Raw genomic sequence first — 144,179 nt, forward strand, 5'->3', positions numbered from 1 at the left:
AGTACATCTATGGGACACCTTCAATGCCCAGATATGTTTGGCATTCTTGTAAAACATTTTCTGGGAGCTCAACCCAGTTGATTTCAGAGTCAGTATCAACGTGTGGGAGCTAAACCATCTACACTTCACTGACAATGTTGACCTCATCACTAGAATATTTGAAGATTCCTAATTGATTCTCTCCCATGTCAGCCAGGGAAGCTCCTTTTGAGGACTCCATGTCAACCGCTTCAAGGCACAAAGAAAGAGGAACTACCTTTTCAAAAACATGAAAACATTGCAGACACTGAGGACTGCATCTAGCTTGAATGGAGCCTTATAATGCCTAATGATCCTGACAGAAAGATGAGGAGACATACAAGGGCAGCTTGGGCATTCTTCACTAACATTGTGAATGTTTTGAAATAAATTACGATACACCACTCAATAGGTGTACATCTTCGCTACTGATGTACTCCCCACATTATGCTAAGCAACTGAAACCTGGGCAGGGACCAATACATGGTACAAGAGGCACCACACCATCTACCATGAACCAAAAATGCTGCTTGATGGGTTACACCATCAGAAGAGAGCATGTAGAAGGCCTGAACAGCAACATCCTCAGGATGAAGTCCTTGCTGATGGAACTCATTTCCTATGCTAAGAAGTCCAAACTTCAATGGGCTATCAACAGATGATGCTAGACAGTCATGAATGATACCAAGACTCTCAGGGAACCCTCAAAACTTTTCTGGGAGCAGTTAACACCCTTCCATTTTATTCCTGTCAGCACCATGGAAACAACTCAGGTCATGCACTTTGGAATAGCTGTGATAGAGACCCAGTTGTCTGGAGGACCACTTTGAGATCCATGCCGCAGGGTTGAATAATGGATTATTTAAGTATCTAAGTATTAAAATTAATAATAATAATAATAATTCATTACATTAAAATTGAAGAATTTTAAATACTTACAAATTTATTCTAGACTTTATAATTTCGTAGATTCAATTAGGAAGCAAGGAATGCATGTTTCTCATTTTAGTCCTGTTCATATTTGCTTGTTTAAACTGCTTCAGGCACCAAGCTGGGACTGTGTGTACTCATTTGGAAGTCCATCCATCCTCTTCCGCTTATCCGAGGTCGGGTCGCAAGGGCAGCAGCTTGAGCAGAGATGCCCAGACTTCCCTCTCCCCGGCCACTTCTTCTAGCTCTTCCGGGAGAATCCCAAGGCGTTCCCAGGCCAGCCGGGAGACATAGTCCCTCCAGCGTGTCCTGGGTCTTCCCCGGGGCCTCCATCTGGTTGGACGTGCCCGGAACACCTCACCAGGGAGGTGTCCAGGAGGTATCCTGATCAGATGCCCGAGCCACCTCATCTGACTCCTCTCGATGCGGAGGAGCAGTGGCTCTACTCTGAGCCCCTCCCGGATGACTGAGCTTCTCACCCTATCTTTTAAGGGTGAGCCCAGACACCCTGCGGAGGAAACTCATTTCAGCCGCTTATATTCGCGATCTCGTTCTTTCGGTCACTACCCATAGCTCATGGCCATAGGTGAGGGTAGGAACATAGATTGATTGGTAAATTGAGAGCTTTGCCTTACGGCTCAGCTCCTTTTTTCACCACGACAGACCGATGCAGAGCCCACATCACTGCGGACACCGCACCGATCCGCCTGTGGATCTCACGCTCCATTCTTCCCTCACTCGTGAACAAGACCCCGACATACTTGAACTCCTCCACTTGAGGCAGGATCTCGCTCCCAACCCTGAGAGGGCACTCCACCCTTTTCTGGCTGAGTACCATGGTCTCGGATTTGGAGGTGCTGATTCCCATCCCAGCCGCTTCACACTCAGCTGCGAGCTGATCCAGAGAGAGCTGAAGATCATGGCCTGATGAAGCAAACATTCACTTCATTTGGAAGTGTTATACATAAGGACATGTCTGGATTTAAAGCATTATGGCATCGACTTAAGTCTTAATTTGCTGAGAGACACTTGCTGTCTGTCAAAATGCATTTTGATGAAGAAAGATACTTCATTATTCAAGGATTAATTTGCTTCTATTACACTAGACATTTTACAATGAATTATTATCTTACACAATTTAATCTAGCTGTCAAAGCATACAAATTTTAGCTTTAAACATAAAATAACATTTGGTAGATTAGTTGCTAACGTTCACCATCCCCAGCCAATAAATGCGCTTCTTTATCCAACCACTCACTGATCAACTCACCTGTTCACTCTAAGGGAACAGGCTTAGTGGTGAAAGTTCAGGAACCTGTCCTGCAAGGGGCCCCAGTTTTGCTCTCCTCTTCACCCTTATTGATTTTTGAAGACACTTTGTTATTTTCCTTTATGTGTACACTAGTAAAGGCGCACTGCACGATAACGTGCAGTGAATACACTTGACTTGAGCATTCATAGTTTTCATACTTTTTCCCTGTACGTTTAGCATTAGTTTGCACAGAGGTTGATGCGCTTGCTGCATCCTGAGCAGCTCTTCGTTTCTCCACCCTAGCGGCCTGCTTCTTCTCTTCTTTCGTCAGCATCTTCCCACGTTAAAACTGATTAAGTCAGTGTTTGTGTTGCAATTACTTAGTACATTTTCTTTCATTTTTCACTTAAGCCGGCACTTAAGTATTCAATCTGCCTCAAGAATGATTCAAGATATGAAGAGATAGAAAAAGTGACGGCAAAGGTGGTATAGATGAGAACGGCGGCCCGTACACTTATGCCACATGGCCACCCTGCTGGCCGCTGCCTAGAGTTGATTCTAGAATAAAATAAAATAAAAATCAAAAGAGGAATAACCTTGGTGGTCAATCATCACCCTGAAAGCGGATAGTAGATGTCACGTAGTATTTAAGAGCCAATCTTAGAAAATTAAAACTTTGAGTTAAACTCATATTAGTGTTTGCTTAATTTCAATAGAATATAATTTTCTTTCATAGTAATAAATAATGGTATAGTCTTTTCCCCCTGTAAGTTAGTATGAGATAGAACTTTCCTGCTATAACAGATACAGTGTGTTAATTGAGTCAGTTTTTGTTTAGAATAGGTCCCAGTACACAGGGACTTAAAAGACCCATTTTCAATATAGAAATGAGATAGGCATACAGTTTTCTAACTGTTTTGAAATGGTTCAGAAATCTTATGAAGTGACTTTGTTATGATTAGTAATGTAACAAGATTTAAGCCTTGAACAGAACTTCTCTTAAACAAGAACTTTTCTAATTTTTTGTTATTTTAATTTTTTCTTTTTTGTGTGAACTGTTTTACATTGAATTTTTAGGTAAAACTTTTAAAAATGAAGATATTTTGTCTGTGGAATCATTTTGACATGTCAGGCTTTTGTTGAATCCCATTTTTTATGTTACAGCTGCTGTACTTTGATAATTTTGGGAAAATGCAGCCATATAGTATAAGTGTACCATATTTCAGGTCAATAGGTCAAACAGTTTGCGAGCTACAGGTGATTTAAAATCCTAGACAGACAAATGAACAGCCATGGTAGCGTATTATATATAAAGATTTCTGAATGTTTTTTCAACATATGAATATTTAGAAAGAAATTGTTAAAAAAAACTGTACACATGGTTTTCATTCATCCCTTCATCTATTTTCTGAACTTATTTTAGATAGATAGATAGATAGATAGATAGATAGATAGATAGATAGATAGATAGATAGATAGATAGATAGATAGATACTTTATTAATCCTCAAGGGGAAATTCACATACTCCAGCAGCAGCATACTGATAAAAACAATATTAATTAAAGAGCAATAAAAACGCAGTGCAAGTTAAAAAAAAAAAATGCAACGTGGAGAGTGCAAGGCAGGTATAATAGACAATAATCTTGTATAATGTTAACTTCAACCCCCCCGGGTGGAATTGAAGAGTCGCATAGTGTGGGGGAGGAACGATCTCCTCAGTCTGTTAGTGGAGCAGGACATTGACAGCAGTCTGTCGCTGAAGCTGCTCCTTTGTCTAGAGATGATACTGTTCAGTGGATGCAGTGGATTCTCCATGATTGACAGGAGCCTGCTCAGCGCCCATCGCTCTGCCAGATGTCAAACTGTAGGATCCGTGCCTACAATAGAGCCTGCCTTCGTCACCAGTTTGTCCAGGCGTGAGGAGTCCCTCTTCTTTATGCTGCCTCCCCAGCACATCACCGTGTAGAAGAGGGAGGTCGCCACAACCGTCTGATAGAACATCTGCAGCATCTTATTGCAGATGTTGAAGGATGCCAGCCTTCTAAGGAAGTATACTTGGCTCTGTCCTCTCTTGCACAGAGCATCAGTATTGGTAGTCCAGTCCAATTTATCATCCAGCTGCACTCCCAGGTATTTATAGGTCTGCACTCTCTGCACACAGTCACCTCTGATAATCACAGGGTCCGGGAGGGGCCTGGGCCTCCTAAAATCCACCACCAGCTCCTTGGTTTTGCTGGTGTTCAGGTGTAGGTGGTTTGAGTCGCATCATTTAACAAAGTCATTGATTAGGTTCCTATACTCCTCCTGCCCACTCCTGATGCAGCCCACGATAGCAGTATCATTAGCAAAATTTTGCACATGGCAGGACTCCGAGTTGTATTGGAAGTCCGATGTATATAGGCTGAACAGGACCGGAGAAAGCACAGTCCCATGCAGCGCTCCTGTGCTTCTGATCACAATGTCATACCTGCAGTTCCCGAGACACACATACTGAGGTCTGTCTGTAAGATAGTCCACAATCCATGCCACCAAGTATGAATCTACTCCCATCTCTTTCAGCTTGTCACTAAGGAACTGAGGTTGGATGGTGTTGAAGGCACTAGAGAAGTCCAGAAACATAATTCGTACAGCACCACTGCCTCTGTCCAAGTGGGAGAGGGATCAGTGTAGCATATAGATGATGGCATCCTCCACTCCCACCTTCTCCTGGTATGCAAACTGCAGAGGGTCGAGGGCGTAGCGGACCTGTGACCTCAGGTGGTGAAGCAGCAGCTGCTCCATGGTCTTCATCACATGTGACGTCAGAGCGACAGGCCGCAAGTCATTCAGCTCACCAGGACGTGATACCTTTAGGACTGGGGTGATGCAAGATGTTTTCCAAAGCCTCGGGACGCTCCCCTGTTCCAGGCTCAGGATGAAGATGCGCTGTAGAGGACTCCCCAGCTCTAATGCACAGGCCTTCAGCAGTCATGGCGATACTCCATCTGGACCCACTGCTTTGCTGGCCCAAACTCTCCTCAGCTCTCTGCTTACCTGGGCTGCTGTAATTGTGGGTGGGGGGAAACTCTCTCCTATGCTGGTATCAGCAGAAGGATGGGTGGAGGATGTAGTACTCTGAGGTGAGAGTGGGTTAGGGTGGTTAAACCTGTTAAAAAAGTTGTTCATCAGGTTCGCTCTCTCCACATCTCTCTCGATGGTGGCACCCCGCTTCGAGCTGCAACCAGTGATGATCTTCATCCCATCCCACACTTCCTTCTTGCTGTTATTCTGCAACTTCTGCTCCAGCTTTCTCCTGTACTGCTCCTTCGCCTCCCTGAGCTGGACTCGGAGTTCCTTCTGCACGCTCTTGAGCTCATGCTGATCACCATCTTTAAAAGCCCTTCAAAAGGCCCTTGATGTCACTTGTAATCAATGGCTTGATGTTAGCATAGCAGCGTACTGTTCTTACTGGAACTACAATGTCCATATAGAGGTTGATGTAGTCAGTAGTGCCGCCAACAACCTCCTCAGTGCTCTCACTATATGATCCCTGCAGGATATCCCAGTTCGTAGTTCCAAAGCAGTCTCTCAGAGCCTGCTCTGCCTCAGGGGACCACATTTCTTGAATGAGCGTGTGGTTGTAGGTAGCTCCCTCACTCTTGGTTTGTAGTGAGGCTGAAGCAGAACCAGGTTATGATCTGCTTCCCAAGTGCAGAAAGCGGGGTGGCGCTGTATGTGTCTTTAACGTTTGCATACAGTAGGTCACTAATCCAATTTCCCCAGGTGTTACAATCCACATACTGGGAGAAGGCAGGTAATGTTTTGTCCAGCGTCACATGGTTAAAGTCTCCAGTGATTAGCACAAGCACCTTGGGGTGTGGTGTTTGTAGTTTAGCAACAGCGGCGTAGATGACGTCTCCACGTCCGCCCGAGGAGGGATGTAAACAATAACAACAATGACATGTAAAACCTCTCTGGGCAAGTAATAGGGATGCAGACTTACGGTTAAAAGTTCTATGTCCCTGCAGCAAGTGGAGATTTTGACGTTTACATGTCCAGAGTTGCACCACCTTGTATTCACAAAGACAGTGAGTCCTCCTCCTTTCTGCTTCCCGCAGGTATTTGCGTCTCTGTCTGCTCTAACTGTGCTAAACCAGGATAGCTCCACATTAGCATCTGGGATGCTAGTCGTTAGCCATGTTTCACAAAAACACAACAAACTGCATTCTCTGTAGGTCCTGACATTTTTCACCAGCGCAGCCAGTTCATCGATTTTATTTTTAAACAACATTTCCCAGGAACACCGAAGGCTTGTATCGCCACTTTCTCGCTAGCCACTTAGCCTTTAGCTTAGCGCCGGCTCTGCTGCCACGATACTGCCTTCTTACCTTGTCAGGTAAATAGGGAACCACACCGGCACGGGCCTTTGTTTTCAGTGCTTGAAGTTGACTATCTGAATAGAGTCTCGGCGTTTAAAAATCCATGTCCAAGTATTAAGAAAAACGTAGAAATATAAAGTTGTATATGGAGCTGCTGGAAAGGCTGCCACTCACGGTGGTGCCTACCATCTATATATATAATTCACTAAGCAGCCGACCATGGCATGCAAGACGCAAGACAGAGCCACGCCCGCCAACTCACAGAGCCCCGCCCACCAACAATTCACTAAGCAGCCGACCATGGCACGCAAGACAGAGACCATGGGACACACACGACAGAGCCACGCCCGCCAACTCACAGAGCCCCACCCACCAACTCTAAGACCATGGGATACGCACGACAGAGCCCCCGGCCGCCAACTCTAACCCTCCTCCCATGTCCACCCTCGCTCTCGAGGCATGCGCACTACCTGCTCATGTGCCCACCCCCAACTCCTCACCAAACACATCCTGAGTCGCTTTCTCCCGTGTCCACACTCGCTCTCGAGGCATGTGCACTGCCTGATCATGTGCCTGCTCCCAACTCCTCACCTGAGTTGCTTTCGTCTGTGTACAGTCCACATGCACCTGCGAGCCAAGTTGACTGTTCATTTTCCAAACACATCCTGAGTCACTTTGGTCTGTGCTACAGTCTACATGCACCTCTGAGCCACGTTGACTGTTCATTTTCCTAACATGGCCACCGCTTCACATGTATTTCATGGAAACAACTCTTCTTTTAATGTTATACAAATTCCTGCATCAGGTAACTGTTTGTTTCTATCAGTCGGATATTTTTGGAAAAATGTCATCGACGAAACTGTTGCTCTTGAACTTCGCAACATGGCTGTAACCTTTGTTTGCCAACATTGGCATAACTTCGGCAACATGCTGTCCGTTGCTCTTAGTCACAGAAACATAGTCATACAGTCTGCTCAACAATACGCTGACTACATGAATACTTCCGGAGTTTATGGTGATGAGGCAGAAATTGTGGCAATGTGCCAAATATTTCCAGCTACTATCACCATTCACTTCCGAGAATGTCCTCATGCCTCTCCTCGAGTTTACAATCCAGGCCAACGTCTCTCTATATCCCTGCTGTTTAGCAGTCGTTTGGATCATGGGCATTACGAAGTTCTCTTGCCTCTCACAAAAACACGTGCTGACCTTCTGGTGCCATGTATTGACAATGTTGGTATGTGCACACAAAATACACACCCACGTGATCTCCACACTGATATGATGTCACCTTCCCACTATCCTCTTACTGAATAACATTTACAAACGCATTTCACACCGGAATTTCAATGCAACGTTTGCTCCATAACCTTCACACTCCAGAAATATCTCAACGCACATTTTAAAAAACACTCCACTGAACAAACGCATTCCACACAGGACTTTCAATGCACCATTTGTTCCAAAACCTTCCGACTGCAGAAATATCTCAACGCACATTTAAAAACACACTCCACTGAACGAATGATGCAATGTGAACATTGCCTGGAATGCTTCAAAACAAATCGCACTCTCAAGAAACACTTACAAACTCATTACACTCACACCTTCAATTGCACAATTTGTAACGAGGACTTCACGGCTGAGATGGATCTCCTCAACTATGAGCAAATCCATTCAACACAAACATTTGTATGCAACATTTGCGGCAAACAGTTTCACGCACACAGATATCTTACTAACCATTTCAAAACACATTCCCTGACAAAATCCTTTCAGTGTCAACACTGCACTAAATTTCTTCACAACAAACATACAAAAACACATTCCCATGAAACATTCTTTGAATGTGTACATTGCAAAAGCTTTTTCAAAAACTCACATCTTCTCGCAAACCACATGCACAGTCATCACATTCAATTTTCCGCTGCTTTTCAAGAAGATACCGCCATTCCCGTCCAAGAACATAACATTGGCCTACCTACCGCACTATGTACTTCTTGCAATGCTCTTTATTGGCTAGCAGAGGTCAACAAATCCGGACATTACACTGTGTTGTCATACTGGCAAGGTGTCTTTGCCACCGCTATCCCATCCTCCTCTTTTATTACAAAACCTCTTGACTGGCAAGAACCCGCTGTCACAAAATTACTGTGATCATATCAGGGAATACAACTCTGCTTTAGCTTTCGCTTCAATGGGTGCCCACATCGCTCAAACATCTGGCCACGGACCATATGCTTTCAGAATCCATGGTCAAATTTATCACCAGGTCTCTCCTTTATATACCAATCCTAACACGTTACCACACATCCTTCTGCTGATACCAGCATAGGAAAGACATCCCCACCCATAATTACAACAGCGCAAGTGAGCAGAGAGCTGAGGAGACTTCGTGCCAGCAAAGCAGCGGGTCCAGATGGAGTATCGCCACGACTGCTGAAGGTCTGTGCATCGGAGCTGGGGGGTCCTCTACAACGCATCTTCAACCTGAGCCTGGAACAGGGGAGAGTCCCGAGGCTTTGGAAAACATCTTGCATCACCGCAGTCCCAAAGGTATCACGTCCTAGTGAGCTGAATGACTTTCGGCCTGTTGCTCTGACATCACATGTGATGAAGACCATGGAGAGGCTGCTGCTTCACCACCTTAGGCCACAGGTTCAACACGCCCTTGACCCTCTGCAGTTTGCATATCAGGAGAAGGTGGGAGCGGAAGATGCCATCATCTATATGCTACACCGATCCCTCTCTCACTTGGACAGAGGAAGTGGTGCTGTAAGAATTATGTTTCTAGACTTCTCTAGCGCCTTCAACACAATCCAACCTCTGCTCCTTAGGGACAAGCTGACAGAGATGGGATTAGATTCATACCTAGTGGCATGGATCGTGGACTATCTTAAAGACAGACCTCAGTATGTGCGTCTTGGGAACTGCACGTCTGACATTGTGGTCAGCAACACAGGAGCGCCACAAGGGACTGTACTTTCTCCGGTCCTGTTCAGCCTATATACATCGGACTTCCAATACAACTCGGAGTCCTGCCATGTGCAAAAGTTCGCTGATGACACTGCTATCGTGGGCTGTATCAGGAATGGGCTGGAGGAGGAGTATAGGGACCTAATCAATGACTTTGTTAAATGGTCCGACTCAAACCACCTACACCTGAACACCAGCAAAACCAAGGAGCTGGTGGTGGATTTTAGGAGGCCCAGACCCCTCATAGACCCAGTGATCATCAAAGGTGACTGTGTGCAGATGGTGCAGACCTATAAATATCTGGGAGTGCAGCTGGATGATAAATTAGACTGGACTGCCAATACTGATGCGCTGTGCAAGAAAGGACAGAGCCGGTTATACTTCCTTAGAAGGCTGGCTTCCTTCAACATCTGCAATAAGATGCTGCAGATGTTCTATCAAACAGTTGTGGCGAGCGCCCTCTTCTACATAGTGGTGTGCTGGGGAGGCAGCATTAAGAGGAAAGACGCCTCACGCCTGGACAAACTGGTGAGGAAGGCAGGCTCTATTGTTGGCATGGAGCTGGACAGTTTAACATCTGTGGCAGAGCGAAGGGCGCTCAGCAGGCTCCTATCAATTATGGAGAATCCACTGCATCCACTAAATAATGTCATCTCCAGACAGAAGAGCAGCTTCAGTGACAGACTGCTGTCACTGTCCTGCTCCACAGACAGATTGAGGAGATCGTTCCTCCCCCAAACTATGCGACTCTTTAATTCCACCAGGGGGAGTAAACGTTAATATTTAACATTATACATAGTTATTGTCTGTTTTTTTCACCTGTATTATTATCATTCTTTAATTTAATATTATTTATTGTATCAGTATGCTGCTGCTGAAGAATGTGAATTTCCCATTGGGATTAATAAAGTATCTATCTATCTATCTATCTATCTATCTATCTATCTATCTATCTATCTATCTATCTATCTATCTATCTATCTATCTATCTATCTATCTATCTATCAATGCGGTCAACTATATATCTTCGATTCTGCTGAGGCTACCACTCAATGTTTGCAAAAGGAATGTAACAGCGCTTGCAGTAACATTTTGTTGCTGCAACTAGACAAAATGATATGACAGGTTAATCCCTTTGCTAAGTCTTACATGCAAATGCATGACATTATCACTCACGGTAACCCTGTTGCTGCTGTACGAATGGTATTCATGGAAAATCCAACTCTGGATATGAGAAGGTATAATGCCCCGTCCTGTCAACTGATGTTGCTGCTATCTTTGTATGTAAAGATGGGGAACCTCCTGCACAAAGCGACATTTGCATATACCCAAGGGGAGATGCTTGCAAGCGTATCTCTATACTTTATATGAACTGTGACCCCATGGTTTATCCACTGCTATTCCCTTACGGAGATCCAGGCTGGCACATACAATTGACCCATGTTGAGGAAAAGCGAACCGCGAAAATAACACGAGTCATTCAGCTCCAATTTTATGCTTACAGGCTTGACATGAGATCTTCATTTAGCGTCTTGCATTCCAGTGGCAAACTCTTCCAGCAATACGTCGTCGACGCATATGTCAAAACAGAAGGCGCGTGTTTACATTACCTACAGTCCCATCAACAAGATTTGCGTGTAGAGCAATACAGGGGACTGCTGGATGCTGTCGCTGTGAAAGCACAACACCATAACCTCCGCCCTGGACAATTGATCATTCTTCCCTCTACCTTTCAAGGCAGTCCAAGGTACATGCAACAGAACTACCAAGACGCAATGGCAATTGTCCGCAAATGTGGAAAGCCTGACTTATACCTAACCTTCACCTGCAAACCTGCTTGGACGGAAATCTCTAACGCCATTTCCCATCATGAGTAAACAGAACACAGACCTGACATCGTTGCTCGTGTCTTTCATATCAAACTGCACGATTTCCTAACAGATATTCTGGAGAAGAATATTTTTGGCAATGTTCTCGCTTACATCTTCGTCATTGAATTCCAAAAACGAGGATTGCCTCATTGCCATAAGTTAATTACACTTGACTCACAATCCAAAATAAAGACCAAGGATGATATAGACAAATTTATCTGCGCTGAACTTCCAAATCCCGAAATACACCCTCAACTTTTCCAAATTGTCACTAAATGCATGGTACATGGTCCGTGTAGAACGCTCAACGCCAACTCAGCTTGCATGAAAGACGGCACGTGTACCAAAAATTTTCCAAAGGACTTCAATGCCGAGACTCAAGAAAACACACAAGGATACCCCATATACCGCCGAAGACAGGGGAGAACTGCCATTGTTGGCAAATACGATATCGACAACCATTGGATAGTTCCTTACAATCCCTGGCTTTCTCAGAAATTCAATGCTCATATTAACGCTGAAGTTTGTGCGTCCTTTCAATGTAACAAATATCTATATAAATATGTCTACAAAGGACACAACGCTGCATCCATTGCACTTCACAGGGAGCCAGCTGATGGTGTTTTCCAACATGACGAAATACAGACTTTCCTTGACGGTAGGTATGTTAGTGCTCCTGAGGCTATGTGGCATTTGAACGAGTACAGTCTTTCAGAAAAATCTCACGTTATTACATGATTACCAGTTCATTTGCCAGAACAACAAGTCATCTTCTTTCATGATGGTCACAAGGAACAAGCACTACAAAGACAAGCCAACAAAAACACTATGCTTTTAGTATGGTTTGAACTCAACAAGACAGATCCCGAAGCTGTAGAGTTACATTACATTGATGTTCCCCAACATTACACATTCCAAAAGTCCTCTGGAAAATGGAAAAAGAGAAGCAGAGTAGGCACAAATGTTGTTGGTAGAATGCCTGTTGTTGCCATTAACGACACCGAATGTTATTACCTCAGACTTCTCCTTACCCGTTCCGTAGGCGTCACAAGTTTCCACCATCTACGAACGGTCAACGGCATCGAATGTGACACTTTCAAAGAAGCTTGCCAACAATTAGGTCTTCTTAAAGACGACAAGATATGGCATGATACTCTTACAGAGGCATCCCAGATACGAATGCCACCATTCTTGCGAGAACTTTTCATTTTCGTTTGTGTCTTCGGCGAACCCCACAATGTTCCACGCCTTTGGGACACGCATAAACTCTCTCTTTCTGAGGACTTTCTCACAAAATATTCCACACGCACCGCTTGCACGTATGCTCTCACAGAAATTAATGACATGCTGCAACCACATGGCCTCAACCTGCACAAATTACACCTACCCCCCACTGACATTCCTCCACTGTGTCATTCATCTCCCACCTTCGACGCACAGGCTGAACACTCACACGCTATGGAACACTACGACAAACTCAACACAGAACAGAAACACGCTGTTGACATTGTTTTACACCCTGCATACAGCGATTCCCATTCCCGACAAACATGCTTCTTCTTAGATGGTCCTGCAGGAACAGGAAAAACCTTTGTCTACAAAACCCTGATTCATACCATCAGAGCTAGGGGAGACATTCCTACAACCGTAACATCTACAGGAATAGCTGCAACATTGTTAACGGGTGGACGAACTGCACATTTCGTTTTTAAAATACCGTTGAGGCTGAATATTACTTCCACATGCAACATCAAGCCTACCTCGCCACATGCTCAACATCTTCTGCAATCCAAATTGATAATATGGGATGAGGCGCCAATGACACATGCATACGCATTCCAGGCAGTTGACAAGTTATTATGTGACCTCACAGGTGACACACAGCCATTTGGAGGCAAAACAATACTATTGGGTGGAGATTTTTGACAAATTCTCCCCGTCATTATGCGTGGCTCCCGAGCACTTACTGTTGCCAGTTGCATTAACAAGCAACCTTTGTGGCGTCACATACATGTTCTTACACTGACGACAAATATGAGAGCTCTTCCCGAAGAACATTTCGCAAAATGGCTCCTTGATGGAGACGGGAAAAACGGAACACCTGTGACATTGCCTTAACATTGTTTTCCTTTTATTTCTGATCCCGTTCAACAACTATATGGTGACATCGACTTCTCAACTGTCACTCTGGAACAACTCAGCACGTGAGGTATATATCACCAACGAAGACTTGCTACACCTTAATGAACAAGTGCTGAAACTTATCCCTAACGACAAAGTGACTTTCACCAGCGTTGACTCCATCATCACAGACGATCCTGCAGATCAACTTTAATTCCCAGAAGAATTTCTTAATAGTCTTACTCCCACTGGCATGCCTCTGGCATAAACTCAAAATTAAAATTGGTTCAGTCATTATGCTTCTCAGAAACCTCCTGCCAGCAAAATGTCTCTTTAATGGCACCAGACTTTCTGTTACCAGCATTCACTGCAATTTACTTTAGTGTAAGACTATCGCAGCTGCTACCTCACAAACTGTCCTTATTCCCCGGATATCCCTGACCCCATCAGATTCAAATTTGACTTTTACTTTTACACACAGACAATTTCCTGTTAGATTGGCCTTTGCAATGACAATTAATAAGGCACAGGGACAAACTTTCAAAAAGATATGCCTGTATCTGCCAAAACCAGTTTTCAGTCACGGACAGTTGTATGTTGCTCTCTCCAGAGTTCCATCTTTTCATTCACTTACAGTAGTATCTTCAAACCCACCCCATTTGGACAACTGTGTCTTTAAGGAAGTGTTCAGTCATCAATAAATAATTATGTGGCGTAGGCTACACCGCGGGTTGGCTAGTTCATTGTATTTTGTCCACTGGAGACAAAGTGAAACCTGTTCTGGTAGTGCTGGGTGCTGGTCTGCTGTAGGACAAACTAACCCCACAATCCAGACTGGTTTACAGTTGCCAGTTAACCAAACACATTACAAGAAAATGTGCTTCCCAAGTGATATTTGTTTCACAGCCATATCTATTAAACTCAGCTCAGGAAGAAATGTGTTTTTTTTTTCACAGAGGCTTTGACAGGAACTGTTATTTTATTCTGCCTACATAGGATCATTTGACAGATCTTTTACTTTATAAGCTTGAGCACTTCCTTTGACAGCCAGTTTGCAAATAATTAACATTATGGATCAATAATTTTTTAGTAAAAATAAGGAAGCTAAAGGAAAATGTCAAGATCAGTGTTTTGAGTGTAGAAATTCCCGGGGAAATGAAGAATATGTACAATTCATCCATCCTGACATTTGTTTTCTAGCACCTTGGTAGAATATTTCTGATTCAAACAGACATCCAGTTATCCAAAAAGTATGTTTTAAGAAAGCCACTCCTTGTTATTACATTTGTCTTCTAATTGATCCTTTTGTGATTTGCATAATTTATTTTGGGTCAATTAGAATTAGCTAACACCACCTAGTGTATCATGACATCATAATTTGCATGACCATATAGTACGTTCATAATACAGTACTGCACTCAAGCTGGGTATAAATAAAGTTCAATAGAGGTGTAACTTTTAGAATGCCTTATTTTTATCAAGTGCATTAATTTTCCAAAGGTGCAGCCAAGGGTGTAGTTACAGTATTTAAACACTGCACTGAAAGTATTTTTCACACTTCCTTGACATAATCAAACATTCTCTGTAAAGGATACATGCAGTGGCTTCTTTGTAGACCACAATTTTTTGAAGATAGAAGGCACCATGAAATTTGTGTGATGAGGGTAAATAGTTCATCATCGATCTTTACTTATGCAACAGTGCTCATCTTGTCATCATGTCTTTTTGGTGAGTCTTTCATCTTTGTTTAAAGGGTTGGGAGCATTGAAATACTACATATGAAATTTGATAAACTTTTTAAAATACAGATTGCAATAACCAGTAATTTCATTTGTGAAAATGTTAAGTTTTTTAATAATACATTTATATGATTACTATTATAAAGTAGCATAGCATAGCATAATATAATATTCTCAAACCCACTTATCCAATCCAGAATCTCACAGTGCTGGACTCTATCCTGCCAGTATTGAGCATAACAAAGCATCCATCCCAGATGGGGCACCATCTTTTGCAGAGTATTATTGTTATTAATTTTATTTGATATGAAAACCTAAAGTCATACCAAGGTGGAATGGTAGATCGTACAAGTCCTAAGATGAATTCTTATTATTGAGGTAAATTAATTGTAAATTTGAATGTTCTTGCCAAATCTTTGCATGCTTTTCTTTGATAGTGTATCATCTCAATACGTTTTTGTAATGCTGCATATTTAAAATTGACACAAATAATTCCTTCAAGTCTAATGTACATTAATGCATCTTTTGCTCCCATGCACATTTAGCACTAACTGACTGCATTTTAAATTCAGCATTACAAAATGCAGCTCACAGTTTTAAATCCTTGAACATGTAGATTCTGGATTCACTATTCTTCATTCATTGTTCATGAAAATGTAGTTACATCAGTGAAAAATAGTAAGTTGGAAGATCAAAAAATAAAGCAATACCCCATCCATAAATATAGCAGTAGAGTGTTGTACCGTGTTAGCCATATATTGATACAGGACAAAGTAGGGTGAAATTTCACCTTTTATATTATAAATATAGATGTATCGCTACATTTTATTGGTTCATTGTTCTCTTCTTTCAGGGTTAATTCATCTCAGGTGAATTTATTTTGCTAACATTTGAACAAAAAGGTTGTTAAGATGAAAGAAAAAAATCACTTTGCTGTCCCAATATAAGCTAGAGTATTTTTCAGTTTCTTTGTTACATCTTGCCTGATGAAGGGGCCTTAGCTGCCTCAAAAGCTTGCATATGTAATCTATTTAGTTAGCCAATAAAAGGTGTCATTTCACTCTACTTTCTCCTGTATCCATAAATATAGGATATATGTTTCCACTGTGAATTTATATAGCAATCCAGTTACAATACAATACGAACCAAAGAACGCCAGCTTGAATAAAATGTAGTCCATCTTCTATAGAAATAACTGGACAAACAAGAGTATTGTTAGTAAAAAATGTCTATTTTTAAAAATGTTTATTCAAAATGTCTTAAAAATAACTGAGCTGAACGGATGGATGGATGACAGAGATTTTGAATGAGTCACATAAACAATTTAGAACACACTATTGACATGTTACATTGTTTATAATTAGCAGTATGTGTTCTCTTCTTGAAAGTAACATTTCTTATTTAACCTTTATTTAATCCAGTTCACTAATTGTTTTTGCATTTTAGAGTTATTATTATCAAGCTGGGCATTCTGGTATAGTTTTTATTATGGTGTATCCTTAGAATGGTGCTATGTAAGGCAAAAATAATTCCCTGCAGCAGTATATACATGTCATGCTACCATGTGATTGACTGGCATCTGACTAAGCCTGGAGGCACATAATCATCATACTGATTTTTTTTTCATTGTGTTTACTGAACTTCGGTTAAGATATTCAACCCTCTTTTCAAAAGAGTTGGGATGTTGTGTAAAATGTAAATAAAAACAAAATATGATGAATTGTAAATGTTTCAAATATATATTTAATTGAAAAAAGAACAAAGACAACATATCAAATGTTAAAAGTTAGAAACGTTATTGTTGTCTGTAAAATATGTGGTCATTTTGAATTTGAAACCTATTTAAAAAAAGTTAGGACAGGGGCAACAAAAGACTGGAAAAGTTGTGTAATGCTAAAAACGACACCTAATGGAAAACTCACAACTAATTAGGTTAGTTGGCAACAGGTCAGTTGGGTATAAAAAGAGCATCCCAGAGTGGCAGAGTCTCTCAGAAATAAAGAAGTCGAAGGATTGACCATTCTGTAAAAGACTGCCTGGGCAAAGAGTGCAAGAATTTGTAACGGCCGACCCCTTACCCAGCCGGCAGCCACACTACGAGGACCTGTGGCCTGGATAAATTACTGAGTTGAACCTACTTATACAAAGCTATACCTCTGACAAATAATATTTTCCCCTCAATCGACAGTTAAACACAAGCAAACAAAAGCAAATATGTAAAATAAGTGTATAAATATATTAAATAAAACACAATGACAAAAACAATAATACAAATCCCCAACGTAGAATATATCTATATATATATATCCCTCCACCAAAGCAGCAAAGTGAAAACACCACATATACAATAACAAAACCTTCTTTGCCCCTGCAACGTATAACAAACACAAAACACAAATAATAACAATGGATGAATACTGCAATGTCAATGAACATGAAATTGAGTCTGGTTAAATCACTGTCCAGATTACGGATGAATCAGAAAAAAAATGGTTGCGTTTGAGTCTCCCGAATTAAAATGGAACAATCTCACTGTGCTTCCTCTGTGTATGATGGATAATAATGTCCAATCCCGGGGTTTCTGGCAATGATTGTGCTGTCGTGAATCCGGCGGAATGAGAAGCAAACTGGGAACAAGGCGCAATGTGAATAATGGCAGAAAATGATGATCTGTTGTCAGTAATGAAATCTCCGTCTCTCTCCTTCCTCTTCTTCTTTCCCTCTTGATGGTTTAAATAAAGATGTGCTGGATGAAATTGGTAAAATCCTGGTCCTGACGTGTCCGGGGGGTTGCTGCCTCCCTGCAACACCCTTTTCCATTTCTTATTACGGGGACGACATTTAAACAGACACACATTAGTTTAAATGGGGTGCTTAGACGAGACGGGACTGAGTGCAACACTATAAACAACAATACCTATGTGGCTCCTCTACAAATTTAAGGATAACATTCCTCAATGTAAAATTGCAAAGAATTTGAGGATTTTATCATCCATGGTATATAATATTATTAAATGATTCTGATAATCCAGAGAAATCTCTGCATGAAAGGGATAAGGCCGAAACCAATGTGATCTTCGTGATCTTTCTGCCCTCTGGCGGCACTGCACTAAAAACAAACTCGATTCTGTACTGGAAATCACTGCATGGATTCTGAACACTTCCAAAAATAATCATCTGTGAATACAGTTTGTCATTGCATTCACAAATGCATGATAAAACTCTATCATTCAAAGATGAAAACATATATAAATATGATCCAGAAACACCAACCCTTTCTCTGGGCCTGAGCTCATTTAAGATGGACTGAAAACCGCCCTGTGTTCTGACGAATTAAAATTCAAAATTCTTTTTAGAAATCATGAGCGTCACATCCTCTGAGCTAAACAGGAGAGGGACAATCTGACCTGTTATCAGTGCCCAGTTCAAAAGCCAGCATCTATGATGGTATGGGGGTGCATTAGTACACTTGGCATGGGTATCTTGAACTTCTGGGAAGGCATCGTTAATGCCAAAAAATAGATTTTTTAGTTTTGTAGCAATATATGCTGCCATCCAGATGATGTTCTCTTCAGAAAAGGCCTTGATTTTTTCAGCCACACAGTGCCAAACAGCATTCTGCATGTATTACAACAGCATGATTCTGTAGTAAAAGAGTCCCGGTATTAAACTGGCCTGCCTGCAGTCCAGACATGTCACCCAATGAAAACATTTGGCACATTATGAAGTGAAAACTACAATAAACAAGACCCCAAACTGTTTAGCAGCTGAAATCCAATATCAGGCAAGAATGGGTCAACATTTCATTTTTACAAAACTACAACGATCGGTTGACTCTTGCTGTAGTAGAGGTATTATCAATAATTATAATCGAGTATTATAATCAAATAGTGTGAATGCCAGCCTGTGATGGACTGGTGTCATGCCCAGGGTTTGTTCCTACATTGTGATCTGTACTTGATGGGATTGATTCCAGCCCCCAAAACCCTGCCAAGGATTAAGTACATTATGTTATGGTATGGTGAATCCCAGCATGTAGGAAAATGTTCATACACACTATTTTTGTATCTCATAAAACCAAACATCAAATTATATTCTCCATTATCATAGTTTTATATTCTTTAAATGCCTGATTTAGCAGAGGAAATCATGACATACATCTATTTCTAACCATATGTAACATTAAGAGAAAAAATAAAGGAATGGCAGCTTATGGTGATTATTTTACACATTCATTTAGTTCAAGTCATTTAAAACAAGGCATGAACAAAAAATGATACTCTAATGTTTTATAAATATATCAGTCCTAGGATCAGCACAGTATCAATTATTAATGTACCACAAAAGTTCACATACTTGGCTTGAGGATAATACAGCTCCAGCGTCATAAAATGAAGAAGGCAACATCTGGAACTGAGTAAGAAAAATATTTTTAGAATTGGAAAATCAAACCAACCTTTTAAATTAACTTCCAAATTTGAAATGTAAAGCTTTAAATGCACTGTTTATCTTTAAAATGCAAATGTAGTGAGAAGTAAAAGCAAGATGAAAAATTAAAATTAGAAAAATGTAACATAACAAGTAGGACATTTTTCAGCTGTACATAAGGAACATAAATGAAACATTGTTTTTCCATTTATGCTAACAAAAGTCTTTCTTTCCTCCATAAGACACTATGTGCTAAAATGTTCCCCCATTAGTGTTTGGATATAGCGGCACAGGCACAAACGCATAGTGGTTAATACTACAACTTTACTACTCAAGAGCCCATAGCACTGTGTGAGTGAAAGATGGTGAAGTTGGGCCAATTATCAATCTTATATTAGAACAGTGTACATGAGTGTATGTGGAACTGAGTGTGCCCTGTGATGGACTGGCTGTCTGGCCAGGTTTGGGTTCCACCTTCAGTTGAATTAAAAATTACTTCTTAAAAGATTTGTTGGAAGGAATTAATGCAAGATATAAACAGAACCTTGAGTATGGTGTTTGCAGGTTTTGCTATCATTGCAGCTAAGTTGCTTTTGCTGTCTCTCCCGCAGTCTGGAGGTCTTCATTTTACAATCTTACTCATCTTGAGCTTTCTGCATCTCGGATCAACAACTCTTCCAGCTCTACCATCCAAAACTGGATTCATATTGTTCAGTCAAGAGCTGGATGGGGGTTGCTCCATATACTGTGGAAGTTTCTCTTTTTCACCTTTTCTCATGTTTTCCTTACTTTGCTGCATGCTACATGGGGTGTGTGTGTATGTGACAGTATACTCATCGACTCTCTTTTGTTTGTGTTCCTGCATAATTTCCTGTAGCAGGTGAGGTGGGGTAGGGTGGGGTGGACAGGCACTGGCATGATGTGCTTTTGTTCATATATAAGCCAAAGGTCAATTATTATTAGATTCTCTTTACTGTACTCCTTTCTTATTTTATCAATAAAAATTTGATCACAAAAAAGTAGCAAAATAAAGATAGGACATGTTGGCACAGCATTTATCATGGCTGCCTCATATCCTGAATCCTTTGTCTGATTACTATGATAGGTCACTGTCTGTATGCTGTTTTCACATTCTCTCTTTGCCCATGTGGCTGGTGTCTCTCCACGTACCTCATTTATCATCCAACATTCCAGATACATGCAAGTTAGGTTAACTGACCCATTCTACATTGATCCCTGTGTGAATGAATATCTGTAATGCATTTGACAGATTTATAAACTGGTCAATTTAAATAGTAACTAAAATAACATTTTAAGCTGTGCAAAAGAGCACAAACTGTTATAAATGAACAAATTTTAAATTTCTTTAAACTGACATTTTCAACGTGTAAACAGCTTTGGCTAGGGGCTGAACCACATTCTTCCAATTTATATACAAAAAAACAAGAAAAACTGTAACAAGCTCAGTTATGAAGAACCAGGCATCATTATTTTAGTTTTAAAAATGCTAAAGGGTAAAGCAGTTTTTTTAAAATATGAATATCTGAGAGAATTTTCATGTCTCCTAAAATAATTTATCATCAAACAGAGTATTTCAGTTGGGCAATTTTAAATCTAATTGTAATTTAATTGTAATTTAAATAGCAATTTGACTATGCACATGCTAGCTTCGTACAGGCAGCAATCAGGTGTGTGGTCCAGTGGATTTGTGAGATCCTAGAGCTAATCATTGTACTACCACATCACCTAAATTTAATTAATATAATTAAATATTTTGGGGACAAATAGAAATAAAAATAAAGTTCCCAATGTGTATTATAGAATGCAGGAAGCTACCAATATTACATATATTATTACTACAACTTGCACTGTAATAATCATTTTGAATTGCAGGACTTGCTGCCAGTGATGTCTTCTGTATGAACAAACCAGACGGTGTCTATGGGGACCCCAGTCACTCGAGCACTATCATTTTTTGCCGAAATGGAGAATCCATCCTTTCTAAATGCCCTTCAGGTCTGGTCTTCAATAGAGAACTGATTGAGTGTGACTACCCATCTGCAACCACTGCTGGCACAGGAGGTATGTAGTGTAAAAGAAAATGTGTTGAAATGGCTGGCAGACTGATGGTATCAGCAGAAGCAGTATGTGTCACTGGCTACATGGATTATGAGATTGTGAATTTAGATGGCCCATTGGAGAGATTTTGATTGGTTAAGAATTAGGAAAAGCTGGACGAAACAGTGCATGGGACGTGAGGAAAGAGGAGGGATGTGTGAAAAAGAGGAATAGCAATTTAAATAATTTGGAATCACAATTGAAAAAAATGTAAATACTTATTTACATAAATGTAATTTTAGCAGCATGATTGAACAATGTTAAGCTGGATACTAATAGATCGATAATGATAGATCTCTTCACCTTAAATTAGCTAGTAAAATTAATAATTTAAAAAATTAACATTCTCACATTGTTTTTGTACCTTTATCAGAGTATTCCTGTATATATTAAAGAATATCTTATAAAATTAGACACAGTTTTCTGCATGGAAAAAGACTTGGTACTACTACCTCACTTCCGGTTTGGCTATCAGGTTGTCAATATTTGTATTCTGAGAGTTTGGAAGGAAGAAGAAAATATAGAAAAAATACTAGCTTGCTTACCTGCAAAAAGGGAGTTTTGTTCAAATACTTGTTTATGTGCTTTGCTTTGCATGTTTACTGCTACAAAATTACTATCAATCAATCCAATCATTCAGCTGTCATTCTCAAATTGATGTATTTATTTTAAGTCCAAAATGCTAGGGTGTGTCTAATACATGGAAGATTCTTGGTACTGAGAATTCTATTTTAATAATACATTTGCGGGCGGCACGGTGGCACAGTGGTAGCACTGCTGCCTCGCAGTAAGGAGACCTGGGATCGCTTCCCGGATCCTCCCTGCATGGAGTTTGCATGTTCTCCCCATGTCTGCGTGGGTTTCTTCCCACAGTCCAAAGACATGCAGGTTAAGTGCATTGGCGATCCTAATTTGTCCCTAGTGTGTGCTTCGTGTGTGTGTCCTGCAGTGGGCTGGCATCCTGCCTGGGGTTTGTTCCTGCCTTGCTCCCTGTGTTGGCTGGGATTGGCTCCAGCAAACCCTCGTGACCCTGTGTTAGGATATGATGGGTTGGACAATGACTAATACATTTACATCCGTCAGATATTTCAAATGTAACCCTAGAGAGACCAATTTGTTCTACTTTACAATTATGTGCAATTATGGAATTTTGTTAAACATACTCTACTTTCCAAGTTCTACTAATCTTCTCTACAATATATTTAGTTTATATATTTTTTTAGTTAATATATTTTTTTACTGTCTTACAATAATGAAAATTAGGCAGCATTTTTACATTCTGTTATTCTGTTTTGTGATCAGATTTTTATTAGAAACCAGTGGTGTTTGTACCATAACAATTCTGGTGTGGTACAAGAGAACCTGAGAGAGAGAGAGAGAGAGAGAGAGAGAGAGAGAGAGATAGAGAGAGAAAGAAATACTATCAACAGGAACAGGGCTATCTGGACAAGACACGAAGAGTGTGTGTGTGTTTGGGGGTGTGTGCATGTGTGTGAAAGAGAGGGATAGAGAGAGAAGCGTAGCACTTATAGAATAGTATATAGTAAACCTGTTCATCTGCTTAAATCACCTGGCCTGGGTGCATGTATGCCAGTGTCTCAGGGTAGTTCCTGGCTTGGATCGATTCAAGGAGTTAGGGATAAATGAGTGCAGGTAGTGTTGTCTCTGATCCCAAGCGATATCAAGAATAGCCAACAGTATGAATGTGTAAGGAGTGGATATGGCAAAGAAAAGATCATTGGAGTTGCATGGAAGGAGCCATGGAACATTGACGTGACAGTAGGGGCACTGGTGAGACAGCTGAGGAAGGAGGTTGACTCAAGTAAACCTTGTGTAAGAAAGTGAGAGAGATGAACTGCATTTTACAATGTGTTAGGCTACCAGCAACACTGATGATAAAACATCAGACAAATAATGCCATAAATATCACACAAAATGAAAATCTATCAATATATTATTTTGTCATAGATTAAAACCAACAAAGGGCAGTATCAAAAGATAGCTCAGCATCAAATATTGAACAACAAAAGCAGAAACATGAATAAATATTAATACATTTAGAATTTTCATTCAGTGGAGAAAGTTCTAAATTGTATTGTACATAAATAATGGGTGTGATTTATGATAATGGTGACAACTGCTCTAAAACAACAAACATATGAGGGTTCAAACACCCTTTAAATTGCATCACAAAATATCTATTAATGGGTCTCTTGAAAGGAGTCTAACATTCAAGTTCAGACTGTGTAGACACACATGAGTACAGCTATGCCTAGAAAACTGAGAGTCGAAGGGCCTGTCCAAGCAATGTGGAAACAGGCTAGCAGCACCTGGCACAAAGAACATTTCACATACTCCAAAAGTAAGTATTGTTTTAGACAAGGAATTCTTTGAGTAGATCATGGAAAAAGAGCAATAAATTAAATTACCATGGTGAGTTAACTACAAAAGTGCTATGTGCTGGAGGATGGGGTTAGTGCTCCAATTGCCCTCAATGCAGAGACACCACTGTTAGACACATACAAAATGAAACAAAAGGGAACATAAGCAGTTTAAACATGCAATAATGAAACTACAAAACAAACACACCCTCTTTATACTTTGTCACGTTCACCCAATTCCTGTAAGTGAATAGATTAGTAAGTAGGAAATTGCAGTGGACAGAGCAATCCCAACCAGAGTGAGGCATCAGAGTACAGATGAAATCTGTACCCAAAAAAAAAATTTAGCACCTGAGAAATAGACCCAAGCTTCTGTAAAATGTAGAAATGTAGGCCTCTGCTCAACTTTTCAGACCCTAACCCTAACCATATTTGGTTATCTGACTTCATTGCTGTCCAGATGTGTTGAGCAAATTGTTAAACATAATATGAAATGGTAACCTTAAGGAGAAACACTTTAGTCCATTACATAAAGATTTGATATTTTTTAAAGAGTTATTTAAAGAATGTGTAGAAAATATGCATTTAATCCTTGATTTTAACATTATCTGTGTTGAGTTTGCATATTCTGCACATATATTGAAATATTTCACGGGGTACTGTTTTCCTGCTACATCACAAACATAAGCTTTTTAAATGAATTGATGTGAATGTCAGTGGCACACTGTTTAGGGTTGGTTGCTACTCTTGCTTCCAATTCTGACTCCATAAGCCTGGACTGGATTAACAGAGTTTTATAACTGATGGATGGATGAATGTATCATGTAGCTAATGAATGCAAACAGAAAATTTAATAACATTAATAAAAGCTTTTCTTACACTCCTAGAGACCACCTGAGTAACATTTCTATATTCCAATAGGCAAACTTTTTTTTACAGTATGTCACATAAAACAAATAGTGTCCTCTACATGATTTTACACTTTCAAATTTCTGTTTCCATATCAGCAATCAAGATTTCTTTCCTACTATGTTATGCTTTGGATCCAAACTGTCAGAAGCATGTTAGTTCAAAATATTTTACGATAATACAATTTATTTAAAGCAATACCATTAAGGCCCTCCACCTCCATACCCCCATCCACTCATCAATCAGAACTCCAAGAGGGATTCAATTCCTATTACATCTACTGGTGTGAGCGAAACATCAAGTGGACCCCCTAGGCCTCTTCAATTCTTGCTAAATAGTTTGGCAAAAGTGGAATGTGAAATAATGCCGGAAAGGACTGAAAGGAGAATAGCTAGGTTTAAGTTTAGTTTCCTGAGAGAAACAAAAACAAGTGGAGTGTTGACAGAAGTAGGCTGAGGGTCTGAGGCAACTTGTGCACTGAAAGGAACGATAATGAGAGGATGGAGAAATATGCTGTGATTGAGATGGAAGTGGAGGCGGAAGGAATGAGGTCTAAGAAGATGTTGATGTAGTTGGTGTTAGGTACTGTATTATATGTATGAAGAGTGAAAGGCTAGTCTAATATTGTTTATAGACATGGAAATTGGAGAATTTGAAAGACAGCTGACCTGTTTAAATGTGAGGAGTTATTTAAAATCTTTTGTGACTAATAGTTGTACATAATTATACCCCAGGCTATAAATATTATTGTGGGTCAACTATATGTGGCAATGAACACTCAGCCGTCGTTGAGCCTAGTACTGAAGTACTACATTTTTTGTCATCTGTTATACATTTTAATTTCTCAATCACTTTCTTATTTAGTACCTTGTAATAACTTAAATAATTATTATATTTTATGAATAGTTTTTGTGAGTTACCCTGGATGAATACACCTTCTAAATTAAGAGTATTAATAACCTAAAGTTCAGTTACACACACTGGAGAAGCTAACCACTAGGCTGTTTGATAACAGAATATTACATTTCTTTTTAATTCTTGATATACTGTGACATAATTTCTACTCCATGAACTTTTTCTTCAGTTAGCTGTAAACTGAAGCCAGCTGGGGTCTGTTCTCAGAGCCTGGGGGTGCAATTTGACAATCTTAGTTTAAACATTTTACATGACCCTTGGATATTACAGTAAGGTGATGCTGTAGGCTCAGGTTGATTTTAAAGAGGGAGTAAAAGTCTAAAACCTGATTTTACTATATGCATAAAAAAGCAAAAACTCTAATGTTTGTTTAGCTAATAGCTAGGCTGTCCCAATATCTCATCCTGATTCTTCTTAAAGGTTGTCAAGGTTTCTGCTTCAATTACGTGTCTCTGTAGTTTTTTTTCAGAGTCCCACAACTCTTTGTGTAAAGAAATGCTTTCTGGACTCAGTTTTAAATGCGTCTCCCCTTCATTTCCACTGGTGTCTTTGAGTATATGCTTCACCCTTAAGCCGATAGAATGTTGTTGGTTCTACTATATCAATAACTTTGAGGATTTTAAATACCTGGATTAGATTTCCACGCAGTTTTTTTTGCTTGAGACTAAACAGGTTTAATTCTCTGAGTCTGTCACATTACAACATGTCCTTAACTCCTGGAATGCACTTGAGTGCTCTTGCCTGCACAGCTTCAAGTGCTGCTATGTCTTTCTTGTACTGTGGTGACCAAAACTGCATACAATACCCCAGACGCAGTCTCACCAGTGCATTGTATAGTTTGAACATAATGTTCCTTGACTTAAATTTAACAGTTTTTATACTATAACCTAAAATTTTATTTGCCTTTTTAATTGCTTCTGCGCATTCCTTAGTTGATGAAAATGTTGCATCAACATAAACCCCTAAATTATTTTCAGAGGTTGCTTCCTGTAGGTCAGCATCTCCCATTTTGTATTTATAATTGATGTTCCTTTTGCCCACGTGTAGCTCTTTACAATTTGCTACATTAAACCACATTTTCCAGGTGTTCGTCCAGTTCTGAACTTGTCTACGTCTTTCTGAATTCTTTTTGCTGCTGCCTCAGTGTCTGCCATCCCTCCAATTTTAGTGTCATCTGCAAATTTGACAAGTTTACTAACTATACCAGAATCAATATCATTAATATAAATTAAAAAAAGTAATGGTCCAAGGACAGACTCCAGAGGGACTCCACTGATGACCTCATTCCTTGTGGAGCATTCTCCCCTTATCTGTAGTCTTTGTTTCCTGTCGGTACAGCAACTTGAAATCCAGCTTTATATGTCACCTCTGATGCCTATAGCTTCTAGTTTCAGAATTAGTCTTTGGTGTGGGACTGTATGAAATGCTTTTTGAAAGTCTGGGCAAATTATGCCGTATGCTTTGTTTTTGTCAACTATTCCAGTTGCTCTAAGATAGTTAAGGATAATTTATTGTTTTGCATTTTCTATGATCTGTTTTTTATCTAAGAGACTCATACCTTGTAAAGCTATTTTAAATCAAAACAAACATTCAAAGCTAAACTTTTTATGTCCATCATGAAAAATGTTTTTGAACAAATTCATCAAGAAATGTGATATTAAATATATGAGACATCATTTATTTCTTGTTTTCTCACTTGGAGAAGACAGTTAATTTATTCACAATGGATAATGCTTCTATGTTAGCATGAAAATGTTACTAATATTAATGCTTTTTCAATGTGTTTCATAAAAATGCTAGAGCCCACTACAGTTATATTCTTTTATTGTAGGGAGCACTGAGAATCAAAATTTCTGCCACTCCAAACCTGATGGTAACTATGCAAATGCCAGTGACCCACACAGTTTCATTGTATGTGTTAATGGGAACAGCTTCTCATTTACCTGCCCTCAAGGTCTGGTCTACAATCAACAAAAAAATCAGTGTGATCACCCAAACTTAACAACTACTGACACCGTAGGTATGTACTGTAAAGTAAAAATAAATAAATATACCTAACATAATTTAATATATAATATTCCTATGTAAACGGTAAGAAGGTTGATTAAATAGGTTTATTAGGTCATTATTGCCAGATGTACAGACTACAATGAAATTCTTATTTGCATGTGCTAATTAACTTGCAAACTAAGAACTATTTTGGTTATTACTAATAAAATGTTTCCTTAATGATGTATTTTTATATGTATGAGTTTAGGTGCCTTTAACCAGACAAGAAGTTTCTTATTTCAATCACTTTCACATGCTTCGTTTCAGCAGTTACTGGCATTCATTGAAGGAATGCTCCACCCAAAATCAATATTTTTTTGTGTTACTTATCTTATGTGGTGTATAGTAATGGCCAAGAAAAAATGTACTCAGATTTTTTCAGGCAACACAGAGAACAGTTTCTGACATAATAGGGTCTATGGTGACCAACTCTGGACCACAGTAAACAATATCAAAAAGACCATAAACAAAGCTCACTTTACTGATTTTGCATAATCCACATGTCAGATTGTCCAATTGCATGGTCACATGTATTTTTGCTAAAATATTGTGAAATAAGACAGTTCTGGGAAAACACTTTTGTGAATGAATATGGATCACATTCAGGTGCGAACAAGCATTTGAACTAAAGACTATACAACACAAGTAAAGTGAGATTTAAATTTGTTAACTCCTTTCTGCATGAAATCATGAGATTAAAAATTTTGGCTGGCCATCACTGCAAACTTCATAGGGTAAGTAACGTATTAAAAACTATGATTTTTGGGTGTAGTATTTTTTTAAGTATGCCAAACCAGCTCAAAACATGAATGCACATGGGTTGCCTAGTGACTTCCCTTTCAAATCAGGGGTCAGATTTATAAAATTTGCGCATGCACAAACAATAGGCTTGAATTGTGTACATACAGATTTCCATGCAAACATTGGATTTATAAAAGAAAACTCTCAGTTTTTCATATGGCCTGTACTATTTGTTGCAACAGTAATCACTTCATTACATGTGCCAGACATTGGCAACCTATGCCTTTCCATAAACAGTCTTGAACAGTCAGTTGTCGAATGCAGGCTGATACTCTTGATTGAAGGTGGCAGGGTCTCAGTGTGTCAGGAGGGAGGCTGCTCCACCAGCTCTGCAGCATTGTAATTGCCTACGAATGAGGCTGATTGGCATATTGTCCACATATTGTTATGTCAGGGCGGCAAATAGACAGAGTGCAAACCTCATTCATGTACCCACATTTACAATATGATTTTAATTGTTTATAAATGTGTTTACACCACCTTTTATAAATCAGATTTTTGCTGCACACTTCTACTTGTTTAATTGTCATTCTCATATGTCCATGCTCAAATCCAGACAAAGTCTTGTAAATGAGACCCCTGATACTGATTCTGTAATTTTTTTTCTCCAGACTTAAAATCAGCCCTCTAGGCTTGGGTCAAACCCTTTCAGCAGGGTAATCTTTTATGCTACTCTTACATGTTTGGGAACAGAGTTGTAGCTGGTTCAGTTTCAAGAACAAGCAGTACCAGGTAATTGCCAATTGTGAATAGATTATAAGGAAGCCAAACAATTTGGAAAGAGGGAACAGTCTCCTCAAATTTCAAAATTTTTCTCAGGTTTGTCTTAGTCATGCATTAAGTTAATTAGTACTATAATAGATCAAAGATGATTAGCTGATCATAAAAAACCAAACTGTTTGAGTAAATAGAGAACCATTTACTTCTTATAGTTTAAAAACAAGCTGTTTTGTTTTTAGTCCCAGCAACTGCTACCACTACTATCAAATCATCCGCAACTGGCAGTGCATCATCATCATCACCTGCTTCAGTTGCAGTCCCTTCATTGTCATCAGGATATACTTCTTCAACTTTGCAATCCAGTTTTGACAGTACGGTAACCTCAGCTATAACATCCAGTATAACTATATCAAGTACATTTTCACTGTCTTCTTCCAGTTCATTTACTGTAACACCAACATCGATACGTTCAGGGATGACTTCTGATTTAACAGCTTCGAATGTTTCTAGTACTTTGGCAACTTCTTCACTGTTAAGTACAGAAAACAGAAAAAACACCTCATTGCCAACAACTGTTTTGTCATCTTCATCGGCCCACAATGATCAACAAAATGGTACATCACCAAGTACAACTTCATCACCTAATTCTGCTTTCAGTGCTCCAGTTTCATTTTCTGATTCCCCAACTTTGCTCTCATCACCAACAACCCAAATCCCCAGTCCCTCTCCTACTTCCAGTTCAAAGCATGAAACCACAACATCTGCAACCTCTGAATTTACAACTACCCGTTTGTTCATGACTTCATCATCATCATCATCACCATCATCGTCAAATGACATTGCAACATCTTCCTCTAATTTTAATCTTGAAACAGGAACAACTACTACTTCAATGACAAAAGCTACATCTGCATTAAAAAATCCTGCAGAAGAACAGATGCTACAGCTAGGTGTCTCAGCAACAGGTAAGTAAAGGAAGAAAAATCAATAATAAATGCAAAGTCATTTCTGTGCCAAATGAAAAAACAATTAATATTCAAAGATGAATCTTGGTTTATGAAGCTCATTAATGAGGGTCATGCCAAAAGTATTGGGTATATGTACTTTTAAGAATAGGAATTTTCTAGATGTTATGCAAATAAACATGGCCATTCAACTGTTTTTTTTTCATAAATTTCTTGTTCCCATCATTGCATTTTCAGCTGTGTTCTAGAGGATTAAAGTTCTCTGCAAAGAAAAGGAAACAGTGACCATATTTTGAACTGCAATGTTGTACTACTCAAGTTTATGTTGCCTTTGCTCTGATGTTGATTCTCTCTGAAGAGCTCATCATTTTATTCTTTATTGCTCTGAGCAGAGGCTGTTCGTGGAGATCTTCTATGGGCATTATTGAAACTTTTTTCAAAGTGCCTAAGTCATTATCTGATACTGGCGAATTTTTCTCCTTGGAAATTCAATCATTGAGCATTGCTAAAAATTGCATGTTCCTCTCAGGTATTTTCTCACACTAAATGTTGAACACGTAACTGAAAAAGGCATCATCATATCTAACTAAGGTGTGAGATGACTGATGGAAGCATTATTAACATTACTGCACATTTCAATGCCGTCAGACATTTCTTGATAATTATAATATACTCATAACTTTTGGCACGGCCCTTGTAGGATCTTATGATGCATATGTGAATGGGTATGTCAGCTTTTTCAATGTAAGTCACACCCTTAACTCTGATATTTGCAAATTGACCAATTGTGCAATGTCACACTTAGGCCATGCCTAGATGTGATAACTAAAATGTATTTAATTAACAGAAATATCCTTTTGTGCTTATAGCCTGTGCTTTTTTTTAAAAAGCATTAATGCAAACATTAACATTTTAAGACTAACTGATCATGTAGGATGTCTGTGTCTCATATTCTGTGGTTTAGATGGAATCATTTTTAGAGTTAGTGAGATAATGTGGTAATAAGCAACTCACTATTGTAATCTCATTTTCCAGTAGCAAAGTAGTATAACACATTACAGTTTAAATTCTTTTACGATATTATACTGTTAATGACTTAAATACACGTTTGGGCCTTGCATTCCACACTCAGTGCATTTCTAAGTAAATAATATACAAGTATTATAATTCTCTTCCATTGCAGGCATTTTGTCTCACACAACATTTGACAAATTGATTGGGGCTACTTTTATAATTAAATTTTAGTTGCCATAGTATGTTTGTTTATTGTGATGCACAGGCCCTTGAGCCAAGAATGCAAAATGAATTAAAATTTACAGAAGCAACAAAGTCTTTGATATGAAATTAAATGAGAATGCTGTTAAGCGTTGTGTGTCTTAAAATATAGCAGTGCATCCTGATGTGCACTTTATTTCTGCCACATGTTTCAACAAAAATTGAAAAGAAGTCTGTATACAGGTAAAGTCATTCAGTTTTTACCTTTATCATGAACGTAATAAAATTAGTTACAACATTTTTTGATGGCCTTTTGATAGGTTACACAGAAGCAAGGCAGCAGTGACACAAAAACACAGCTGTAATGATTGTGTTACACAATACACATTAAAAGCAGCTGACACCACCCAAACAATAAGTGCTCTTGTCTGCTGGCCACTACACCAGTAATAATTTTATTGTTTACTGACTCCATGTTTGCATCTGTTTGAGTCGTTAAGCCTGTCTTATTTGTATTATCAATCAATCAACCAACATCAATACTTTATTTATAAAGCACATTTAAACACAACAATTGTTGACCAAAGTGCTCTACATAAACACAGAATAAAACTGACTTTATAATAAAATCAATAAAAATATTAAACATATAAAATTGTTAAATTAAAAATAAATAGATAAAACAATATAAATCTTACCAGCCCATTAAAAGACTATAATAAAAATATGATACTGCTACCTTTAAACATTTCCATATGCCAATGAGAAAACAAAAAGATTTTAATTGAGATTTTAAAATATGAATAGTATTGAAAGACTGAATAATAAAGGGTAGGTTATTCCATAATACAGGGACATTATTAGGATTTATTTTTTATTAAGAATTCTTATTGTGAATTTAGGGTCTCTGCTTGCTGGTTCATATGTTTGAAAGGGCACCTGACTAATGTATGCTATTAGTATAATATTATTCAACTGTTAAATTCATATTCATTGTTACCAGTTATTTCTTTCTATTAGTGAAAGAACATGTGGGTGTTATCCTTATAATTTATAATTGGTAATATTTGAACGTGTTTAGAGTAATGTATAAGTAAAGTCATCCATCCATTTTCCAACCCGCTGTATCCTGTCACGGGGGTCTGCTGGAGCCAATCCCAGCCAACACAGGGTGCAAGGCAGGAAACAAACCCCGGGCAGGGCACCAACCCACCGCAGGACACACACACCAAGCACAATTTAGGATCACCAATGCACCTAACCTGCATGTCTTTGGACTGTGGGAGGAAACCCATGCAGACACGGGGAGAACATGCAAACTCCACGCAGGGAAGACCCAGGAAGCGAACCCAGGTCTCCTTACTGCGAGGCAGCAGTGCTACCACTGCGCCACCGAGCCGCCCAGTAAAGTCATTGGTAATGCAATTATGTTTTCTATAAATAAATTAATCCTTTTAAAATTTGAGAGAAGTAATTTATAACAGTGCTGCTGCCTCGCAGTAAGGAGACCAAAGACATGCAGGCTAGGTGTATTGGCGATCCTCAATTGTCCTGTGTGTGCTTGGTGTGTGTGTGTGTGTGTGTGTGTGTGTGTGTGTGTGCGTGTGTGTGTGTGTGTGTGTGTGTGTGTCCTGTGGTGGGTTGGCACCCTGCCCGGGATTGGTTCCTGCCTTGCACACTGTGTTGGCTGGGATTGGCTCCAGCAGACCCCCATGACCCTGTGTTAGGATATAGCGGGTTGAAGACTGACTGACTGACTAATTTATAACAGATTACTTTCTTTGAGCAACTACCCCTACTCTGATAATTATTAAATCATAGAGTGCAGAAATCTCAAACTTTAATATTAAATTATCTAACAAATTCAATCACTGTGATACACTATTTGCATCACAAAAAATCAAGCAAACAACAGGATGCTGGTGCTTAATTTATCTCAGTCGTCATCAAATCAGTGTGATCCACTCATACATAGTCGTCATCTTCCAAAATAAAGCAATATACAATATGTTTTAACATTAGGTAAACTGAGACCCTCGCAACTACAGCTCTAGACTGCAGAAGTGTATTGGTTATGAACTTCCTAAATAGAATTAACAGCACCTCATGTTTAGGATTGAATATGTTTAAAATAAAAAAGTACAGGCCACAATAACATGAAAAGAACACACAGATTACATACACTGCATGGCTTGTACACAAGATTCTGGAACACTGAGTGCTGGTAGTGCTAACCACCCTGCAGCCATATGTTTGCTGGGCAGTGCAATGTCCGCATTAAATTGGGAAAGTGATTTTCTAATCGCATCAGGGCTCTGCTTTCTTTGTAGTTGAGACATTGTACTGCTTGCTTCTTTGTCCGGAAGTGGAAGGAGCACATGAAGGTATCCATGGTGGCTTTTTCAAATTTAGTGCGGCCATACAGTCCTGTGTGGGTCAAAGTGAAAATGTAATGTAATGTGTCGTGCTCAATACGTTACTAATATTAACCTGCTTTTTTAAAATTACTGTTGCTTCCTTTAAGGGAGCAATTAGTACAGGACTTTTCATCCCTCTTTGCTGGTTTGAACTGTATAGCCTTCACTGCGAAAAGCACAAACCCAAAATGCAAATATACAATTAAAAAAAAAACAAAAAACAGCATTCCAGAGTCTGTTGGCCTGTAGATTTCAAGCCCCAACTACTAAACTGAAAAGTTCAAGTTGTACTGCACATGGGCACACACCCAAAGGCCAGAACACTGTGTGGCTAATCGGTCCGGCCCCATCTGTCTTCCGACACCCAGCTGCAAGATAAGTTCACATAGTACAAAAGCAGTGTTTTTATAGATGAGAAGTACATAGAGCATTGAAAATTAGGAACAAATGTTAAAGAAGACAAGGGGGAGTGTTATTTTAAACATTTTAATAATAAATTACTTTGGGTAGCTTTTTAATTATTTTACACAACACCTATTTTGTATCACTGTAAAGGGTTAAATGATGAAGGGCACTGCACTTGGAAGATGAACTTGTTACATTAGTGGGTGAATATCCAGAGACAGAAGGATTGGCATTGGGTGTTTTTTTTTTTTAAGTTTTATTTATTTTTTTTAATTAGTGTTTTAATTTACTTTAAGTTTTTTATTGCAGGCGGTACAGTGGCACAGTGGTAGCACTGCTGCCTCGCAGTTAGGAGACCTGCGTTTGCTTCCCGGGTCCTCCCTGCATGAAGTTTGCATGTTCTCCCTGTGTCTGCGTTGGTTTCCTCTGGGTACTCCGGTTTCCTCCCACAGTCCAAAAACATGCAGGTTAGGTGCATTGACAATTTTAAATTGTTCCTAGTGTATGCTGTGTGTGTGTGCCCTGCCCGGGGTTTGTTTCCTGACTTGCACCCTGTGTTGGCTGGGATTGGTTCCAGCAGACCCCCGTGACCCTGTAGTTAGGATATAGTGGGTTGGATAATGGATGGATGGTTTTTTATTGCTTGCACTAACAGATAATAATTCAAATAAACAACAGCAAATAGTATGAAACTCTCAAGAAATTGGTAATATATTGTGGTAATTCTATTGTTTTTTTGTGTCTTCATTCCAAGGTGGTAAGAGTCATCAGTCAGTGCCTTCCTGGGCTATTGCACTTATGGTTGTTGGAGTCTCTCTGATAATACTTCTGCCATTATTTGCCTTGTTGGTAAGATACTTCATATTTGTTTGGTATATTATTAATAACAAAAATGATGCACTCTATTTTAGCTTGGGCTATAAGTATCACTTGTGCATCTCCACTGATGTCATGTAATGTAATTTAAGTTATATGTCCCAAATAATGATGCAAGCTATAGATGGTGGCACCCACTAAAAAATCCAGGAAAACAAATATATGGCATTAAAATTGTATTAATCCCCCCAAAAATTAAGAAAGTAACAATAATCATAACAACAGGCAGCTATAGTCCATCCTGGTAGAATCAGGTGCAAAGCTGAAACCTATACTATATAATATAGCACATATATATATATATATATATATATATATATATATATATATATATATATATATATATATATATATATATATATATATAAATATATAAAATCCTAAGTCTAAACGTGCAATGGTGATGTTTTTATGTCACGTTTTAAATCGGGCTTATTTTAAAAGCTACATATATATGTTTGGTATCATTCTTTTCAGAATTTATCAAAACTAATGTGATGTTGTTAGATTTTCAGATTCTTATTCCATTTTTAAATTATAAACTAAAAAATATCAAGAACTCCCATCCCGTGAGATGAGAGTTTGTGCTAAGAGATTTAACCATGCTCGGGGCCAGAAGTAAAAGACAAAGAGTAGGACAGCTGCTGTACAGGCTTTTAAATGTTTGAAGCGCTGTGCAAGATACAGATCACACAGCTTTGCAGCAGCAGCAAGCCAGCAGGTGATCGAGCAAAGAGGAGGTAAAAAAAAAATTGTATTTGTTTTCCATTGTATCACCGTTTAAGAGGGGGTTTCAGAGGAGCAATATATATATATATATATGTATATATATATATATATATATATATATATATATATATATATATATATATATATATATATATATATATATATATATATATATATATGGTAGCGCTGCTGCCTCACAGTTAGGAGACCCGGGTTCGCTTCCCGGGTCCTCCCTGCGTTGAGTTTGCATGTTCTCCCCATGTCTACGTGGGTTTCCTCCCACAGTCCAAAGACATGAAGGTTAGGTGGATATGCGATTCTAAATTGGCCCTAGTGTGTGCTTGGTGTGTGGGTGTGTTTGTGTGTGTCCTGCGGTGGGTTGGCACCCTGCCCAGGATTTGTTCCTGCCTTGTGCCCTGTGTTGGCTGGGATTGGCTCCAGCAGACGCCCGTGACCCTGTGTTCGGATTCAGTGGGTTGGAAAATGGATGGATGGATGGATATATATACATACAGTGCATCCGAAAAGTATTCACAGCGCATCAGTTTTTCCACATTTTGTTATGTTACAGCCTTATTGCAAAATGGATTAAATTCATTTTTTCCCTCAGAATTCTACACACAACACCCCATAATGACAACGTGAAACAAGTTTACTTGAGGTTTTTGCAAATTTATTAAAAATAATAAAACTGAGAAATCACATGTACATAAGTATTCACAGCCTTTGCTCAATACTTTGTCGATGCACCTTTGGCAGCAATTACAGCATCAAGTCTTTTTGAATATGATGCCACAAGCTTGGCACACCTATCCTTGGCCAGTTTCACCCATTCCTCTATGCAGCACCTCTCAAGCTCCATCAGGTTGGATGGGAAGCGTTGGTGCACAGCCATTTTAAGATCTCTCCAGAGATGTTCAATCGGATTCAAGTCTGGGCTCTGGCTGGGCCACTCAAGGACATTCACAGAGTTGTCCTGAAGCCACTCCTTTGATATCTTGGCTGTGTGCTTAGGGTCGTTGTCCTGCTGAAAGATGAACCGTTGCCCCAGTCTGAGGTCAAGAGCGTTCTGGAGCAGATTTTCATCCAGGATGTCTCTGTACATTGCTGAAGTCATCTTTCCTTTTATCCTGACTAGTCTCCCAGTTCCTGCCACTGAAAAACATCCCCACAGCATGATGCTGCCACCACCATGCTTCACTGTAGGGATGGTATTGATCTGGTGATGAGTGGTGCCTGGTTTCCTTCAAACATGACGCCTGGCATTCACACCAAAGAGAATAAATAAATCTAAAATAAATGTAAATAATCTGTCTTCATGAGCCCTTGGTCTGGTCTGATGGAGGTCTGCTGGTCAAGTAACTTTATACAGAGAGGCGGAAAGGGTGGAGCATTGGTCAACTCAGATGGGAGTGACCTCACGGTTCTGTGAGATATATATGATAAAATATAAATATTTTGAAAGAAGGATAGTCTTCTTGCCAGTTCTTTGCACTCAGAGTTAATTCCAAGGAAGCCAAGTTTAAAATGAAATTGAGTATTTTTATATAAAAACATTTAAAATGGTATAATATTTTGTTTAATGATTTAGCTAACTAATTTGAAAGTTGGACCTTTTGAATTTTTTTAGTTACTTCATCAAGAGTCACTTATCACATTTTTGTTTATTAAATATTTTTTGCAATAATGAGTCATATTCAAAGATAACAGTGATAACAGAACCTGATTTTATATGTGTTGATACACTAAATTAAATACATAATGTTTAAAAACACTGTACAAAATTGAAAATTGATATAAGCCTACAATGGTCAATTATTTTCATGGAGTGCAAATTTCCAATTTTCCATTTTGTTGTCAGGAGCAGTTGTCAGACAAGAGGAAAATATGCAAATTTCACAAAATAAAGTAACCCCACTCATGGAAATTTTCAAACAGTAAAGCAATCCATAATTTAAGTTGTACAGCATGTTTCTGTATCTCTGAGTTTAAAAATTCTTTTCATTGGGAGATTTTGAAATTTCAGAAATTTGTACCAAATGCTCATTTGAGATACCTAGATGAAAATGGAACTTTCCTGATAAATTAACTTGAAGAGTAAGTTTGCCAAATTTCAACAAAATCGGTCCACTGGGAGCTGAAATGTTTCATGAGAAGAAAGACATATGGCAATGACAGTAGGCATTTTCACATCATATGTGAGCACACCTAATAAACTCAACAGTACGAAATAAAAAGTAAACCTAAGCCTTTTTGGCCTACCATCAAAGGTAATGACTGTCTCACTCCTAGTTTGGGTGACTTATCTAACTGGCCACCTTTCAAACACATAAAGCAGTGCCTTCTCTTCTCAACTCCCAGTTTTAAGTTCATCAGTTCTCAGTACCCCAGCCAAGACCACTGTAGCCTTAAGCATTCTGTAGTTCTTAAAGAACCCAGTATCTTAGGCCTACTCCATGATGTCACCTAATGACCTGGGGCCTCATGTATAAACGGTATGTACACACAAAAATGTTACGTACAAATGTTTCCACGCTCAAATCGCAATGTATAAAACCTAAACTTGGCGTAAAGCCACGCACATTTCCACGGTAGCTCCAACCCTGGAGTACACAAGTTCTCTGCTCGGTTTTGCAGACTGGCGGCACCCAGCGTCAAAGCAGTGCTAGTGTTCCTGTGTGGTTACCCTTTCTTTTTTAGATCCACATCCTTGACGCGGCTTTATCGTATACACTGAAACTAACTGCATATTGTTTATTAGTTTAAGGCATCTGATTGTAATTAACCTGTAACAATATAATGGTTATGCGAATAGCCAAAGTATTCCAAATACCATAGCTGCTTTAGCATTGTTACTCTCACTGCACCTTCTTCTTTTTCTTCTTTCAGCTGCTCCCGTTAAGGGTTGCCACAGCAGATCATCTTTTTCCATATTACCCTCACTGCACCACTCGGAGTATTTATATCACTATATCTGAGTGGGGAATCACAGATCTACAGCAGAGAATTATCGGTATACAGCATCAAGCACACGCTGCCTCAGCCATACTGCCAATTTGAAAATGACGATATCATTTTTAAGATGAAATGCAGCAAAATATGTTTATTATATTATACAGATAAAACTTTAACTTCATTTAAATAATCTATATTGTTAATAATGAAACATGTGAGGACACGGTGTCACTACGCCAGCAAGGATCTGGCGCTCCGTTCACGGATTTTTCCTGCTTTGCACTGTATTCTTGCTGGGTCTGACGCGACACTGAATGTTCCTTAAAAATTTTGAAGAATCGGCGTTCTAAGCTTACAGATGGCTTAACGTCTATTACAGAGCTGATTGTGTGGCGATTGAGTATTTGGAGAAAGAAAAGTAAGGGCAGGAATTGGAGGTTAGTATATTTGAAAGAGACAGTACTGCTAAAATAAAGTATTTCATTGGAGGTCGCGCATGGCGCAGCAAGCATCTTGCGTGAGACATGAACAATCACTGCACCACTGTGTTCCCGTGTTTAATAACATGCTTTAACTCCTATCATCATGAAAATGATATCATGTATACATCTCTGTATTTTAATTATTCAGAGAGCTGTAATATTACAAATGTAATGGATTCTGTGTCCTGTCGTAGGAAGAGAAAGCCCGGAAGCACACACATATAGAGCACATAGAAGATCAAATACAAAACAAAGCATTTAACGTGCTACTTTCGTTACAATGGGATTTGAGAAACTAGTATATTAAATGATTTTAAGATGAAGTTTATGATGTTCTACTTTAATGAGAAAATAAACTACGTAATTAAAGTGGAAATTTTGTGATTAAAGTTGAAATTTCATGCTTTTTTCCCACTGTGTGCCTTTTTTTTTCTCTCTGTACCCTAATAAGCTTTCATATGACACTCAGACAGTGGGCTACGGCTCGCCTTTTCACAGTGACTTTGATATGTGACAGCTTCTTTTTTATTTCTGGCACTGTGCGATTTTGTGAACTTGAGCTTTCGAGTTTCTCCGACACGCTATGTCACTCGATCAACTTCCTTTTGTTGATTATATCACTGTTTAAACCAACAAATAGTACATTTTTCCTTGCCTCCACTTGGTATTAGCTGAAATTCTTCTTTTTTCCCCCTGTGCTTTTGCCATTGTCTTTTCACAGAAGGCTGAGCTTAAGGGCTATTTATATTGATTTGCATATTCAAAGAGGCATAATTCTGGGAGGAGTTGGGGCGGGACAGCAGGCACGTGCACGTGCGTTACTTTTCACGCTGACCGGGATTTATGTAGCGGAAGAACGTGGAAGTTGGCGTAAGCACAGATTTATGCATCTGGATTTTTTTGTGCGTAAGCACATTTACGCTTTTGTCCGTACGTCATGTTATAGTGTGAATTCTACGCACAGCCCCAGGAGGGTATTGTCAAAGTGTTTTTGTTACTTACATAATATTGAACTTTCTGAAACTTTATTTTTTCTCCAAGGTTTGCCTAATTAGATTTTAATTGGATTAACAGTACACTATAAATTACAGGGTAACATAACATGTCAGTTATTGTTAAAAACTGCTCAGAAAATGATATTAACCATCACATATAGTTGAAATATGTTTTAGATTGCACCTTGCCAGGGAAAGTAAATGAAGAATGATTTTTATAAAACCTTAAAATTATATCAGCATGGTTGGTGCCATGAGTGCCTATGGGGAAAGAAGCTCCACATCCAGATGAGTTTTTGTCCAATGCAAATTCATTAAAAAGATATCTGTATATATGTATATACATTTTGGTTCTTATGTGTTTTACATAAGAACTAGAAAAATTACTATATCCCCAAAAATGTAAAATGTGAGTTTTTTTGGACAGCAACAAAATTAGATTTTAAATACATCACTGCAGCAAGCGAAACCATATTTTGTCAATTGTTGCTAGATTGACACATTGCTCCTCCTGCAAATGTAACTGTTCTTCTGAATAGTTGCCACTCCACTCTAGTTTTATGCAATGATTTGTTAATCAGCAGGCCACAGAGTATCAAGAAGTAGTTTGATAGAGCAGTACAAGCCATAGCTGAAGAAGGGAGACAGGTGGCCTAGTTGAAGCCTATTGGTACTATCAACCAGGCCCAGAAGGTTAGCATGGCAGGTACATTTTGGCAGTACTTACCTCTTTTTTGGGAATACCTAAGTATGTTAATATTATTACTGGGTTGATTAATAATTTAAGAATTATTTGTTTTGAAAATCTTGTTCTTTTTTTGTTCATTTTGTGTTCTTGTTGGCATGATGTGCTATGCAGTTGCCGTGGTTTACAGGTGTCACCTAGGGTTACATCATTTATGTTTATATAGTTGGGAGCTCCAAGTAAATTCCATCCAAGATTTGACCCTCTAACTAATTATCTAAATGTTTCAGTTTCTTCAATTCATGGCTTTCAGTTCTATGACTCTGTTTTTCTAATGATTATTTTTGTTGTTGCCTTCTGGTTTTGACGGATTTTATGGTTTTGATCCTAGCTTCTTAATTGTTACATTTTATCTTCTGACACATCTTTCCTGCTTTTCATCCTGGCCTTACTTCATTGTTTTGGAATAACACCACTGAGCCCACTGCACCAAACTGATAACTTGGCACAGGCCATTCTGCACTGCTTAACTCAGAAAAGTCCCTGATTTTCAGCAGAAAAACACAGATTCATTAGCTCATGGTGTCATACCAGAAGCTGGAAAGAATATTCTGTCAAACCTAACACAGTTTATTATGAGTCAGGGCTTTGATACTGGTTTACAATAAAGGGGTATTATAACTGGAAACAGAGGTTTCCACAGGTATGTCACCTCCAAAAAATATCTTGCCTGTCATGCTATGTAGAAGGACAATGGGACACATAGAAACAAAGACAAAAGAATGGTGATCAGCTGACAAAGAATAAGAGCTGATTTATCTGTTATTAACATTATTGAATGTCTTGTATGAAATAAGTTGCCTCTTAGAGGAACTGAGCTGATATACTTGAAGGAAGGTTCCACCATGTACATGTTTGATAAATACAACCTCTGCTTGACTTTGGTCTTATTGAACAACAGTGCTAACCTTCATCGTTGGGTTGTGTAGGATGAAATTCTGTTTGGTCTAGTTTGTTCCATTTGCACTCTCAGACACATTATTTCAATTATAATAACTCATCAGAAGAAATCTCAATATGAAGTTTTTTGACACTGGCCCCTGTGTGTCACTTGCATGAAGGGAAAATTCCATTCTGGTCATTTTAGTTGTGAAGTATTCATGTTGTCCCTATTCCTGTGTGGGTTTTTTGATAGGTACTTTAATGTTCCTCCCACATACTAAAGATGTGTGCGTTAGGTTACTGTGCAATACTGCACTGTTCCAGTGTATGTGAGAATGCTTCATTCAGAACTGGTTTGTGCTTTCCATCTAAAGCTACCAGGATGCTTGTTACTCTTAAGCTGATGGAGAGAAAGGACTGTTGATGACCACGTACTTATGCACAAAAATGTTGCGTATGCCCAATTCCACGCACACTTCGAGATGTATAAAAACTAAATTTGGCATAAAGTGACGCACATTTTCATGGCAGCCTCACACCTTGCATACACAAGTTTCTGCTCAATTTTGCAAACTGGTGGCACCCAGTGTGAAAGCAGTGCTACTGTTTCTGTGCCATTTCCCTTCCTTTTCATATTCGCATCCATGACACAGAATTTATCAAATATACAAAAATTAACTCCATATCATTAACAAATTTAATTCACTTGATTGTAATAATTCTGTAATAATATAATGGTGCACAGAATGGCCAAACTATATCAATTACGAAAGCTGCTTTAGTGTTGTTAGATGACATTGCAAATGGAAGAATTAGAATAGAGCACATACTTATAAATGATGATGACTGGCTTCTAAGTTGATTTCGATTTCCAAGAGCTATCCTCTTGGAAATGTGTGCTTAACTGGCTCCGGCTTTACAAAGACAAACTTTGAGGAACTGGGCTCTACCTGCTCCTTTGCAAGTTCTGTCCACTCTCTGGTTTTTAGCCACATAAGCTTTTCAACATGAACTTGCTGACCAATCATTTATTTTTCAGTCCTCACCAAGTCGTGACATGCCAGCTGCATAGGATGGTATTATCCACTTGTTATCCAGATATATAAGATTTCCTTACACTGTGGTTGAACTGGGAAATATGAAAGTGCAATTCGCAGCAACCACTGCTGAAATTTGCTGAAATTCTTCTTTTTTACACATGCTTTTGTCCTTGTCTTTTAACAAAACAGTGAATGGAAGGAGCTATTTGTATTAATTTGCATATTCAAATAATGCAAATTTATGGGTGGAGTCGGGTGGGCTGTAGGCACATGCAAGTGCATTAAATTTTACGTTCATTGGGATTTATAAAGGGGAAATGTGTGGAACTTGGCAGACGCACAATGTTATGCATCTTCGTTTTATTGTGTGTACACACATTTCCAGTTTTGTTCGTACACCATTTTAATGTGAATTCCATGCACCGCATTACATGAAGCCCAATATGTTTATAATATCAAATTAATATTTGATTACCATCTTTATGTTTTCACCATGTGCAGTATCAGAGATGAACACAATGTAGAAATCTTATTTTGCACTCTTCATAATAAGCTTTTATTATTTATTCATGAACTGAGTCTTAATGAGTACGCTGCTCTTTTTCCAACAACGGCAAAGAAACTTCAGAAATAGTTACAGAGGACTAATGTGTACATTGTTAAGCTAAATGATGTGCTTGAAATGATAATTTAATTCCTAAGAAGATTAGTCATGCAAATGTGTGCTTTGGAGAATGAGCTGTACAGTTTACATGAGACCTTTATGACAAAGGTTTGGTAAGATGGTTCAGTTTGTTGTCTTTAGGCATAATTGTAAAAATACTTACTTTCTAAATAATCAGATTATTATTTGTTGTAATGCAAATAACAGGCACACATTCCTAACTTGATGTGTAGAATTTACTGAAAAAGGGGATCATAGGAGATAGACAGAAAACCATAAAGTCATAGGTTAAAACCCCAGAGATACACCCTCAAATTCAAGGACAAATTGCTATTATTATATATTAGGAATATGGTTTTACAATGAGTGGATTACAAGATAACATAATTCCACTTTTATTTTATTTTTGTTTTTTATTTTAAGAGCATGTTCATGATAAGTGACTTGCTAAAGTCAAAGACTGTTTTTTGTTGCACTGATTAAAGGATGGCTTAAACGCTAAACACAAATGCAAATTAAAGAATAATTATTGATTATAAGAATGTATTATTATATCCAAATAAAATAGGAAAGTTTCAAAAGATTATGAAAAAAAATTAATTTCACTTCAATCAACCATAGGTTATACCATAGAAAAATGAGTATGAAGTGATATCATCAAATCGCACCTACTACCTACTATACATTCTCTATAACTTTTCTGTGGTCTCTAAATAATATATATATATATATATATATATATATATATATATATATATATATATATATATATATATATATATATCTGGTATGTGTAGAAAGCCTTTTCCAAAACAGATTTATTTATTTTTCATTACTTCAGATCACACAAAAGAGCAGTCTGCTAACTAACTCTCAATTTGGCTTTCAAAGTACATAAATAGTAATTAAAGATAGAGTAGTTCTGAGAAGTACAGTACATACATCTAGAGTTGCTGGATGCGACACTCCCTGCTTCATGAAATAATATAGCAGGACAACTGCTGTATTTCAAGTAAGAAGGAATGCATTTCTTCTGTTTGCCTCAAATTTGCAAGCTTATTTCCATTAAATAGCTGCAATTATTATGCCAAAGGCAATCTGTTAATTTGTAGCTAAAGTTCAAGCTGTGGAAAATTACAGTAATTCAGTTGCAGCTCAAGTTTTAAATATCAAGACAATAAGTATAGGCTACAAGAGAATTTAATGACTTGGATAAAAAAAAGACCTCGCCGCCACTGCCCAAGCCCTGTCACCCTCCATTAAAACAGAAAGAGATATGAATTATGTAACCATGTGAGTTAGATTAATAAAAATAAAGGACAGTTGTCTGGATATTCAAAATTACTATTAATATTGTCATAGGTAGAGTATACAGTGCTGTCATAGTGTGGCAACCAAGTTTTTGATATCTCCCAGACATACTGTATTCTATAACAGTGGTTCTCAAACTGTGGGGTGGGCATCTCTAGGGGGGCACGAAGTAACAAAAAGGGGGGCGTGAAGATGCGAAAAAAAGAAAACAAGAATCGAAAATATGAAAAATACATCTATTGAAACCAAAACAAATTGACTTAAACTACATTCTGATACTAGAAAAATAAATATAGAGTTAGATAAATGTCAATAAAAGTTAAGCAGGTATAATAAAATATGCATCTATGATATATCATTAATTAAAAAAGAACAAACTGGTATTAGTGGGCTCCTTTCAAAAAAACCTTAGGGGGGCACGATTAAAACTGTTATGAAAACTTGGGTCGCAAATACTTAAAGATTGAGAAACACTGTTCTATAACATAACCATCATGTAAAAGAAGTAAGATATCAGAACTCAAAATATTTGTTTATTTCTTTCTAGCTTGGCTGCTTAATCAGAAGAGTCAGTCTCCGGGATTCCTTAAGTTTATATCATGATCTTGCTACAAGTGTCTAATTGTTTTTCCTGGAATTTCTTGGACCTGTGGACTGAGAGATTAGAAGGTGACACCTCAGAACCGACCTTCAGGCTGTGTGTGATTGCCTCACTGGTACCTGACTGTGCAAAATTTATCTCTTATCAAGAATTACTTTTGCTTTCTTTTCTGAAATATTTACTGAAACCTTTATTTTTTCTATATAATTATGATATTTTATTTGGTTAATTATGCTCATTATTATTTGAACTTATGTTTAATTATATAACTCTATTTTTATAAATCAACAGAAAATTCAAAATGCCTTTTACCCAATAAAATCATGTTAAAAGTTCCAAAAGTCTAAATTAGTTTAATTATACAGCATTTGTAAGTGACTTTGCAAATTAGAAAAATTAATTTAATTTCATATAAATAATAATTTGTAATAAAAACATTGACTATTTTATTCATTATACTGTACTTGCTAACAGAGTTTACTTTTTGAGTTCATTATTGTGCTACAAATAAACCTTAAAAAAGTTTATGCAAAATAAAACAGCTAAATCTTTACTTTTGTAGATTTTTTTATTGACAACTATGCCATATAAAAATGCAAAACACTATGCTGCTAGCATATTTAAGAATAAGTTTGGTATTTTTCAAGATGATGTTATTTCATCACAATCATGGTATATGTTAATCAGGAACATGAGATTAGGCTTTTTCCATTTATAATGGAGATGAGGGGCATTGAAGTCCCAAAGTGAAAGCAAAAGCCTTAAAACTTACAGAATACTTTCAAGCAGCAGAGGTTTCAATTTTAGAAAACAACTTCTGCAGTTCTAGTTCAAAATCAACTGGAAAAAATGCATTTTATCACAGATTCTTAGTAATATTTTCTTGAGGTAAGGATACATTTCCTGTTTACTTGTCTGGTCACCGTGGGTGTATTTTTGGCACGCCACAATTATTCAAATTTCCAAGGCATTGTCTCCACATTTCTGTTTTTTCAATGGTTATGCCATGGCTTGTAATAAGAGATAGATTCGTGCTGAAACAATACGGTTATTTGTTTCCTAAATGATGGCTGCTTTTCAAATATTACATTCTGTGTTGTTATTACTTATCATATTTAAAGACTTCACTCAGATTTGTTTTTCATTAATTTAGAATTAGTTCCTTTAAACTAGTTCATCAGGGTTTTTCTTTACTGCTTACAGTATGCATGCTTTTGAAGCAACTCAGGCCCCTTCTTTAGGCAAGGTGTAATACATAGACTGGAGTTCCGTGTGTTTATATAGACACTATGAGAGATACAACATTGGGAAACCTTTAAATGAGACATCTGAAATGTAAAAAATGAATAGACCTCTTCAGGCTGAATTTCATTTAACAAGAGAGGAGAAAAATGTATAGTCAAGATCTTTGTATAAGATAACTGTCCAACAAAGTCTTTTAAAGTTTCTGATGAGTTTTTCAATACAACGTGGGTCTGTAGACAGGTTGTTTCAGTCCGAGAGATGCAAACAATCCTCATATCAGGCCATAAAACTCTTGTCTCTATTCAAACCATGTTGCAATTTATTAAATTTTAGAATCAGTTTAACTTCCCATTCTTTTCTCTCTTGCTGTGTTCTGAATTTGCCCATAAGCACTGTGACTTTAAAGTCCCTCTCACAGTGTCCATGGCTGTTGAAGTGGGCTGCTACAGGAACATCTGTGTTGCCATGCTTGATGTGGAACTTGTGTAAATTCATTCTCTGGTGGAGTGTTTGTCCAGTTTATCCCACATAGAGTGCAATGTCAGGACATTTCATACCTGAAGAAGGGGCCTGAGTTGCCTCGAAAGCTTACATATTGTAATCTTTCTAGTTAACCAATAAAAGGTGTTCTTTTGCTTGACTTCTCACTTCATTCATAATGGCTAAAACAGTACAACACCCTAGTATTCTTTACTGCTTGAAAGCCTGATTTATTCCAGGATCATTCCATATCATGTATTTGCAAAGCCACATCATCATGACAATAATGCAGTGCTAGGAGATAACATCAGAACAGTTTTGATATGGCAATGTTACAGAAAATACAGTTATGGGCTGGTGTGAAGAGCACTTTGAGCTCAGTGCAGTTTTTGGAAATAACATCAATACAGTTTTAGACATTAAATACTAACATAAGACATTCAGTTCAACACATACCTAGCATACAGTTTTGCTAATGATTTTTTTTAACTGTACACATAGACTTCTGCAATCAGCTTTCAATGTTTGCTTTCCTATTCCCATGCATAAAACTTACACTCTGTTAAACAAACCCCTGACCTGAAAGTGTTGTTGTAGATTTGCAGTCATCAATATGCTGCGGCTCTGCAAACAGATGCCTCTGGTGTCATTAGGAGAAACACACCTAACTCCACATTTATCACCTAAGGGTAGTGCCCCAATTGCTTAAATACTTACTACTGTGTCTGAGGTGTGCTGCATCTCGCTCCAAGATGAGGCATAACTCAATGCTGCAACACACCTTCAGCAAGGATAGTCATATGATTTGAATACTCTTCATACTACATTGCAAATTCTGATTTAATCTATTTACTGTACTTTCAGACTGGTTAAAACACATCATACCCAGAAGCAAACTTGAGAAAAGATAAACTTGTTAGTTCACAAAGCAGTATCTTATGGTAATTATTGATTTGTGAAAGGGCTATGGGGCATTTATTTCTTTCCCCATATTAAGTCTTTTCATGTTCATGTTCAATCATTTTGACCAACCCTTGTACTTTATGTAGTTTTCAACCAGTACACTGTATGTTATGTTCATTTATCCAGCTGTTTATCTACTTGCTCATATAATTTGTGAGTGTAGCAGTGGAGAATTCTGCAAACAAATAACGCTGCAGAGAAGCCCATTGATTTCCTCATACATCAAAGTTACAAGGGCACTTAGTCACATCTGTTGCAGAATGGCTGGAGTCACGTTCTGGCAATTAGATTGCACCATACCTTAGTGCACCTAACAACTTTGTTTTTGTCATTGCACAGCAATGCAATGCATGCTTTATTCTGTCTTCAGTTAATGCTTGCTTTTGTTATGGCCCCTCACATACTGTACCTGGATTATCACACATGACTGCAGACAATAAAAGAACATCAGTGGCACTTGATCCTAAAACCTAAAAGAGACTTAGTTAGTGTAAGCGAGGACAGAACGGAGTGTGTCTACTAAGGGACTGACCTTTAATTAGTCTTTTTGACCTTGCACTTTTCTTTGTCATTAAATTAATTTTGTTAAACCTTTGATTACATAGCACCTCACTCTTTGTGACCGTCATTTAGAAATTTCTTCTCTGGCCATTACAAATTAAAAATACAGATTTAAGATTGTAGTAATTTTCTTACACTATTATCCAATGGATAAGGTACAGTACAAAATGGATGGATGGTTAAGCTTACTGGATTTTCTTAGGGTCATACCGTTAACCTTGCTGTCTCACAAATCCAAGAGACTTGGGGTCTGAAATCATGATATTGTCTGTGAGAAGTCTGCTCTTTTTTCATGTGTTGTATGGATTATCCTTGGGGAAATTAGCCAACTATGAGTAAATATGAGAGTGTAGTGTGCAAAAATGTGCCCAGTGGTGGACCAGCACCCCTTCCACTGTTGATATTTGCATGCCCCCATTGCTGCAGGGATAGGCAACAGCCACCCAGTGCCTCACTTTTCAGTAAATTGATGACTGGGCTTATTTCCCTAAAAATCCTGGCAAGGAAGAGAATGTATGATATTTATTTTATTGCCTTTACTTCCTTATTTCTTTCTATTGTTTCTTTACACATTTCTTTTTGTTTATTTTCCAAAGTTGCTTCCATCATTATTACTCACCATTTGCATCACACAACAAGGGCCACAAACAAAGTAGTCAAATTAACCAGCACATGCAATTTCCAGTGGTCGTGGGGGTTTGCTGGCTTTCTCTTTTGAAAATCCTTAAAAGGACCTAGCCTTCCTGTGTATCATGACTGAAAAAAAGACAAATTTAGCAATCCAACTTTAGGTAGGATTTGTGCTTCTCTCAATAAATTGGCATAAAGGACTTGTATATATTTAGCCATGAGAATATAGAATAGGTGTTAATGCATTAGTGGGCACCAGAGTTCTCGGTTGGAATCCTTGCAGGTTTGCTGTTTGTGTGGAGATCACATGTAACCTTTTCTATGTGTGATTTCTGCAGATACTCAGTTTGTTTGTGAGCCCAGAAAGGTACATGATTGTGCCTTGTGGTGGACTAATGCCGTGTCCAGGTGTGGTACTAGATTAGTATCCAGTGCTACTAGAATTTTAAAACTTGAACTGAACTAAGTAGGTTCCAGAATAGACAGATGTTTAATGCATATACAGGGCCAGCTTGGAATCACTAATTAATCTAGGCCATGATCTCTGTTTTTGTGGATGTGGTAAGAAAACTAGAGTACTCTGAAGAAAACCCACAAAGACATGGACTAGACACAGAAGGCAACTGGGCAAGGGATTCAAAGACAGGCAGCTGTGAGGCTCAGCATTACCTACTGTGCCACCTTGTCTTTCAGTGTAGGTACGTATATTGTATCAGAAGAAATCACAAATATGGTCTACTAATGGTTAGCTTGTATATAAGAAATGGTTCTTTTAGCTCAAAAAGTACAAGTTGTTGCAAAACGCATCATCCAGGGCTGCAAGGGATGTTACAAAGTACTTCATTCAATTTGTAAATACAATGCAGTAAACTCATTTAAATAACTAGTTGCAGGTCTGTCTGCACAAGAATGTGAATGTGTACTCATAGGTCATTTACTTGAGAATCAGCCAAAAGTGGTGTTGGATGGTTTTCACAGAGAACTGATAGTATACACCACATCAGAGCTCCACTTACCAGGATTCTTGTTTTTTTTTTTTCATATACATGACTATTAATATCAGATGACAAGCATTCCAACATGGTTTTGCATGTAATCATTTATAAACCTACTGATAATACTAACAATTACCCAGGAAATTTTTTTACATGCATTAACATAAATAATATCACCTTACATGCGATTAGGAAAAAGAGAAATCAATATGAGGTTCAGAAGAAATATCAAACAAATAACCTTAGTCATGCATGCACGCTTGGGGTCCGGCTCAGGTAATCCAAGTATTTAAACTTCCAGGCAGGAGGGGGACACTACCGCTAACTGTTTCTCTTGTTTCCACCAAAGCATGGAGCTTTTTTGATAAAATGAAATACTTTCATCATGAAATTTGTATTCCTTTTGTGTATTTTAGCATAATCACACATCATGGCACAAGTCAGGTTTATCTAGTTTGGTTTTACTTCTTCAGTTTCATTATTTTCTTCTGTGGTACTATTTTGTTTCTCTTTCCTTTGTGATGAACAGAAGATATTTTTCAATTACTCTTTCTGTTACAGATGAATGTTTTAGTTCATCACAGCAGTTCATGATCAGGAAGACCAGAAAAATGAAATAAAGTTTTAAGAAAAATGTTATTTATTATCAGGTACAGAGGACTAATGAATGAAAAAATGTGATGTAAATGCTAGAAGAACCAAACTATTAAAAAGTGTTACAGGTAATGCTCTATATTAAATTTCTTTAAAATCATGATTGAATACTTCTTAATAGATAGTTCATGCAAATTCAAACATTTATATATGTCAAAAAATAGTAATTAATATAACACTTTAAAATTATGTTCATTAATAGGTCATTACCAAACATATATATATATATATATATATATATATATATATATAATAGCATTCTACTTTTTATTTAGAACAGATTTGATGAGAACAGAGCATTCAGCTCCAATAAGCACACCATCTTAATTTCTACATTCTCAAAAAATAACACTGAATCTAGTTTTGAAGGTCCTCAAAGTCCAACTCTCTCCTACACTGACTAGTAATTTATTTCATGTGTCTATGGTCCCTTATGTAATGAAAAACCTTCTACAGTTTTGCCTTTCAGGTTTCAGCTATGTCCTGGTGTTCTTGAAGAAAAATATATTTTAATATAACAGCAGTGATCTACTGTAGTAATTATACTACGTTACTAGGTACTGGACACTGAAGTTCAATTTTGGATCTAAAAATGCCATAAAATATATTGGTTGTTTATTGTTTTGAAAAATGAAAGTTATTTAACATGACAGATTTCCAAGAATCGATTTCATACAAAGATATCTGCTACTGTCTTGAGGGAAGACAAACTGTATCTGATAATAATAATAATAATAAATTTTATTTATATAGCACCTTTCCCATGCTCAAGGCACTCATCCAGGATGGGGAAAGCCCAGATGCACAGCTGCATAACAGGAGAAGGACATCAGAGTGTGTAGTGTGAGCAACAAACCACTTACAGGTCCTCAGTTGGCTTCTTCTTTAAATACGCACTAAACATCAGTGTGATCTGTAACAGTGAAAAGACAACTCTGGGATGTTGTCCTTAGAGGTAGAGATTCAAAGAAAAAGCTATTGTATACTTGAAAATGGCAATTAAAAAGAAAAGATTAAAATGGGAAAATGTTCTGAATCACCCGGAAAGCTACTGTCCAATATCTTTGTTCTTTTGATCAATGTAACCATTTTACTTTCACTGTAAGTGAAAAGTAAAAGATGCTGAAATCTACAAAGCGTGAAGCCAGCCAAAGTCTTGATTGGTACAAGCAACACTCATGTAAATATGGAGACCATGGAAAGAATGGAGTGGTCGCAGGTAAGCAATTAAAAGATATGATGGGAAGAAAGACAAACTGGATAAACAATAACGCAGCAAGTGCATATGGAGCATAAACAGTCAGGTCAGCATTTGCAGCAGAAGAAAACATGGTAAGGTAAATATCAACATTTCCTCAACCTTGAGAGACTAGTGTATGCTGCCCTCTAATGTGTGCTTGTGGAACTGCCACTAATATTTAGGACTTGTGTCTGATATGCTAGAATAAGCATCTTTTTTTTGGACAAAAATAAGCTATATGGTATCATTTAGGAAAAAAGTGTTTAATTTATATTTATTTTGAAATCATATACATGTCAATAATTATGCCAAAATTCCAATACATTTTATTTTCATAAAAAAACATCTGTGGTAGCTCTCTTCCTAGAACAATATCTCTCATTTTTTGTAACAATAGCAAATTATATTAATTAAAACTTTGAAAGTTCATTTTTTAAAATTTATGTCTAAAATGTGTTAATACTGCAAATACAAAATAAGGCGCTCACTCTCATATTAACTTTTTACTTTGTAAAATGTAATGACTATGGTTTCATTGAGTACTCACTTGAAACTTGAGTTCACATTTTAAAACAGAAAACAAGCAAATTATGATAGTGAAATTTTAAATTTTCTGCATTTTTGTAAGAGTGTACAGTTACACACAGTTAAATTCAATTTAAACACCCCATTAAGAGTGTATGTCAGTTAAGTATTCTACACTTCTGACTGAGATTTCAGTGCTAAAACTACCCATATGTCTTATGTGCGCAAAATGACATCTCTTCATAGAAAGGTTTCTTAGGATTCAAATGAGAAGCCTGAACTTCTGAGTTAAAACAGATTTGTGAACATAAAGGGAAGATCAGCGCAGTAGCAGATGAGTTTATTAACTATTAACTCAATGGCTGGAAAAGAATAGCAGTTGTAACAAAGCTTGGGATGACTTTGTGCCCTGGATGACCAGTAAGAGCAACTAACTTGCATTAAAAATGTGTGAATACAACCTGGCTACATTGGTACCGCAACTTGGATTTGGCAGAGAGTATAGTATTGAAGAGTTGCATAGTGTGGGGGAGGAACGATCTCCTCAGTCTGTCAGTGGAGCAGGAAAATGACAGCAGTCTGTTGCTGAAGCTTCTCTGTCTGGAGATGATACTGTTCAGTGGATGCAGTGGATTCTCCATGATTGACAGGAGCCTGCTCAGTGCCCGTCGTTCTGCCATGGATGTCAAACTGTCCAGCTTCATGCCTACAATAGAGCCTGCCTTCCTCACCAGTTTGTCCAGGCGTGAGGCGTCCCTCTTCTTTATGCTGCCTCCCCAGCACACCACCTCGTAGAAGAGGGCACTCGCCACAACCGTCTGATAGAACATCTGCAGCATCTTATTGCAGATGTTGAAGGACGCCAGCCTTCTAAGGAAATATAGTCGGCTCTATCCTTTCTTAAGCAGAGCATCAGTATTGGCAGTCTAGTCCAATTTATCATCCAGCTGCACTCCCAGGTATTTATAGGTCTGCACCATCTGCACACAATCACCTCTGATGATCACGGGGTCCATGAGGGGCCTGGGCCTCCTAAAATCCACCACCAGCTCCTTGGTTTTGTTGGTGTTCAGGTGTAGGTGGTTTGAGTCGCACCATTTAACAAAGTCCTTGATTAGGTCCCTATACTCCTCCTCCTGCCCACTCCTGATGCAGCCCACGATAGAAAACCTGATGAACAACTTTTTTAACAGGTTTGACCACCATAACCCACTCTCACCTCGGAGTACTGCACCCTCCACCCATCCTTCTGTTGATACTAGCATAGGAGAGAGTTTACCCCAACCCACAGTTACAGCAGCCCAGGTAAGCAGAGAGCTGAGGAGACTTTGTGCCAGCAAAGCAGCGGGTCCAGATGGAGTATTGCCATGACTGCTGAAGGCCTGTGCGTTGGAGCTGGGGAGTCCTCTACAGCGCATCTTCAACTTGAACCTGGAACAGGGGAGAGTCCCGAGGCTTTAGAAAACATCTTGCATCATCCCAGTCCCAAAGGTATCACATCCTAGTGAGCTGAATGACTTCCGGCCTGTCGCTCTGACGTCCCATATGATGAAAACCATGGAGCGGCTGCTGCTTCACCACCTGAGGCCACAGGTCAGTCATGCCCTTTACCCTCTGCAGTTCGCATACCAGGAGAAGGTGGGAGCGGAGGATGCCATCATCTACATGCTACACCGATCCCTCTCCCACTTGGACAGAGGCAGTGGTGCTGTAAGAACTATGTTTCTGGACTTCTTTACACCTCAACACCATCTAACCTCTGCTCCTTAGGGACAAGCTGACAGAGATGGGAGTAGATTCATACCTGGTGGCATGGATCGTGGACTATCTTAAAGACAGACCTCAGTATGTGCAATCTCGGGAACTGCAGGTCTGATATTGTGGTCAGCAACACAGGAGCACCGCGGGGGACTGTACTTTCTCCAGTCCTGTTCAGCCTATAAACATTGGACTTCCAATACAACTCGGATTCCTGCCACAGTTATTGTCTGTCTGTATACCTGCATTGTTATCACTCTTTAATTTAATATTTTCTTTATCAGTATGCTGCTGCTGGAGTATGTGAATTTCACCTTGGGATTAATAAAGTATCTATCTATCTATCTATCTATCTATCTATCTATCTATCTATCTATCTATCTATCTATCTATCTATCTATCTATCTATCTATCTATCTATCTATCTATCTATCTATCTATCTATCTATCTATCTATCTATCTTGTAGAGCTCAAGTTAACTTTGACTACTATGGAACAAGTCGCTCTAATTGTCAAAAACCCCAATTAGTCCTCTTTTGTTTCCATTGGTTAACACACTCCTCATGAAGGATAAACTCGCATCCATGTACCTGATGTCTAGTGAAAGCAATGTACTGATTCAGTGCGAACCACACAAATAAAACTCATTTACAGTTGTGCCATGACCTGGAGTCATCAGAGAGTTAGTGAGTATTACCGTACCATGGAGAGATTTCTGGTTTGACTAGCTTTGTTTCTGACTCGCCACTTGTTTTTCAATCCTACTTGCTTGTATTTAGTTTAACATCCTGTTTATCGACTGCCACACTATTTTCTCTCTACTCTTTTGTCAAATTCCTTAAAAATGATCATACTTTAGATATCCGAAGCTCAAATAATCATTAGATTTAGTGGATTCCATCCATTCTTTTCATGTGATTGTGACAGCATAAGGTTCCTCATAGTTGTATGGACTAAGAGTTGATGGGTAGAATATGCACTTTAGAAAATACAAACAAAAATAATCTGCATAGATAATTCATTCATTTCTAATTTGTCAATACAAAATAAACTGCAAAACCAAGATCAGCAGGACAAATTTGGCCCTTAGGTGTTTGAAAAACATTGAGACAGAAATTTAGCTCCTTGTAAATCAAGTTACTAACTCAGTCCCAGAACCAATACTCCATACTCAGTAGAATGCCTCTAGAAGCTGGTAATAACAAAATATTCATGACAGGTCATTCCATAAAGCAGAATATAAGAATTCTGAAATATGTAAACCCAGCAGTTCAAATAAGATGTCATTCAGGTGCCAAGGTTTTTGACATTGAGGCTAAATTGTTTTCTCTTGCCAACAGTGAGGTACATATATACCTTGTTGCAGCATGTCAGCACTAATCCATATGTAATGGTGTATCATTAACTGCTTCTTATTGAGCTGGTATGTAAATAAAACCACAGACTTTGTAAACAATAGACTTGACCTTTGAAAGAGGCCAGGATTCGTCAAAAGAGATGGTCTTCATCATAACTAGAAGAGATTTGACGTTGTTATCTTAAACCACAGGCTGATTTTTCTCTCCCAGTTGGTATTCATCAGTTGCTAACCAAAATCATAGAATTGGACAATCACATAATTCATGAGACAGAGTCCAACTCAACTGGTATGTCAATTAATAGACTGTGTAATTAGACCTATGCTTAAATCAAATTATCCACCTTTGTGTCTGTCAGTAGCCAAATTCAGATTAAAATAAAAAATAACAATCTCAAAGCATTATTTCAGTTTACATGATAAACATTTTCTTATTTGGAAATGTGGACACTTTGGTAAACAACATTATAGTATGTGCAGAATCACATTTCTGTTTACTTATTGAAGCTTAGCTTAATAAAACTAACACTTTTCCATTAACTAGGACCAGGCTGGATAGTTTTATCTTCCTTCATAAATCAAGAAATAATGTAGACAGATGTGGACATGAAATTATTTGATGTGATGAAGTGCGTATTACCTCCAAGGTTTTAAGTAATTTGAGGTGTTCACATTAAATATTAAATTAGAATTAACTAATTACAACTGTAGAATTAATTTACCAATATTTCAGGTCATATGCATTACTCATAACTGAATTCAATAGTCTTTTACCGGACATAGTTATGAATTAAATTGATGTGGTGTAGGCAGGTGATTTTAATATTCATATTAATGTGAAAGAGATGCCTCTAGGAAATTGTTTGTCTTACACATTAAACTCAGTAAGGTTTTGCCTGACTCATTCTTGCAATCATACATTAGATCTAATTATTACAAATTGCATTGAGATAAAGTTAAAATTACTTCTGCTTATTACTTAATGACATTTAACATGTTCATGCCTTTAACAAAACAATTACAGATTTATGCTAGAAAAGTGTAACATCTAAGGCAGTGGTCTCAAACTCCGGTCTTAATTAGTGACCTGTTTTTGCTGCTACCTACCTTCTTTTGAATTAATTTTAATTGACTCTTTTAATTGTTTCTTTTTCCTTAATTAGCAGCCAAACAATAACAAGATACAAAATGAGCCAAAAAAATGACCAGCAAACTGAACATAAAGAAAGATGAAGATTTCAGGAATGTTGATCTGCTCAGGTCCATAAAACATTTTAACAGTGCTCTTAGAAAAGATAAAATCAACAATTACAGAAAAGCATGCTATTGCACAATGAGAGTAGTAACAAGCCATGGAATTAAAGAACCAGTTTAATTAACAACAAGAATCAGCTCCTAATTAAGCAACTGGTTGGAGTGAAATTGGTTGGAGTTTGATGCCCTGACTTAGTTGGTCGTCTGTTGGCTCACTCACCTCACATTTTCCTTCTGTTTGGGTAACATTTAAGGAAAGATATGAAGCAATTCAGAGCAACATATCCTGAAAAACAAGTCAATCAAAATGAAAGGAAAAGGAGTTAATTAGCAGCAAAAACTGGTCACCAATTAAGAAAAGGGTTGGAATAAAAACCTGCAGCCTTTTCAGCCCTCCAGGACCAAAGTTTGAGACCACTTATCTAAGGGCAGTCAGTCAGTCATTTTCCAACCCGCCATATCCTAACACAGGGTCACTGGAGTCTGCCAATCCCAGCCAACACAGGGCGCAAGTCAGGAACAAATCCTGGGCAGGGCGCCAGCCCACCGCAGGACACAAACACACCAAGCACACACTAAGGACAATTTAGGATCACCAATGCACATAACCTGCATGTCTTTGGACTGTGTGAGGAAACCGGAGCACCCGGAGGAAACCCACACAGGCACGGGGAGAACATGCAAACTCCACACAGGGAGGACCCAGGAAGCGAACCCAGGCCTCCTTACTGCGAGGCAGCAGCGCTACCACTTATCTAAGCCACCCTCACTTATCTAAGGTGTACTTGGAAACTATTCAAATTACTTCAATTTTTCCACATTTTGTTATAATTATTTTTCAGTCTTTTCCAAGAGAGAACAAAGACAATGAGGTGCTAATCCTCTTCCCAGAGGTTTCACACTTGGCAGCAAATCCCTCGAGTGTGTGCTGAAGGTCACAGTCAAATGGAACAAAAAGGACAGCATCATCTCTGCAAAGTAACAATGCTACCACTAGCCTCCCAACTGTGCACCCTTGCATCCATGGCTACACCTTCATATGTTGTCCATGAAACCCACAAACAGGAGTTGTGACAATACACAGCCTTGATGGAGACTGACACCCACTGTGAACGAGTTTGACTAAACACCAGTATTCGGGTATAGCTCTCAAATTAGTATCAACATGTAATCAGAAATACGATTATAGTACCTCATCATTAAGTTCTGAAGTTAAGATTAGGTGTTCTTTCTTGGTTCAGTATTGGCACTGTTTTTATTTTGTATGCTATGACTAGGTAATATATTTCTAATTGTTTCTTTCACTCAAACACAGAAGACTCAGCTCTGTTTTTCCTTTATTAATGTGTTAATAAGTTTAAAAATTTGAGTAATAACTACATGTCATTATAATACAAAAAAAAGTTATAGCAATTGCTGGGAATTATACATAGTATAACAAGGTACTAACAATTTTTTAACTCATTAAAAACAATTATCAATTTAACAATTTTATTAAATCGAATCACCACATAACAAAGTTGTTTTCTTTGACATCTATCAATATTTAATCACACTATCCAAAACCTATATTTTCTGTTGTAAATATAATAAAATTATGACTTTTCTAAATATGTAGAATTCAGAGAGTTCATTCATGTTATTTATTTCTATTACAACTACTGCAATGCATTATTATATAGATTGCTCAAATTGTTTTTATTTGTAGCTTTTATTTAATTCAAAATTTTGCTGCAAGGGTTATTTATTGAACTAGAAAGGACTAGAAATGTGAAAGAACTCGGAAGTTTGACCATGTAACCGCTGTTAAGATTTTTCAATGGCTTTCAGTTAAATGTTGGGCTGATTTTCAACCCTCTTTTTAACATATAAATCATCAATCCATCCATCCATTTTCCAACCCGCTGAATCCGAACACAGGGTCATGGGGGTCTGCTGGAGCCAATCCCAGCCAACACAGGGCACAAGGCAGGGACCAATCCTGGGCAGGGTGCCAACCCACCACAGGACACACACAAACACACCATGCATACACTAGGGCCAATTTAGAATCGCCAATCCACCTAACCAGCATGTCTTTGGACTGTGGGAGGAAACCGGAGCGCCCGGAGGAAACCCACGCAGACACGGGGAGAACATGCAAACTCCACGCAGGGAGGACCCGGGAAGCGAACCCAGGTCCATATAAATCATGCATTCTGCAATGTACAATATAATCTCAGGATGCTGGTCTTTAGAAGATTTCAAGAATAAGTAAACCTTAAACCATAGACTCACTCCACTCTCCTCTATAGCATCTCATCATTTGAGCGATGTCCTGGTGGAATCTCTACTGATGTTCATCAGACACCACTCCCCTGTGTCTCCTCCAGAGAAAAAAGATTCAAATGAGAGTGTCAGAAATAGACTTTTACAGAAATGCTACATCCATGTGCTACAGAGGAAAAGAGAAGCTCCTCAGCTAGTTTTCCACCTTTGTATTCCCAAGAATTTTTTTAATACAGGAAGGCTGTGTATTCTTTTACTGTTTGCTTACCTGTTACCCCATCAAGACAATGGACAGCGCAACCCAACCTTGCATATTTCTGTAAAAAACATTTAAACAACAACTTTCTTTCATCTGGACAATAAAAAGCCATGTTTCTAACCTTTGAAATATAAGTCCCTGCCTATTCTGAAGGAATAAGTTGAGAAAAATATATTAATTAAGAGCAAAAATCTTTAGCAAATAATTGATTTTTGGGTTGTTTGCCCTTCAACTATCATTAAGAACAAGGAAACCTGCCATTTTTTGGCTCAAAATATACTTCTGGTCTTAAAAATTCTTATGCCATAAAACAAATGTAACTTATTTTTTTAAACCAACAATTGTTTTCACTGAATCTGATATCTTATAGAAATGGTTTGTGGTCGAGGCATTCTACTTTCAGAAAGTTTTTTGCAAGGGAGGATTTTGATTCAGGTCAGTGTAATGGTTTTATGGTAACAGCAGTAAGAAAATCACAGCATAAAATGACAAGTTAAGAGTGTATTTTATGCCTTGGATAAGCTTCATAATTACTGTAACGAAAAATGAAAAGTAAAAGCAAGAACTTTAAGTGATGTTATGGCATTACAGTTTTTAAACAAAAGAAGAAGGAACAAACAGAAACAATCACATAAACAATTGGTGTGTAGTCATAACAATACAAAGTCAGGAACCTTCATGGAGATTTCAAGCACCAAATAAAGAGCAAGGTACAGAAAACCCCATATGTCCTCAGTGTTCATTTGGGAAAACTTATTATTTATGATTGATTATGGTCATCTAATCCTTTGTGTATTACGAATACACCCTTCGTCACTGCTCTCATTATGTATGCCATGCCTTTAAATTTGAAAGCCTATTCACATTTTATTTACATTTGAGTTTTCTTTGCTGACAATCCTGACTCAGGATGTCCAAACTCTTACAGGCTTTTCCTCTAGCAGTATTTGCACAGCCTTGTAAACTAAAGAAGATTGTTCCCACTAGCCAAGGAATCAATAATGGCACTCCTTCTGCATGACTTAATTTAATTCCTCAAACTAAATTTCATTTTATAATAAGTTGCATTTCCATTTGACAAAATTATGTTTCTATTCACTTTACAGTATGCTTTTGATTTTTGTCTGTCAAATTGACATGCTTTAAAGCAAAGCATAATTTTTTACATGTGTGACCTAAACAGCCAATGTGTATGATTTTAAAGAAACAGACAAGTCTTTTTGTCTGGCTGAAGTCCTTTTTTATAGTTATAATACAACACCCAGCTGCATATTTCTTCTGGCATCTAAAGAAGCTGCCTTCAAATAAGTGATATGTATTATATAAACAACTGGAACAAAAAGAATGTGAAAGAGAGCAGAATAAATACCCTTACTGGAAAGACCAACATTTATACAATTCAGAACTTCCTTCCCAAAGATAGTGTGGTCTAGTCATATAAATAATAATAATAAAAAAGAAGACAAGATAGTTTAATGTCCTATAATTTTGAGAATGCAAAGACAAGCTTTACTAACAAGCTTGTACAATATATAAGAAATGTAACCAAGATGTTTTTGTAAAAACAGACTGGCCATTAAAGCACTAAGCCACTATTAAATATAGCACTAATGTTCACCTTTAGAAGTCAGCAGACTTAATTTCCAAACATTCATTTCTGTAATTAAAATTGTGTCACTGAAGGGTGAGTTATGTGCTTACGTAAGTGCCCTCAAATAAAGGTGATATACTAGAACAAATGACAAATAAAACTGGCATTGCATATTCATTGTTATAATCTAAATAAACAGAAATACAGATTAGCTACATGGAAAAGTAAGTCCATCACTATCATTTATCAATAATTTACATCTATATTATTAGAATCAAGTGTTTCAGATTAGGGGCTAATGATTAGAACCTCATTAGTGAGTATGCAGTGGACCCTGTCTTATTTAAACTACAGATATTGAGGGTCTGACATGTGCCATGTCATCATGCCAAAATCAAAATAGCTCTCTATGGTCCTCAGAAAAAAGGTTGTGAATGCCTAGGAATCTGGAAAGAAATTTAAAAAGAACAATTTGAAGTCAATCATTTCACTGTAAGAAAAATCAAGTGCAAGTGACATAGATTTTTAAGTGATTGCTAATTTGTCCAGGACTTTGGGCAAATTCAGTCCAAGAGCTGATTGTTTGATAATAAAAGAAATATCCAAGAACCCCAAAATTTCATTGTGGCATCTGCAGATAAGTCTTGAAAAAGCTGGTATCAAAGTGCAGGCATCTACAGCATGAAAGAGATTGTAAAAGTTTGTTCTGCTTGCAAGGCGTACCAAGAAGAAACCTTTGCTTCCCAAAAAGAATATCAAAGCAAGATGATAGTTGGGCATTGAACATCTAGACAAAGACCAGGATTTCTGGAACAATGTGCTCTGGACATATGAATCAAAGGATTATATGGCCACAGTAACCAAAGACATGTTTGGCCAAACTGAAGACAGTTTTTTAGGAGAAAAACCTCATACCAAAAGTGAAATATGGTGTTGGAAATGTTATGGTTTGGGGTTGGTGTCAAGTTGACTTTAAATTCTGAATCATATCAAAGGGTGCTTGAAGAGAAAGTGATGCTCTCTGTCCGAAAACTGGAGTTGAACCAGAAATGGACCTTTTCAACCCAGAAATGCTGAAGGCTCAGGACATTGTTGGACTGTCATAGCTGACATGCCTGTTCAATTTTGGGTGGTCATCGGGAGATGTGCCTCTGGAGTGGCAGACTGGGATGGTGACCCCTATTTTGAAAAAGGGGGACAGGAGAGTGTGCTCCAACTATCGGGGATCACATTCCTCAGCCACTGTGGAAAAGCTTATGCCAGGGTACTAGAAAGGAGACTCCACCCAGTGGTGGAACCTCAGATCCTGGAGGAGCAATGTGGATTTCATCCAGACCTTGGAATGGTGGACCTGCTGTTTACCATCATGGGGATTTTGAAGGGGCATGGGAGTATGTCCAAAAGGTCTACATATTTTTTGTGGACTGTGGAGAAATGTGTCATTAAATATATGTTTTTTGTTTCTTATTTCCTTATTGGTTTGTTTAATTATTTGTTCATTTATTCATTTCAGTGACACCACAAGCAATATGAAATACACCTTGAAATGAAAACTACCACTTTCCCCCATCAGACTTGAGAGGGTGGGCTCTTATGAGTACTATTTTTTGATTGGTGAATCATTGGTAGAATAGACATGCAATTAATTTTGAATAATAAAGGATTCAAATTTAAAATATATTGCTGTAAGATGCTTGTTCTGTTCTTGATGTACATCAGTCTATTGACATAAATGAATTCATGATCTGGCAATTCCCAGTCATTGTCACGAGCCAAAAATGTGCAGCATAACTTTTTAAGTTAAGAAATGTCAGGCTTCTTATACATCAGAGTTGGGACAGTTCTTTAATTTATTAACATTAAATTAACATTTTAATATACAGATCATTTCATTTCCCATACGCTTTTTCTAGTGAGGGTCACCATGACAGGAGGCCAAGCAGGTCATCCCAGACTTCCCTGTCCCCAGCTACAGATTCCTGCTCTTCCTGGCGTTCCAAAGCCATATAAGAGATATAAACCCTCCAGTGTGTTTTGGGTCTGCCACAAGTCTCCACCCAGTGGGACATGAATGGAACAGTTTTTTAAGGGGCTACCCAGGTGATATTCTTGCAACATGCCCAAACCGTCTCAGCCAACTCTTCTCGATCTGGAGGAACAGCAGCTCTATTCTGAGGCTTTCCTGAATTGCTGAACTTATCACTCTGTTGTTCTGATGGCACTTTTTCTTGATTTTTTTGTATCTCCTGCCAGAGTTAAAATTTAGTTTGAGTTCCTACTGTAGGTTTTTGGACATAAGGAATAATGCTACTTATTTTGTGGTCAGAGGTTTCTCTGAAAAGATTATTATTATTTACTGGGATAGGTGTATGGTTGTTGCTATGACAATCTTTCTTGTGAGGCACAGGGAGTGCGCAGTGGGCGACATTATCAATGTGACCACATAAAGGTCACGACATGCATTCTGTATATAAAATTTAAAAAGCAGTTTGGAGATTATTATCTTTTTTCAACAGAAACTAGCTTTGTACTTTTAACCTTGATATTTGGTTAGCAATTTCGCTTTCTTTTGGCTTTCTATCTTGTAATGAACCATACCTATTACTGACTACGCCATTTTCTCCTTGTAATTGCTCATAAAATTTCTTACTGACTACATTTTAGTCAGTACACCTATCATGATGTGTTGACCCAGTCACCATGTGAAGAACCTAATTTCTTTAACTGGAGATCGATTTCTTTTAGTCATTGCCCACAGCTCATGACCATAAGTGAGAGCAAGGATATAGATAGACTAGTAAACCACAAACTTTGCCATTAGATTCAGCTCCTGCAAAACAGGTAAGGCTGCTCCAATCCTTTTGTTTATCTCAAGTTCACTTTTTCCTTTACTAGTTAACAAGATCCAAAGATACTTCTCCACTAAGGGTAGTCATTTCCCATTCACCTGGGGAGAGCAATCCACACTTTTCTGAGAAAGAACTATGACTTCAGACTTGTAGGTGCTAATCCTCTTTCCAGCTACTTCATACTTGGCAGCAAACGTCTGAGTGTTCCACAAAGGTCACAGTCAAATGAGGCAAAGAGGACAACATCATCTGCATAAAGCAACAATGCTATCTGCAGCCTTTTCAAATGGACATCCTCTTTTGCTACTTGATATCCTGTCAATGAAAACCTTAAACAGGAGTTGTGATAAGACACACCTTTGATGTAGTCCGAGAACCACAGTGAATGAATCTGACTTAACATTAATTATTTGGACACAGCTCTCATTGCACATAGGGGATGAATAGTATGCTAGAGCAGCCCTGTCACCCCATACTTCAATAGCACCTCCCACAACATACCACATGTAAGAGGGTCATGGTCATATGCTTCTTCCAAATCTGCAAAAAAACATGTAGGTTGAATTAGCATACTCCCATGCATCCATCAGCAACCACATCAAGGAGATGATTTGGTCTGCTGTTTCACCACCAGGACAGAATCCACATTGTTCCTCCTGTGTCTTTGGCTTAATCATCTTGAGGATTATTCCCTCCAGCACCCTTGCACCTTGGAAATGTCTTACCTGTAAGGCAGAAGAGTGTGCTCCCTCTTCATGTCTACATTTTGTCAATTATTACTAAAACATGAAAAACGTTTCTGTTTTAACGATGTGTTTACTGTACATAGATTGTTGTAGACTTGGAACACACATGAAATGCATGTGTTCCAAATAACAATATAGTATTTATAAAAGGTGTCATTTTGCTTGACATCTCACTCTATACAATTCCAAGCAACTGACACACAGGTAAACAGACTTGAGCTGAGAAAACTGTGCAGCGGTGGGGGATGTGATAGCAGGCTGCTTGCTGCTTATCGACACATTTACAGGACAAAAGACGCTGATGGAGAAGTGCGAAGCGATTTAAGGTGGACTGGATCTACAAGTTTTTTCGTAGGCTGTGGTAATTCTAGTGTTAAGGCTCCAGGACTCCTAGTCAACATTCATGGTAAAGAGGCTGTTAAAGAGACACAAATGTTTCAAATTTAAGTGTGTGTTTCCTGAAATGACTAGGAGGAGCTTCAGCCTCTTATCTCTGTCATTTACTGTTGACAGTTTTTGAGGAACACTGCAAACTTCTGTCTACTGTTTTGGGGCACCATACCATCTCATAGCAGTGTTTGGGAGAGCCCTGCGCCATTCTGTATGGCCTTTCCTTGTTTGAATTACCCAACTTGCATCCCTCCTCACTTGAGCAAGTGGCCAGCCAAGATAATGGATGTGGACTATCACACAATCTCAAATCATTTGCATTAGACACTCCTCTGCTTGTTTATGGTTAGCAGATGTTACACCACAATGTTACATTACAATGTTAGCACCTCAACTAATTCTCCTCAACAGGAAGAATCCTAATGCATCCTCCATAACTCAATGGGACGATGATATTATCTAAAAGTAGAAAAAATGTTCTTTATAATCAACTGAGCAGAGCCTCTTTACAATTTGGCTTTATAACACAATGTACCTCTCTCTTCCCTCTTTATCTCATTTTATTTTTAATTAGCTCTTTATTCTGGGTGAAAGTTGGTGTCTTATTGAAATACAAGATTAAATATTTCACTTGTTTCAATGACATAGGTGATTTGTTGTAGTTCTGATTGAACAGGGGTTATAGGTTGTAGTTCTGATTTGTTTGAATATCATACCGTATTATTTAATGTCTTCAGTAATATAGTTGTCTGAAACAAATAAAGACTTCATTTAACAAAATTTTTTTTTTTTTTGCAATTTCTCATGAGTTGTTCTAATTGTGTGTTCTTTGCTTAGGTACACATACCATTACTAGATTATGCAGATGACAGAAAATTGGGAAGTAGGGCATGCAAAAGAGGATAGGTGATGACAATCAAGTGACAGTTCTAAATCTGAAATTCAGATAATTTAAAAGATGAAATGAGCTATATACAGACAACATGTTAGTGGTATTAAAACAATAATTCTATTTGCTGCCACTCGTTGTATTTGCAGATGTTGGTACAGGCAACATTTCTTATATATGTGACGCACTTTCTCTGCAATGTGCCAAATGAAGTCAGTGATAATCACAACTTTATTGTGCTGTCACTCACGGCAGCATCAGAATGCTCCCTAATTTAAGTGTTTGTTATTAATGAACAGTTAATAGTTTTATTTAGAATGCTTATCAAGTAAACTGTACAAAATATTTTTAATTATTGATTAAACAAGCTGGGTCAAGAGGGTTGTTTTTTCTTATTAATTTTGAAGAGGTGTTGTAGTTTCTATTTGTTCAGTGGTCTCCTTCGCTGATATTTTTTATGGAGATCCATCCATCCATCCATCCATTATCCAACCCGCTATATCCTAACTACAGGTTCAATGGGGTCTGCTGGAGCCAATCCCAGCCAACACATGGCGCAAGGCAGGAAACAAACCCCGGGCAGGACACCAGCCCACTGCAGGGCATTTTATGGAGATTTCATCTCGAAAAATGATTAAGCAAATATTGATGTCATTACCAGTGTAAAGAAGTGATCAGCTAGAGTACTAGGATGTTGGAGGGAATTGAACATTTCTTGATTTGGAAGAAAATACAACAATAGATACCAAATGTGGTTGATTTCCCTTCATATTGGACGATCCATCTCTTTAAAGGATCAGGGTACAAAGTGGACAATGACTTCTGCTTATTTCATGGTTAATAATGGGAATGGGCTTGAATGGTGGAATTTTGGTCTACAGGGTAGAAATGACATCATTTTTCACCTATAAAGTTCTCCTCCACTCTAAAGGAAACAACACAGTGATGGTTAGTAATTGTTGTTCACCATCATCTTTCCTTGTCTTGACCTGCTCAAAGCAAGAAAGCTTCTAACATAGTTTCTGTGTGTTTGTGATACCAGGCAAATATATGTGTTCTGTGAAAGCCTAACATTTAGTGTTCTTTGCAAGGAAACAAGTTGATTTTTTTTTTATTTTGTGGCCTACTTGACATGTTAATGACATAGCTGTGGACATTGGTAAAATAAGATCAAGAAACACAGCTTTAGCAAATTATACTAAGTATGGTCTACAAAATAGAAGCACTGTCTGTTGAAGACATTGCTCAGTTGGTGTTTACTTACAGTAGGTTTTATGTCTACCTTTAGAATGTCTGTTGGTTTACTTTTCATCCCTTTATTTATTTTAAACCCATAGACTGTAGCAGTAACCTGAAAGCTGGAGCCCATCTCAAATGGTGTGACCTTTATTCACGGAATACATACAACAGGGGCTTGGTCAGGTCTTTTGCAATCCAATGATCCCATTTGACTTGACAAGGTGGCATGGAGGCATGTTAGTTAGCACTTTTGCCTCACAGCTTGAGAGCCTTTGGTTAAAATCCTAATCCAGGCACTTTCTCTATGGAGTCTGCACTCTGTCTGAAGGTGCGTGTGTTTGGTTAACTGGCAATTCTAACTTGTTTGTTTGAGCATGTACATGACTGTGCCCTGCAACGGACTGCTGTCTTGTTCAGCACTGATTTTCACCCTCCTCCTGATTCTGCCAGGGAAGGCACTAGTTCACCGTGACCCTGAGCCGGACAAGTTGGTTAGAAAATGGGTGATTGGATGGATAATAAACGTTTGCTTTGGACTATAGGAACACAATTAAGAGTGAAGTTTGTAGGGTTGACCATTGGTCAGAAGTTCTCCACAGAAAATTTTAAATAAAATGTCAAAGATATACCTTGTTATCATGCTCCATCAGGCAATATTTTAAAATACTTTTTTGTGCCTTACAAGGTATAAAGATACTAAAAAAGAACATCAGGTAGAAGGTGACATGTGTTGATGTGCTTTTTTGTCCAACCACTTCCCTGCTGGCACTGATTTCCAGTATTTTTACGCCACATTTTTGAATATTGAAAACTTTCAGTCATGCATGAAGAATGTCTCAAGAAAACACCACATTTTACACCATTTCTAGCCCAACAAACAGGAGGAATAGCACAGACCCACGGAGAAGCATTTTTTCTGGTGACTTTCTGCTGTATATTTTTTTAAAGTGCACTGAAACTGGACAGAAAGGTATTTAAGAAATAGAATATGTCTAATTTTTGATTTAATAAATTCGTGAAGGTGTGCCAAGAAAAGCATTTATTTATTTAACACAAATTAAATGTTTTAGGGCGGGTGCACTTCCCTGAGAAGAAGAGGTGTCTAAGCACAAAACTGTAAATAGTGACTGGAAAGGTGCAAGGTGCAGCTTCTCCTTAAACCTCTCTCTGAAGTATGCAGCAGACATGACATTTGGGTGATGAGGGTAACTAATTCACCTTGGATATGCAGCTATGGCTCCCTTTCAATAACTATGCTCATCTGGTTTTCACTTCTTTTTGGTAAGTCTTCAACTCTTTTTTTGTTGTTTAAATTCTTCATTCTATACAAAAAATGATTACATAAATCATTCCAAGTATAGTGTTTAGTAAACTGTCCAGTTCTTTATTTTGCTGCGATGCTAATTACATTCTTAAAAAACATTATCTTAGCTAATGTAAAATCAAAGAGGAATGATGGCTTGTACTACTTACTTATCATTCAATTTCTTCCACCTTAGAAGTCCAAGGTTGGTGCAGGAGTTAGCATTTTCTCTAATTTTTGCCTATAGTGTGCTTTTGCTTTCATTACATGCATTCAGTATATGCCTACAAATAAATGTGCTGGAACAGCTACAGCAGGTTAATGCATTTTACATATGGTGCTTTCAACACAAAGTGATTGTCAGTTTGTAAAATGTCACACATATTTTCAAATCTTCATCTACATGTTTGGAATCCAGGCTCCGGCTGGCTGACATTCTGTGTGAAGTTTATCTGTTTTATTTGTGTTCTGAAAGATTTTCATTAACAGACTAATGTTGTTCAGTTTGTTTGATTAAAGTCATATGCTGTGACGCAGTCTGGCATCCATTGCATTTAAAGATAGGTACTGATGCATTAAAATAAAATTCATCTTTTGCAGTATAGCCATTAATCTATTCCTTTCTTAAACCCACTCAAACAAGTTTCAGGGTTGTGTGGCCCAGCGTTTTAACAATGCAGCACTTGGCTTAGTGAAGGAGCTAATTCCATAGTAGGGCAGGCATATTTTATATATCATGAAGTTAGACTTATTTTCAATATTACATTAAAAAAATCAAGGAAATGCCTAGAAATTCATTGACAGAAAGGTAGACAGATGATACTTTGTTCCAAAGGGGAAATTTAAGTTTTTACATTAGCTCATGAAATGCAGTAATAGTGCAACAACCAATAAAAACCCCCTTCAAACACATGCAAGAATTACAAGCAGAAAAAAAACTTCTGACTTAGCTAATGATAAGAGAGCCATCAAAGTGAGGGACAACTTCTGCAGAATGATTCATTGGCTGAACGAACTTAATGCTATTGTGTTGTAGAGAGGATGTTAGCAGTTTTCATAAAGGTCATTCGTTTTTTTCTTTATTTTCTCCTCTGCTACTGAGCCTGCCTGCTTAGTCAGCTTGTTGATTTGGTTGACCTATCTTGATGTGATGTTATTAGCCCAGCAGAACACAGCATAGAAAATGAGATTTCCCATCACAGAGTTGTAGAAGATGTAAAGGATGTCTCTACACACATTAAAGAGGTGCAGTCTCCAAAGAAAGAAGTGTTTGCTTTGCCCTTTCTTACATAGTTCCTCTGTGTTCTCAGACCAGTCCAGCCAGTAATTGTTGTGAATTCCCAGGTGTTTGTAGCAGTGGACCACCATTACATGCACTCCCTGAACAGCAACAGGGCATAGAGGCTCTTTGGTGCAGTGAAAGTCAATAATCTTGGTTTTGCTGATCTTAAGTCGCAGACATTTCTTTCTGCACCAGGAAACAAAGTTCTCCCCTGACTCCAATACTCTTGTCACATCCCCTTTATCGATACATCTCATAAGTGCAGAATCATCTGAAAATCTCTGAAAGTGACATGATCTGCTGTCATATTTATAGTGTGAGGTGTGTAGGGTGAAAAGAAAAAGAGACAGGACTGTTCCTAGTGTTGCTCCAGTATTGCTCATACCCATATCAGAGACACATTTCTTGACCCTCACAAATTGTGGTATGCTCCATAGTTGGTTCATTATACAGGGCACCATTTGTCATCCATTTGTATTTGCCTGAGTTTATCACTTAACAGGAGTGTATGGATGGCACTGGATAAATCAAATAACAGAATCCTCACATTTCCCTGTCCGGTATATAATCAGTGTTATTTATTTAATATTTTCAGTACCCTAAGTAACCTTTATTAGGTACACATACCCAGTCATCAGGTTTGGTTTCAAGGTCAGTTTGTACTTTTTCATGTGCTCTGTGATGAGTGTTTTTTGTTCTTCTGGGTTACTTTCAGGTTGACTGGCTTCATATTGAAATGTCTTACTTTCATTTTTCAAACAGTATGTGTTTAAACTTGAGAAACCAAGCCAATGCTTTCTTTAAGCGTACCCATTCGGAGAAGTATGTGATGAGCTTATTTATAGGTACGGTAATCTCTTCTACACTTATCATGTTAACTGCACAGATTTTAATTTCTGGATTATCTTCAGAAAGTGAATCATTCAGTTGTTTTGGTCTTTTTGGCCACTCATGTTCTGGCATTAATAAGAAACTTGGACCTTGTGTTTTTGAGAAAGTTTTCGATACTTAGCCCTCTTAATGCTTGATCAACTGGATTTAGGGCAGATGTGACATACCTCCACTGTGAAGGTTGTGAATGATCTCTGATCACTGTGATTCTGTTGGTAATAAAGGTCTTGAATTGATGGTGCATTTGTGCTGACTTTATGGTTCTAAACCATGCAGGTTCGATGCATCTGTTCACTAGTAACTAATTTTTTTTCCATGTTTGAATGTATTTGAGGGTGGCACGGTGGAGCAGTGGTAGCACTGCTGCCTTGCAGTAAGGAGACCCGGGTTCGCTTCCCAGGTCCTCCCTGCGTGGAGTTTGCATGTTCTCCCTGTGTCTACGTGGGTTTTCTCCAGGTGCACCGGTTTCCTCCCACAGTCCAAAGACATGCAAGTTAGGTGCATTTGTGAGTCTAAATTGACAGTGAGCTGGCGTCCTGCCTGGGGTTTGTTTCCTGCCTTGCGCCCTGTGTTGACTGGGATTGGCTTCAGCAGACCCCCGTGACCCTGTAGTTAGGATATAGCGGGTTGGATAATGGATGGATGGATGGGTTGGATAATGGATGGATGGAATATCTTAAGATAAGCTTTGTTGGCAGTATAGCAGGTGCTAAAAATATGAGGGAGTCACAGACCGAGCTAACAACAACACTAATAGTATACCACTCCTTGTAGCGGGCTTGTCTTGTAACTTTATCTGAAATTTAAAAATGTCCATTTCTGTGCACCACTGGATGCCCAGGGTATGTTCTATTGGGAGAAAACGGTGGCTCAAGTCTAAATCCTTTTGTTCAAGTGGTTTGTCTTCTTCTGGAATAGACAATAAGACTGCTCTGCTGTTACTCATCCACTTGGTCAAGTACACAGGTTGCAACTGTCAAAAGTGGTGGTCCAGCTCCCAGGTCAAAAGAACACCTCATCAATAGGGTTCTATGGCTCGGAAGATTTTAGATTGGACCCCTTGAATAACAAACCAAACCCTCACTAAAAGGCACAGAAGGCACTAGAGTTAAAGGATGTAATCGTACAACTTACAGTGGATTCAGAACATATTTAGACACCTTCACTTTTTTCAATGTTGCATTATGCTAAAATCAGTTTAATTCAATTCTCCTTCATTAAGCAGCATTCAATATTCCAGAATGACAAAGCAAAAACGGGATTTTCGAAAATTTTGTAAATGTATTAAACATAAAAAAGCGGAAATCTCACATTGACACAGGTATTTAGACCCTTTATTCAGTACATAGTTGAAACTGTTTTGACAGCAGTTTCAACCTGGTGTCATCCTGGGTGTGCAATGACAAGCTTTGGACACCTGGATTTGTCTATTTTCAGCCATTTACCTCTGCTGATTCTCTCAAGTTCTGTCAGGCTGGATGGAAACCATCAGTGGACAGCTCTTTTCAGATCTCTCCATTGACGTTCAATTTGGTTCAAAGCTGAGCTCTGGGTGGGCAACTCAAAGGCATTCACGGAATTGTCCTTAAGCTTATGACTTTGTTGTCTTTGCTTTGTGCTTATTGTCATTGTCTATTCTGAGATGCAGAACACTCTGGAGTAGGTTTTGTGATGTCTCTGTACTTTGCTTTGTTCCACTTTCCCTCAACCCTATATAGTCTTCCATTTTCTGCTGCATTAAAACAATCCCACAGCATGATGGTGCCATTACCATGCTTCATTGTTGGAATGGTATTGCACAAGTAATTAGTGGTGCCTGTTTTTTTTTAGACATGACAATAATGTTGGATTTATCAGACCAGAAAATCATGTTTGTCACTGTCTGAGAGTCCTCTAATTACCTTTTTGCATACTCAATGTGGTCTACTAAAAAGGAAAGGCTTTTGTCTGGCCACTCTGTCATAAAACCCAAATTGATGGAGTGTTGTACTGATTGTTGTCCATCTGGAAGTTTGTTCCATCTCCACAAAAGTTCTGTTTTTGTCATCCAGAGTGACCATCATGTTCTCGGTCACCCCTCTTACCTTGGCCTTTTGTCACTGATTGCTCAGTTTGGCCATGCAACCTGCTCTAGAAAGAGTTGTGGTTGTTCCAAACTTCTTTCATTTAAGAATAATGATGGCAGATATGCTCTTGAGCACCATTAATACTGTATGAATTTTGTGCAGCCTTCCCCAGATCTGTGCATTTACAAAATCCTGTTTCTAAGCTCTGCAGGCAGTTCCTTCGAGAGAACAGCTTGGTTTTTGCTCTAATACATATTGTCAGCTAAGGGACCTTATACAGGCTGGTATACTGACTACAGCTGGACTCCAAACAAAGTGTAGAGATATCTCAGTAATGAAAAATAGAATGGGATGCACCTGAGGCAGATTTTAAGTGCTACAGCAATGGGTCTGAATACTTGTTTCATTGTGGTATTTCAGTTTTTCATTTTTAATACATTAAAAATATATTTTTTTAATTAATATAAAATTTCTAAAATCCTGCATTTGCCATTATGGGTATTGAATGTTGCCTGATGTGAAAAAAAACAAATTTAAATAATTTTAGCATAAGACTGAAACATGGCAAAATGTGAAAAAAATGAAAGGGACAGAATACTTTCTGAATCCCCTGTATGCCAATGCCAAACAGATCCTTGTGTCACTATTAGATCATTTTTCTAAACATGGATTAAATTGTTATAGCTTTGCTGGGATTTTAAAGATTGCCATAAGAATTGCATATGTAATCAAGTTTACATAAGCTGCACAGCTCAAGCCTGCATTCTCCAAATGTTTGTGGTTTTATTATACGTAAAACAATAGCTTCATTTAAATATGCCACAATATAATACAATACAATCAAATTTTCTTACCTGTTTTAAGGATCAATGTTGCCTTATTCCTTAAAAAAATGCAAATATTACTATAGCCAATAGACGTGTTTGTCAACGAACTGCTAAGATTTTATTTCTGTAAAAAAACAAGCAGTTCAGTTAAGGTCAGCAGTTATATTTTTAATATAATTAATATTTCTCAGAAACCATTCAAACAAGGAAGCATACCGCTCGTTAATACAAATTTCGCAACAGTGTCATTTGGTGGCACACTCCAGTTACCAGTGTGGGTTCTCCCTTTGAAGTATGGATCCTGTCAGTCCTGTCTTAGGCTGAAGGTCATCTTTCTGACCCCTCTGTCCTGACAGCCTCTTACAATACTGTAGTACATACAATACATATATACATACAAATGCTGCAATAGCCCTGTAACCAAGGTTTGTTCTTCCCATGACCCAAATCATGCTGAATACATACAATTTCAAGCAGCTGGGATTCAACTCATTTTTACATGCAAGACTCTTTTTACATTTTTGCCCACTTTCTCTCAGTTTGTAAATCTATACAGTATTTTGTTTTCTGGTAACTATTGATGGTAAATACCAATACCTGGTATTTCCTCATTCTTTCAGAATTTAAATGACAGAACAGGAATATAAGTCAAAAAACACAAATAAATGTCACTAAACATTAAGATTTACCTGAAACACTACCCAAGATATTTTAAGTAAGCATGTGTCATTAGCATTACATTTGAGTTGACATAAATAGGCCAGTTTGCTTAATGCAAGTCTCAGGCTTTGAAAAAAATGCAGGTTGTGCTGAAGGGAATTCTGGTAAAATATAATACAGCTCATCCTTGTGTTTCCAGTTTTTTCAAGTATGCAAAAATGTATTTATTATGTAAGCAAAACCTTTAAACATCACCATGAAGACAATACCACAATAACAGTTCTTTGAAATGATGCTTTAACACATCCTTTCAGATTTGTTTAAGTTCTGTCTTCATATGAACCACTCAGGGTTATTCAGCTTCTGGCTGTGATGTCACTTCAGTGCTGTTTAGATTATACTTTGAAGTTGAAGGTCCAGTAAAATGTGAGCCACAACCCTCAAATAGGTTATTTTCAAGAACATATTTAATATGAAAATTTAGTTAAAAGCTAGTACAAAATGTTGTAGATTCATTTCTTATCTGTCCCCTTTCAAAGGTTATACTACAACTAGGGGGTTCCTTCCCCCCTGCTTGCTTCGCTCACCAGCCACTTCGCGTCTCTGCCGCTCACATTGTGAAGAGGGGGGCTGAACGCACCCCAAGGAGACACGGTTGCTCCTCTGAAACCCCCTCTTAAATGGTGATACAATGTGAAACAAATACAGTTTTTTTTACCTCCTCTTTGCTGCTGCTGCCATGCCATGTAATCTGCATTTCGTGCAGCACTTCGAATGTTTAAAAGCCTGTACAGCAGTTGTCCTTTTGTTTCACTGCCTTGTCTCTCTTCTTCCCCAGACATTCTCAAACACTATTCAATCACTTTTCGCTGTTCCATTATTTCACAGAGTAATATTTTCCATTTGTTTGCACTAATGCAATCTTTACTATCATTTTTTGAGACTTTCGAATTTTCCTACTTCCATTATCTCTAACCTTATCTGCATGTGTATCGCACAAACATTTTTTAATTCTTTATGACGTTCTACTTTGTCTTTTTCCGGCCCCGGTCTTGGTTAAATCTCTTGGCACAAAAAATTTTTAAGAGCTGAGAGCACAGGAAGTGTTTCTGCCAAAAACAATCCAACAACTGAGAGGTTAGATGACCTGGTAAGTATGACGTGACCTGACCATCTAACGGGACATGAAAGTGTCTCTCTGTCTCTCTTCAAAAGACCTCTCTTCAAAAGATCACATCTTGTCGCAGGAAAAAAGTCTTGACTCGTCCCAAGATTTTTTTATAATAGATATATCCATCCATCCATCCATTTTCCAACCCGCTGAATCCGAACACAGGGTCACGGGGGTCTGCTGGAGCCAATCCCAGCCAACACAGGGCACAAGGCAGGAACCAATCCCGGGCAGGGTGCCAACCCACCGCAGTAATAGATATATATCTATTATATAAAAAAATCCTGCAACAAGATGAGACTTTTTGAAGAGATTTTTTCAAGTCCCGCGAGACGAGTCTTTTGACATGAAATTTTTTCAAGTCATGCCCTCCACTCAACCATATTCAAATACGCACACGGTCCACTCACATCTCATTCTTGTGAATGCTTTTGACAGACACATTTCCCGCTCTCTCAGCTCTTACGTTTTTATGTTTTCCTCCCTTTAAGTTCCCAATTAAAGAAGACGCATTATGTCAAAATCTTACTGATGAATTTCATCCTGAAGGGATATCAACAGAAGAAATGAGTACATGGTCAATCCTAGCACCGAGAAACAATGAAGTCAAACAAATAAAGGTGAAAATTGTCGATCAGCTGCACAGCAAATTGGTTAAATGCATATCAATAGACTATGCTGAAACAGTTGGAGGTGATCGTGTAGAAGATGAAAACATCTACTTACAATATTCTGAAGCATAACTACAACCGTTAACATCATCCGGTCTTCCACCGCCCGAATTACTGTTGAAAGAAGGATGTATCCAAGAAAGGTAATGTAGTACATCTTCCCCGGATAATAGTAGACAACAAAGGAGATCTTGATATGCCATTTGTATTAAAACATTAACCATTTCCTGTTAGAATAGATTTTGCAAAACAATTAACAAATCACAGAGACAAACATTCGAAGAAGTTGGTTTATTTATTAGAGAGAAAGAAACAAAATTCTCTCAAGGTCAGTTATACATTGCATTGTCATGATGTAAGTCCAAACACAGAATCAAAATTCAAAGCAATATTGACAAAAATTTAATTTAAAATATTGTTTTTACTGAATTGGCATGCGAGTAGCGCCGGCCCAGGGGTTGGCGAGCAAAGCAAGCAGGGGGCTAAGCCCCCTAGTATATATATATATTATTTACAAATGCCCTCAAATTCATATAATGATGGACATTTATTTAGGGGTTAGTGGGTTTCCACTCTAATCAGATGTAAATAAGTTTATTATCCTAATCTGGAAATGTACGCACCTTTACGGCTTCTTGAATGTTGAATGGAGCTATCGACCTCTACTGAAACACTAAATCATTCTGAGTACATTACTGTCTCCTTTTCCTGCATTAGGAAAAACAAAAATGTCATTTATAAAAGGCAAAGTAAAAAACAATCAATTATATTAACAGACTAGCAAAATACCCGCGCTTCGCAGCGGAGAAGTACTATGTTAAAGAGGTTATGTAAACATATATATACATAAACATACTGTATATACATAAATATATACATATACACATCCACATATATATACATATATCAACATATATATACACATACATACATATATATATATATATATATATATATACACACACATGCAGACACATATACATATATATGCATATACATATTTGTATATCTACATATATATACAGTGGTGTGAAAAACTATTTGCCCCCTTCCTGATTTCTTATTCTTTTGCATGTTTGTCACACAAAATGTTTCTGATCATCAAACACATTTAACCATTAGTCAAATATAACACAAGTAGACACAAAATGCAGTTTGTAAATGGTGGTTTTTATTATTTAGGGAGAAAAAAAAAATCCAAACCTACATGGCCCTGTGTGAAAAAGTAATTGCCCCCTGAACCTAATAACTGGTTGGGCCACCCTTAGCAGCAATAACTGCAATCAAGCGTTTGCGATAACTTGCAATGAGTCTTTTACAACGCTCTGGAGGAATTTTGGCCCACTCATCTTTGCAAAATTGTTGTAATTCAGCTTTATTTGAGGGTTTTCTAGCATGAACCGCCTTTTTAAGGTCATGCCATAGCATCTCAATTGGATTCAGGTCAGGACTTTGACTAGGCCACTCCAAAGTCTTCATTTTGTTTTTCTTCAGCCATTCAGAGGTGGATTTGCTGGTGTGTTTTGGGTCATTGTCCTGTTGCAGCACCCAAGATCGCTTCAGCTTGAGTTGACGAACAGATGGCCAGACATTCTCCTTCAGGATTTTTTGGTAGACAGTAGAATTCATGGTTCCATCTATCACAGCAAGCCTTCCAGGTCCTGAAGCAGCAAAACAACCCCAGACCATCACACTACCACCACCATATTTTACTGTTGGTATGATGTTCTTTTTCTGAAATGCTGTGTTCCTTTTACGCCAGATGTAACGGGACATTTGCCTTCCAAAAAGTTCAACTTTTGTCTCATCAGTCCACAAGGTATTTTCCCAAAAGTCTTGGCAATCATTGAGATGTTTCTTAGCAAAATTGAGACGAGCCCTAATGTTCTTTTTGCTTAACAGTGGTTTGTGTCTTGGAAATCTGCCATGCAGGCCGTTTTTGCCCAGTCTCTTTCTTATGGTGGAGTCGTGAACACTGACCTTAATTGAGGCAAGTGAGGCCTGCAGTTCTTTAGACGTTGTCCTGGGGTCTTTTGTGACCTCTCGGATGAGTCATCTCTGCGCTCTTGGGGTAATTTTGGTCGGCCGGCCACTCCTGGGAAGGTTCACCACTGTTCCATGTTTTTGCCATTTGTGGATAATGGCTCTCACTGTGGTTCGCTGGAGTCCCAAAGCTTTAGAAATGGCTTTATAACCTTTACCAGACTGATAGATCTCAATTACTTCTGTTCTCATTTGTTCCTGAATTTCTTTGGATCTTGGCATGATGTCTAGCTTTTGAGGTGCTTTTGGTCTACTTCTCTGTGTCAGGCAGCTCCTATTTAAGTGATTTCTTGATTGAAACAGGTGTGGCAGTAATCAGGCCTGGGGGTGGCTACGGAAATTGAACTCAGGTGTGATACACCACAGTTAGGTTATTTTTTAAAAAGGGGGCAATTACTTTTTCACACAGGGCCATGTAGGTTTGGATTTTTTTTCTCCCTAAATAATAAAAACCATCATTTAAAAACTGCATTTTGTGTTTACTTGTGTTATATTTGACTAATGGTTAAATGTGTTTGATGATCAGAAACATTTTGTGTGACAAACATGCAAAAGAATAAGAAATCAGGAAGGGGGCAAATAGTTTTTCACACCACTGTACACATATATACATATATATACATATACATATTTGTATATCTACATATATATAAACATATATACATATATATACATATACATATTTGTATATCTACATATATATAAACATATATACATATATATACATATTTGTATATCTACATACATACACATATATCTATCTATCTATATATATATATATATATATATATATATATATATATATATATATCTATATCTATATATATATATATATATATATCTATATCTATATCTATATATATATATATATATATATATATATATATATATATATATATATATATATATATATATATACACACACACATACATATATACACACACATACATATATACACACACATACATATATACATATATATATATATATATATATATATATATATAGCTGATTACCCAGTGGATTCGCTCACTGAGTGCAAGAGAAAAAAATAAAATGTATGTATAAAATAAGTTTAATTGCCAAATTTATTTTTCCACAAATAAAGAGCACTTACAATAACATAGAAATCAATATAAACAACATTAACATCATTATCATTTGAGAATATGAAGTAATACATAAGAAGCACATTGCATATAAATATAAATTATTAAACATTAAAATGTTCTTCTATAAAACACTACCGTGGCTATTCGTTTGTCTGTCCAGGATTTTAAATCAGCTGTAGCTCGCAAACCGTTTCACCTATTGACTTGAAATTTGGTACACAGATACTACGTCATGTCTACTATTCGCTTTCCCACACATATGAACACACACACACATATATATATATATATATATATATATATATATATATATGCACACATACATATACACACACATACACATATATACATATACATACATAGTGCGTTGCAACACGGGCTGTGATTGTTACATGGGAGGGAGACGACAAATCACAGCTTCCCGCTTTATAATCGGGCTTGTGATTGCTGCTTTGACGGATGCCCAGATCCCACAGTATTTCCCCTTAGGAGAGGCGTTAGGCAAGTGTAATTGAATAGCGGTGCTGCAAGTTATTACTCTTTTTATCTTTATTTTATTTTATTGTAGAATCAACTCACAGCTGCGCGCACCAGTGCGTGCGTGGCGGATGCGTACGGCTAACGTTTTCATTGTCTACCACCTTCGCTAATCATTCTTGAGGCAGATTGAAGACTTAAGTGCCAGCTTAACTGAAAAATTAAAGAAAACATACTAAGTTTTAAAAAAAATGAGTTTTAACGGGAAAAGATGCTGACGAAAGAAGAGAAGCAGCGGGACGCTAGGGTCAAGAGCTGCTCATTAAGCAGCAAGCGCATCAATCTCTGAGCAAACGAATGGTAAACGTACAGAGAAAGAGGATAAATACTATGAATGGTCATGTCAAGTGTATTCACTCCACGTTATCGTGCAGTGCGCTGTTACTGGTATTTTGATAAAAGAATCTGAATAACATATAAGAAGCGTATAAATTATTAAACAGTAAAACATTAACATTTAAGAAGTAAAGATACATTGAGTACTACTGTAGTGCTTTCGGGTATAGCACATTTTTTGTTTGCCCATTACATGCATAAATGTATACATTTTTTGGTGTACCTACCCAAGAACACGCGACATGACCCGGCAGTTAAAAATGTATCGCTCCAGCAATTTTAACTGTGTTACAAAGTCATCTAATATGGTATTGCAAACGGCAGCGGGAGCGTTTCTATAAACTCAATTTAAACTTACTGTTTACACCGTGCTTTGAAGATGCATAGTATGCGACACGTGTTTCGCCGTAATTGTGGGCTCATCAGGAGTACACAGTCACTGCACTCCCTTACGGGAATCAATCCTCGGACGTAGAGGCGAAGCCCCTAACGTTGTGCCACGGCGTGAGGTTCGTTCATTTGACAGCATGTAGATCGGGGTAATTACATTGCAGGCATTCGTAGTCTGATTCACAATCTGATTGTATGGGTGGTTACCTACCAGGTAACGCTTGTGGTTGGTGAGCAAGTCGGCTAACTTCTGCCACGGTGCCCTCTTTCAGTTGCGAGAAGCAGATCATACAATGGTTGAAATAGTTTAATATATATAGCAAAATCACCGCGCTTCGCAGGGGCGAATATGGTATTGCAAACGGCAGCGTTTCTATAAAGTTAAAGTTACGGTTTATACCGTGCCTTGTTTCATATTCTTTTCCTACCTTATCAATTGTGTAATGTGTTTTTTGAAGAGGTTTGATTCATGGAAGTGATCACTCCTGCTGCGTTCAGTCACTTCACGTGAGCCACTGTCTTGTGTGATGTTGCGATGTCCACGGGTTTATTTAATGTTAGCTAAGACCCGGCAGTTAAAAGTTTCTCGCTACAGCAATTTTAACTCTGTTACAAAGTGATGCAAACTGTCGTTTATACCTCGTGTCTTCTCATTAAACTTGTATCTCGCGAATATGGCATTGCAAACGGCAGCGGGAGCGTTTCTATAAAGTTAAGGTTACGGTTTACACCGTGCTTTTTTATACCTCGTGTCTTCTCATTAAACTTGTATCTCGCGAATATGGCATTGCAAACGGCAGCGGGAGCGTTTCTATAAAGTTAAGGTTACGGTTTACACCGTGCTTTTTTATACCTCGTGTCTTCTCATTAAACTTGTATCTCGCGAATATGGCATTGCAAACGGCAGCGGGAGCGTTTCTATAAAGTTAAGGTTACGGTTTACACCGTGCTTTTTTATACCTCGTGTCTTCTCATTAAACTTGTATCTCGCGAATATGGTATTGCAAACGGCAGCGGGAGCGTTTCTATAAAGTTAATTTAGACTTTCGGTTTACACCGTGCTTTTTTATACCTCGTGTCTTATGAAGATGCTTGTATGCGTCACTCACTCGCTTCTTATTGTTTCGCTGCCTTGTCAATTGTGTAATGAATGTTTTCTTCTGCGCTCTTTGGGGCTCCTCCTTCTTTTCTACGTACTGAGTTCACAGTCAGTTCACGTGATTACGTGGGAGGCGTGATGACGCGACACGCAACTCAGTCTCCTACGGCCATCTTGCTGCCTACCATTACAGTATATGGACAAAAAAGAGGTTCCAGTTATGACCATTACGCGTATAATTTTGAAATGAAAACTGCCTAACTTTTGTAAGTAAGCTGTAAGGAATGAGCCTGCCAAATTTCAGCCTTCCACCTACACGGGAAGTTGGAGAATTAGTGATGAGTGAGTCAGTCAGTCAGTCAGTGAGGGCTTTGCCTTTTATTATTATAGATTATTAACAGGCAGGCAAAAGTCTATAAATGTGAAGGTTTTCAAATGGAATCTAATTCTTTTCATTTGAAATACTGTTTTCATTTAGTTACATTTCAGACAACAGAGGCAGTCATCCTCTAATATATGACCATGTCATAAAACAAATCTGGCAACCAGTGCAACCCCCGAGAAGTACTTTACACCACTCAACAGCTCAACAAAAAACTGAAATTCCAAATAAAAAAAATTCTCAAAAACCTTAACAAAAAAAAATACCCCAATATACCCCATGAAGTCTCAAAGGACATGAAGAATCTAACTACTACTGAGCTTTTATTTCTTCGACTGTCAATTATTTTCATGTTTTATTTATCAGGTACAACCTTCAAAGACCATTTTTGTACAATGCTAAATAACACCTACCACAGTCTTTCTATATTTCAGGGTCTAGTGTGAGTGAAGAATTCTGTGCTTCCAAAGAAAATGGCAATTATGGAAACCCTGGTGACCCCCACTCATTTATTACATGTGCTAATGGGTACAGTTTCATAACAAAATGCCCATCAAATTTGATCTACAATACAACAAGTAACCTGTGTGATTTCTCCACAGAAGGTATGTAAAAGAATTATACAAAAGAAACAAAGCAAAACAAAGCAGGGCAGCCATTACATCTGTGAACCCATGTTGCAATCTTTTCTAATGAAATTCTTACTCAAAACTTCCTCTCTATATATTTTTATTTATTCATTGCCTTTAAAAGTTAATTACAATATAAATTGTATAGATCATTGTTAAAATAATATGGTTTCATTTAACAGCTGTAATCAAATAACACTTTCCTTACCCACCCATATTGTATTTATTTTTTAAAAGAACTCAGGCATGCAAAAAGATTTATGAATCATGTATTTTATTAGCTTAATGGAATAAAAGCTGTATACATCAAAGTGATGATCACCAAGACCAATTCCAGTGGACTTCTATATTTAACGGTAAGAAATCAAGTCACATTAATGTGATCCACCATGATATGATCTAACAGACTTTAGATATTCTTGGTAAAATTATGCCACAACAAATATCTATTTGAAAATGCGAAAAGAACCTCTGGACGATGTTCAGAGACCTCCAGACCTCATCTGATATTGTAGATGGGTATGGTCATGCCTCAAAACTCGAACAAAAGATGAGCATTTAATCTCTGTGGCATGTTAACCATGTGAAAACCATTGCAAAAGTGTGCAAAAGACCACCTGCATGATTCTAAAGATTTTTAGGAAATCTAAAATGTTTCTTTTTGGTCATTATTAAACAAAAAAAATAATAATCACCTAAATAATCATAATCCCAACAGTCAGCATGGTCCAAGGCTGGGTTGAGGCTACTTTCATGATGAAACCTAAACATTTTTAAAGCCTTAGCTTTTAAGGTAACTTCAGGTAAATGTGGTACCTCGAATATGACAACATTCACAAACATAACCACAAAATCATTCATTCATGTTTGGTTAAATGTACACTTATACAAATGTTTGTTTGTCATTATGATGAAACCATGTCTAGCACATAAATCCAACAACAATTCATTACTAAGATCAGGCAACCTGCTACTCCAAAACACGCCCTTCCAGGTATGATGAATGATATCTAGATGGCATCCTTTCAAATATGATATCTAAGATATTTAAAAAGGCAGAATACTCTGAATAGTTGTTTAGTGCATACGAATCAATAACAATCAAAGTTTTCCTCTCTCTGCAACTCAATGTCACATTGAGGCAACCTTTTCATCAACCATAACAAACTCCAACTGTATTGCATGCACTCCAGGGCATCTCTCATGTGGTAACCACATTTGGTCAAAAATATAGTTTAGAGCTGATACTGTGCATAAAGGTGAATCCAACTATTGCATGAAATAGTGCTCCTATCCTACCAAGGAAGATACAATATGTTCCATGTCCTAAGAGCCAGTTTCCACAGCCAAATCTATTATGTCATGCATCACTTGCTTTGGCCTGAGTGCCAGTGCACTCAACATTCATTCTTCACCTTGTTGGTAATGAATCCACATAACATCTTCACATGAGTTCTTGGACTGAGCCCAACTGAGGTATATAGGCCACTTAGCCACCAGACACACTCTAGAAAACATCACTACCAGGTATAGCTCCAGAGGTTGGGCCATAGTATCCTTGTTCTGGGTGAGTTTGTCTTTGTTTTAAAAAAAACTATCACAATGGTCTTTTTTTGGCCATTCTTTCTCTGAGCCCTCACCTTTTAAAACTCAGAATTACATATTTCTATCCAAAATATCTGTGTTGTTTTGGGAAAAAGTCCTCCTACCACAACATTGTCACAATTCTAGTTGGGATTGTCCCATTTTAAATAAACATATTTTTCCAAACAATCAATTATGTTAAATATATATTATAAACATGCATGATGTCAATATTTTAAATGTCAATATATCCATAGTGTGTATGACAAAACACTGCAATTACCTAACAAAATAAGTGCTATTACCTAAACTTGTCTTTTGTATTGCAGAAACCACTGGATGTAAAATCTCAGATCAGTTCAAGCCTAATGGCCTCTACAGTAACCCAGATGATACCCACTCTTTCATTATGTGCTCAAATGGAAACATTTTCATCATTAACTGCCCTGCAGGTCTGGTCTACAATGTTCAGAATCAGCAGTGTGAATTTCAGACCACCTCCTTTTCAACATCTAAAGGTATGTAAATTTGGGGAAAAAAAAACACACCCATAGGGAAAAAGAGAGAAAGGTAGGAAGAATGTGCCTTTGTGACAGACAACTTTGAAATGAACACAAGAGGAATCCAAAACTACAGTTCACCAGTTTCTACTTTTCTGTTCAATTTACCATTGATGTAGTATGTAGTAGTTCTCCCCTTTCTTCCTTACTTTGGTCTCGCTTGTTGTCCTGGTATCTCTCTCCTGCCATTTCAGCCCCCACCCAAAACTCTTCAACCTTTAAACTAAAACATGTTTTAGATAAATGAAGTTTAAGTGACAATAATGAAGTCAATACATGGGACATTTTTAAAATTTCATTCTGTGTAGCACAATAGTAAATCACCATTGGTGATCAGCAAAAAAGTGAAGTTTTGTTTCACTTACAGCGTAAAAGTTTGTTTTGTGGTCAATGTTACAAATTGTTAAACACAATACTCACTAAAATGAGGTTTATAAGAAAAAAATTGTGCTCACTAAGGATTATTCCATAGTCTAAGCTTCTTCCTCATCCACCCTCATCCACCCTGCTATACTCCCCAGATTTTCCATTGCTCCTTCCATATGGCTCCACATGCACTCATCTGGCTTGAGCACTGCCTCCCTGCACATTCATGCCACCATTTGCAACACACACCAATCATTTGGGTCAGAGGTGACATCATCTGCACTTACTTTCCCCTACTTCATAAGCCGATCCAACTTGGCAGCAGCCACATACCCAGCCTGTTTTAGTAGTGAAGATGTCCTTGGTGGTACATGCTCTCTAGCTGAGTCTCCCATTTTCAATGCTTTGTATCATAATGAAAAGATGAGATGAAAATACAGGTGCTAATGGTTGCTGATTTCACTTGAGGCAAAACACAATTTGTTTCATGGTTTGTTTTTTTGAGGAGCAAAAATCTAAAGTTTTGCTGTGAATTCACATCTGCGTGAATCACTTGACTAATTAGAAAATTAATTATTAATTATTAAATACCATGTGAATAGTACTTTACATTTTCATTTTTTTGCAGCACATTGAAACAGACAGAAAAAAAAACTGTGACAGACAGGAATGAAAGTTGTTTTTTAGCCCAACTCTTTGCATGACACATTTACTATATGATAAAACATTGAGTCGGTGAGTGTGTCCAGTCCCTCAGAGCAATCTGATCGGTCTGTATGGCTTTGGTAATGGAAGAGGAAGAGGAAGTGTGAGTGTTAGACACGTATAGGAGGCATATTGAAAGAGTCACTTTCAAAGACAGGAAGTATTACATGGGACAGGTGGCAAGAAAAGTAAATTGAAAATAATGTCAGTCTGAGAGTCAGGCTTTGTGAGAACAAGCTCAAGAGAGGGAGTGCTGGTCAGGAAAGGTTCAATCACACTCTAATACAGAGGAAAGGTGTTGAAGATAAACATAGGATAAGAAATATCAAATGTTTTAAAAATATTCCATTACGTTTCTTTGACAGGTAGCGTGGCTAGTTGTTGATAACACATAATGTATTGTATGTTTAATTTTTAGCTTTTAAAAAACATGATTTTATGTAATTGTATTCCTAAGTTCATGTTTAGCAGATGAGATCTTTTCCCTTATTCCTCTGAAGTAGCTGTCATAATTTAAAAAAATTAAAAAATAGTGCTCAAGACAGCTGTCAGAGTTAGAAAGCCACATAGATTGAACACATGTATGAAATTGTATACTTGGACAATGAATTTAAACAGTGTGTAACATAACCTTAATATTAATTAATTCATGATTTTAATGATGTCAGTTTACAAGCAGATAGATTCAGTTTCACCACTGTATGCAGTATTGTGTGTTAAACACACTGCATTGCCAAATTTGAATTGGACGTAAAAGCAGAAAAAGCTTTACATATTCAGCTTTGCACAATACCCTCAAAGCTTGAAACAGGCTTAACTGTCTTTTTATTTCAGCTGTTCTTATATGAACAAGAATGTGAAAGCTAAATAGGAACCCCAGGCCAAATATGCAGAAGGATTAAACTATAAGCACTCTAACTGGGTACAAAAGCTTTCTGACATGATGAGTGAGGTGGTCAAATCACAGCTGGAGGAAAATTAATAGAAAAAGAACACATTTTATGAGACAAAACAGATTCAAGTAACAAATTGCTGTAAATGATTCAGTGAACTTATGCGTGAGCAAGCTAATACAGTTGGCTCTCTGTAACTGCAACTACAGATTCGATCAACTGTGGATCGAAAATATTTAAAAAAAATTTCAAAAAAACAAAACAAAAGCCAAAATGTACATTTTGAAAATTTCAAAAAGCAAAACTTGAATTTGTCATTTACCAAGCACTGCATTGAATCCACCTACTATATCCTACTGTACAGATCCTACTGTAGTCTTCCAGCATTTCGGAGATCCCCAGTCTCTCTCCAGCACTCATTGTTTGAACATTGCTCGCCTCGCATTGTTCTCTACTTGTGTGTTGTGTGTGTGGCAGGTTAATTTAATGTTCAAGCATTGGGAGACTGGGTTCTAAATGTTTTCGATCAGGAAGTGGAGCAATTGCTCACTCTTTCTTGATTCAAAAACGGTTTGCGACACACCACGGTTTCTGTTTCTGTTTCCATTTTAGGTGAATTAAATTCTTTCTCTTTTTCTCTTTACCCAGTTTTCTAAAAATGTTTGTTGTTGATTTTATTAATAATTAGCAGTTAAATAATTATTTGGTGTTTTAGGAAAAATATTTATAAACACGGAGGAAATGCAAAATGGTTTGGGACTTGCTGCTAATCGTGTTAACTTTTTGGCCCCTTGAGATTAACTACAACTTTAAATGGACCAATAAAGTTTAAAGGGGATGTGAACGGTGATCTATGGCTGACTTTATTTGACGAGATAAGACATAGTTACACAACGCAGAGCAGACCAACTGTAGTTTTATCATGGGCAAATACTACTTTGTTTTATACAAGGAACTTGAGGATCCACGGATTTTGGTAACCACAGGGATTCCTGGAATCAATCTGTATGGAAGGTCAACTGTACTAGTAAATTCCTGGGATGGCTATCATGGAAATTTAATGAGTCCTCTTTGGGAAAGAGGCTCTGGAGTTAGGCTGTCAGCACACAGGTCGAGACCATTAAAACACATTCCTGAAGTACTTTGCAAAAAGAAGCCAATCTTTGGCTGTCCTACAAAGATCTCCACAATAGCAATGTAGGTATATTCCCATGAAGTCACAAAGAACATTATAGAATGGCACCAAGGTTATAGTGGACTAGGGGGCTTCGCCCGCTACTCGCTTCGCTCGCCAACCCCTGGTGTTGGGTAACCCGAAATACATTGATGTGTGTATGAGATATATTGGAGTGTAAAGGTGTAGATGACGAACAAAGGAAGTAAAGAACCCATAGCATGGCACATTAGAAAGATTTATTGAAATATTTCTTTATACACAACATTTGTAGTAAAGATGGTGTGTTGTCCTTGAATGAGTTTTCCTTGGTATGGAGTATCTACAACTTTAACTTTAATGTCAGATGAACGCCGAACTCTTGAGAAGGCTACATAAAGTTGTCCATGTCCAAGTACAGGCTCAGAGAGGTATATGCCAACTCTGTCCATGGTTTGTCCTTGGGATTTGTTGATCGTCATGGCAAATGTAGGTTTAATGGGAAATTGGCGTCGTTTAAGTGTAAAAGGTAATTCCAGGTAAGAACTTGGAACGTCAACTGTAGGAATAAAAACAGTATTGTTAGAATGTGATCCTGTAAGTACTTTTGTAGACTTAGCTAATGGGTGACTGTTTATGACTTCAGCGACGTCTCTCATTATCAGCTCTGTGTATTGCTTGTTTTCAGGAAGGGTCTGCCATTGCCAGCTGGTGGCCTGATATTTACCCCAGTAGATGCAAAAGGAAATAAACTATTGTAGGATCCAATGCAGTCCATAAAGTTTTTACTTTCGGGTACATTGTTAGTTATAAGCTTCCATAGATATTCAGGAAAGTCATCTAAAGGAGGCAGTCTAACCTGACCCTTTTGACAACAACGTGTAAACTCATTAGTTGTAGTGCCAGTTGTTTCTTCAGGGAAGTTAAGTGAATGACAATGACAGCAAATGATATTCATTAATCCTAATGAATGTTCATTAATAGTGGACTCATTACAGAATGCGTTGTCAGCTAATTGGCAGAATTGTTTAGCGGCTGTTTGTCGTTCCTTTCTTTGCCGTTTATGTATTGCCTCTGCTGTTTGAGAGTCGCGTTGTAGGCGCCTGCGTTCATTAATTGTATTCAGGTGGTCTCGTTTCTGCCTGTCAGTTGAGATGTTTCGTTTTGGAGCCGTGACTCCTTTGGTTGCGTTGTTTGAGAAGCGCGTTGTAGGCGCCTGCGTTCATTGTTTTTATACAGGTGGGTTCGTGTTTGTACCCCGTTAGTCGAGCTCTTTCTTTTTGGACCCGTGCCTGCTTTGCTTGCAGCATTTCAGACGCGCGTTGTAGGCACCTGCGTTCATTGATTTTATCCAGGCGGGCTCGTTTGTGTATCTCCGTCAGTTGTGGTGTTTCATTTTGAACCCGTGCCTGCTTTGCTTCCGCAGTTTCAGATGCGCGTTGTAGGCGTCTATGTTCATTTTGTATTTGTCCACGCGGGCTCGTGTTTGTAGCTCCGTTAGTCGAGCTGTTTGGTTTTGGAGCCGAGACAGTTTTGCTTCCAAGGTTTCAGACGTGCGTTGTAGGCGCCCACGTTTAATGATTTTATCCATGCGGGCTCATTTTTGTAGTTCCGTTAGTTGAGCTGGATCGTTTTGGAGCCGTGACCGTGATTCCATTAATTATCCGTTGTCTACCATTGGTAGTATGGATAATTGCACTTACTGTTAATACGGAGCGTTTTCTGTGGTTGTACTGTTAATAATGTATCACTGTAATGTGATTCACATATACTATATGGTTTGGACGTGTGAGGATGCCGAACGTTTAATATGGAGAGTTTGTTTATTCTTATTACCCGGATCATGCTGTGTAGTGTGGACGTTTAGTTCAGAAGCGCGTTGTAGGCACCTGCGCCTTTCGTACTATCTTTGTGGACCTTTGCGGACTCCGTAGTGTCTTCCGTTTGACTCTGGGGTGCAGTGCAGAATCCTCTTTTCTGTGTGGCGTTAGTTGAGCTATTTCGTTTTGGAGCCGTGACTCCTTCGTTAGTTGAGCTCTTTCGTTTTTGAGCCGTGACTCCTTCGTTCGCGGTGGATCAGACTTCGCTTGCGGTTTATGAGACGCGCGCTGTAGGTGCCTGCGCACTATGTCTCCTGCGTCCATTGCTGTGTACCTGGGTCCGTGCCTTCCGGTTTACCATTCTCGGTTAGTAATATGGATATTATATCACTTTCTGTAATAAAAAGTAAATAATTTTGTGCTCAATTATATAATGTATGATCACTTAGGATCAGTAGGAAAGGGGCCAATAATTTTTCTTAGAATTATAAACTGAGTGCTGGATGGAAAGTGAAATTTTGTTTGAAATTAAAATAACTACAAAGCTTTTAAAAAATCAAAAGAAAGACTGGTGGCTGGAGGCATAAATACACACTCTTTGCATTTTAAACTTGGCACCAATAAGCTAGCATTAATGAATAATTAAATACAACAAAATGAACCTTCTATCAGGTGGACACAATTTCAAAATATTTCACTAAAGCTAGAAATAGCATGTTGAGAAAATATAAACAAACATACTAGAAACACCACATTTCAACTGCTTTGAAAAGGATGAAGAGTTATCTCATAATTAGGTCAATGAAAGGACAACAGAACAAGGTTTAGTGTCTCCCTGAGCCAGAAAGCCTTTGAGTTAGATGGTAAATTAGACCAACACTCAGTGGCAGATAGAAAAGAGGACAATATTAGATGTAAATGATGGGGAGAAGACACACAGAAAGGGGGTCTTTGCAGTGGACAGCCACCTCACATGATAGGCAGGGACAGAAATACATTCAGGTAGGCCCAAGTAGGTGTTCTGTACTTTCTGCATTTGTTTTTTCCTTGTATTTTTCCCTCATTTGTGTTTATTTGAGTGTTGAAACAAGAAACAGAAAAAGCAAGAGGCAGAAAGTGGTCCATGTTCATGCCATGTTTACTACCTTTTTTCTCCTCCAATCCCTTCCAGTCAGAACCTCCAAAAGAAGAGTGTAAGACATACAAAATCTTCCCAGTTCATAACAACTATTTGCAATGGTAGCAAATACAAAAATGAAGATGGACAAAATACTTCCACCTAATTTACATAAAAGTACATATCTATATAAATAAAATCATTTATTTATTTGTTTTGCACACTAAGGAACCTATTTTAACCCTTTGATTGCATCTTCTCTGTTTGTAGGCCAATTACATTTGCACTTAGCTTGCCGTTGGTCCAACTTGAAATGTAGGCCATACAAAATTTGAAGTTAAAGAATTTTAGAGTGTGTGTTACTGTTGATACAAAATTAATAGTTATCATACAGGTAGAGTATATGATGGATTTGACTTTAGTATTTCATACAGCAATGACAAAAGGGTCAACATTTAATAAAACACTGCTTTCTTAACCACTATACAAATATACCTGAGCAAACCTGGGTACTTTGGCTAGTATACTGTATAAACATAATTCAAATATTCATAGCACACTTCATTTCACAAGGTGATAAATGTAAGGAAAATAGCGTGTTTCTGGGAGATTCTGGGTCCTTTTTCATTACTTATTTTTCTCTGTTTTGTTGTGTCTTCTTCTTTCCAGCAGTAACATCTTCAACCACTTTATTCTCAACAACTGTACCCTCTAGTGAACAATCATCATCTGCTACAATTACTACAATGCCTCCAGTAACTTCTACCAAAATTGCAAAGTTTCCTTTATCTTCAACGACTAGTGTTAATCTTTTTTCACTGAGTTCATCATTGATGACAAGCACTCCAGCTTTAACCACTTCAGCTACCATGGTGGTCATAAGCCCACAAACAACTGCAGGATTGCCTTCCTCATCACAAACTTCATTGATACAGCCATCAACAAATATGGAAACAGCAACTGCTTCTTTATTAAGTACACTCAACACAAAAACTACACCATCAATGACAACTATAACTACTCCACCCAAAACTTCACAGTTGACTTTTAATTCATCAACTTTACATTTTTCAAGCATGCCATCATCAACACAATTATTATCAAATATGCCAGACATTAATATGCCTTTAAGTATAATCAACACAAAAGAAATTACATTGCCTGTTACTACAGTAGTCTCTTCAACATCATCAGCTGCAGATACTCAACCAGAAGACACATCACCACATAGAAATCCAACACCATCTCAATCTACTTTAGTCTCAAGAGATTCAACCTCATTATCATCAACAGTTTCACCTTCATCTACCCATGCAGCATCTTTGTCTTCGCCACAAACAGTAACTTCCAGTTCGACAGCTCAGACAGCTATACTTACAACTTCAAGATTAATGCCTTATTTATCACCTGCAACTTCAAACAATATCACTTCATCAATGTCTTCTTCACCACGTTTGTCCACCGCTCTGATGAAATTACATACAACAAACACAAAATCTATCATGTTACCTACCACCCAAGTAGTCTCCACATCTTCTTCAGCAGAGTCAGTAGTTAACACTACTGAGCCTGGAGATACATTACCACACAAGGTTTCACCACCTGAGTCCTATCCAACTGCACTCAGTTATTCAGTTTCAACATCTTCACTATCTGCAACTTCAAACTCTGCAGCTGTTGATGTAGATATTTTGCCCAAACCATCAGATATAACTATGGCAGGCACATCTTCATCATTGACTTTATCTACTACACTTTTAAGTTCAGGACTGATTTCTGATTCCTCAACTGCAATTCCTTCAAGTATCACTTCATCGATGCTATCACTATCAAAGATTCAAACCACTAATATATCATTAAGTTCAAGTACCACAAAGGCTACTACATTATCTATCATCACACCAGTACCAGCACCATTAACTAATTTTATGCAAAAAGGTAATAATTCACTAAATACAACTCCACCACCTGTTGTTTCTCAATCAACAAAAACTTCACTTTCTTCAGGTATCAATGCAGGAACTTCAACCTCCCGATTTGGTATACTGAATGAATTTTCAACATCAGCATCCAGTTCCTCAAAACTAACCACTACATCAGCAACTACAGGACTGATTTTCAATTCATCAGCTTCAAATTTTTCAAGTTTGCCATCATCAACAACACTATTATTAACAGAGAAAGCAACCACTACTGCACCTTTAAGTACAACTATGCCAAAGGTCACAACATCATCCATCACTACAGTTGTCTTTTCATCATCAATAACCAACATTACTAAACCAGAAGAGACAACACCACACACAGATTCACCACCTTCTCAGTCTACTGTAGGTTTTACAGGTTCAAATTCATTATCATCTACAATTTTACCCTTTTCATCTTCTCTTGCTTTGGTCACACCTCAAAAACTGCCTTTCACTTCATCAACTCAGACCACTACATCTACAACATCAGAATTAATGTCTGATTTATCAACTGTAGCTTCAACAAATATGACTTCATCAATGTTATCTTCACCGAGCTTGTTATCCTCTGTTGTGCCTATAGGTACAGCATCCACTGTGTTATCTTCTAGTAAAACAGTCTCTACATCACCATCAACAGCAGCAGTCAATATTACACCAAGAGAAGATACATCTCCACCTATATCTTTTCCAACAGATTTCAATTTTTCAGTTTCAACCTTTTCTCACTCTGCAACTTCAAATTCCTCCACTGTCAATGTAGAAACTTCAGCCACATCATCTATGGCAGGCATGTCTTCATCAGCACCTTCTAGTTCATCAGCTTTAACCACTACATTTTCAGATTCAGAAATCATATCTGATTCATTATCTGCAATTTATTTAAGTATAACTTCATCAATTCTATCATCAAAGATGCCAATCACCACTATGCCATTAAATACAACTAGCACAATGGCTACTGCATCATCTGACTTTACACCAGTCTCTTTATCATCATCAGCTGTTACTCAAGCAGCTGATATGTCACCACATACAGCTTCACCACCTGTTTCTTCTGAACTAGCCAAACGTTTTCAAGCTCAACCTTCATCAGCCTCTACAATTTCACCTTCAGTGACTATCAGTGAGGAAACTTCTGAAACACTATCAATTGTGTACAATTTCTCAACACTAATCAATACATCTACAACTTTAGGGGTGATTTCTGATTTATCAGCTGTAGATTCTAAAAGCATCACTACATCAGTGTTACCTTCATCAAACATATCAACTACTGTTCTGCCTTTAGGCACCACCATCAATAAAGATACTATGTCATCTGACAGCAAAACTGTTCAAACATTGCAATCAACCATTAGTATTCAAGAAAATAATGCATCACAAGGTACAGTTTCACCACCCGATTCTAATCATACACCTACCAATTCTACAACTTTAACCTCAGCATCATTATCAGCTTCCCATTCTTCAAATGCCAATGTAATAACTTCAACCACAGCAGCATCAACCTTCAATTCATCAATTCCAGTAAATAAATCTGCATCGTCAGGGCTGATCACTGATTCATCTGATCCAATTACCTCACATATACCTTTATCAATGATTTCATTATCAAACATGTCAATCAGTGCCGTGTCTTTAAGTACTACCAACACAAAAGCCACAATATTATTTAATTTCACAAAAGTCCACTTGTCATCAACAGCCAATTTTCATAAAGCAGATTCTTCATCTCTTAATGCAGTAACCTCAGCTCAGTCATCAAGTATATCTATGAGAAGTTCAGTTTCACCATTAACTTCGAGTGCACCAACTCTAACTACTACATTCTCAACATCAGAATCAATTTCAGCAATTTTGAGTATCACTTCATCACCTCTGTTATCATTAAGTATGTCATCCATTGCTGAACCTCTCAATACAACCAATAACCAAGCTGCAGCATTATCTAGCTTCTCAACACTTTTTTCACCTTCAACAACTAACATTGCTTCAACATCATCCATTTCTGGTTCAAACTCTTTAGCTTCAACTGCCTCATCATTTGCTATGTTACATTCCTCTTCAAACACTGTAGTCAAATTATCCACACGTCCAAGTACATTTATGACAAGTGCATCTGCGTCTTCAGTTTCCAGTTTGTCAACTGAAGCTACATTGACAAATTCTAGACCGATTTCTGATTCATCAACTGCATCCTCAGGTGTCACATCATCATTGTTATCATCAAGCAAATCAACAACTGTTGTACCTTTAAGTACAACCAACATAAAAGCCACTGCACTATCTACCACAACAGCAGTCTCTTCCTTATCAGTGACCCACTTTATTCAAGCAAATAATGCATCATTAGATACAAGTTCACCACCTGATTCTTCCTATAAAGGTACAAGTTCTTCAGGGTCAAATGTATTGTCTGTTGCAAGTTTGCGTCCTTCAGCTTTTAATGTAGTACCATTTGCTACACCATTAAGTTACACAATGTTAGGAGCATCTTCATCACTGGCTTCCATTTCATCAGATCTGACTACAGCTGGTGCAACCAGTACAAAAGGCATTACATTATCTTCTATTATAATAGCTCCTTCTTCACCATCAACTTCCACTAATAAAGCAAGTCATAAATCACTAAGTACCTCTTCACCACTTGATGCTTCTCAATTGCCTACCAGGTCTTCAGATTCAATTTTAACATCCTCTTCAATTTCGTCTTCATCAGCAGTCAATGAAGTAACTTCACCCTTGTCATCAACTATATTTATAACAGGGGAATCTTCATTACCACATTCCCTCAGTACCAAAACTACTACTTTATCTACCACAGTCATAAACTCTTCATTGTCTTCAAACTACAAAGTTCTTATGGACAATACATCACAAATTACAACTTCATCATCTGCTTCTGATTCATCAGCAAGTTCTCCAGTAGTAACTTCATCAGTTTCTTCAAAATCAACACTATCTTCTGCAAAAAAAACCAGAACAACTGTCTCCAAGCCAACAGATATATCGGGAACAACATTCTTTTCAACTCCAGTTTCCAGTTTATCACATCCATCTACAGTAGCAGGATCAGCTGCAATTACTACAAGTTTCACATCATTCACACTTCCTTCATCCAGCATGAAGGCAACCACATTGCCAACAACTGCCAGTAGCATAAACACTATGATGGTTACTTCAGCTGTTTCTTCTTATTCAATAGTCAAAACATCATCACCTAGTGGTTCAAACAAAAATGACTCATCTCCATTAAGAAATACTTCTGCATCATTGCTGAGTCTTTCCTCAGTTTCAGGTAAGTAACTATATAATCTCTATCAAAATTAAAAACAAAATAAAGTTTACTGTAAACTTATTTTAGAAAATATAGCAAAATTATTTTGAAAATATATAAATTCTTATTTTCTCGTGTGCAAAAGGATATGGGTTGTCTCCAACACAGGTGATTCATTCCTCTCTCACTTTACCACACTTACCAGTCTTTATGCAATTCTCTACTGTCCTATCAGATTAGGCTACTGGCATTTTAGAAGGAAAAAAGTAAAGGTTATTTCCAGGCTGAAAATACTAGAAAAGATGGTGAGAAACATAACAATTTGACTATCTAGCCTTCATCACTTGAATGACTGAAAATGAAAAAATAGTTTCATATATAGTGGGAGAAGGATGACACAAAAGTGAGGGAGATGCATTCAGTAAAAGATTAAAGAAGGTGTGGAAAGCAGCCATTAGAGAAAGTGGAGGAAGAGTTAAAAATGTTTAGTCCTGGAGATGTGTCATCCACACCTGAGAAGGAGTTTAGCTTCTTCTGATTTTCTTTGAAAGATTCAGTATCTCTGACACAAAATTGAGGTGTGCAAAATTATTCAATTCCCTTGAAAGTCAACATAATTTTCTGCATGATAATAGATTTGTACACATATTTATCCATTCAGGATTTTGAATGTGAACTCTTATGTTGTAACAATACATTTCCAAAGTCAAAATAAACCATTTTCTGTAGATATTTAACTGAAGAAGAAAAACTCTAAAGTTAGTGTCAACATACTGTAAGTATTTAAACCTATGTGCTTTGGAAACTCCAGGTTTACACAAATGACACAAAGGTGACTGTCATCTGACCATAGCTAAACATAATTAGGTACTACTTGTGAGTGCTTTATATCTCCCTGCATGCAAAAAGCCCCTTTATAAGGACCACAGTCTTTGTTCAACAATCACTTCATAAATGAAGACAAAGGAGCATTCTGATGATGTGAGAACCAAAGTCATTAACCACAATTGGATCCATCATCAGCCAACCCAGCCACAGGGGATGCACAAACCAGTGTGTTTCTTCGTGCCGGTCCCAAGCCCAGATAAATGGGGAGGGTTACGTCAGGAAGGGCATCTGGTGTAAAAATTTTTCCAAATCAATATGCGGACAACAATACAAATTTCCATAACAATCAGTCAGGCCCCATGTTAACAATGACCGCCACCAGTACTGTTAGCCAACAGGGTGCTGGAGGAAATTGGGCTACTGTTGGCCGAAGAAAAAGAAGAGTGGGGAGATGTGTCCGGAGGTAGGAGGAGAGGAGGAAGGTAAAGAGAGTGGAACTGAGGGTAGGAACTTTGAATGTTGGCAGTATAACTCAGCGCTTCCCGATTCATTTTACCCTCGCACCCCCTGTGACGGACGAGGCCGATTTCGCACCCCCTTGGTTTGAGAAGAAGTATGAAAAAATATGAGGTTAACACAGAAAAACAGATCACCAATTGAGCTTTATGAATATGGTGAAGAAAAATGTATGCAATGATGACTAAATTTAACTTACATTCCTACCAAAGATATTTCTGTCGACTAAATAAAACTTACTTATATTTAAAATTTAAATAGAACTTGAACAGATACGATAGTTCATAATACCCATGCAGCACTAAGTGCGCATAAGAGCGGAAGTCATCCGTTTTAACAAGTAGCGTATTGCACTGATACGAAATGGCCTGCCCATTTCATTATTTAGGAATGGATAGATAAATTAAGATTTTGTACAAATAATGTTTTTCATTTTTCTTCCTCGATGGATTCTGGCACCCCCACCCCCAATCGGGAAGCGCTGGTATAACTGGTAAGGGGAGAGAGTTAGCAGATATGATGGAGAGAAGGGAGGTTGATATATTGTGCGTGCAAGAGACTAAATGAAAGGGGAGTAAGGCCAGGTGGATCGGAGGTGGATTCAAATTGTTCTATCATGGTGTGGATAGGAGGAGAAATGGAGTAGGGGGTTATTCTGAAAGAACAGTATGTCAAGGGTGTTTTGGAGGTGAAAAAAGTGTCAGACAGAGTAATGATTATTAAGCTGGAAATTGGAGGTGTGATGATGAATGTTGCTAGTGCATATGCCCCACAAGTTGGGTATGCAATGGATGAGAAAGAAGATTTTTGGAGTGAGTTGGATGAAGTGATGAACAGTGTACCCAAGGGACAGAAAGTGGTGATTGGAGTGGATTTCAATGGGCATGTTGGTGAAGGGAATAGAGGAGACGAGGAGGTGATGGGTAGATATGGTGTCAAGGAGAGGAATTAAGAAGGTTAGAGGATAGTGGATTTTGCCAAAAGGATGGACATGGCTGTGGTGAATACGTATTTTAAGAAAAGGGAGGCACATAGGATTATGTACAAGAGTGGAGGAAGATGCACACAGGTAGATTACATCCTATGCAGAAGAGTCTATCTGAAGGAGACTGAAGACTGCAAAGTGGAGGCAGGGGAAAGTGTAGTTAAGCAGCATAGGATGGTGGTCTGTAGGATGATGTTGGAGATCAAGAAGAGGAAGAGAGTGGGGGCAGAGCCAAGGATCAAATGGTGGAAGTTGAAAAAGGAAGACTGCAAGGTTCAGTTTAGGGAGAAGGTGAGACAGGCATTGGGTGGCAGTGAAGAATTACCAGACAGTTGGGAAACTACAGCAGATGTAGTAAGGGTGACAGCAAGAAGGGTGCCTGGCATGACATCTGGACAGAGGAAGGAGGGAAAGGAAACCTGGTGGTGGAATTGGGAAATACAGGAGAGTAAACAGAGGAAGAGGATGGCAAAGAAGAAGTGGGATAGTCAGAGAGATGCAAAAAGTAGACAAGAGTACAAGGAGATAAGGCGCAATGTGAAGAGAGAGGTGGTGAAGGCTAAAGAAAAAGCTTATGATGAGTTGTATGAGAGGTTGGACACTTAGGAGGGAGAATAGGACCTGTACCGATTGGCTAGACAGAGGGACCAAGCTGGGAAAGATATGCAACAGGTTAGGGTGATAAAGGATAAAGATGGAAACATACTCAAAAGCAAGGAGAATGTTTTGAGAAGATGGAAAGAGTACTTTGAGAGGCTGATGAATGAAAAGAATGAGAGAGAGTAGAGGTTGGACAATGTGGAGATCGTGAATCAGGAAATGCAATGGATTAGCAAGGGGGAAGTAAGGACAGGCTGGTGCCCTGCCCGGGGTTTGTTTCCTGCCTTGCACCCTGTGTTGGCTGGAATTGGCTCCAGCAGACCCCCGTGACCCTGTAGTTAGGATATAGCGGGTTGGATAATGGATGGATGGAAGTAAGGACAGCTATGAAGAGAATGAAAAATGGAAGGGCCTTTGGTCCAGATGACATACCTGTGGAAGCATGGAGGTGTTTAGGAGAGATGGCAGTGGAGTTTTTAACCAGATTATTTAATGGAATCTTGGAAAGTGAGAGGATGCCTGAGGAGTGGAAAAGAAGTGTACTGGTGCTGATATTTAAGAATAAGGGGGATGTGCAAGACTGTAGTAACTACAGGGGGATAAAATAGATGAGCCACAGCATGAAGTTTTGGGAAAGAGTAGTGGAAGCTAGGTTAACAAGTGAGGTGATGATTAGTGAGCAGCAGTATGGTTTCATGCCAAGAAAGAGCACCACAGAGGCGATGTTTGCTCTGAGGGTGTTGATGGAGAAGTATAGAGAAGGCCAGAAGGAGTTGTATTGTGTCTTTGTGGACCTGGAGAAAGCATATGACAGGGTGCCTCGAGAGGAGTTGTGGTATTGTAGGAGGAAGTCGGGAGTGGCAGAGAAGTATGTAAGAGTTGTACAGGATATGTACAAGGGAAGTGTGACCGTGGTGAGGTCTGCGGTAGGAGTGACGGATGCATTTAAGGTGGAGGCGGGATTACATCAGGAATCGGCTCTGAGCCCTTTCTTATTTGCAATGGTGAAGGACAGGTTGACAGACGAGATTAGACAGGAGTCCACGTGGACTATGATGTTTTCTGATGACATTGTGATCTGTAGTGATAGTAGGGAGCAGGTTGTGGAGACCCTGGAGAGGTGGAGATATGCTCTAGAGAGGAGAGGAATGAAGGTCAGTAGGAACAAGACAGGATACATGTGTGTAAATGAGAGGGAGGTCAGTGGAATGGTGAGGATTCAGGGAGTAGAGTTGGCGAAGGTGGATGAGTTTAAATACTTGGGATCAACAGTACAGAGTAATGGGGATTGTGAAAGAGAGGTGAAAAAGAGAGTGCAGGCAGGGTGGAATGGGTGGAGAAAAGTGTTCAGGAGTGATTTGTGACAGATGGATATCAGCAAGAGTGAAAGGGAAGGTCTACAGGATGGTAGTGAGACCAGCTATGTTATATGGGTTGGAGACGGTGGCACTGACCAGAAAGCAGGAGACAGAGCTGGAAGTAGCAGAGTTAAAGATGCTAAGATTTGCATTGGGTGTGACAAGGATGGATAGGATTAGAAATGAGTACATTAGAGGGTCAGCTCAAGTTGGACGGTTGGGAGAAAAAGTCAGAGAGGCAAGATTGCGCTGGTTTGGACATGTGCAGAGTAGAGATGTTGAGTATATTGGGAGAAGGATGCTAAGGATAGAGCTGCCAGGCAAGAGAAAAAGAGGAAGGCCTAAGAAAAGGTTTATGGATGTGATGAGAGAGGACATGCAGGTGTTGGGTATAACAGAACAAGATGCAGAGGACAGAAAGATATGGAAGAAGATAATCCTTTGTGGTGACCCCTAATGGGAGCAGCTGAAAGAGGAAGAAGAAGAAGATCAGAAAGTGGAATGTTCATCATAGCACCCAGACTAGAACAGGCCATCTCTCAAAACTAAACATCAGAGCAAGATATTGATTGGTGAGAGGAACTACTAAAAATCCAACCCTCTCTGTCAGAAGTCTACAGTGCTGTTTGGCAGAAACTGGAGTGAAGGTACATGGATCCACAATTTTAAGAGCTTTCCATAAAACAGGCATCTACGACAAACCAATCCTTAAGAAGTCGAGATAAAAGGATGTATGGCATTTGCTACAAAGCATGATAAAGACCCAGTTAAGATGTGTGGAGGTTTTATGATCAGATTAGACCAAAATAGAACTTTTTCATCAGACTTCAAAGTTGTATGTGTGGTCTAAAAATAACACTGCCCATGCCTCAAGAAGCACCATACCTTCAGTGAAATATGGTGGTGGTAGCATCATGCTATGGGGATGATTTTCATGTGCTGTGAATGGGAATCTTGTCAGAGTTGAAGGGACAATGGATGGATACAAATACTAGACAATATTGCAGGAGAACTTTTTAAGTCTGCTATGAACCTATGGCTCAGGAGAAGACTTGTCTTTCAGCATGACACTTACCCTAAGCCAAAGTGACAATGAAATGACTCAAAAACAGAAAGGTGAATGTTTACGAATGGTAAAGTCAAAACCCTGATCTTATTAACCCTATTGAGAATTGGTGGCACTATTCCAGAGGAGACATCCCACCAACCTAGAAGATGTCTATAAATTCTTCCAAGAAGAATGGGGAAGAATCATTCCCAAACAACATGAAAAACTGGTGCATATTTACCGTAAAACAATTAAGGCTGTTATTGCACACTCCCTCTTGATTAGTCCATGACAGTCCATCCACCTTGACACCTATATAATACATACACACACACCCAAACACACACATATACAAATATATATATATATATATATATATATATACATATATATATATAGATGTTAGCAGATTGCTGGCCAACCACAAAGCGTTACCTGGTAGGTAACCACCCACACTATCAGATTGTGACACAGACTTCGAATGCCGTGAATGTAATTACCCCGATCTACATGCTGTCAAATAAACGAACCACACGCTGTGGCGCAACGTTAGGGGCATCGCCTCTGACGCTGACGTCCGAGGTTCAATTCCCGAGAGGGAGTGCAGTGGAGTGTGTACACCTGATGAGCCCAGAATGAGGGCGAAACACGTGTCGTGTACTCTTTGCATTTATTTGACAGTAAACTATTTTCAAACCATTCTATGATCAGCTCTTCACAAACTGAGGGGCACCGTGGCGGATGTTAGCAGATTGCTGGCCAACCACAAAGCGTTACCTGGTAGGTAACCACCCACACTATCAGATTGTGACACAGACTTCGAATGCCGTGAATGTAATTACCCCCGATCTACATGCTGTCAAATAAACGAACCACACGCCGTGGCGCAACGTTAGGGGCATCGCCTCTGACGCTGACGTCCGAGGTTCGATTCCCGAGAGGGAGTGCAGTGGAGTGTGTACACCTGATGAGCCCAGAATGAGGGCGAAACACGTGTCGTGTACTCTTTGCATTTATTTGACAGTAAACTATTTTCAAACCATTCTATGATCAGCTCTTCACAAACTGAGGGCACCGTGGCGGATGTTAGCAGATTGCTGGCCAACCACAAAGCGTTACCTGGTAGGTAACCACCCACACTATCAGATTGTGACACAGACTTCGAATGCCGTGAATATATATATATATATATATATATATATACATACATATATATATATATATATATATATATATATATATATATATATATATATATATATATATATATATATACACACACACATATACAAATATATATATATATATATATATATATATATACAAATATATATATATATATATATATCCATCCATCCATCCATCCATTTTCTAACCCGCTGAATCTGAACACAGGGTCATGGGGGTCTGCTGGAGCCAATCCCAGCCAACACAGGGCACAAGGCAGGAACCAATCCTGGGCAGGGTGCCAACCCACCACAGGACACACACAAACACACCCACACACCAAGCACACACTAGGGCCAATTTAGAATCGCCAATCCACCTAACCTGCATGTCTTTGGACTGTGGGAGGAAACTGGAGCGCCCGGAGGAAACCCACGCAGACACGGGGAGAACATGCAAACTCCACGCAGGGAGGACCTGGGAAGCGAACCCGGGTCTCCTAACTGCGAGGCAGCAGCGCTACCACTGCACCACCGTGCCGCCCTAATATATATATATATTTATATTGTGGGGAACAGCCCGGACACACACAGGTAGACACGTTGTTCTCACCACACACACGTTTATTATACATTATATTTACAGTTCAAGTGCACAATCCCAGTGCTGCAGCACCAATCATCCCTTGAGTCCTTGGCCACAACACAATGCCTCGTACTGTCTCTGGTCCGCCTCCACTCCTCTCCTCTTAGCTCCGTCTTTCTCCTCCTGACTCTTGCCACTGACTGGAGGGAGGCGGCCCCTCTTATACGTCCCGGATGGCCTCCAGATGCATGCTGAGGAGCTTCTGTAGTCACACCCCTGTGTGGCGGAAGCTCTGGCGGTGCATCCGGAAGTCCTCCGGGTGTCCCCAATCCTCCTCCCCCCAGCACTTCCGGGTGTGGCGGAAGTGCTGAGGGCCAGGGCTCCCAAGGCATCGGGGTGCCCCCTGGCGGTGACCACGGGCCCCATACAGGGTAGAGCTTCCAAGCTCTGTACCTGTGACCCCCACAGCAACCAGGGAGGATGCCCCCTCGTGTTCTGGAGGAGGCACAAGCCCTCCTCCGGTCCTCCTGGGCATCCCGTCCGGGCATGAACCCCAGCTGGGTGCCACAATATATATACACTAGCTGTGTAAGCCCATGTAGTAAAAAGGGTGTTGGTCATAAAGTCTTATTTAATTTGCGGATGTTTTTCTTTTTAATCCTGCATATGCTGGGTTTATGTCCAATGGTCTGTTGATGGCATTCTCATTTGATAGCCACAATTCAGCCAGCTCTGTGTCACTTTTTGTATTAGCCTTGAATTTTACTTGCACCGTGTCGTTGTTAGATGTGTGTATGGTTGAACTTGTATATGTATAAATCAGAGATCATGGGTCCTTCCTTCTGACAGCATTACAATGTTCTTTTATATGCGTTGCGAGTGTTTTAGATCCCGCATATACAGTACAGCTGGGCATGTGCTGCATGGGATACTGTATACTGCATTCCTTGTCTCTTCTGCCAATTTCCTGCTTTTGGCATTAAAAAGAACTATCCACTGAGTGTTTGCTAGCTTATGTGCTATTTTAATGCTGGATCTGGAGAGAATGTACACTGTATTTTATGATACACCACAATGATAAGGAAGGCTGTGCCAGGTGGAATGGGTGTTCAGGTTAGAGTCGATTGTTTGCTGAGGTCTGTGGCATCTCCTATGTAAGCATCATTTGATAGATGTCTGAGGGTAGCTGTTTAATGTGAACAGATGGAAAAGATAGCGTGTTTCATTCTTTTTCATTTTATTCATATTACAATGGGTGTAAATCCTACTGAACAATGTCATAAAGCAACTCCTTTTATACAATGAGGTGTGATTGCTATAAAAATGTAATATTATATCTGAATAACATTTCTGGTGATAAACACCCGTTATCAAAGTGGCGTCACTACCTCTTTTAATGGAGGTGTCCAGGAAATTGATGTGTTGGTTAATTTCTCTTTCCATAGTGAAATTGATTGCAGGGAATATTGAGTTGATGTGGCTGTGGAATTCATTATGCTTGTCTTTTTAATATGACAAGTATGTTGTTGACGTAGCGAATCCAAAGTTTAGGTATGAATTGAGTTAGAGACACATTCTTGAATCACTGCATAACCAGTTCAGCTAAGAGTCCTGATAACAGAGATACCATTGGCCTGCCTCTTTCAGTCTGTATTATTATCCATTAAAATGGAAGTGAGTTTTCTAGCAAAGTGATATTCAATGCATTAAGTCCTTTGTGGTCAGCTTCGTTTGTGCCATTATGGTAGGGTCGTTATTTAGTTTTGTTTGTAAAGTCTCTGTGGCTGGATGAATTGGAATCATGATATACAGCGATACAACATCAAAGGAGACCATGATTTCTTCATCAGCAATGGATAACTTTTTCAGGTGCTGTAATGCCATCTCAGCGCTATTGACAAAATAGTCTGAATCATGTTATATGTTTGAGCATTTGAAAAAGTCTTTTAGATAACTTATATGTTGGCCCACCTCTGAGGCTGACCACAGGTCTGAATTTTAAAGTAGTTTTATGGATTTTCAGGAGGCTGTAGAATTCCGGACAGTTTGCATTATTGGATTTCATTTTGTAATAACCTTGTAAGTCTAAGTGGTTGTTCTTACAGAATGTATTCAGAGGGGTGTTAATCCTGTTCAAGGTGGTCTTTGTTGGGTTGCTGGCTAGTTACTCATAAGTAGTGGTGTCAGAGAGCATTTCTTCTATTGCAGTGATATACTGTTCTTTGTCCACTATGACTATTGCGTACCCTTTGTCGGCTGGTGTAATAACAATGCTGTTATCATTTTGTAGTGATCTTAAAGCCTTCTGTTCTCTTTTAGAGATACATACAGTTAGCTGTTGTATTTAACTGGCTGGCCATGGCACACCTTATTTCCTGTGTGTTGTATATACAGTGTATGTACAGTAGGGTGCTGTGTAGAGCAAAGGTTACTCCCTCTGCTACATCACATCCTCAGAGTCCTGAGTTTGAGTCTTGTCCTGCTCATAGTCTGTGTGGAGTTTACATCTTCTCTCCTCTCCAGTGTCTTTGCAGGTTTTTCTCCTTATACTACTGTATCTCTGAAAGTGACACTGGTTATATTAATTATCAACTCTAAATTAGACTGGTAGTGTGTATGTGTGTGTGAGTGAATGCCCGGGGATGGTCTTACTGTCTTTTCAAGGAATTGATCGTGCCTTGTTCCTGGTGCTTCAAGATTAGATTACAGCCTTGATGCTTAAAAAGCATGCAGAGTAAATTGCACACAAAACACATTGCTAATGGCAAATAGTAATTCTGTTCTTTTTTTGCTTAACTTAGATCACTTCTCCACAGATGGCACATTTCAACAGTTACTACCCTTTTGGGCCATCATTATCACCTTTGGAATAATTCTGATAATAATTCTTCCACTACTAATCTTGTTGGTAAGCTCCATCTCCTTATTTTATGCCTTATTCATTCAAAAATGATGCATACCAAAAGAATCTGCCTTTATATATGAAGGAATTAGGGCCAGAGTAGTTATTTAGCAAGTGATATTAAAAAAGAGTTGAGATACAAGATACAAATTTTTTTGATTTTTGAAGATTTCAGAAATTAGATTTTAAGTTTTTCTTGTGTCACCTGTTTTTCTTAAACTTAAGATTTCATCATTGAATCTGATTTGCTCTTTTCCAGTTACACAATGGGATTAACACAGAAATGAAGCACAGGAAACACCAAAATTATTCTGTAATGAATAACCTTATCATTAATTTGCATGCACACCAGCTATCACTCTGAAAGTGATGATGATGTTTTAGATTATATACAGTACTGTGCAAAAGTTTTAGGCAGGTGTGAAAAAATGCTGTAAACAAAGAATGCTTTCAGAAATATAAATAATGATTGTTTATTGTTATCAATTTACAAAATGCAAAGTGAGCGAACAAAAGAAAAATCTAAATCAAATCAATATTTGGTGTTACTACCTTTTGCCTTCAAACCAGCATCAATTCTTATAGGTTCACTTGCACAAAGTCAGGGATTTTGTAGGATTATAGTCAGGTGTACGATCAACCAATTATACCAAACGGGTGCTAATGATCATCAATGTCACACGTAGGTTGAAACACAGTCATTAACTTAAACAGAAACAGCTGTGTAGGAGGCTTCAAACTGGGTGAGGAACAGCCAAACTCTGCTACCAAGGTGAGGTTGTGGAAGACAGTTTCATGTCATGGCAAGATTGAGCACAGCAACAAGACACAAGGTAGTTATACTGCATCAGCAAGGTCTCTCCCAGACAAAGATTTCAAAGCAGACTGGGGTTTCAAGATGTGCTGTTTATGCTCTTTTGAAGAAGCACAAAGAAACGGGAACATTGAGGATCGTAGACACAGTGGTCGGCCAAGGAAACTTAGTGCAGCAGATGAAAGACACATCAAGCTTATTACCCTTCAAAATCGGAAGATGTCCAGCAGTGCCATCAGCTCAGAACTGGCAGAAACCAGTGGGACCCAGGTACACCCATCTACTGTCCAGAGAAGTTTGGCCAGAAGTGTCTTCATGGAAAAGTTGCAGCCAAAAAGCCATACCTCCGACGTGGAAACAAGGCCAAGTGACTCAAGTATGCACGAAAACATAGGAACTGGGGTGCAGAAAAATGGCAGCAGGTGCTCTGGACTGATGAGTCAAAATTTGAAATATTTGGCTGTAGCAGAAGGCAGTTTGTTCATTGAAGGGCTGGAGAGCGGTATAATAATGAGTGTCTGCAGGCAACAGTGAAGCATGGTGGATGTTCCTTGAATGTTTGAGGCTGCATTTCTGCAAATGGAGTTGGAGATTTGGTCAGGATTAATGGTGTTCTCAACGCTAAGAAATACAGGCAGATACTTATCCATCATGCAATACCATCAGGGAGGCGTATGATTGGCCCCAAATTTATTCTGCAGCAGGACAACGACCCCAAACATACAGCCAAAGTCATTAAGAACTATCTTCAGCGTAAAGAAGAACAAGAAGTCCTGGAAGTGATGGTATGGCCCACACAGAGCCCTGATCTCAACATCATGAAGAGAATGAAGAGACAGAAGGATGTGAGGAATCCTACATTGACAGAAGATCTGTGGTTAGTTCTCCAAGATGTTTGGAACAACCTACCAGCCGAGTTCCTTCAAAAACTGTGTGCAAGTGTACCTAGAAAAACTGATGCTGTTTTGAAGGCAAAGGGTGGTCACACCAAATATTGATTTGATTTAGATTTCTCTTTTGTTCATTCACTGCATTTTGTTGATTGATGAAAATAAATGATTAACACTTCCATTTTTGAAAGCATTCTTTGTTTACAGAATTTTTTCATACCTGCCTAAAACTTTTGCACAGTACTGTACATTTTAAAGCCATCAGTCATTTAGTTTTGATTTTGTTTATTGTGACTGAATTTTGGAGTGATGAACACATAAGTATATATTAAGCTGGAGAGAAAGGAAACATACAGAAACATTAAAAAAACACATTCTCTTTTCTTTCTCATTAAATGGTTCTACAATTTAGCAGTACATGGCAATCTAAAAGGTAGAAAATGCTGACAGTAAAACAGCATCACCTAGTGTTGGAACAGCTTAGCATTTAATGAAAGGAACAAATGAACAAACAGAGCAGGTTGATAGGTACTGTTCCTAAAGTTAAGCACTTCTTATTCACCTTCCAGAAAGAACAAGTTCTTCACTGGTCAGTGTTGTTGCTCTGCTTAATACCGGCGTGTTTTATTGCAAAGGGCCCTTAGTTTGAGACTATGTCTGTGCAGAGCAGAGTCACTTTCTAGACTGCCTTGGCCTCTGTGTTCCACTTTAATTGCCCATCCTGAAGACACGCATATGAGGTCAATCAGTGAGTGTAAACTGGTACTGCATGAGTGCTAATGGATACTGGTACACATGCAATACTAAATTAAATAGGTGGGGTACCCTCTCAGGTTGGTTCTATATTGGATCAACAAAATGAATGGATGTTTAGAAAGCTTATATTTTGGTACATTTATCTTATAGCCAGATTACAAAGGTTTGCTATATTTCATAGAAAGGAAAGTTTAGATGTCAGGTTTGTCAGAGATGACATTCCCTATTGAACCAAATAATATTACAGTAAAATCTCCAGTTAACAGCCTTGCTGTACTGGATTTTGCACAAAAATCCGTGTTTCATATGTAATTTTCTTGTTGACATTCTTCTGTATTTTATTATAACAGTGTGGCTGGTATGTTGATTTTTATGTACTTTGTTAGTCAAGTCACAAACATAACGTGTCTAGTAAATAAATCAGTCTATCGCAAATTAGTGTTGTGTGCACTAACACAAGTTTTTTAAAAGAATGCACTATAGACCTTAAAGAGAAAAAAGAGGAAAAAAAAGTAAAAGCTGGAATGATTTAAACTGGAAATGGGGTTATCTGTTGCACATGTTTGTAAGGAATATTATGCGAAGAAATAAACTGTGTCAGATATTTGAAAGCAAAAGATTAACTTTTGGAATGGAACTGCCCATATAGTTCCTCCATGTAAATTTCACTTTAGCAATACCACAGGAAATCACTTAATGGAAGATTTTATAATACAATACAATCAATTGTACTGTATAATAATATAGAATAAAGTAAAATAACACAATATTTATTATGTACATGAATAAAAGTGGAGTAAATGAATAGGAAATTAAATGAAGTGAACAACTTAAATTATATTTCATTTGAAATTCAACATATTAGATCAAATGAAGTTAACAAACTGCATATATAGACAGCTTGGTACTGGGTGGCTTCATGCCTCTGTGCAGGTTGACCTTTACAGATCTATTGTGGTGTGTGTGTGTGTTTGTGTTTTGTGTGTGTGTCTTCATCATCTAGTATTTGCTGTGATTGGACAAACAAGCTGCCAGCTCTCTTCACTTATAAATTTCTTTGAGTGAATGAGTGTATATGTGTGTATTTTTGGTTGCGTGCCCTTGCACGTACCACTGTCTGTGCATACATATATACGTATGATCATTGAAAAATTTTGCAATATGCCTGGTCCTATGACTAAACAGTGCAGACTGCAAAAACCTTGGTTAAATTAAATAATTTCTATAACAGTTATCGTTGGATATAGGGAAACTGCTCTTGAAGGATATGAATATAAGTAGTGTACCAAACTGAACCAGAAACAATAGGCCAGAAGCCTGCAACAAGACAAACAGGATGCAACTTGTTTGAAAAAAAAAGTAGTTTAATTTCTTCAGACATTATCAGTGTACATAGGTTTCCACAGACACATACAATGAATGCCTAACGCCTTTCCCCTACCCCCAGAATGCAGAGGTGAGGCACTACAAGTCCATGCATGATCTTGTGCACTTAGTTGTACAGTAAAGCACACCATAGGACTCAGTGTGTCAGAAGGGAGGCTGCTCTACCCGTCAATGAAGGTCTGCAGCTATGTGATTGCATACAGTATATGCAAGGTTCATTAGCATAATCCATATATGGTCGATTCAGGATGGCAACTGGGCGGGGTTCAATTTTCTTTCATGTAGGCAAATGTACAAGATGATTGAGATTTATAAAGGGAAAATTGTGTGTATGGCAATTTTTTATAAATCAGATATTTTTTTAGTGTATGCTTTTTCCTGTTTTTTGTCGTACACATATTTTCATGATTGAACCAATGCAAAGTAGTTAGAAATGGGCTTGGGATAGTAACCAGGAAATACATTATACCAAGCGAAAAACTGGAGTAGAAAATAATAAGCAGAAATTCCCCATAACAACTACAGTAGGTTGTCTGTCCGTGACTATCCTATGTGAAAAGATTTTTTTTAATCCAAATACTTACCCACATACACAAAATGTCAAAAAGGCAGCAGCACTCAGCTGCCAACAACAATGGGGTGATACCCATGATATATTAATATAATATTTATTTTCCCGAATATCACATACTGTACTCCAGTATCTGTAGATTCACAAAACTGTCATAGTGCCTTAAATTGCTTTATAGCTGTTCCTGTAATTTGAATAGAGGTATTTATCACGGCAATTACTGTTTGATTAGTAATAGCATAATTTTAAAGCTTTACCACAACATTAAGGAAGAAAAAGGAGAGTAATACCAAGATTTGTCTAAAAAGTGAACTGAAAACTTATGCTGTATTTTTTTTTTTTCAGTTCAGTGAATACTTCAGAAGGATCTGCCGCCGGGACCCATTGCAATTCCATCATCATTTTGCCTTAAACGTGTAATTTTTTTTTTCTTTTGCATGAATGGTAATGGCATGAAAGTCATGTTGCAGTCTGTCTTTAGTTTCCTTGAATACCCGTTATTAGTCCTTTATTTGTAAGCAAACTTTGCTCTCTTCTAATCTTTCTTAAAGCACATTGAAAATGTTTGTGCCATCTTTTTTTTATGTATCAATTCTGTTCTCATTCTTAATTGACTGTTTCTTTTTTATTTAATATATTTACTTGTTGCCCATTGTTCAATTAAATATGTCACACTTTCAGAATGTAAAAAGTGTAAAAAGTGAACCTGTGAATTCTTGCGTGGTGCTGGGGAAAAGGCTTACAAAGGGCTGGTAGGCATGTAGTTCATGCTTATACAATATGTTTGAATTTTATTTTATTTATGTCTTATTTGTCTTTTAAGTCACTTTAATTTTTGTATTATGGCAAAATTAACTGTAACCTTTTGGAACATTAGAAGTCTTGGTTCAAATTTCAAAAGAACTAGTGTGCTGGATTGTCTGTGGTTAGAAAAAAATATATATAATTTGTAAAATTAATTAATTAACTTAGTAAATAAGAATGTGCCCAAATTTAAATAACAAATGCTATTCTTTGATTGTTTCTGTCTCTACATCTAAACATGAATTGTTATTCTTACGTACCACTTCCTTCATCTCAAGGGCCGAGAGGCAGAGTTTGCTATTTGTTAATTGAGTACAAAGAAAATAAATTTGCTCTAAGATCAGCCTATTTTACAACTCCATATTGGCCAATATTTTTTTCCTTTTGATCAATTGACCAATTGTGGAAAAGAGGATGGTGGCAAAATTGGATGCCATCATAAAAAAATTCCCTCCATCCCCTTTAGGAATAGCTCTCTTTTAGCCACCGGCTCATTCCACCACAGTGTGCTAAGAAGAGCAATAAACAATTATTTACTTATTTATTTATTGATTGATTGATGGATTGAGTGATTGGCTTTATTATTTTTCCTGTGACTCTGTATCCTACTTTTCATGTTTCTGCTGCTGTATGCATCTGAATTTCTCCATGGGATTATTCAAGTTTAGCTAATCTAATCTAATCAAATTTAATTTTAAATTATCAATACTAAAGTTTAGGATACTATATTTCTTGGAATTGACAGCTAGTTTTACATTAATCCTCTTTTAGGTAAATTGCCTATCACTGCCCATCATTAAAAATCCCCATTCTACGTGCTCACATTGTAGATTTCCTACTAGTCTGAGTTTGGTTGAAGAATCTTCCTTCTTTTCATCTTGTTGTGGATTATATTTTTCATTTCCCTGTAAGAAATGTCCCCATTTCAACCATCTTCTTATTCAATCACTTATGTGTTATTTAAAGATTCAAGTGCTGGTGTTTTAATGCTTACTTTATACAAATTACCAATTTTTGGAGCAACTACCTGCAAAATTAGAAGACTTGTATATCTCTGCTAACTCTACTGATGACACTACCTTGGTATGGCTAATTAACAAAGATGCAACGTGATGCTCCACAGTTAATTTTGCTGGCAGTTTGTCTAGGGAAACCTACAATTTTTTGATTTGGAATCTGTATTTTTCAGAAAAATAAGAGTATTTCTTAAATACATTATATTTAGTAATGCAACGTAATTCATTAATTATTAGTGTTTAATAGAATAAAATTGACATCTCATTCATCACATAATTTAAGATCAACCAAACAAATTCTCATTTTTACATGCCCAGTGCTAAACTCATTAAACTGTTGGCAGTAAGGCTTCAGAGAAGCAACTCTTATGATACAATTTCAAAATAAAGTCTTGTCTCCTCACTAACAAGTCTAAAAAAATTTAACACATATCTGAATTCTTTTCTGAGGTATTTGTGGAAAACTCTCCATCCTCTCATTCTGAAATCAAAGACCTGATTCTTATTTCTCAATGTTAGATGTCCCCAACTGTCTCTTGCCCCATGTCTCTGTCTTTATCTCAGGTTAAGGAGACTTTAGATTTCAGGAGTTCTGGAAGAGCCCAGGGCCTGATGTATTACCACCTAAAATTTTATCTTTTATTTGCCCTGCTATTAATTTTGCTGGCTCCTACACAAATTTAAAACATATATAGGTCTATATTTTTCTTTTCATGAAAGTGCTGGTTTGCTGTTAATTCTTAAATTCATGGTTCTGCTCCTGCTACAGAACACTGCTTTGATGACATGAGTTGAAGCTTCACTTACCTGGAGTGAGTATGGCTCATGCACTCATGCTTTCGTTTTGTTCAGAAGATTTGACCCTTAACAAAATACTAATGGCACTGTGTTATTTTCCTTCTATGTCTCTCTTTGGAAACTTGTGATTTAAAATATAAACATGGCATAGTACTTCCTGTCTTTCTATCCTCTATTATGCTGTTAAAAACTGTGAAGGTGATGTGCAAAAAGTGCTTGACTTTTTATTGATAGTAGAGTTTGTCACTATTATGCTCCAGTAAAAGGAGGCAAAATATAAAATGGAAGATGAAATCCATATTACTAACCGAGAATGGTAAACCGGAAGGCACGGACCCAGTTACACGGCGATGGACGCAGGAGAAAAAGAGCGCAGGCGCCTACAGCACACAGAAAAGAGGATTCTGCACTGCACCCCAGAGTCAAACGGAATACACTACGGGGTCCGCAAAGGTCCTTAAAGAGTACGGAAGGCGCGAGAAAGTACGAAAGGCGCATGCGCCTACAATGTGCTTCTGAACTAAACGTCCATACTACACAGCATGGTCCGGGTAATAAGAATAAACGAACTCTCCGTATTAAACGTTCAGCATCCTCACACGTCCAAACCATATAGCATATATGAATCACATTACAGTGATGCATTATTAACAGTACAACCACAGAAAACGCTCCGTATTAACAGTAAGTGCAATTATCCATATTACTAAAGGTAGACAATGGGTAACTAATAGGAGTCACGGTCACGGCTCCAAAACGATCCAGCTCAACTAACGGAGCTACAAAAACGAGCCCGCATAGATAAAATCATTAACGTGGGCGCCTACAACGTGAGTCCTGAAACCTTCGAAGCAAAACTGTCTCAGCTCCAAAACCAAACAGCTCGACTAACGGAGCTACAAATACGAGCCCGCATGGACAAATACAATGAACATAGATGCCTACAAAGCGCATCTGAAACTGCGGCAGCAAAGCAGGCACGGGTTCAAAACGAAACACCACAGCTGACGGAGATACACACACACGAGCCCGCCTGGATAAAATCAATGAACGCAGGCGCCTACAACGTGCGTCTGACATGCCGCAAGGAAAGCAGGCACGGGTCCAAAACGAAAGAGCTCGACTAACAGGGCTACAAACACGAGCCCTCCTGTATAAAAACAATGAACGCAGGCGCCTACAATGCGCTTCTCAAACAACGCAACCAAAAGAAGTCACGGCTCCAAAACGAAACATCTCAACTGACAGACATACAGAAACCGAGCCCGCCTGAATACAATTAATGAACGCAGGCACCTACAACGTGACTCTCAAACAGCAGAGGCAATACATAAACGGCAAAGAAAGGAACGATAAACAGCGCTAAACAATTCTGCCAATTAGCTGACAACGCGATTCTGTAATGAGTCCACTATTAATGAACATTCATTAGGATTAATGAATATCATTTGCTGTCATTGTCATTCACTTAACTTCCCTGAAGAAACAATGGGCACTACAACTAATGAGTTTACACGTTGTTGTCAAAAGGGTCAGGTTAGACTGCCTCCTTTAGATGACTTTCCTGAATATCTATGGAAGCTTATAACTAACAATGTACCCGAAAGTAAAAACTTTATGGACTGCATTGGATCCTACAATAGTTCATTTCCTTTTGCATCTACCGGGGTAAATACCAGGCCACCAGCTGGCAATGGCAGACCCTTCCTGAAAACAAGCAATACACAGAGCTGATAATGAGAAACATCGCTGAAGTCATAAACGGTCACCCATTAGCTAAGTCTACAAAAGTACTTACAGGATCACATTCTAACAATACTGTTTGATTCCTACAGTTGACGTTTCAAGTTCTTACCTGGAATTACCTTTTACACTTAAACGACGCCAATTTCCCTTTAAACCTGCATTTGCCATGACGATCAACAAATCCCAAGGACAAACCATGGACAGAGTTGGCATATACCTCTCTGAGCCTGTACTTGGACATGGACAACTTTATGTAGCCTTCTCAAGAGTTCAGCATTCATCTCACATTAAAGTTAAAGTTGTAGATACTCCATACCAAGGAAAACTCATTCAAGGACAACACACCATCTTTACTACAAATGTTGTGTATAAAGAAATATTCCAATATATCTTTCTAATGTGCCATGCTATGGGTTCTTTACTTCCTTTGTTCGTCATCTACACCTTTACACTCCAATATATCTTATATTTACATCAATGTATTTCGGGTTACCCAACACCAGGGGTTGGCGAGCGAAGCGAGCAGGGGGCGAAGCCCCTAGTGTAGTCAGAACAATGAGTCAAAAGTCAGTACTGAAAAGTCAGCCTTATCTTTTAACAAAACCGTACCATTAACCAGAAACATAGTCAAGAAACTGTAGCAAAAACATATCTTGAATGAGATGACAAAAGTGAGAAGGAAAGCACATGCTAATGTGAGGATTTGTTTATATCGGCAGAATTTGGATAAGAAGGAAATACATGAGACAGCTCTTATGCCAACACACAACTGACGTCACATGGTACACACTCCCGGCTATCCTTGCAACATAAAAACATAAATCAAATAACTCAATAAATGGCTAGGTACATAGTGTGGCCACCAGAGGGATGCACCAGCTCCCCAAACCCGACACAGACAGACACAAGTCGCAAGTCTTATCACAACACATGATTTTATTTACAAGGGGGAAATGTTTTTCTTCATTTCCCACTGCACAGCACCAAAAGCACAGCACAAATAAAGTAGCACACCACACTTTTGACTTCTCTTCTTTCTCGTCTTTTTCTTCATCTTTCTGTCTCCTTCCACCACTTGTCCCCCTCCCGCAAGCTTCGTCCTCCTCCTCCCCCCGACTCCTCAAGCAGTAGCAGCGGGCTCCTTTTATACTTCACCTTCAGGATGAGGTGCAAGTACGACAAAGTAGGGCTCTGCACTCTCTACGGCACACCCTAGCAGTACCCACAGAACCCAACAGGGTTGTGCCAAACTCCAATTCCCATGGAGACCTGTGGGATTCTGAGGAACCACAGCAACCATGGTGGGGGTGGGGCTGCCATCTAGTGCTCCGGGGGAGATAATGCCCTGTATGTGTTCTCATCCCTGGCCCTTTAATTACACAGGCGTCCCGGCTGTCTGCCACAATAGCTAAACAACACTGGTGATGTGGAAAGATGTTTTTGATTATTGACTTTGTGAACATGTTTGGAATCTACAAACATATGCTAGGTTTGTGTTCTCTAATGTATAAAATTGCAAACAGAACCTGAAATAACAGTAAAAGACTGCAGGAAATGTCTCAAATAATTCTAAAATAAAACCAATTAATAACAATTACCTGGTCTATAGACAAGGATTACAATGAAAATATTCAGTTAAAAACGAAAAAAAGCAATGACTTATTTTTATGAAAGTGGTAACCAATGTGTTTTTTTCAGGGACAGAATCTGAGATTGCTAGCAAAGACAAATCTTTTCAGAGACCTTAATTTGGTTTCATTATATTATGAATTTTGAAATGAGAAATGCTTCAGATAAATATTAACAATTTATCATGCCATATTGTCCACCAGAGCACAATATTTTATAATTATTAATAATAGTACAATAATACAACTGCAACAAATAAGCTGGTATTTGATCAATTTAATTTTATTTCAAAATAAGCATTTGTCCTTCTATGGATTGGAAGCCTATTAAGGGCTGGTTCTAGTCATCCACCCAGCGCTGGTGATAAGAAAAGGTTTTTTTTAAGAAAGATTCGCAAAGATAGGAAACTTTTGGAAATAATTTTTGATAATGATGTTCAGTTCATCTTAAGGTATGTTTAATGAGGTGGAATGAGTTTTGTAGAATAGACCCATCGAAACTAATTTGAGAGTACTGGAAACACAAAAATCAAACATAATGCATATGCAACAATGACAATTGCATTAGCAGTTTTAGCAAAACCCACCGAAACTAATTTGAGAGTACTGGAAACACAAAATCAAACATAATGCATATGCAACAATGACAATTGCTTTAGCAGTTTTAGCAAAAATAGCCTAAAGTTCATCAAGTAGATGCACTAGCTCTTGTAGGGCTGCTCAGCAATTAGCAACAACTCTAAAAAAATGAAATTTGCTTCCCTAGTGAGTGCTAAAAGAACTATCAATTCATTCAGATGTTGCTATACTTGAATACACATACTGTACATGCATAATAGTTAAAAAAAAATCTAATATCACAGTTTTTTACAGACAACATTAGGAGACAAACAAAAACCTGAAGAATTTTTGATGTTCCAGGGGGAACCTCAAAGTGCACCCCTTTCCTGGAAAAAGCAAAGAAAAAATCTAAAAAGAAACTTATACATTCTGAGAAACTCAGAAGAAATTTTTAAAGGAAAAAACAGAAAGTTTCAAGTTTCAACCCAAATGAAATGCTGCTGCCTGAAACTACCTCTTTAACTGAAGTCCTTCTCTTTTGACCATTACAAAACAGAACCTCTCTCTCCTCTTGCTTCAGTTCATCTTTACTTCCCTGATGAATGAACCCCCATCTCTAGACATAATTAGCCTTGTTCAAGAGATGCTGATAAAAATGCAAACTCAAGCTTCATCCAGGACAATTCCATGAGTCATTTCAAGGGTTAGGGATGCCATAAAGCAGGGGTCATCAATCATAATCCTGGAGGGCCACAGTGGCTGCAGGTTTTTGTTCTAACCCTGTTGCTTAATTAGAAAGCAATTCTTTTCAATAATTCAATTTCATGGCTTGTTAGTGCTTTAACTCTACTATGTCAGGTAATTCTCATTTCCTAGATTTTCGTCCCCTTTCTAAGGATATCATCCAAATGATTTGAAGGCTAAAATGGATGAGTAATTCTCAGTGCTTCATTTTTTTCTCTTCACTTTCCATCTAAGTATTTAATTAAACCCAATAGTGCATGATACATACACACAGGTGGAAATGGTAACAAGCTAAATGGAGAACTGCTGGTCTCTTTTGTCATTTGCATGTTATTGCTAATTAGCATCAATTAAAAACTGAAAATACAGCTGTTTAAGACTAAAATAAGCAATAAGGGTTCAAAATCTTAATGAGTGAGACAACTAAAGTGAAGCAAAAATGTTACTTGAGCAATAAGTGCTTCTTATTAAGCAACTTGGTTGGAGCTAAAAACCTGTAGCCACTGTGACCCTCCAGGACCGTGATTGAGGACCCCTGCCATACAGGAATCTAAGTACTCCACACCACCATCTAGTGGTATATATATATATAAGAAAACTGTAAAGCTGATGAGCTTTGCCAGGTTTGTGGCAACAGCTACATGTTCATTCTGTTTTGGGTTTTTGATTAGAACTAAATGAGTATAATATATATATTAGCATTACATGAGGAGTAATTTCTGAAATAGAAGATTAGACTTTTGCATACTGCTCTTTGGATTACATCCTTAAATAAAGGCTCTTTTTGTTTTGCTTTGCTTTCTTACTGGCAGGCAGACAAATGCTTGTTAGACTATTGAACATTAAATAGCCAATTTCTTGCTTAATTACTGAATGACTCCACATGCAACTACTGTGAAGGCTCCAGTTGAATTGTTCTTAGCTGGCAAATAAAATCACAAAATCATAATTGTCAATACTGAAACAACCAAGTTTTTGAAAAGCAAGAGGGAAATACAAGCCTGCAAAATTCAATGACTTAAAAATTGTCTTCAATATTTCAACTGTACTTAATGTTTTCTGGGGTGCTGAATTCAAAATTAACATCAACTTCTTCCCATCATGTAAGGTTTTCAAACAAAACGTAAGGAAAAAATCTAGAAAAAAAATGCTCAGATCACTGGTAAGAATGTATTCAGTCTTCATTTATATGACTTATTCCTTTCTGATTTTATGAATAATCTCTGTTGTAAATTATTTTCAAGACAAACATCCAAAATAGAACCACTAAAAATTGGAAAATAGAATAAAACAGTATCAATGTGGAGTGGAAGCAGAAGTACTTTCTTTGGGTCCCCGAGATGTGCCCTCACAACATTTTTACTTCTAGTTTCCAATGCCACTCACCTTGGCCAATCCCTTCTTGCCCAGTGTTGGCTTCTATCTCGACTGTCCCACTTACATAAGTAACAAGGTTACTTGGTGTATCCTCTTTGCTGTCCCAAAAGCATAGATAGGACTTTTAAATCCCCGCATATAGTCCGCTCATGATCCTTGTATTTCAACTTTGACAGAATCAAGCTCAAATTCTCGTACCACTCTTTCAAGTGTACTGAATGGCCGGCGGGTATTGAGGCAAACTTATTGCCATTGCCATTGTGAAGAAGCACTGCCTTTATGCTTCAATTTGAAAAGTCAATGAACAACCTCCATTCCTTCCTATTGTACTCCAAAATGAACATTTTCGTCAGCCCAGGAAACATGGTTGCAGTACTCCAATTCACCATCTTGAGAAAAATATGGAACAAAATCTTCCCCTCTGTTCCTGTACCATGGGAACGAGGTACCTTGTGCCAACAAATTTGTTTTTCAAGTTGTACCCTTCACCGTTACAAGAGCAAAAATAGCAGTTATTGCTGTGATTGCAAGGCTCCCTCCAGACGATAGGCACCCCAAAATGAAAAGATTTTTTTTTACCTTGGGACTGTCGAATCTCTTCCATGTAAATACAGTAGACTTTATGTAGCGCTCACGACTTGTCCTGATCACCAAGTTCTAGAAGCAGAGGAGGACGCGAGAATTTACACTTTGCCAAAATGTCCAAGTCAACAGGGTACAATTTAGAACAGGGTCTCCCACCTTTGTTTTCTGTGGTGGCACACTTTTTGTAACCAAAAACATCCCAAGGCCCACCACTATTCTACTAACCACAAAAACATTATACGAGGTATCTCATACATGCCTTCAACTGTCCAAAGGGGTGGGACTACCTGAGAAGCCAGTAAAAAAACAGTTTAAGATCAATGTTTGCAGACACAGACAAAAGAAAGAGAGGACAGCCAGCCAACAAAGCAAATCTTTAAAGCAACAAGGAAGGAAGAGTATCCTTTTCCCCGATATAGAAGGTTATTCTAAAATGTTATTGATTAGATTTTGCCATATTTTTAAAAAAAGTTTCGAACAAATTCTCTGAGTGCGAATTTGATTTTTTACAATTTCAGATAGTATAAGGCATCAGTTACCCACTGACTTAAAGGTGGTGGGTTGGGATTCTTCCAGTTGAGCAAGATAAGTCTACGTGCTAGTAGTGAGATAAAAGCAATTACGATTTGTTTATCCCACTTCACATTAAGCCCATCTGGGAGTATAATGAACACAGCTGTTATTGGGTTAGGAGTGATTGTGACACTAAGGCATTCAAAGATTTTTGTCCAAAACAATGTTAATTTGTTGCATGCCCAAAACATCTGGCCGGGTGAGGCTGGAGCTAGATTGTAATGTTCACTGGTTGAATCTTGCCCTGGAAACATTTTGGATAGTTTTAATCAACATAAATGCACTCAATAGAAAATTTTAAGAATAATTGAGTGCTTTGCACATATGGAGCTAGAGTGTATTCTGTGCATGGCTCTCTATCACTCCTTTTCTGAAATGTTAAGCAAAAGATCCTTTCCTCATTGTACCCTGGGATCTTTGAAAGGAAGGGACTTTAAAACATTTTTATAAATTGTGGAGATAATACCTGAGTCTTTCAGACTGATCGATATTTCTTCTTGAATCGAAATAGGTGAGGAAAATTGGGCATGCTCAGTTTAAGCAAAGTTTCTAGCTTGAAAGTAGTGGAAAAATTGTGTTGATGAGAAGTTAAATTTGAAGCTTTATTGTTCATAGAATGCAAAAATGTTATTGATGTACAAGTCTCTAAATGTTTTTAACCCAAGATGTTTTCCAAGTATTAAATACTGTGTATGTCTGAGAGGATAGAAAAGAGTGGTAGTCATGTAGAGGTGCAACAGATAAGAGCTTCTCTGCCTTAAAGTGCTCCCTACATTGATTCCCTATTCTAAGTGAATGATGAGCAATTGGATTATTAGTGTATTGACAATAATTTGTATTTGCTTTGGCGCAGTAGGGAATATAAAGAAGTACTGCAAGATTATAATTCTATCGCAGACCAGGCTTGTATACTGTATATTTATTGATTTGTGTCGATGTCCAGGTGTTTATGGCTGGTATATTTGCTGTCTAGTAATAAAATTGAAAGTTAGGTAGTGCCTTGCCCCCTTCTGCTTTAGGTCATTGTAGAACTGCCCTTTGGATGCATGGATGTTTAGAATTACAAATAAATGATGCTATGATTGAATCTAATTTCTTAAAAAAGATTTGTTAATTTGTATGAGGATGGTTTGAAATAGGAAAAGAAGCTTGGGAAAAATGTTCATCAGTGTTGATTTTCCCTAACTTTGTGAGATGGAGGGTGGACCGTCTATTAACATCTTTAATTTTTTCCATGCGGACAGCAAACTTTTGTTGAAAAACAGCTTTATATTTACTTGTGATATTAACTCCTAGATATTTAAACTGATCTGCTAAAAAAATGGTAAGGTGTGCAGTCTAGTATTGTGTGCTAGAGAGTTCACTGGAAAAAGCACACTTTTATTCAAATTAATTTTAGTCCAGATATCTTTGGAAAATCTGCTAGTGGTTTTTCTACTGCTGGCACAGAAATTTGTGAGTCAGATATATACAGTACCATATCATCTGCATATAACATTTTCTGTTCAAGTCCTTCTCTGAAAATCCCCTCTATCTCTGATGCATTTTGAAAGTAAACAGCCAATGGCTCAATGGCGATTGCAAAAAGCAGTAGTGATAGGAGACATCCTTGTAAAGTACTGCATTCTAGTTTGAAGTACTCTGAAATAATGTTGTTAATATGAATTAAGGCTTCTGAATTAGTATAGAGTAGTTTGATCCATGCACGTATATTTGGGCCACCCCCAAATTTGTGCAATGTGGTGAATAGGTAGTCTCATCCAACCATGTCAAATGCTTTCTTTGCATCCAAAGATAATTAGATTTAATGGGTGAATAAACTATGTTAAAATTAACATGGAAGATTAGAAGCTAAGTGTCTTCCTTTAATAAATTCGGTTTGGTCTTGTTATAATACAGAAGGATGCACTTTTTTTAATCCTTCTAGCTAGAACTTTGGAGACTATTTTAACGCCATTATTCAGGAGAGTGTGATGCACACTGCAGAAAGTCCTTATTTTTCTTAGGAAAGATGGAAATTAATGCTTGGAGAAAAGTTTGAGGTAGAATTTTGTTGTCTTTAGCTTCTGCAAATGTTGTTAATAATAGTGGAGCTAACTTATTTGAAATTTTTTTATAAAATTCCACTGGATAACCATCTGGATCTGAGTTTATAGCATCTAGTAATTCTGACAGTGTCAGAAAATAATCAATTAGCTTGGATATGAATTCTACTGATAATGTGTCCCAATATAATACAAACTTCTCCAAGTCTACCATTCACCATTCACCAACAAGCGTAACTGCACCTATTGTATGTGCTTGCACAAGGATAGTAACATCTTATTCTGTGTTTTGTAATCTGACCATCTGGACCCGTCCAGTGACTGCTGAGAAAGATCAGCTGACGACAGGGGAAAGTCCTTGTGACAGCATGGAGAGACAGCTGGCAGGAGGGAACAGACCCCATTGGGACAGTCTTAGGTTAGCTGCCCACGACTGTAGTCTTCCATGCTTTTTCAGCACATTGGAGACACCCACCAAAGCTACAAAAAGTCAAAGAAGGAGAATACCCCCAGAGGCTGCGAGAGCGGGGACGGAAGAAGACTCATTGGCTGACAATATGGTAACGACTGGACTGGAAACGACTATGAATAAAGATAGCACAGTACAAGGGAACACTACAGTAATCGGCACACCTACAGCCACAACAGCAGACCACAAACTGCAGATATGTACCTGTGGATGGAGTAAAATAACATCTCACTGGGGGTTGAGGATTCACCAAGGAAAGAAAAAGTGTTTGAGGGAAGAGAGACAGGGGCCTCGCATTGATCACTTTCTGCGAAAAGGGTCAAATCAGTCGAGTGAAGCGCAGCAGCTGGACACAAACCATAGCTTGCAGTGCATCAACACCGCTGTTATGGAGGATGTAAACTCAAGCACAGATTTAACGGTGGAACAAACATCAGTGGTGGATTCCACCCAAACTCCCAGATCTGCAGTAGAGAGGAAACTTTCAGGGCACAGACTGAGTGTGAAGTGGCCCGGTGCTGGGGAGAAAAAGCTGTGGCAGACGGTGAATTCTGACCTGACCTTGAGCCTCGAGCAACTTCGAGGCACAGTGGATAAGAAGTTGGAGAGAATGGGAGACATTATTTATCAGTACGGGTCAGAACGCTTCAGAATACAGAACCAAAAGGCGCTAAGCAGGCCCCACCTCCACCAGTTTCCAGGAAGCAACAGGAAATTAAGTGTCTTGTTCCAAGAAAGGAGACGACTTAAGAAACTTTGGAAGAAGGCCTCTGGAGTGGAAAAGGAGGGCATAAGCACTCTCCAAGCTTAGTGTCAGAGCAGAGAATCTACGGAAACGAAGAAGGAAGAAAGAACAAACAAGAAGTCAGTTCTACAAAGATCCCTACAAATTCCTAAAGGCTCTTTTTACCAAGGAAAAAAGTGGAGTTCTAAAAACAACAAAGAATGACTTGGAGGAGCACTTGAGAACAACACACTCTGATCCAAGGCGCCATGAACACCTGGCCATTCCCTTCAGACATTCCACCAATCGACCCCCCCAGTACATCAATTTGAGACTGGCCCTCCAACATGGAAAGAGGTGCAGAGGACAGTCCATCGGGCAAGAACAGCATCAGCCCCTGGGCCAAATGGAGTCCCGTACAAAGTGTATAAGAATGCACCAGATGTTTATAGATTTCTTTGGAGACTCATGAGAACAGTATGGCAGAAGAGAACCTTACCCAAAGTGTGGCGTAGGGCAGGTGGGATCTTGATCCCAAAGGAAAAGGATGCAATGAATATCAGCCAGTTTCATCCAATCTCCCTGCTTAATGTGGAGGGTAAAGTCTTCTTCAGTGTCATTGCAAGGAGGATGGCAGAGTATCTGCGCAGAAATGAATACATTGACACATCTGTACAGAAGGCGGGGATATTGGGCTTCTCTGGGTGTCTAGAACATGCTAGCATGATCTGGCACCAGATCCAAATGGCAAAGCTGGAGAAAAGGGACCTACATGTAATCTTTTTGGACCTCACTAATGCCTTTGGCTCTGTGCCCCACGAGCTCCTTTGGTCAGCGTTCAGCTTCTTCAGCATTCCAGACACCAGCACAACTTTGGTTAAAGCCTACTTTCAGGACTTGCAGTTCTGCTTTGAACTCCGGAATTTACAACTTCATGGCAGTGCTTGGAGGTAGGCATCATGGCTGGATGCACAGTCTCTCCCTTGGTGTTTACCATGGCAATGGAGATCATCATTCGAGCCTCAAAATGGGTCGTGGGAGGGCAACGAGTTGGCTCTCGTCTGCACCTCCCTCCCCTCAGAGCCTACATGGATGACATTACCACCTTAACTACCACCGTCCCATGCGCCAGGAGATTGCTCAGAAAACTGGAGAAGAATATCAGATGGGCCCAGATGACGGTAAAGCCATCTAAGTCACACAGCATTTCAGTGGTGAAGGGAGTGCTTGCTGACCAGAGGTTCTTCATCGGAGGTGAGCCAATCACCACAGTTTCATAACAGCCTGTGAAGAGCCTCGGAAGGAGCTATGATGCAAGCCTGAAAGACAGAGACCGGGTGAAACAACTGTGCAAGGACGTTAATGCTGGCCTACGGTCCATCGACAGCACCCAGCTACCTGGGAAATTAAAGACCTGGTGCTTCCAGTTTGGTCTCCTACCCCGGGCATTGTGGCCCCTTTCAGTTTATGAGGTCCCCATCTCAATAGTAGAAAAGCTGGAAAGAGGAGTCACAGCCTACATTAAAAAGTGGCTCGGGATTCCGCGGAGCCGCACCACCATAGGCCTCTACTAAGACGGTGTCCTCAAGCTGCCCCTCACCAGCCTCACAGAGAAGTACAAGCGCACTAAAATACGACTGCAGATGACTTTGAATGATTCTCAGGACAAAGTGTTGAGGAGCAACGCACCAACCTTGGCTACTGGGCGAAAATAGAGACAATCAGCAGCGGTGAAGCAGGCAATATCAGCTCTCAGATATGCTGACATCGTGGGGAATGTTCAGCATGGAAGAGGAGGCCTTGGCCTTACAACTAGCCGCACAGCCTGGAATAAAGCCACTGCTTAAGCACGGAGGAGGATGGTGGTGGAGGAAGTACGTCATCAGGAGGAGGCTGCAAGGTGGGTGAAGGCAGTCTCCCTTGGCAAACAGGGGCAGTGGACATGGTGGGACAGTGTCGAAAGGAGGAAGCTTAGCTGGAACGATGTGTGGGCCATGGAGGTGAGCAGTCTGAGCTTTACCATCAGAGCCACTTATGACGTCCTGCCAACACCAACCAATCTCCATCAGTGGATTGGTGAAGATCCAGGGTGTGCCCTTTGCTCCAGGCCAGCCTCCCTCCGGCATATACTCACAGGGTGTAAGACCAGTCTCACCCAAGGGCGATACACTTGGCACCACAACCAGGGGCCTCATGTATAAACAGTGCGTACGCACAGAAATGTTGCGTACGAACCTTTCCACGCTCAAATCGCGATGTATAAAACCTAAACTTGGCGTAAAGCCACGCACATTTCCACGGTAACTCATACCTTGGCGTACGCAATTTCTCCGCTCGGTTTTGCAGACTGGCGGCACCCAGCGTCAAAGCAGTGCTACTGTTCCTGTGTGGTTACCCTTTCTTAGATCCAGCGGCTTTATCAAATACACCGAAATTAACCGCATATCGTTCATAAATTTAATGCATCTGATTGTAATTAACCTGTAACAATATAATGGTCCACAGAATGGTCAAACTACTGTTCCTGTGTGCTCATCCTTTCTTTCTTAGCTCCACATTCCTGACGCAGCTTTATAAATACACTGAAATTAACTGCATATTGTTTATTAGTGTAACGCATCTGATTGTAATTAACCTGTAGCAATATAATGGGCCAGGGAATAGCCATAGTATTCCAAATACCATAACTGCATTAGCGTTGTTACTCTCACTGCATCTTGTTCTTCTTTTTGCTGCTCCCGTTAAGGGTTGCCACTGCGGATCATCTTTTTCCATATTACTCTCACGCACCACTCGGAGTATTTATATCACTGTATCTGAGTGTTAATCACAGCAGCAGATGATCGGAAAGAGAATTATCGGTATACAGTTTCAAGTACACACTACCTCAACCACGGCAAAAAGCGTCAAAGCCTTTCCTGTACGGACCTCGCGTTTCAGAAACAGTTTTCATCCCAAGAACTATAAACGCACTCAATCAGTCCATCAAGTGCTTCCTTGTAGAACTGTTTGTACTTATAACTACAATCACCTCACTGTAAACTTACACTACAGTTATAATATTGCACAACCTGCGCTACTTTATAAAGCGCGTATGATGACAATATCATTTTTAAGATGAAATGCAGCAAAATATGTTGCTTATAGTATACAGATAAAACTTTAACTTCATTTAAATAATCTGTATTGTTAATAATTAAACATGTAAGGACACGGTGCCGCAGCATATAGCTAGTTCAAGGATAGCTCCTGCCTTGCGCTGTATTCTTGCTGGTGCTGACGCGACACTGGAAGGATAGACGAATAGAATAATTAAACATGTACTACGAAGATATTTCAATGTTCCTTAAAAGTTTTGAAGAATCGGCGATCTAAGCTTACAAATGGCTTAACGTCTATTACAGAGCTGATGTGTGGCGATTGGAGAAAGAAAAGTATGGACAGGAATTGGAGGTTAGTACGTTTGAAAGAGACAGTACTTCTGTAATAAATTATTTCATCGAAGGTCGCGCATGGCGCAGCAAGCCTCTTGCGTGAGATATGAACAATCACTGCGCCACCGTGTTCCCATGTTTAATAACATGCTTTGATTCCTATCATCATGAAAATGATATCACGTATACATCTCAGTATTTTAATTATTCAGAGAGCTGTAATATCTCGAATGTAATGGATTCTGTGTCCTGTCAGAGAAAGAGAAAGAACGGAAGCACGTAGTGATTCACACACAGAGCACATAGAAGATCAAACACAGAACAAAGCATTTAACATGCTACTTGAGAAACTAGTAAAATAAACGATTTTAAGATGAAGTTTATGATGTTCTACTTTAATGGCAAAATAAACTACGTGATTAAAGTGGAAATTTCGAGATTAAAGTTGACATTTCGTGCTTTTTCCCCACTGTGTGCCTATGTTTTTTGTTTGTACCCTAATAAGCTTTCATATGACACTCAGACGGTGGGCTACGATTTGCCTTTTCACTGCGATTTTGATATGTGATTTCTTTTTTATTTCGGGCACTGTGCGACTTTGTGAATTTGATCTTTCGAGTTTTTCCGACACTCTGTCACTCGATCAACTTTCTTTTGTTGATTATACCACTGTTTAAACCAACAAATACTACGTTTTTCCTTTGCCTCCACTTGGTATTCGCTGAAATTCTTATATTTTCCCCTGTGCTTTTCCCATTGTCTTTTCAAGAAGGCTATTTATATTGATTTGCATATTCAAAGAGGCGTAATTCTGGGAGGAGTTGGGGCGGGACAAAAGGCGCGTGCACGTGCGTTACTTTTCACGCTGATCGGGATTTATGTAGTGGAAGAACGTGAAAGTATGCATGCGCACAGATTCCTGCATCTGGATTTTTCTGTGCGTACGCACAATCCCGCTTTTGTGCTTACGCCATGTTATAGTGTGAGTTCTACGCACAGCGTTATACATGAGGCCCCAGGTCCTAAAGAGCCTTGCGTTCACAATGGAGGAAAAAGGATCTTTCATCAATTCCCTTTCACCACCAATATCTAATCACCCTTGGATGAATGCCCTTGTTCATGAAGGTGCTACAGTTACCAGGAGCAACTCCACACCATCGGAGAAAGGCCTGCTGTGCTTAGCCTGTGACTGGAAACTGCTGGTAGATATTGGCCAACAGTTGGTGTGTTCCCCGGAGATTGCCACTACTACCTTGAGACCTGACATGGTGCTCTGGTCCACTTCCTTAAGGAAGGGTTACATTATCGAGTTCACTGTACCCTGGGAGGATTCCGTGGATGAGGCATACGAGTGGAAATATCTACGCTATGCTGAGTTAGCTGCTGAAGCGCAACATCGCAGCTGGACCATGCAAGTTCACCCAGTGGAAGCTGGATGCAGAGGGTTTGTGGCAACATCTACCATCAAACTGCTGAGAGACCTGGGAATTAGGGGTCAGAGCCAGCGCAAAGATATCAAAGCTGCATCAGAGGCAGTGGAGAGAAGTAGCCAGTGGCTTTGGATGAAGAGGAATGCCCTCTTCTGGGCCCCCAAAACTTAGGCTACCATACGTAGGTTCATGAGATGTCAGTCATTTGACACCAAAGTGACTCTCATGACTAATTGGGAATGGGACGCAAGCTTAGGGCCGATCACCCTATAGCTGGCCGCCTCTGGTGAGGGTGTATAGTGTGAAAGGCCGAAACACCCCATGAGCCAGAGGAACACTACTGATGATGCATCCCAATATTCTACAAACTTCTCCAAGTCTACCATTCACCATTCACCGACAAGCGTAACTGAACCTATTGTACATGCTTGCACAAGGATAGTAACATCTCATTCTGTGTTTCGTAATCTGTATAATTCTTATCAGCTAATGACAGGGGGTTAAAATGCTAGCTACGAGATGAGTGTGTAGGGCATAGTAAGTTAAGCTCCATGATCAGAGGGGTGTGGTTGGAGATAAGAATAACGTCGTACTTATGCGATTTGATAATGGGCAAAAAATGATTGTCTATAAAGAAATAATCAACTCTTGAGTACCAATGATGAACTTGTGAGAAGAAGGAATATGCTCTAAGGTTAGGATTTAAAAACCTCCATGGGTTTGATAAGTTCTGATCCATTATAAACTGTAATTATTTTTGCAGTATTAGATGTTATTGCCACTTTAGCTGAAGACCTATCCAGGTCTGGATTTAAAACACAATTGGAGTCTCCAGTCATTATACTTTTATGAGTATTCGCATCAGGAATAGATGCTAATACATTTTGTATGAAATCTCCATAATCCACATTAGGTGCACAAATATTTATCAGAATCTTGTTAGTATTAAATAAATGCCCATCACCATAACATATCGCACTTCAGGATCACATGTTATGTCTGACTCTACAAATGGGATAGTTCTGTGGGTTAAGATTCCCACACTCCTAGTTTTCTTTGTATTGCCAGAGTGAAAAATTGGGTCAATCTAATCCTTTTGCAACCAAAACTGTTCCTTACTTATTATGTGAGTCTCCTGTAAAATAGCATTTTAGCATTTAAACCTGTATAGTGAGTGAAAACCTTCTTTCTCTTTAATTCATGATTGAGATCTTTGACATTCCTGCTCAGACACTTCACTGTTTGGCCATAAAAACATGGTTTCTGAACTTTTGTTGACATTTTGTACTCTTAGATTAAGGTAGTACATTTTACATATTGATGCCAAGTGTTATGGCTGTGAAGCCTATTGTTGCATTGACATTAATTGGTGATGGGGTAGAAAGCATAAATAAGAAATAGTAAGGCTCTTGTTCTCTCTCTCTCCCCCCTATACCCCCTCTCCCCCCATTTTGCCTTCCTGAGTGAGGCAGACTACACTTCACAAAGTCCTGATCCTCTGACATGCCAAGAAAGACAGAGTATGTCCAGAACAAAATGAAACCCCCTGCTGCAGTGTAGAAAAGGTTAAAAAAATTTGAGGTATCTTGAAAGTTCAGTCCCAATACAATACACCTAAGGAATGATGTTAAGCAGCTCCCACAGAGACTGAGATAATGTATGATAGCACTTTCCCAATACAATAATTCAAGGATATGAAGTGGAAAAACTTTGTAACTTTGTAATAGTAAAACTGACTTTCAATATTCATTTTTATTTTTAAATAAAATTTTTTTTTAATTTTTATTTTTGGCAGGAGACATACAAGAGGCTGTATCTGATACCAGCACTGCATAGACGTTGTTTAATACTGTAGTATGTGACGCGTTTAGCAGCTATTGCAGTGGAGGTATCTCGGAAAATATGAATGTGGTTATTTTCAAATATAATCTTCTCTTTCTGTTTCAACAAACTTTGTTCTGAAGTTTGTTCAAACGGACAATAAGGCTTCTCAGTTGTGAGGCATTCAATCCACATATACGGTAGGCTGCTGAGATCTCAGTGTCCGATTTGTAGTCCTCTCCAGTTATTTCATAAAATAAATCATCCATGAATTTCACTGAATTTGGACTTTCATATTTTTCAGGGAGGGCGGCATGGTGGCGCAGTGGTAGCGCTGCTGCCTCGCAGTTAGGAGACCCGGGTTCGCTTCCCGGGTCCACCCTGCATGGAGTTTGCATGTTCTCCCTGTGTCTGCGTGGGTTTCCTCCGGGCGCTCTGGTTTCCTCCCACAGTCCAAAGACATGCAGGTTAGGTGGATTGGTGTTTCTAAAAATTGGCCCTAGTGTGTGCTTGGTGTGTGTGTGTGTGTCCTGCGGTGGGTTGGCACCCTGCCCGGGATTGGTTCCTGCCTTGTGGCCCTGTGTTGGCTGGGATTGGCTCCAGCAGACCCCTGTGACCCTGTGTTCGGATTCAGCGGGTTAGAAAATGGATGGATGGATGGATATTTTTTAGGGAGACCTTAACTTCACAAATGCTGAATTTATCTCTTTAATATTGCTTCTAGTTTTGGCAGTCTGTCAGATATCCATCCATTTGTTTACTGAACTCACTTATTCAACATCAAGGTGACAGGAAAACAGACAAAAATAAACTCAGTTTGGGGGCATGCCAATGCATTGCAGGATACTGCCCCACAACCTCTCACACCTAGACCAGTTTAGGGTTTTCTATATAAACCTAACACATATGTCTATGAGATGTGGAAAAACTACATTAGGATATTTTGAGAATAAGCTTGGATGCAGAGCATAGAAAAACTACATTAGAACCCAGGGAAAATACAAGAGGGAAATGAGAAGAACCTTTAAGCTCCACAGAAATAGTGAGCAGGCTGTGTTCAAATTCAGTTTTCTAGCCCCATGAAGCAATATTGCCAGTCAATAAATTCCACTTTAGGCCAATTCCATGAGAACACAAAACATGGGCACTGCTTCCCTAGAAATTTTTTTTCTTAACACTGTCTTTGTTTTTATTAATGATGTATTAGGTCTGCCATTTATTTTATCACAAGTTGTATTATACCTCACTGATATTTCAGTTATAAAATCAGATACGGCACATCCAAGTGGAAAATAGCAATGGGGTTTCTCCTGTTTATCTACTTAGATGATGCTTTTATACAAAGCAACTTACAAAACAGGTCAAACATAATCAAGTAGCATCATTCTGGAACTGTTTAATTAGTGATAAAACACTGATGCCAAAAAACAGCTTCATATATAACAAAGTTCATGGTCAAAAGCAAGCAAGGAACTGGTTGTCTTATGTTCTCAATTTTTGGAATGTGCTAAGCTTTTTGAGCTTTTAAAGTTCAGGCTGCTCTAAATTTTAAGATTGTGTATAATTGTATGACATGCTGTATTTAAGCCTCAGTTTGATTTATAGAAGTATGCATATATTTCCAATTTCATAGGCAGTCTCTTTGTTGTTCAAAATGAAATAATATTTAGGAAGTCAAATGTCTTATCCACTAGAGGATGCTCTTGCTTGATTGTTGATCTCATAACTGTTTATGTTTAGGAAATGCATCATTTTGAAATTAGAATATATGATGTAGAAATTAAAATATTTCATGTGAAAGTTATACAGTGAAGAACTGCAGGGTCTAAAATAAATCAAAGTGTCATTTAATGTAAATTTACTAGTAGCAGTGATAGACTGAACTGAAAAGTAAGTTGCACAGAGTTCATGTTCACCATATCACAGCAGCCCAAATAGCTAGCACTGTTTTTTTTTTTGAGAATCTAGACTCTTAACAAGAAGAATACTGCAAAATAGTCTGATAATAGCAAGAACAGTCTATACATGTCAATAACTTTCTGAAATGGTTAGATTAAATTCAGTTTTGAATAAATTCAGTTTTGAAAGCCATAAAGGGGTTTTATGCTAATTATTTAATCTGTACTGGAATATATTTTAATGGTTTGCCCCGACAAGAAGAGGTTACCAGGGGAATATGAGGCACTGGGTTATGTGACAGGAGAAGGTCACAGTAGGTACAAATCTCAAAAAACAAAACCTACACTTGTAATCATGGATTAACTATGCAGTATATGCAATCACTCCTGGTGCTGGAGACTGATGATTTATTGCATGTTTCTCCTCACAGACTTGAATGTTTTTTGTTACATAATATTGTTATTTTTGTTGTTTGTGCAGTTGGTTATAATGATTATTATTTATGATCAACAAACTCTTTTAAACATTGAAGCCAATATTCAGCATTCAACTCAGCAATTGAATACAGACCTACTGCTATCAATTAGATAGATAGATAGATAGATAGATAGATAGATAGATAGATAGATAGATAGATAGATAGATAGATAGATAGATAGATAGATAGATAGATAGATAGATAGATAGATAGATAGATAGATAGATAGATAGATAGATACACCTGGATTTGGGGATCCTCTGCCATTCCTCCTTGCAGATCATCTCCAGTTCTGTCAGGTTGGATGGTAAACGTTGGTGGACAGCCATTTTTAGGTCTCTCCAGAGATGCTCAATTGGGTTTAAGTCAGGGCTCTGGCTGGGCCATTCAAGAACAGTCACAGAGTTGTTGTGAAGCCACTCCTTCGTTATTTTAGCTGTGTGCTTAGGGTCATTGTCTTGTTGGAAGGTAAACCTTCGGCCCAGTCTGAGGTCCTTAGCACTCTGGAGAAGGTTTTTGTCCAGGATATCCCTGTACTTGGCCGCATTCATCTTTCCCTCGATTGCAACCAGTCGTCCTGTCCCTGCAACTGAAAAACACCCCCCACAGCATGATGCTGCCACCGCCATGCTTCACTGTGGGGACTGTATTGGACAAGTGATGAGCAGTGCCTGGTTGTCTCCACACATACCGCTTAGAATTAAGGCCAAAAGTTCTATCTTGGACTCACCAGACCAGAGAATCTTATTTCTTACCATCTCAGAGTCCTTCAGGTGTCTTTTAGCAAACTCCATGCGGGCTGTCATGTGTCTTGCACACAGCTAAAATAACGAAGGAGTGGCTTCACAACAACTCTGTGACTGTTCTTGAATGGCCCAGCCAGAGCCCTGACTTAAACCCAATTGAGCATCTCTGGAGAGACCTAAAATTGGCTGTCCACCAACGTTTACCATCCAACCTGACAGAACTGGAGAGGATCTGCAAGGAGGAATGGCAGAGGATCCCCAAATCCAGGTGTGAAAAACTTGTTGCATCTTTCCCAAGAAGACTCATGGCTGTATTAGCTCAAAAGGGTGCTTCTACTAAATACTGAGCAAAGTGTCTGAATACTTAGGACCATGTGATATTTCAGTTTTTCTTTTTTAATAAATCTGCAACAATTTCAAAAATTCTTTTTTTTGTCTGTCAATATGGGGTGCTGTGTGTACATTAATGAGGGAAAAAATTAATTTAAATGATTTTAGCAAATGGCTGCAATATGACAAAGAGTGAAAAATTGAAGGGGGTCTGAATACTTTCCGTACCCACTGTACATACTTTACTAATCCCAAGGGGAAATTCACATACTCCAGCAGCAGCATGCTGATAAAGAAAATATTAAATTAAAGAGTGATAACAATGCAGGTATAAAGACAGACAATTACTTTGAATAATGTTAACGTTTACCCCCCCTCGGTGGAATTGAAGAGTCGCATAGTGTGGAGGAGGAAAGATCTACTCAGTCTGTCAGTGGAGCAGGAAAGTGACAGCAGTCTGTCGCTGAAGCTGCTCCTCTGTCTGGAGATGATACTGTTCAGTGGATACAGTGGATTCTCCATGTTGACAGGAGCCTGCTCAGACAACAAAACCAATGTGACTTAACTAGGAATTGGACAAAGTAACCCAAAAAAGAACAATGAAAGGGATGCACCTGGGTGAAAGCAAAACATTATGGCAACTAATCTCTACTGTCCAGTACTTTTCTAATTAATGGAAAATTGGTGGAAAATTAACTGGATGACCTTTAGGCAAGACTACTATTTTTTGTTTCTCTGAGACATCACATGCTGCATTACTGCCAGATGGCTTTACAGATTGAACTGCCAGGTAAAAGCAAAGGAGTATGTGTTTTATAATGTTTCAATTGTCTCTAAATCTGTTCACCTGCGCCCGTATTTATCAAGTGTCTCAGAATTGCTCCTAGGAATTGCTCTACAAGTCCGACTAGGATAAGAATTTGTTCTATCTTATTAGGGTACAGAGAAAAAAAATAGGCACACAGTGGGGAAAAAAGCACGAAATGTCAACTTTATACTCTAAATTTCCACTTTAATCACGTAGTTTATTTTGTCATTAAAGTAGAACATCATAAACTTCATCTTAAAATCGTTTAATTTACTAGTTTCTCAATCCCATCGTAACTAAAGTAGCACGTTGAATGCTTTGTTTTGTATTTGATCTTCTATGTGCTCTATGTGTGTGAATCACTACGTGCTTCCGGGCTTTTTCTTCCTCCGACAGGACACAGAATCTATTACATTCCTGATATTACAGCACTCTGAATAATTAAAATACTGAGATGTATACGTGATATAATTTTCATGATGATAGGAGTTAAAGCATGTTATTAAACATGGGAACACGGTGGCGCAGTGATTGTTCATGTCTCATGCAAGATGCTTGCTGCACTGTGCGCGACCTTTGATGAAGTACTTTATTGCAGCAGTACTGTCTCTTTCAAACATACTAACCTCCAATTCCTGTCCTTACTTTTCTTTCTCCAAATACCCAATCACCACACAATCAGCTCTGTAATCGACGTTATGCCATCTGTAAGCTTAGAACGCCGATTTTTCAAATGAACATTGAAATATCTTCATAGTACGTGTTTAATTATTCTATCCATCTATCCTTCCAGTGTCACGTCAGCACCAGCAAGAATACAGCACGAGGCAGGAACAATCAGTGAATGGAGCGCCAGCGGCTCGCTAGCGCTGCGGCACCGTGTCCTCACATGTTTAATTATTAACAATATCGATTATTTAAATGAAGTTAAAGTTTTATCTGTATAACATAATAAACATATTTTGCTGCATTTCATCTTAAAAATGATATTGTCATCATATATAAATATGCGCTTTATAAAGTGGCTCAGGTTGTGCAATATTATAACTGTAGTGCAAGTTTACAGTAAGGTAATTGTAATTTTAAGTACAACAAGTTCTACAAGGAGCACTTGATGAACTGATTGAGTGCGTTTAGAGTTCTTGGGATGAAACTGTTTCTGAACCGCAAGGTCAGTACAGGAAAGGCTCTGAAGCATTTGACGTATGAGAGCACTTCAATACACAGCATGGCTGAGGCAGCATGTGCTTGATGCGGTATACTGATAATTCTCTTTCCGATCAGCTGCTGTACAGCTGTGATTCACACTCAGATACAGCGATATAAATACTCTGAGTGTGCAGTGAGAGTAATATGGAAAAAGATGATCCGATGTGGCAACACCTAATGGGAGCAGTTGAAAGAAGAAGAAGAAGATGCAGTGAGAGTAACAACACTAAAGCAGTTATGGAATTTGGAATAGTTTGACCATTCTGTGGACCATTATATTGTTACAGGTTTATTACAATCAGATGCATTCGACTAATAAACAACATGCGGTTAATTTCAGTATATTTATAAAGCCGTGTCAGGGATGTGGATCTAAAAAAGAAAGGGTAACCACACAGGAACAGTAGCACTGCTTTGACGCTGGGTGCTGCCAGTCTGCAAAACCGAGCAGAGAACTTGCGTACGACAGGGTATGAGCCACCGTGGAAATGTGCGTGGCTTTACAGCAAGTTTAGGTTTTGTACATTGCAATTTGAACGTGGAAACATTCTTACGCAACATTTCTGTGCGTATGCACCGTCTATACATGAGGCCGGCCCCTGGAGATACTCTTTTTGCCAGCTGACAACCAGAGACAAAAACATGAAGAACTGACACAAAATGAAACTTAGTTCTGGATCAAATAGAACTACAGGATTGCTTTAATTGTGTAAAGTTGGACAGATGAGAATGCAGATGCCATAACAGGTATAATAATAATTCAATGTAATAATTCAGGCACATTTTGTCAAGGACTAGAGATGCTCACAACCTGATCAAATCTCGTCTACTTTCTCACTCTCCAATAAATCATATGGAAAACAAGCAGTTCACTTGATTCATGCTTGTTTGCTTCTGTATATGACATATGGAGATTTTTTAAATTGCTCAGTGTCCATAACTCATCCATCCAGATGAAATTTCAGGGCATTTTAAAAACCTGTACCAACCAATTACCTGAAATCTTCAGTGATATATTTAATATTTTGCAAATCTGTGGTCCCTGCTTCAAAAGGACAATATTATGCTATCTAAATTACTACAGAGCAGTGACATTCACTCCATTCATGATGAGGTGCTTTGAAAGAGTAATGCTCAAAGACATTAAACATAATATTCCAGAAAACCTGGGATAACCCCAATAACTCGAAAGAGGACCATCTTGTTTTTTACAGTATAACTGTTATACTTTAAAAATGACCACTAAACTTATCTAGTTAGAATTTAGCGTCACCCTCTTCAATTGAAGTTTTGAATTCCTAACCAACTGACATTAGCATGTATAAAAATGTAGCACACATATCCCATCCTCAACACAGGCACTCCACACAGTAGTGTACTGAGCCCTCTTCTGTATCCTTGTTCACCTGACTATTAGACCAGATAAAGCAACAACTCTATCATTATATTTGCTGATGATACCATCACCATAGGCCTGGCCACCAACAGTGATGAGCCAGCTTACAGTGAAAAGGTTTATCTGCTGGCCCACTGGTGCTAGGACAAAACTCTCCCTATTAATATCAGAAAAACAAAGGATCTGGTCATTGATTTCAGAAAGGAGCCACTGCATTTCACTTTTACCTGGCAGCTGTGGACTTATTTGGCTCTTCTTACTTCAAAAGCAATTCTCAGAACTTGGCCTGAAAGTAATTTCTGAATGATATTTAAAACATGCTCCCTGCTAGTATAACAGTGTAAAGGCCAATGGTCATATGACTGACGGCTTACTTACAGTGTCGTTTTGTGTGATATCCTTCTTTTCTGACATACAATGGTTGTGATTTGGATTAAAACTTTCCTTTTTCTGAATGTTCAGTCTGGTTCAATAGCATTGTATCCATCCCATATTCCTGATTCGAGGAGCTTCCTTGTTTTCTTTCCTTTAGTCCCAAAGTCCCTTCCAAGGTCAATAAAGACCCTAGAGCTACTTCTGATCCTTTTTGGATCTACACCCTTAATCTCCAGAGGGCTTTTAAAAGATAATTCTCTGGCTGGTATTTCTTTTAAAAGTATCTCATGGTCCCATGTTTTTAAATAAGGGACCACATTCAAACTGCTAGCATTTGACCATTAGAGTGATGGCCACTGCCAATCTTCCATGAATGTACCATTAAATGACCTCTGCTATAGACTCTGCACTGCCATTTATTGTCTAGATTGTCTTGCAGCTGATTGCTAAGCTTTAATGTTCTCTTTCTAAGAAAAGTATTAGGCCGCCCTATCATCATTTAGTCCCATACACTCCTTTCTTTGGAAAATACTTCCCATTCTCCATCCTCTGTTCTTCTTGCCTGGATCACTTTTAAATATGACACATGACTGAGCCTTGCACTTTTAAGTTGTCAGAACCAAGATGGAAAATGTGGATTACCAAAAAGGACAATGAATTAGAAGACAGAAAGAGAAGGGGTTTAACGACAAAAAAAACAAAAACAAAACATGTTACCAGAAAACATCTAACAACTAAAATGAAATATGATGCCAAAACCAAAAAAGAATTATATACTATTTAAAATAATAACCATAAAACTAGGAAACAGAGCTGCGGTGGGTTGGCACCCTGCCTGGGATTTGTTCCTGCCTTGTGCCCTGTGTTGGCTGGGATTGGCTCCAGCAGACCCCCGTGACCCTGTGTTCGGATTCAGCGGGTTGGAAAAATGGATGGATGGATGGATTATGTAAATTAATGAACCATCAACAACAAATCAAATCAAACTATTGAATATTGAACAATTATTATAAAAGTAAAGTTGAACAAACTGGACTCTGCAGCTGCATGAATAAAAAGTAAAGAACCACTTCCGGGTAACGATAAAATAGCCCAAAAGTTGATAGAAATCTACATTTTGTACCTAATACTTATATGCAAAATTTGGTTGACCTAAGTGAAAGCGTACTCAAGTTATCGTGTTTACATAAACACACAGACACACAGACATAATTCCAATAATTGTATTTTCGGACTCAGGGAGGTCTAAAACATTACAATTCATCAAAATCTCGACATTGAATCTTTGGACGATTACAATACTTTCCCTATACTTCGTATACGAGACAGTAAAAAACAAATAAAGGCCCATTATAATGTCAGAAAATAAAAGCATGCACCATACGCTTCATGAAACTAGTGTGCCTTTTTCCCCGTACTATCTCTCTGCCTAGGGCTGTTTATCTAATACAGTGATTTGTGGATGGTCATTACTCTGATTTGTCCCTTGGTATCTGGCAGCCTTTGCCAGCTGTCCACCACTGGACACATACACTAACATTCAATGATTTTTTTTCAATTAACATTCAATTTGAAATGAGTGATCTCTTTGCATTAGGAACTCATGTTTGAAAATATATTAGTTTATGTATAATTTTTCACTTAACAGTTGTCAGATTTTTCTGTTAATACTGAGATACATTTTAAAGTACTCTAGTCATAGTGTAAACCAGTATGCTATGAGAATTCATTTTATAATCTTATTTGTACTGAACTACAGTAGTATTGCCATTAAGCAAAAATATGGTGTATCTGCAAACATTAGGCATAAGGAAAAAAGTCATTCTGAAAGTGGAATCAGATATGAATATAAATGTACAAATGTTATATTGAGGATGCATGATATGAGTGAATTGTTGTGAACTGGAAAAAATAACTCAGAAATTGCATTTAGAATTTTAGATATAACATAGCAATCAAGGATGAAATATACTGTATATGAAACATACTGGATACACCCATCAATTTTGTGAACCTGCTAGATCCAGTCAAAGAGTCTTGGAATGACAGAGCTTATAATTGCAGCATCATTGGCAAGGAAAAAACCTGCCTTACAGTGCCAGTATGTAGGGTATAGTAACTATGGGTGTAAACTGCAAATTATACACTATTGCCCTGATTTTTGGGTTATAATATGAAAACATTGCAAAGTTTTAATGTTCTACAATATATTAAATACTAGCTGTCCCCTGTGGTTCCGCCCACCTAAAAGTGAAACAGGACAGACTTTAATCAATTTTAAAAAAATGTAATAGTTTGTATTGAGAATAATTCATATTGATAGCTTTGTATCTAAGGCCTCTTGATACACAATATTTTTGGTTTTTCTATCGGGGCGAGAATGTAGCTGTGATCTCTTTACCCAAAATGTAAAAACTTGGCAAGGTATCTCTGGCCAAGCGAAAGGTAGATACGCTCCAATGTCAAACGTTGTCACTGTTTCTGATTGTATTCAGCTCTGAAAGAAGAACGTCTCTCGCATGGGGAGTAGAGCTCATGGCTATGATATCTCTGCCAATGAGCAGGTACCATCTAAAAAACACATAGCTGTGATCTGTCTCTCAAAAACATCAAACGTCACTCTTTAACAATATCTAGATGATAATGTCTGCTGAACAAACAGGGATCGGTAGCTAAACAGAGGCAAGGTACACTCCAACACATGGCGAGAGGTAGAACAACTCGAACGGAGGATGGCGCGTGAGTGAGGAGGGCTACCTACTCCTGAGGTTCCACATCCCCCTCCCCTCGGCCCACAGCCTGTCTCTCAGATTTGCACGAATAAATCGGTGCTGCAGCTGAACTGTAATACTTAGTGTGATGAGAGAAGTCGCAAAATCAACCGGAATGTTCAAACAAATTATAGAAAAAAAACGGATCTAAATCCATTAAGTAGTTCTCTCATGAAAAGCGGACAGACATACAGACATTGAATTTTATATATAAAGAGAGATTGTAATTTAGTTCTGCAATATGTTACATGTTTAGCCATGTTTATGTGACTGAAGACAAAGTTGAAATCATATCCTTATGAGCAAAAATGTCAGAATGAGAATGGTTTAGAAATATCAGCTGTTCATACAGAAACCAAAATCACCATCACATTCAGTTTAAATTTCTGCATTGTTTATATCTAATGATTTGTGTGGCTACCAAGTAAGTCACTAACCCATTACTGCATGCTAAATAGTTTTGGATTCCAGGCTGAGTCACTGACTAAGACATATGGCAACACCTATCGTTCTATTTGGAAATGTGGAGGGGCAGGTATGCTAGTTTCCAAGAACTGGAGAGTCTCACCCCTGAGTGAGGTGTATGCAACTACACCTCTTCTCAGTATCACGCCATCACTGTCTCCTGCCCTAATAACATTACACTGTTGTTCTTCCTCAACAAGTCGGATGTGCTGCTGTACGCCTTCTTGTTATCCCATTTCTGTTCAGCTCAGCTCATTGTCATTAACACCTCCCAAGTGTATAAGCAACGTTGGGGTGGTCATCGATGAGAATCTATCCATCAATGACCATGTTACAACAGTTTCTTGCTCTTGCAGATTCACTCTATACAACACCTGCAAGATTTCCCTGACAGAGTATGTTACACAATTTCTGGTTCAGGACTTCGTCTTGTCACATCTGGATTATGGCAACTCTTTGCTGGCAGGAGTAATGGCATGTGTTACTATGCCTTTGCAGATGATTCAAAACTGTAGCAGCATGTCTGCTGTTTAACCATCTGAGGTGGGCATATGTCACTCCTCTTTCCAGATCGCTACATTGGCTCCCTGTAGCTGCCACATATTAAGTACAAATCCTTGATGCTTGCCTACAGCGCAGTCAGTGTGCCAGCACCTGCATATATGGAGACATTTGTGGCTTCCTGTGCTGTTGAACAGCATCTTGTAATGCTACTTCTATTTGTCATCAAATGTCAATCCAGACTCATTTTATGTGTTGCTCCTAGCTGGTGGAAGGAACTCCCAACTCCATTTGAAATTCTGACTTCCTCAGTGTGTTTAAGAAGCATTTGAAGGCTATCTTGCTTGATGAATTTCTGTTTAACTGACATTAGCTGTTTGGTTTTTGTCATGAAGTAAGTGTAATTAGGTTACATTTTGTTCAGAGCTCTTCACTTGTGGTGATCAACTTTGCAACTTTGTCAGTAACACTTGATCCTTGTCAGTAACACTTGATCCCAAACAACTCACCAGACTTATGTTTACTTGATTATGTTGACCTCTTCTGTAAATCCATTTGGATAAAAGCATCCTCTTTGCAAATAAGCATGAATGTAAATGTCTCAAGGATGTGAATGCTCCAACAGACCTTACAGGGCAGCTGTCTTATATAATCGCAAAAGTTATCATGATTGTCCATTCCTGTTTATTTTGGCTTGTCACAGTAAAAATATAACCCAAAAACACCAAGAGAACAAAAGAAATAGGTGTCTTGCACAGCAAAAAAAACAAACAAACAAAGAAAAACTAAAAGGTTTAAAAAGGATGTAAAAAGGTCATTCAGTTCCCCAGTAAATTCTTCCATATCCACTAAGTACTGTATTTAAAATTGCTTACTTTTGATGTAAAACGTCTTTGAAATTATAACAAATACCTACAGGCAATCCTCGAGCTTTAACCTGGTTCATGGTATTAATGAAATATTAGAAGAATTGTACTGCAAAAAATGAAATCTATACAAGTGAAAAGCATTTATATCATGACAATAAATCTTGTTTTCCTTATTGTAAGAATTACTGACCTAAACGCAGAACAATCCCCATTGAAGGTTTTTTGTCTAGTTTTTGCATATGCATTTTTTTGCACTGTGGTGAACAGAGTAGAAAAACCACAGCCAAGATTCACTTATGGTAATAATGGTATCTTTGATCAGTGGCATCAAAATTGATAGAAAACCCTCTAAGAATCTGTAGGATTTTTGAAACCATTGCATTACAAACAAAAAAAAAAAATCATTCGTATCACTAGAGGAAGACTGCCTTTCATAGTGTATATACGTTCATCCTTTTCATTTGGGAACATTGGATTTCACTGTAACTACTGTAAATAATAACCATTTTTTTCTTTATTATTTTTATGTATCATTGTCTTTATACTGTTACAAAGCCCTCATGACACTGTTTTGTCCCTGCACCTGTAAACAAACTGCATATTTGTGTTGAAACCCAATATTTTTGCCTGTTGCTCTGTGCCTTAAATCTCTCCTTCTTGTCCTGTTCAGTTCCAAATGACATCTTTTGATGTCCATATTCCCACTACACAAGGTGTCACAGTCTGTAATAACACTTCCTCCTTCTGTGTTTAGCTGAACTGTTGAAGAGATCAGAATTTCAAGGAGCAGAAAATTTTGCAAAATTAACATAAACATGAACAATGCACTGGTAAAGACGGGAATAATGGTTAAAAGATATCTAGTAAGAGAACAGTCAAGGAGGAGGTGAAGTGCATCAGAAATAGTAAAGGGGAATTAAAAGATACAGACAGTCTGAGGTCTTCACAAGTGAGCAAGTGGATAACATCCTAGAGGTAAACGTGACTACTAAGGGATTTGGAAATTGTAGAGGGAGATATACTGCTCAGATTAAATAGGCTGAAATCAAACAAATCACCAGGACCAGAAAATATTTACCCTCTAGTTCTTAAGGAGACTAGCGAGTACATATATAAACCTTTGACACACATTTTTAGGAAGTCACTGCGCACTGGAGAGATTCCGAATGACTGGAAAATTGCAAATATCATCCCATTATATAAAAAGGGTGACAGGGCAGATTCAAGCAACTATAGGCCAGTAAGCTTAACATGCATCACGGGAAAATTTAATGGAAGGAATTATTAAGGACTAGCAAAATACCTGCGCTTCGCAGTGGCGAAGTACTGCTTTAAAATTTTAAATAATAAACTGAGGGAAAATATACCAATAATTATTTGTTAAGGATCTCTTTGTATACCATGTTGTCAGTTCGCCCCTCTGGTTGTAATATGACCAAGCTTTGCGCTGAGCTTACTCTTGAGCATGCAACATATAGTTGGCCATGTGAAAAGCAATCTTGCCTCAAATCAATGCCAACCTTTTGTAGGGTCTGTCTCTGAGACTTATTAATTGTCATTGCG

At 38.4% G+C, this 144,179-nt stretch overlaps 3 protein-coding genes across 3 annotated transcripts; all 3 read left to right on the top strand.

The window, feature by feature from the left end:
• Positions 1-15,101: 15,101 nt before the first annotated feature.
• LOC114663082 (uncharacterized) lies at positions 15,102-46,352 on the top strand. The gene is made up of 6 exons (XM_051935373.1): positions 15,102-15,255; positions 21,588-21,776; positions 27,849-28,037; positions 29,833-30,552; positions 35,344-35,438; positions 45,816-46,352. Exons 1-6 carry the CDS (start codon positions 15,123-15,125, stop codon positions 45,888-45,890), a joined length of 1,401 nt encoding a protein of 466 aa, XP_051791333.1. The 5' UTR covers positions 15,102-15,122; the 3' UTR covers positions 45,891-46,352.
• Positions 46,353-68,826: 22,474 nt separating this feature from the next.
• LOC127529956 (uncharacterized) lies at positions 68,827-93,210 on the top strand. The gene is made up of 5 exons (XM_051935374.1): positions 68,827-69,044; positions 82,969-83,139; positions 85,077-85,265; positions 92,031-93,079; positions 93,166-93,210. Exons 1-5 carry the CDS (start codon positions 68,963-68,965, stop codon positions 93,208-93,210), a joined length of 1,536 nt encoding a protein of 511 aa, XP_051791334.1. The 5' UTR covers positions 68,827-68,962.
• Positions 93,211-94,729: 1,519 nt separating this feature from the next.
• Positions 94,730-112,049, top strand: LOC127529808 (uncharacterized). Its single transcript, XM_051934689.1, has 3 exons — positions 94,730-96,629; positions 106,497-106,603; positions 111,360-112,049. The coding sequence occupies exons 1-3, from the start codon at positions 94,931-94,933 to the stop codon at positions 111,432-111,434; spliced, it is 1,881 nt and encodes a 626-aa protein (XP_051790649.1). The 5' UTR covers positions 94,730-94,930; the 3' UTR covers positions 111,435-112,049.
• The last annotated feature ends 32,130 nt before the right edge of the window (positions 112,050-144,179 follow it).

This window comes from Erpetoichthys calabaricus, chromosome 12 (assembly GCF_900747795.2).
Source record: "Erpetoichthys calabaricus chromosome 12, fErpCal1.3, whole genome shotgun sequence".
Classification (NCBI taxonomy): domain Eukaryota; kingdom Metazoa; phylum Chordata; class Cladistia; order Polypteriformes; family Polypteridae; genus Erpetoichthys; species Erpetoichthys calabaricus.

What these genes read in the sequence shown, in the direction of transcription:
- LOC114663082 (XM_051935373.1), top strand. Translation starts at nt 15,123, where the DNA reads ATGCAGTGGCTTCTTTGTAGACCACAATTTTTTGAAGATAGAAGGCAC. An exon ending in AACCACTGCTGGCACAGGAG is followed by an intron (nt 21,777 to 27,848) that starts GTATGTAGTGTA and finishes CTTTTATTGTAG; the next exon opens with GGAGCACTGAGAATCAAAAT. An exon ending in TGCCATTATTTGCCTTGTTG is followed by an intron (nt 35,439 to 45,815) that starts GTAAGATACTTC and finishes ATTTCTTTCTAG; the next exon opens with CTTGGCTGCTTAATCAGAAG.
- LOC127529956 (XM_051935374.1), top strand. Translation starts at nt 68,963, where the DNA reads ATGAGGGTAACTAATTCACCTTGGATATGCAGCTATGGCTCCCTTTCA. An exon ending in CTCCTTTTCAACATCTAAAG is followed by an intron (nt 85,266 to 92,030) that starts GTATGTAAATTT and finishes TCTTCTTTCCAG; the next exon opens with CAGTAACATCTTCAACCACT. An exon ending in AACCATCAGATATAACTATG is followed by an intron (nt 93,080 to 93,165) that starts GCAGGCACATCT and finishes AATTCCTTCAAG; the next exon opens with TATCACTTCATCGATGCTAT.
- LOC127529808 (XM_051934689.1), top strand. Translation starts at nt 94,931, where the DNA reads ATGATTTCATTATCAAACATGTCAATCAGTGCCGTGTCTTTAAGTACT. An exon ending in GAGTCTTTCCTCAGTTTCAG is followed by an intron (nt 96,630 to 106,496) that starts GTAAGTAACTAT and finishes TGCTTAACTTAG; the next exon opens with ATCACTTCTCCACAGATGGC. An exon ending in TTCCACTACTAATCTTGTTG is followed by an intron (nt 106,604 to 111,359) that starts GTAAGCTCCATC and finishes TTTTTTTTTCAG; the next exon opens with TTCAGTGAATACTTCAGAAG.